A 144,179-nucleotide genomic window follows, 5' to 3' on the forward strand; every position below is an offset into this window, starting at 1 on the left:
TACCATCCATTGTGTGTTAAATAGCCAAACTTGCCTAACATATGCACACTTTTTAAGTATTTGTTTTAGGACTGTTACTTTAATAAGACACAGAAGGATTTTTAGTATGCTAGCAATTAAGAGTATTTTATTCCCTTTTTGGAGCTTGCCCTGAATGATCTATCCTTTTGTTTTGTTTTGTTTATATCCCCAGGCTTAAGAAATTATGCTTCATATTTTTAACACATTTCCTTCGCCATGAAGCAAGCCTCTGAAGGGATATACTTTGTGCATTATAGTTAATCATATTTTTATAATAGGCACAATTTTATGTTAGGTAGATTAAAATACATTGCAATTTTAAAAGACAATTATGGAGAAAATCTTGCCACCTAGGTTTTTGTATCTCATTTATTTTGTTCAGTTTTTATAGCACTATAAGCAGGGATCCTAGAAATGGGTGATTTGTTTTCCTGTGTACTTAGTTGGAAGTATTAACATAGTATTAAGAACATGACCTAAAGATGTATATGATAAACTATGAGCATGCAAACTTCTTGCCTAAATATTTAAACATATAGAAAACAATTGCAAGAAATTAACTTGCTTTTGCTAATTATCTTAGTGTCCATAAAGTTGATTTTGCAATCTATTATCTTCTATGCTGAAAATGAGCAGGGCTCCTGGACAGAAAAGCCTTTCTGTATCCCCTCTTTTTTCTTTTTCAGAAATAGGCCTCATTCAACCCCCATGACCTTCCCTGAGTTCCAAGGGGCAGGTTCAAACAGTTGCCAATCAAGGAAGGGAGGGGTTACAGCGACAAGGATGCAAACAGTCAAAAAAAAAAAAAAAAAAAAAAAAGTGCAGTCTTGGGGCAGGGTCCTGGATCACCCTCAAGGGCGACACATAATGATGTAGCTACCTCATACACCTGAAAGAAAAGATAATATTTCTCATGATTTTTTTGAGACATAAATAGCGTAAAATTGAATAGCTTGGAGCCATTCCTTGTGTCCCTTCCCCACTTGATTGCACTCGAAACACATTCACCTGTGAGTTAGAGTCTCTGCCTTGACCACAATTGCTTTGAGTTAAAGATTATGCTAAACACCTGATGTTTTTTAAGGACCTTTCCTAGTTTGTTCTAATTGCTGATTAATATGCCCTTTTTGCAAGTATTGTTAATTCTAGGAAAAGTCAAGATGTGATAACCCAGAAGACAACCACCAGGATGACACAGATCTGACACCAGCTCTAATGATTCAGATTCCACAAAAGCAGTAAGAATGCATGTTTGCCCCAACCCTGGTTGTTATCTAAAGCCTAGTTTTTCTCCTTTTAGACTCAAACTCCACACAATTCTTCCCCAGCGGAGGGCAGAGTCTTTAAGCCATATATTTTTTTTTTCCCTCCTTCACCCAAAACTCAGTGGTTCTATCTGGCACTGGAGGACAGAGGCAATAATACTAAGAGTTAACTCCTTGAAAATCGAATTAGGTTATGGCATTATCATTTACTAACTTTGTATTGTCTTACATATAATGCTGGCATTAAAGTTATTACAATCCTATTAGCATATGATCACTAGGCTTATTAATGGTCAAATTGTGAAACTCAGTCATTGATTTGTTTGGAGGGGTTTATTTTACTTGCATAAATACTTTTAACACACACATATATGCATATACACACACTAGTTAGTAAGACAAATGTGACTAAAAACATGATTAAACTGACTACTACCCATATCTGAGATTCTCTGCTATTTTAAAATAATTTGAATCAATTTTACAGATACTCATCACCTCTGCTTTAAAACATCTCATGGAATGCTCTGAACATATAAGGAAGGATGCCTCAAACTGGTTATCTATTCAATACAACTAGCTTAAGTTTTTGAAATTTCATAAATCATCCTTTATTCCTAGACATGTTTAGCCATGCACCACTTTGTTATACCAGAAGCAGAAGAGGGGTAGTAATAAATGAGTCAAGAGACAACTGGCTTTACACAAAAGAATTAATTCTGAATAAAGATAGAAGTTGCTAACCAAGAATGAAATTCCTATCCTGACCCAAGCCCATTGCTTTTGTAACACAAAGACTATAAAAGAGAATGAACAGTTGACAAGTGCTGTTGTTATTTGAAATCTGAGTGCCTGAGGTCTTGTTTTACTTTTTCCTTACATGTTCACATATCAACCATTACAGGAGGTGGGCAGAGCAGTTATAACAGTCATACTTTTAGGAAGGGGATATGGAAGTATAGAATCAGGAACAAGTGGGAAAGGAATCTTATGAGAGATTTTCTAACCCAAATCCCTCATTTTTACAATGGATAAAATGCAGCCAGATAGTTGGACTTGCATTAATGTGACCACAACACTCCTAAGGATTCAATATACTCTTAATACATTTCATTTTTATTCTCATTTCAATTTTTGAATTTACTTGTGTTGAAAAGTCTTCCTAACCTTCCCTTCCCAGGCACATTTTATTCAAAAACCAACATTAAAATAATTTGCACACAGGGGGTTCCCATCATGGCACAGCAGAAAGGAATCAGACTAGTATCCATGAGGATGTGGGTTCTATCCCAGGCCTTGCTCAGTGGGTCAGCAATCCGGCATTGCCATGAGCTGTGGTGTAGGTGACAGATATGGTTCAGATCCCATGTTTCTGTGGTGATGGCATAGGCCGGCAGCTGGAGCTCCAATTTGACCCCTAGCCTGGGAACTTCTATATGCCAGGGAACAAACCTACATTCTCATGGATACTAGTCAGACTCATTTCCACTGCACCACAACTGGAACTCCTTTTTCATCGTTTAACTTTTATAGCTACAGCTACGGCATATGGAAGCTTCTGGGCCAGGGACTGAATCTGAGCCATAGATGCAGCAATACTGTATCCTTTAACCCACTCTCCAGGATAGCTATCAAACCATACCTCCACAGCAATCCAAGCCACTATAGGTTCTTAACCCACTGCACCACAGTGAGAACTCAGTCTTTATGTATAGTGTTAAGTAGTCCAGAATTTGTTTTTTCGCTTCCGTGTATGCATCACTTTCTATATGATATAAAGTGGCAAGACTTCAAAATAATGTCATGAACATTGTAGGTAAATATTTTTAAAAAATAGAAGTATTTTTATAGGTTTACATTAATAGTTCTTAACTGCTTGAAAAACAAAAGAAAATCGTTATGTAAGCAACTTCTACCAATTCCAAGTACATAAGTATAAAAAGATATTCAATTTTAAAGTATACTCAATTGTAATGCTGAATCTTACATATTATTGCAACATATAGTTTTATTATGTAAGAAAACATTAATGCATAAGTTCATAATTTTGCTGTTAATAGACAAGATTAATTCCTAAATTTGAAATGATGTTAAGTATTTCCATATAAAGATTAAATTGTCTCAGAAAAGATGCTTTTCCCAAATTATACAGATGCTAATTGAAAAGCAAAACTAAATGTAACTTTTGTCCTTTTGCATGCATTGTTCCTTTTAGTACATTTTGCCTCATTACACTTCATCTACTTTACAATGAAATGAGCAATTTTATATAGAATTTAGGATCAAAAGTTTTTTTTCAGATTAACACAAGGAATTTTGAGTAAAACGTAAGACAGAGCCAAATAGCATTTATATGTATCAATGACCAATATTCTTTAGCAATAATGGGAATATTCCCATTGTGTTTAGGAGTCTCAAATGATTCCTTTCCTCACTCTGTTCACACTTGGTATAGTTCTTCTTAATTATACCACCAATACCAACGGAATCAGTTCCCACTTTTCATTCCCATTGCTTTCATTTCACACACATTACTATGCCATACCAGACTATTAGGCTCTGCAGTGGGAATTCACACCACGGAAGGCATCAAGAGGTATAAATAAATATGTTACAGATTCATTCTGCTAGGTTAATGTGCATTGTGTTTATTAAGTATATGTTAAGTTGGATGAGCTTCAAATTAGCTTTAATGTATTCAGATGTGTCCTGATAAGATAAATACCACTTGTGATTGAACAGGAGCGAAGCAAAAGTATGGCAACGTTGAATCCTTCATTTGCCTTTAGTTCAAAGACCTAAGACTTGGAGGGTATCAAAGATTTTTATAACCAGAACATATTTTCCATGAACTCTAGCTGCTATGTCATAAAATTAGTCAACTGTGGCACCATGTGATCATAGCCTAAACAGTAATTTATGTACATGACCAAACTATAACATGTCTCATCAACAAAGGTCATCAGTCTGTAACAAGCTTCCAATTTTTCTCCTTTGGGCCAATTTTCTCCCTTTAGTCATTAGGTATACAGTGATGAACAAGACATGGTTGCTACTTTAAAGGATAGAGAAATGAATGGAGAGTATACACATAAACAATCATAATACAACATGAAGTGTATTGAGCCAGAACTGTGCACCAGGACACCTACTTGTGGATAACTGATCTGATCTTGTATAAGGTCATGGGAAAAAAATCCATCAAAAACCGTGGAAAGGTCACTTGTTCAACATCACCATCATCTTCATCCTCATCATAACAACCCTTTTTACTTTACTAACGACACTATGCAAGAGTGGTGAAATATGCCAAGAAAAAAAGGTATGCCACAAGTTATGCATTATTTAAAGGATGGTACCTTCAAGGAGAATAGAAGAGTTCAGTGTGCATGGATATATAAAATCGGGGGGGGGGGAGATGAAAATCACGTATGAGCTCTTGAGAGAATTCATTGCTAGTGACTGTGAAATATTGTAGATTAACATTATGGAATATCATAAACAGTTTTTTTTAAAAGTCAGTGATAAAGAATGCACAGATGTACAGAGATATTAGAACTGGCATCAGGGTCTCTAGAAATAGAGAAATCCTTACACTTAACCTCATGTGTGACAGTTTGTGGAACAATTTTTAGGATTGTGACACTGAAGACACGTGAGAGAAAGTATCCACATAGTCAGGTTTCCAAATTGTTTTGAGTATATGATAGTGACTTTAAAGAATTAATGAAAAAAATGGAGGTTAGGAAAATAATTATAAGGTCAACTTTGGGAATTACAGGTTAAAATATTAAAGAGAGTACATGAAAGAGCATGCAAGCTGATTGGGAATGCATTTAGGAGAAGAATAGCAGCATATGAATAAAGAAGTGTATGATATGTTGCATTGGCACATCTGTAGGAGTTAAGTAGGGAGCCCTTCTCAGGGAAAGTATAAAGTCAAAAGCAATACATACTTAGGAAGTGAAGCAGATGGGGTGGGGTGGGGGAGAGAGAGTGATTGAGAAAGAGAAATAACTAATTTGGAATAATGTTAGATTTACAGAAAAGCCACAAGGATATTACAGAGGATTTTCGCAAACCCTTTACTTAGCTTCTTCTAGTATGAAAATCTTATGTAAAAGTACGAATTTCTTATCACTTTAGTCACAAATTACCATAAAATTAGTGGCTCAAACCAACACAAGTTTATCAACTTACAGTTTGGGAGGTCAGAAGTTCAAAGTGGGTCACCAGGTGTCCACCTTTCTGGTGGAATCCATTTTCTGGCCTTGTCCAGCTTCGGGAGGACACCAGCATTCCCTGGTTTGGGGCTTCTTTCCATCTTCAAAGACAGCAACAGCCAATCGAATCTTGGGGTCCAGGGTAGGTGGCCCCAAAATATGCCTCAATGGCATACTACTTATTTTGAATTAAAGTCATCTAAGAAAAAGCCAACGCAAGTGGCACACTCTGCTTCTCCTTTTGGTCTCCCTGAAACCCTCCTAAGAATGCACACCAACAATCATGATGCAAGGTGCACTCCCTGAATCTGAAGGAGGAATCATACCTTTATCGCCAGCAAATTAGGAATTTGAGCAGAGAAGCTTATATAACCAAATCTTGTAATGGTTTTAACTTACTACCTCAAGCCCAAATTCTTTTTAGATCTTTCAGTAGTTTAGCACCAAAACCCTAAAATGCAAGAGGAGTAGAGGGGGAAAAACTCCTCCTTCCTGCTACGAACCTTCTTTCATTCTGTAGAACAGTGATACTGACTCTCCTGCCGTCCTTCTCTGTATTTAACGAAACTCTGATTACATTGGGTCTGCCTGGGTTAATCCAGGCCCCTCCCCCTAATTAAAGTCATTTTATTGGCAAACATGAAGGCCACCTGCTACCTTAATTGCCCCTTTTGCCATTTAAAGTCACATATTCACAGGTTCCAGAGATTAGAACATAGACATCTTTGGGGCAAGGGGGCCATTATTCTGCTTATCATCATAACTATGGCATTTTTGCCAAAACAAAGATATTAACACAGGCATATTACTATAAACTAGAATCCAGAATCTATTTGCATTTCACCAGTGTTTCTACTATTGTTCTATAGCACTATTTTTACGTATAGTCTGTAAGCCAGACTAGTAACCTGCTCAAAATTGTCAGGTTTGAAAGTCTGCATAAAATGAATCTTAGATCATAGGCATGGCCATTTTCAGGTCTCATCTCATGCAAAGTGTCCTCAAATGCAATACCCTCGCCACACTGGGGCTGGTGATGTCCTAGGAACATACACAAAATAGCTATCCAATATTCTATTTTATAGTATAAAATTTTTGAATAGTAAGTTAACTTGGAATATTCTTTTTTTACCAGTCAATCTTTTTTTTTTTTTTCCTCATAGGACCCACTTCTCATTATTTTCGCTCTCCCACTCTAATAGATTATTTTTTGTCTGGATTACTCAATAGCTACCTGACAATTATTCCTTTGCCTATCATTTCACATCACAGTGTGTATTCTACATAACAGTTCATACATCTTCTTAAAATACCATGTTACTAGCATGCCCTGAATCCCCAAAGGCTTTCTTTCACACTAAGAATAAAATTCCACCTCCCTATCCTGAACTAAAAGGCTGAACATGGTCTATCTCACCTTCTAGAACTCACCTTCTATCGCCATTCTTCTGGTTTACTTTGTTCTCAACTTTACCAAGCACATTCTGCCCTCACTGTTGCTACCTAATATTTATTCTTCTTTGAATATTATTCCTCTAAATATGTGCAGGCTTGATCTATTATTCCTTTCAGATCTGTGTTCAAATGTTACCTTTTTAATAAGGCTTTCAAAAAGAAATCAAAATAAGTACTCCTATAAACATACCAGTCTTTTCTTTCTTCTTCATTTCTTTAATATAATATCATTTAGCACTATCTGTATATTAGCTTTTAATATTAAAGTAATTACAGTTAAAACAAATCACATTCAATGACTATAACCGTTAATATTGCCAATTACTATTTTTATTGTTTCTACTTGCTCGGCATTGATCTAAATATTTTAGATTAAATAATTTGCTCCCAACAACTCTCTGAGCTAGATAGCATAATTATCTTTGCTCTACAGATAAGGAAATTGAGGAGGCACAAGTGAGTAGGTAGCTTGCCTGAGGATACAAAGCCATTTAGAAGCAGAACAAAGCATTAACTCTACGGGGCTGCCTCTGAATCACAGGATGCAATGCTTACCACTGTGTCACACTATCTCTTAGGTAGGCATAAAAAAAACAAAACAAAACAAAAAACAAAAAACAAAAAACAACACTTTAATAACATTTAAAAAATATGTTCAAAATAAGTTTTGTCTTTAACCATTTCTATTAAAAAAAAAAGGGTAATTGAACTTTAGGATATTTTTAAGTACCATCCTCATTCCTTTCAACAACTGAAACTTCTGCTTTATCTGATTACTTTTACCCAATTCAGGCCCTTTTTATTTATTCTATTGATTCATGCATATGTAAAATAATCTGAGAGCTTCTCATGTGTGATCTCATTCCTAATTTTCTAATTCTTATGTCTCATACAGGCAATTTGTCTGTGCTTCATGTTTTTGTCTTTCTCTTATGCCTGCCACAGGCTTAACCAAATACACTGCTTTCATTTTACAACTCTCCTTGTGTCCCTTAACTGAATTCTTCTATTGGAAAGAAATGCTCTATAGGTCCCATTGCATTGAATAGTTGGATAGTGAATAGTTGGAAAACCAGGAGGCTACATGAAGACCTTCTCTTATATGTGGATCAATGCCCTTCTGAAATATCTGCTGCCTTTTGAGGATTCAAAAGTGAATAAGACATACACAAATAGCAAGAATCCACTTTTAATATAACAAAATATTTTATATTGCCTACTAATATGAAGACAGGATAGGCAAGTGTACTTTTTCTATTATCCCCTGGCACAATTCCTGTGGTCTCTTTATGCTTTGGTGCACACTTGGCAGAACTGGCTCATACAAAGTGGTACTTCCTAAATCTAACCATCAGGTTATAAAGTACTGCCAGTTTATAACTAGGCCTATCTCCTTCAGCAGTTACATTTAAACTCAGATTTTTTTATTGCTTAATGAATTTTATTACATTTATAGTTGTACAACAATCATCACAACCCAATTTTATAGCATTTCCATCCCAAACCCCCAGCCCATCCTCCCACCACCAACCTGTCTCCTTTAGAAATCATAAGTTTTTCAAAGTCTGTGAGTCAGTATCTGTTCTGCAAGGAAGGTCACTGTGTCCTTTTTTTTAGATTCCACATGTAGGTGATAGCATTTGATGTTGGTATCTCACTGTCTGACTAACTTCACTTAGCATGATAATTTCTAAGTCCATCCATGTTGCTGCAAATGCCATTATTTCTTTCCTTTCAATGGCTGAGTAACATTCCACTGTGTATATGTACCACATCTTCTTTATCCACTCCTCTGTCGATAGACATTTAGGTTGTTTCCATGTCTTGCTACTTAAACTCAGATTTTTATATTTCTTGCTGCTAATATACCCTGCAAGAAGGTACATAACAGGAAATAGCTATAATCTTACAAACGTAAACTCTTGTGACTAATCAAAACTGTTTCCATTTCTTTCAATTGTCTTCTATGAAGGGATTTCACCTCCAATTAATTTGTTTCAAAAGTTCCAAAAGAACACATATTTTTAAAAGTTCCAGAAGAGCATATATTTTATCTAGAATAGACATGAGAAAGTTCATTGGTTTGCTGAATGGATGTGTTGGCAGAAATGATAGTTAATGTAATGACCTGTATTATAACTGTATAAAAACTAAATTGTGGACCACTTTGGGAGGATGTATAAAAATCCATGTGTGATTTGGGAAAAAAAAAATTTAATACAAGTTACAATTTAAAAGGATCTATTTTGATTTTTCTCAAAGGAAATAATTATTTTCACTCAGACTTACCGCGTATGGTGCTTATTGGCTTGAATGTATTCTCTTCATGACAAGATAATTCTTTTACTCATTAAACTGAAGTGTTCTTAACACTTAATACCCAAGCTCATAATTCCTGCAAGCATTATGTTTCTGTAATATTAGACTTCTTGACAGCATCAGACAGGCCTTGCTAATGTAGCATCAAAATACATTACATAGCATGTGGTTCATTTTATGGAGGTCTTTTATGTTTGAAAGACACCTTACCTCCTGATGTGATAAAATGTATCACAATATTACTATAAAATATCTCTAATAGGAAATATATTTTTTAGTACTTAGAGGAAGTCTGTGATTTTTTTTTTCCTCAAACTGACTTTATATGACCAGCTGTATTCAAGTAGTTTTGGGAGGATTCAGTACGGCAGTTCACCGAGGTCTCTATAAATAAATGCTGGGAGAAAATCACCACAAAACCTCTTCAGAGTCTGAGCTGGCCAGATAAGAGATAACTCAACAAAAATATGGCTCCGACAAAGTATCTTTGCCATACCCATTATATATCTTTCCCCTTTCCCCTTATACAATCCACATCTGTCCTCTGTATGCCCCTGTCTAGCACATTTCCTTTGTGTTGATAAAGTAGACTTGGAAACACATTAATATTTCAATTTGATTTGGAATATCTTCTCAAGCAGAATTTATGAGGATATCTGGGTTATAAGGAGAAACGATTAGCACATTTTGCCTTTCGTTTCCAGCCTAAACTGAATACAAAAATGCAAATACAACTGGAGAGGGAAGTGGCATTGCATTGGCAAAAGAAGCAGAGGCATCCATGCAACAAAATTTTAAGGAATTTTTCTTAGATATAGTATAGCTACCACTAGATTAAAGGAAAAGTCAATGGATCAACCAAGCTGTTCATGATTAGAAACAGCTTCCTTGGGAATCGAGTAGAAGATACCCACTCCAACACACCTTTACTAGTCCAGTTATTTTTCCAAAGAGCAAGGATCAGCAGCAAAGGCAGCAAATATAGAATTTACCATCATCTCTGAAATTGTCTGTGGTAGCACCTGTTCCTGGCCTACATTTGATCTAGCTATATATACCAAGCAAAAAGCTAGAAACAAAGGTAACTAACTCCATCACAGAAAAAATGGGAAAACTGTCCTACTTCATTCTCAGTTTTTATACTAAACATAATTAATATTAGATAAATTATTGAGATAATAAAACCAAGTTTTTGACTGAACTTAATCACTCTCTTGACACTTCATTTAAGCTGGATTAATCTTACCTGTTCACATAAACTCCTCAATTTGGAAGAAATTTTTGTCAGTTGAGACTCCCTTCCCTGTTTTCTTCCTCTGCCTGAATATAAGAGTGAGAGGGTCACATTTAGGCTTTGATATATGATGAAGCTGGGTCTTGACAAGCGCTTACCAGACATCTTATTTTATTTATTTTTTTATGTTTTATTGCCACACCTGCAGCATATGGAAGTTACCAGGCTCAGGGTCAAATCAGAGCTACAGCTGAGGTGTAAGCCACAGCCACAGCAACACCGGATCTGAGCCTCATCTGTGACCTACACCATAGTTTGCCGCAACACCAGATCCTTAACCCACTGAGCGAGGCATCTTCACAGACAATATGCTGGGTTCTTAACCTGTTAAGACCATAATGGGAACTGCTCACCTGGGATTTCTATAAGCAGATTCAACAAGGGATAATTCTGATTCAATAATGGATGATTTGATAAGTGATAAGACCTGAGATAGTATATTTTTAAGAAACAGCTGCTGATGATGCTGTTAGGGAGGACCAGACTTTGAGTAGCAAAAGCCTAGATTAATCTCTCAGTTATATATGGTGCCAGAAGATGTGTCATTGAACTTTACTTGCAGATGTAGTCATCTATCCCCACCAAATAATCTTGTTCCCACTAGTTCTCCACCTGTAGAATCTAAAGAGAGTGGCTATATATCCTGGTTTCCTTGGAATAGTATATCCCTATTGAACAAGTTTATACTAATAGTACTTCTGATTTATCCTAAAGTGTCTTAGTTTGATTGGGAAATTATATTAACATCTTAGATCTAGGCCACTTTCCTCTACAGAGTCCCCTTATTACAACTCTGTGACTGCTGTAGAACAACTGTTCCTCTCATTGAAGCAATTCTGTTCCCTCTTCTGTTTCTCTGAGAAATTCTGCTATTTGACTAAACCATAGCAATACTGACTAAATTCCATTCCATCTTTCCAGAGGAAGAAGGAATACAGTTTGATGTGCCCTTGGTTTCTCAAATAGTTATTGGCACCTCTGACATTATTAAGAGTTAAACTTGCTGTTGGGGTGATGAGCAGGAAGCAGAGCTACTGCGCACAAGGGCTAACCACTTCTAAATCTTGCTTTATTTTCTAATATATCTTTTAGAACTCGTACATTATATAGTCTATTAGTGACATGGCCTGGATGATGGGGGAGAGAGAAAAAAATCTGATCAATTACATTTTCAAAGTTATATCCTACCTAAAATTTGCTTTAAAACTTCAAAGGATGAAATTTTATCTATTTGTTCCTTGAAAACTCTATGGGGGTAACATCATACAGTGTAACCAAATGGGGAAGCAGAAATCTAAACACGACCTATGTTAATTGGGACTTGAACTCTACAGGATTTAAGACCCATTTCTTATGGCCACTGACTATAGCTCTGTATCTCACTCAGTTTCATTAAGTTTTCTGAAATTCTGGGATATATGTATATATATATAACTAATGTGACTAGGTTCTATGAATAAAGAACCCTCACATTAAGGATTTAGATCAAGTTAAATCTTGGCATACAGCAAAAATATACTTTATTCTGTGGGAATTAACACAAACAGGAAAAGCACCAGATATATACAATAATGCTATATTTTTGAAAAAGGAACTGTCAGGTATTAGACAACATTTTTTTACTAAATGATTGTATCACTAGTAATACATTTAGATTAAAATTTAAGACTTAAATACTTTGTACAAAATTATTGTCATAGATCATACAGTGTTTGAACTTAGGAAAGAGAATATAGAGCTAAAAAATAGCAATGTCAAATTAAATATTAGAATTGAGCCAATAATTTTGAAGTTTCGTAATCAGAATCAGTAAAGGGAAAGACAGAAATATTCTCCATAATTTATAGACTTGTATAAAGAAATGAGGTGATAAAAGAACAAGTGATGAAAAGTAGATATCAGCATATGTGTAAAAATATTTCAAATTTAGAAAGCAAGAGATATGAGAAATAAACAACAAAGATATAACAGAAAGGAAGTCAAATATTCTTGAGCTGAAAATCTTTTAATAAGCACAATTGTACAGGCTCATCAGATATTCCAAAACATAAATTAACAAAACTCCTAAACACATTTTGATGCAAATTTCAGATCTCAAAGATAGGGGGGAAATCTGTAATACTAATACCTATATAGGCTGCAAAACAATTTATCCCTAGAAATAAACTTTAAAATATTAAGTAGAGAAAATAATGGAATGGCATTTAAGGAGCTTGGAAAGAAAAGATCCATAGATTGATATTTCCATACTCACATCATTTGCAAGCTTGGCAAGAGACATTACCAGAAATGTAAGGATTAAAAGATAAACTCCTTCTGGAAAAGGAGATATTATAATTTGCAGTTGATATACTTTTTTACATGCAAACTCTAAATAAATAAATTGAAGATGTTGGAACTCAAATCTTAATTAGGCTGCCTCTGAAGATATATTAATATTAAAAGAGTCCTTACATTATTAATTTGGAAGTAAAAATAAAATATGCAATAGAAACAAGTAAAAATAGCTTAAATATATTTGGTAAGAAATAAGCAGGATTCATAATAAGGAAATTACATATTTTCCAGAAAAAAATTTGAAAAAATGATATGATGCAGATGAAAAATTTTCAGCTTATTTTATAAACCACTTGAAAACATATACTTCTAAATATTCCCTTTGGAAGTTGTGGAAATAATGATGCAGCAAATTCAGTTCTAAGTTGTAAGTTTTATAGCAATAAACACATTCATTAATACAAATAAAGAGCTAATAAACAACCTAGCTTATACTTCAAGGAAATAGAAAAAGAAGAAAACCAACTAAGCCCAAAGTTAGTATTAGAATAAGAGAGAAAAGAGTAGAAATAAAATAAATATTGAAAAGAAAAAAAAAAGATAGTGATACTAAGAGCTAATTTTTCTTGAAAAGGTAAACAAAATAGTCAAACCTTTAGCTAGAGTTACTGTGGAAAAAAAAAAAAAAGAGAGGGCATAAATAAATAAAACCATAAATGAAAAAGAGACTTGAAGACTGATACCACAAAATGAAGGATAGTAAGTTGCTGCTATGAACAAATATATATCAAAAAATTGAAAAACTTAAAAAAAGATACATCATATATAGAAATAAATTCCTAGAAACATACAAGTTGCCAAGACTGAACATGAAGAAGCAGAAATTCTAAAAAATTATTAGAAAGAAGTTTGAACCAGCAATCAAAAACTTCCTAATAAATAAAAACCCAGAACCAGAGGGCTTAACTATTGAATTGTGCCAAATATAAAGAAGAATTAGTGCCAATCCTTCTCAAAATCTTTCATAAAATAGAAGAGGAGGGAACACTCCTAAACTCATTTTACAAGGCCAGCATTACTCAAATGCATCAACTAGAAAAGGACACTAGGAGAAAAATTAAAATAGATAAAATAAAATAAAAGGCCAATCACCTTTATGAATATTAATGCAAAAGTTATCAGCAAAATATTATCAAACATATTCAAGAGTATACTAAAAATATCATACACCATGATCAACTGAGAGTTATTCCAGAAAGGCAAGGATAGTTCGACTGCTGCAAATCAATTAATGTGATACACCACAACAACAAAAATATAAACATCATACAATCATCTCAATAGATGCATAAATATAATTTGACAGATATTAACATTTACTCTTGATGAAAAATTCTCACCAAAGGATACAAAGGAAATATATTTCAAAATAATAAAGATCACATATGACAGGCTCACTGCTAATGTCCTATAAAATGCTGAAAAGCTGAAAGCTTTTCTGCTATAAACCTGAAAAAGACAAGGATATTCATTCTTTCCATTTTTACTCAATATAGTAACAGAAGTCCTAGCCAGAGCAATTAGGAAAGGAAAAGAAATAAAATATATTTGTATTAGAGAGGAAGAAGTAAACTCTCACAATTTGCAGGTAACATGATATTATAAATGGACTGCAACAGAAAACTGTTAGAGCTAATAAGTTCAGTAAATTTTCAGATACAAAACCAATATACAAAAATCAGTTGTATTTCTGTATGCTAATAAACTATCAGAAATTAAGAAAACAATCCCATACACAATTGTGTTAAAAATAATAAAGTTCTTAGAAATAAATTTAACCAAGGAGGTGAAGGGTCTGTATACTATGGTCATGAATTAGAATAATTGATTTTAATAAAATGATTTACAGTAATCTATAAATTCAGTATAATACTTATCAAAATCCCAATGATGATTTTTACAGAAATAGGAAAATAAAAAAGACTTAAAATCTGTATGGAACTACGAGAGACCCAATTAACCAAAGCAATCCTGAAAAAGAAGAACAAAGCTGGAAACATTACACTTCCTAATGTCAAACTATATTACAAAGCTATAGTAACCAACATAGTATGGCATTGATATAAACACAGTCAAATAGATATACAGAATGAAGACCCTAGAAATAAACGTATTTATTTATTGCTTAGTAGTTCATGATGAAGAAAACAAGCATATGCAATGGGGAAAGCATAATCTCTTCAATAAATAATATGGGAAAACCGGATAGCCACATATAAAAGGATGGAACTGGATTCCTACCTTACAACATACACAAAAATCATTCAAAGTGGGTAAAAGACTTAAATGTAGCACCAGAAATAAAAAATCTTGAGGAAAAATATTAAATAAGCCCCCTAATTTTGGTCTCATCTTAGATTTTTAGATTTGTCACCAAAAGCAAAGGTAATAAAAGCAAAAATAAACAAATGAGACTATACCATGCTAAAAAAGATTATTCAAAGCAAAGGGAAACATCAATAAATTTCTAGACAACAATATTCAGAAGGGAAGAGAATGCTCACAAGTCATATATTTGAAAATGGGTTTATATCCAAAATATTAAGCTAATGGGTATCCTTAGCTTAATAGCCAAAAAAAAAAAAAAAGAAAAAAAAAGACATTTAAAAGGGGGAAAGGAAGTGACTAGACATTCTTCTAAAGAGACATAGCCAACGGTACATGAAAAGATGCTTAATATCACTATGATCGAGGAAATACAGATCAAAAGTACAAGGAGATAGTACTTCAAACCTGTTAGAATGGTTATCTTCAAAAAAAAAAAATCACAGGAGATAACAAGTCTTGGGAAGGATGTGAAAAAAAAGAGAATCTTTGTGCACTGTTGGTGAAAATGTAAATGGGGAAAGCTCCATGGAAAACAGTATGGAGTTTCCTCAAAAATTAAAATAGTACTACATATGATCAGTAATCCCACTTCTGTGTATATATTTGAAGGAAATTAAAACTGCATATCAAAGAGATCTACAGTACCTTGTTCACTGCAGCACAATTCATAATAGCTAAGACATGGAAACAATGCAAGTGTCTTCTAACTGATGAAAGAATAAAAATTAGAGGATATATATCACATATACACATACATAAACAATGGAATATTATTCAGTCATGAGAAAGAAAGAAATCCTGCCATTTGCAATGGCATGGATGATCTTTGAGGGTATTATGCTAAGAAAAAGAAGACAAACATTGAAAGACAAATACTGTGTAAATATACCCAGAATCTTTAAAAAAAAAAATCAAAATCATAGAAACAGAGATTAGAAAAGCAGTTGCCAAGGGATGGGACATGGGAGAAAAGGGAAGAGGTTGATAAAAGGTACAAATTTTCAACTATAAAATGAATGACATCTGAGGATATAATACCTAACATGGTGATTCTATTTCATAACACTGTGTTGTATAATTGAAAGTTGCTAAAAGTAGAGAACGTCTTACTAAAACAAAACTAGAAACAACAAATAAACAAAAAAAAGTATGTGAGGTGATGAATGTGTTAACTGACTAGATGAGGAAATCTTTTCACAATGTATAATACATATACAAAATCATAATATACAATTCAAATATCTTACCACTTTGTCAATTAACTCTCAGTAAAGCTAAAAGAAAATATATATAGAAAATGTTCAAAGAAAATTAGAATAAAGACAAAATAAAAGGTGTTCCTATTGTGGCTCAGTGGATTAAGAACCCAACAGTGTCCCTGAAGATATGTGTTTGATCCTTGGTATCACAGAGGGTTAAGGATAGGGCATTGCCCAAGCTGCCGCATAGGTCACAGACATAGCTCAGATACAATGTTGCTATGGCTATGCCATAGGCCTGTAGCAGCAGCTCCAATTCCACCCCTGGCCTGGGAATTTCCATATACAGCAGGTGCGGCTGTAAAAATAAAAAATAACATAAAATAAAACCTATTTTTATCCCTGCTGTCTGACTTATAAGAATTTTTACAAACAAAAGTTATGACAAGTATTTTAAAAATATACATCCATTGTTTAAAGTTCACAGAGATGTCTTTCATATGTGCAAATTGCATTTAATAATTTAAGTTTTCTTTCTGCCATTCACCACGGTAAATAGTAAATAACTGTTCAGAATCAGGAACAAGGTAAATACAATCTCTACTCTCCTGTCCCTATGTTGTGGTGAAAGAAGTAGCAAAAAAATTGTGTGAATTAAAAGACAAAACTAAGGAAAATAAACATAAAACTAGACATAACAACAGTAAATTGCATTAAGTGATAAGGAAATAAGTGCTACCAAGGCATCCAGAATGTAACAGGAAGGTATGTCATCACAGAAGTTATTTCGATTTTCTCTAAACTGTAAGGAGTAAATAGATCAAATTTCAGAAGGATATTCCAGGAAAAAGGAATGAACAGTCAGGGCAAGACCTTGGTGTTAGATGTGAAATGGTATGTTATAGGAACAGACAGAAAGTGTTGTGGCTGGAGCCTGGTAAGAAAGGGGAGGCCGCTAGAGATGAAATAGGAGAAAGAAGCTGGAGCTGGGTCACTAGGTCATGTTAAGGAATTTGGATTGTATTCAAAATCTAATGGAAAGCTATTACAAGATTTCACGTAGTTGACTGACATGACGTAAATTCCACTTTTCAAAAATCACTCTCCAACAAAGAATGTACAAGAAAGTCATGGGAGAATGCAGTTAAGAGCATATGGCAATGGTCCAAGAATGGACTGTGGCTTGGAAAAGAGTGTTACCAGGAGAGATCGAGAGAGGTAGAATGTGTTTATTACACAGAAAGGATAGAATTTGCATTAAGTCGGATGTGAGGGCCAGAGGGTGGAGTAAAGCCTAGCTGTTATTCCTGTCTTGGTATTTGCATGGATTTTATTGCCCAGGAAAAAACTGGTGCAAGATAAGTTTGAAATAAAAATGAGAACTTCATTTTGGAGATATTAAACTTGATATAACTCAGAGACATCACAGTAGAAGAATCAAGTAAACTTGGATTATGAATTTGGAATTCATAGGATAGGTCCAGTAGGAGGAGTGAATGTGGGAGTTATGAGCACATATGTATACCAAGCACAGTGTGATGGAGAGTCTATGGAGAAAAGAACACTAACGCATCTTAATATTTAAGGATCAACTAATCTGCAGGAAAGTAAACAAAGAAATAACCTTCTTTATTGTTTAAGAAAAAGTAGGATCATGTAACTTCACTGAAGCAGTGAAGATTGAGTCTTCATCATCAATTATTTGAAATGTTCTGAGAATTCAAATTAAACTAAGAGTGGAAAATGTCTGTTGTATTTGGCAATAAAAAGATCATCGTTGACATTGATAAGAAGCAATGATAAAATAATTACAAATTAGTAGAAGCTATTTTTCTTACAGAAGTCTTATGGCTATAAAAAGAGCAGCTCATACCAAATAACGTGGTAATTCCTACAAGGATATTATCATCAAGAAAAAATAACCTAGAAATGTTTAAAGAGCTTTGTATACAAGCATGTTTTTCAGTTATTTCTAGTATAATAGTGTGGCAAACTACCTAATATAAGAGAAGATTAATAAGAGAGGATTGATTTTAAAGTGTACACTTGTAAAATAGAGTGTTATAAAGTTATTAAATATCATTTGTTAGAACAACTGATTTTTATTGAGGATAGCTTTTGATAAGTAATTTTTAAAATGAAGTCACAAAATGAATTGTAAATAAGTTTCTAAGCATCAATCTAGCTAGACATCTTTTTATTTTTTACTTAATTGCTTTACGTTCAGAATATTTAAATTTAAGAAGTGGGGGTTTAATTCATTTGAAAATTATTAAACTTTCTTTGGGGCTTAGAATGTACTAGTTTTATTGAGAATATTCTAAGTGTGCTCAAAAAATGTTTTCATCTCTTGGTTGTAAAGTTCCTGAATATACTTATAGTTCACTTTTATTAATTCAGCTACCGAATTTTTTTTATATTTTGGGATTTCCTATTGTTGCTCAGTGGATACCTAATTAGTATCCCTGAGAATGCAGGTTTCATTCCTGGCCTTGCTCAGTGGGTTAAGGATCCAGCCTTGCCATGAGGTGTGGTGTAGGTCGCAGATGTGGCTTGTTTGGATCTGGCGTTGCTGTGGCTGTGGAAGAGGCCAGTAGCTGCAGCTCAGATTCTACCCCAGCCTGGGAACTTCCATGTGCCCCAGGTATGGTCCTATAAAAAAAGCAAAACAAAAAAAATTTTTCAATATCTTTCTGTGTGTCTGCCCAATATTTTTTTAGGATTTGTTAAAATTCTCAACTACTACTTATCTATTTCTACTTCTATTTATCTTAATGGCTCTGGTAGTTGTTGCCTCACATATTCCTAAGAGCATGTGTTAAATGTGTGTATTCAAGATAGTTAACCCTTTTCTTTTATTGTGTATAACACGCTTTGTGTCTTTTGACATCACTACATTATTCTATATTGATTGATATTAAAACTGCTGTACTAGTTTGTTTTATACTTCCCTGAATAATCTTTTTCAGGTCCTTAGTTTTCCCCATTTTTGTGTAGATACTTGCTTTACTGTTTCTTGCGGACTTGATGGATCTAAGATGTTTGTACGTGTGTATGACTTCTTTCTTGATGTGACGGTATGTTTCGTCAATTTATTGCAGTGATTGTGATATACCATATTTTCACCCTCATATTTGCTCTCTATATACAATATATTATTTTTGTCTTGATTTTTCCATTCCTGTCTCTAATTGGATGGGATCACTGTTCGGTTGCTATGAAAATCATGCATTTTGTTTTAATTTTTCTTATGGTCCCCCTAACTTACTGAAGTCATTCTTATGTTTATGTATGTCTAATGATAATTTATGAAATTAAATGTAGTTGAACGAAACAATTGCTTCAAAACACACTCATCTTCTCCTTGTTTCCCCATCTTCTATCTACCATCATTACTGCTGCACTGCTATTGTCTGGAATTTCAGTTCTGGAAATTTAGAAATGCAGATTGTTGTAGAAAACAGTATTTTACTAAGCAATTTAACTATTATTTTTTCTTATATAGGTTTTTCTCTCTTTGAATGAGTATGTAACCCAGACGTAGGCAATATTGCCTGAGTTTGCAAAGGATAGACCTCATTAACCCTTTTACAAATATTAACTGATTAATTAATAATTATTTATCATCTACTAAAATTAAGGATGAGAAGTATCCTAGTTTGGATGATAAATTATATGAGTACCCTCTATAAGAATTTCAAAGAGGATAATGAATTCAACATTCTGAGACCTTGTATTTCCCCCATTCAATTAAATGAGACTTCTACTGGATATAAAGTGTAGGTTTGAAATTTAGTTCATATGGCAATTTGAAGATTTTACTTCAAAGCGTTCCTCTGCTTGTCATTGATGATATGGAAGTCATTTGTCAGTCTAAACTTATTTTTTTTTTTTGTAGGTGCACTTCTTTTTTTTCAGAAGTATTTTGAAATTTCTTTGTTTTATAGATTTAAAATTTCAATGAAATGTGCTTCAGTTATGAGTTCACTGAAATATAACAAAAACTGCTCAAATTTAATGTATCCTGTTTGGTGGAGTCAAACACATACTCTTATCAGTGAAACCACCAACACAATCAAGGGAATAAATATATCCATCACCTTCAAAATCTCCTGCCCATTTGTTTGTTTTTTTGTGTGTCTGTGTGCTTGTGTGAATGAATAAGGCAACTTGATATTCATCCTCCTAATACAAAATGTAAGTGCACTGTATGTATTACAAAGTATAGACACTATATGTTGCAGTAGATCTCTAGAAAATATTTACCATAATTAACTGAAATTTTATAACTGTTGAACAACAAATCCCCATTTCTCCTGCTCCCTGGGCCCTGGTAACCATCATTCTAATCTCTCTTTAAATCTGACTATTTAGGATACCTCATATAAGTAGGATCGTGTAGTATCTGTTCTTATATGACTGGTTAAATTCACTCAGTAAAATGTCCTCCACTTCTTCCATATTGTCCCAAATATCAAGAATTTTTTTTCTTTTACTTAGGCCAACTAATATTCCATTTATGAATATACCGTATTTCCTTTGTCCATTTATCCATCAGTGAATATTTAGATCGTTTTAAATTTTGGCTATTGTAAATAATGTTGCAATGAACATGGAAGTGCAGATCATTTCTTTGAGATGTGAATTTCAATTCTCTTGAATATATACCACAAAGTGGGATTGCTAGGTCTCATAGTAGGTCTATTTTTAATTTTTGAAGATGTTTTATACTGTTTTTCACAGTGAATACATCATTTTACTTTCTCACCAACAGTATGCAAGGATTACAACTTATTCACATCCTCACCCACCTCACTTTTATTTATTTATGTTTTTGATAATAATTTAGTTGGGTTTTTGTTTGTTGTTTTCTCCAGGTATAAAATCTTTCTTTTTAATGTAAACATTTAAAACTATAAATTTCCATAGTGCTACAAGTCATTTTTTTAGAAATTGTAAATGCAGATGCTATTTATGGCCTGAAAAAAATATATACATATATTTGAACTTTAGATATATATTATATATATGTAACTATACATATATAATTTAACATACAAAAATGCAATATTAATATGAAGCAACAAATCAGCTCATTTATATAATTCCTACCTTCTCAGTTGTGAAAACATGAAAAAAACATTCCAAGAAATACGGAACTATCATGGAAATTTTTCTGATGTAACAAATTCATTGAGACTTACTAAAGAGCCAAAAATGAATAAGATCTTAAGGAGCATAAATCTCACTATAATTATTATGTAACACATTTAAAGAGTGAAAACTGTTTCATTGGAAGTGGCTGGACTAAATGAAAGTTGATATACCATGAGCTAGTCAAAGTAAAAAATGTGTTCAAAAATAATGATTAATGCTGAAGGGCATATATATTAGGTTAAAATTTCTGATAATTGATAAAGTTCATGCAAAATTGAGATGATTTTACATTTTAATTGGGAGGACTGGATTCTTTAAACTGTTTTGATCCATGATTTATTCTTAGTGATCTGATTTTTCATTTTTGATTTATTGTAGGTCATCCCTGTTGGGTTGTTATGGTAATAAGAGGGAGTCTAGTAATAGTGTTATTGATTACATAATTTACAAGTGATTAAGAGCAATTTGCATTGTATAGTCCCATTTCTTCTGAAAATTATGTATTTAACAGAAGCAAATTATATTGTTTGTTAAAACTACTCATTTAATTTTTTAAGTTACAATATTTTTGTCACAAGGAAGAGCAGGACCTTCATATTTTGAATTAGTATTTAAAAATAGGAAAAAAATACAAATCCTCAAGGAGGTGAAAAAAAGCAATGTTCATATCAATGGTAATCAAAGAGTCAGGGTTTAATGGATCTTCCAAGCTATCAGCAAGAAATGCATGTGCGCTCTGTATAGAAGTTTTAAAAAATTAATACTTAACAATTAATTACATAGTAAATACATAACTAAGTGTTGATCTTTTATCTGTAATAAACAATCTGCTTTCTATAGCTACCATGCACTGGCAATGCTAAATAACTTCAAAATTATAAAACATTGCTCCTAGGGGAAAAACAAATATTTTGTTGTTCTAAGTGCTAAAAAAAGATATGGATATGTTGATTTTAATTATATATATATATGGAAATCATATGTAACATTACATTTTTATTACTTCTGATTTAATGGACATTGATTTCTACATGGATTTTAATTTGGAGAATCTCCAGTTATAAAGTTGTCCCCTGACAAGTTGGGATTCAGCTACACAGACTTGTTTTGATAGCAAGTTCATAAGAGGGTAGGATGATTTGAGTTTTTCTGAGATTCAACTTATATGTTCAGCACTTGTTGTACCGCATATTCCTGTGTTAAACTAGCACATTTGAAATAAACTTTGAAAGCACAGCATTTGTAAAATCAAAAAAGAAGAACTTAAGTTACTTTAATTCTGTCACTTGACGTGACCACTCAGAAATTTTTGTGTTTATCATTCAAAAGAGTGAAACAGAGTAAAATCTGCAGGAAGAAATATATGTGTCTAGTAAGTAGAAATTTTAGTTTGTATACAATATTTAATTAAATTTGAGTAATACCTAAAATTAACAATTATCTCTTTAAATCATTCATTTTTAACTAAATAATTAATGGGATAATGACTACTTAGAAAATAATACCGTTGTATAGAAAAAAATGATAACAGATTGTCAAATATAAATGGTACATTACTGGTTCAAGCAAGATATTTACTCTAAGTTGTCCTGCTGACCAAGTTGATTCAACCAAGCAGCTTTACAGAATTTATTTTGGCTTATTACTTTTGACCAACTTGATTTTTTTAAATAGACTCTAATTTTTTAAAGAGTTAAATTTATAGAAAACAACATAGTAGAGTTCTTCCTCTGTTATTAGCATCTTACATTAACATGGTGTTTTCATAATTATTAATGAAACTATTAATACGTTATTATTATTAAAGTCCATATTTGCTATGGATTGAATGTTTGTGTTCTTCCCCAAATTCATATATTGAAATCTAATTCCCAATACGATGGTATTTTGAGTTGGGACCTTTGGAAGGTAATTAAGTCATAAAGGTGCTCTTATGATTGCAATTAATGCCCTTTCCAAAGAGATTCCAGAGAGCTAAGTTGTCTTTTTTATCATGTAAGACCATGGGAGACCAGATGAAAAGAAGGCTGTCTATGAACCACAAAGTGGGTTCTCACCAGACACTATGTCTGCTGGCACTTTGATCTTGGACACTCCAGCCTTCACTGTGAGAAATAAATTTCTGTTGTTGATAGGTCACCTGATTTATGACATTTTTTATGGTATCTTTCACAGATAAAGACAATAGTTTATGCCTGTTTTCTGGGTTTTCTCCTAATATGCTTATACAGGATCTCATCCTGGAGACCACATATACTCATTGCCATGTCTCTTTAGGTTCCTCTTGGATGTGACAGTTTCTTAGACTTTTCCTACTTTTATGATCTTGATAGTTTTGAGTAGTTCTGGCCAGGTTTTTTTTAGGGTGCCCAAATGGTATCTGTCTAACATTTAACTCATGATTAGATTGTGGCTATGGATTTTGGGGAGGAAGACACAAGTTAAATGGCCATTTTCTTCATATCATATCAAGGAAATATACTATTACCTTAACTTACAACCTATGAGATTGATTTTGACCTACTTGTTGAAATGGTGTTTGCCAGGTTTACCCACTGTAAAAGGCTCTGTATTTTATTCTTTTCCATACTATGCTCTATCAAAGGAATTTACTATGTACAGTCCACAATTGATGACTGCAAATTTAAGTGCCCCTTCTTTGAAAGTCAAATATCTATATAATTAAGAAAATATTTTTCTACATGCTCTATTTGCCTTCCTTTTTCCATTTATTTATTTTTATATCATTGATTTATACTGGTTTGGAATCATGCTTGTTTATTTTATAATTTTATTTATAATCCAAAACAACTTTACTTACTTTTTTGAATGAGGTTCCCCCCCCCCAAGTTCTGACTATTGGGGGCTCCATCAGTTTGCTCCAATTTCCCTTTGACTTACCACCATTTTTGTATTTTTTTTTTAACATTCCTTTATTTTCTGGGATACAAGATATCCAAAGCCCATCTTATATACTGCCTGATCTTATCCTACAATCAGCCATTTCTCCAAGAATTCTTAATTCCTTTTATCAGAGAATGGTTTTTAGAAAGCAACATCTGGGCACTAGGTATGCTCCTTGAGATTGGGACATCTTTGCTTCTAAGACTTTTTATCTGACAGCAGGAAGTATATTAGTGAGATAGATACAGATGTTATTCACTGACTTAACTTTTTAATTCTAGTAAACATGTATGGTGGTATCAGAATTGTTAATCCCCAATGGAAACAAGTTTATCAACCAGAATACAGGGCTCATGTAAAGTTTTTTGGGCCTTTAACCTTACAAACTCCACTCATTTCCAATGTTTCTTAGATCAGCATCTTGTCCTTGATTCTTTCAGTGTTGTTTAATATAATTATAACAGAGTTAAATTATATTGCATCATTTTGCAAGAGGGTCTTTCAGCCTCACAAATTTGCATGTAGTTTTTGTCCTAAATTTTTTTTCTGTGTATCATTGTTCAATTATTTTTGGGTGGGGGGTACTGGTTACCATGAGCCAAACATAAGTGATAGTAGGAAGATCATTGTTCATTAGGAACAAGGAAGTGAACTTTCCAATAAGAGCAATACACATGAAATATAGAGACACAAATGCATAAAATGTATTCATGGAGGAATTGCTAGGCTAGACTTTGCAGAGCATTTTCATTTTACACAGAAAGATTATTGGAAATAATACTGATTAAAGAGATTGCAGTCCAATTCCCTTGGAAAAACAACCAAATATCTTTTGAATTTTATTCTTAGGATTTGGGACCTATTAAGGTTTTGGGAAGTAAACTTTCTTGTCTACAAACCTTTAGCATATACTTAATCTAAATTTCCCAAATATAAGAAGCTACTGACTCACTGTTCTCATATAATTAAATACTGACAGGAATCTGGAATTGCATTTCTTTCCCAAAATGATGACAATGACTCATTCTCCTGTGAATTTCAGACATTCTTAAATCAGTATAGCTAAATATCACATTTTTTGTGATGTTTTCATTTAAAACTCTGTCAATTAGCACCACTCAAAAATGTACTAAATAGTCTGCAAGTGGCTTGGAAGAGTTAATGTCTCCCTAAACGCATAATTTACTACCCAGGATTGACAGAGACACATAAGCAAACAGAGACCAATAGCATTTGTTAGCATGGAAATAAAGTGAAAAAGAATCTAAGCATTTTCTTTCATCTCTTCAGAGCATTATTTCTGTCTACTGTTCACCTGCTCTAATTATCCTGGCAGCTCACTTAAATTACATTTTTTCTGCTACTAACAAGATGAGCCAGGTTTTCCCCAGTGCCAAAGACACAGTAGCATCAACAACAAAGTCTTGATGATACCCTAGTGACTTCAGAGTGTTAATCCATCTCACTGGATGCTTATCTAGGTTCCAAGGAATGGCATGCTCCAGGGGAGAATTTGGCTCAATGAGAGAAGGATTCAGTACACAAGAGATGGTACTGTTCAATTTGCTTTTTTTATATTTACATTAGGTAAATGTTGGCAACAAGACTTTGAATTTGAAGCAAACATAGCACCATGCCTGCTGCTCATGTTGGGCTGTTTTCAGGTCAATTAGTGCCTCCTAAATTCTTAAAGCAGGTGCTAATCTGGTACTTAAACTGCTGAGACATTTGGCATATATTCTCAGTGAAGAGAAGTTGGAAGTTCTTTGCGTAAGAATTTAAGAGAATGGGTGAATAAAACACATTACTTTCCCTTATTAACATTAGGGTTTTTTTTAATAAGCAATGTATTAAAAATTAAATCTTAATTTAGAACCAGCATAAGCAGTTTCCTCTTAAAGAATAGAAAACACATGAATAGCACATCTTGATTTGCTTCTCCATGTTAAACTTTTTATTTCTAATTTAATCTCTAAATTGTTAACACCAGTGTATTAGTAAAAATCAGCATCTTCTTCAATATGGATTCTACCTTTCTTAATGAGAACATGTTATTTAAGAAGCATTAAAAAAAAGTTTCCCATAAACAGATTTGTTTTTCAGAGATAATTTTGACAGAAAAAAAGGAAAACACTGCATGAATGACCAAACACACTTTGTCTGCATGCAATCATCCACCAAATATCCATAAAAAAATATGTATTTAAAGTGCTGGGTCTACTAAGGATTTGTTTAAAGAGAAGACTACAATATAGGCCTTGTACTAAAGGCATTCAGAGGCTAGGAGAGGAGATATAAACAAATGCCCTGTGAGAAACCCAGACAGAAATAGAAATATGCAGGAATGTCATAAGAGGGAGGGGTCAATTATTTAAGTTTATAGGACATTAGACAAGCATTTGGAAAGAGATCATACCTGAGGCGGATTATGAAATATGAAATTTGAGGGTTTTGTTTTTTTGTTTTGCTTTTTAGGGCCACACCCACAGCATATGGAAGTTAACAGGCTGGGATTGAATTTGAGGTGCAGCTGCTGGTCTACACCACAGCCACAGCAATGCAGGATATGAGCAAAGTCTGTGACCTACACCACAGCTCCAGGCAACGCTAGCTATCCAGACCACTGAGCGAGGCCAGGGATCGAACCCACATCCTCATGGATACTCGTTTCCACTGCGCCACAATGGGAACTCCCTGAAATTTGAGTTCTTAAGACTACAGAAGTGAAGGAGAAAGGCTGAGCAAAAGATGAAAAAATTCAAAAACAGGAAGAGAGCATCATTTTCTTGGAGATAATAAAAGCTGTACAGTGCTGTTGGTATAAAATCAGTAAGGCAGGTCAACAATATGGGAACTGAGACTAGAAATGTAAGGGTCAGGGAGTTCCCATTGTGGCGCAGTGGAAACAAATCTGACAAGCATCCATGAGGATGCAGGTTCGAACCCTCGCCTTATTCAGTGGGTTAAGGATGCGGTGTTGCCATGAGCTGTGGTGTAGGTTGCAGACTCAGCTCGGATCCTGTGTTGCTGTGGCTGTGGCATAGGCCAGCAGCTGCAGTTCTGATTCAACCCCTATCCTGGGAACGTCCATGTACCGCAAGTATGGCCCTAAAAAAGACAAAAAAAAAAAAGAAAAGAAAGGGGGAAAGAAAGAAATGGGGAATAGAAAAATAGAAATTTAAGGACTAAATGGTGGTGTGACTCATGTAACAAGTTAACCAGCTTAAAATTTTCCTGTGAGTCAGTAGTTCTCATAACTCAGCATGCAAACCTAACCTTAGAGACTTTGTTAATCATGCAAATCCCAGAACCCCTACCCCAAAGATTTTCATTTAATAGGTCTGGTTAAAACTCAGGATTTTGAATTTCTACCAGGGCCTAGCAGGTTCTTTTAAGCCATACGATTATTTCAGAAAGGGCAGTAGATTTTGTGGGAGCTTATGAATGGTGTTAAGTAGGAAAGAGACATAATTAGACTTGTGTTTTAGAAACTATTTGAGCAGACATGGATGACACCAAGTAGGATGGAAGCAGAAGTGGAGGAGACCAATCAAACCTGTTAATCTGTTTACTTAAAGTGTACTGAACATCAAGTGTGTGCTGGCTATAACATATAAATTCCAAGTCTCTGGATGAGATAGGTAGTTTTTCAAAGTCCGCACAGCTCATTTGCTCTCAGATCGCTCACTGTGACCTATGACCTCACGAGGAAATGCTTACACAGCTATTTTATTGATGCTCGTAAAGAGCCAAAAAGTAGAGAGCTATGAAAACAGTAGGACTCTGTGCCTCTCTCTTTGAGAGGGAGAGTGACAGTGGCTTGGAAGTCCTGTAAAGATTTCTGAGTGATCTGCAGTTCCACATAGGTTACACATGAAGAATGGGGATGACTAGAAGTTTGGAGATAATCAGAAAGAGCAGTTTGGGATTCTTGTAGAGATCATGTATATGTAACCATTTGGTTTTTACAGCTAAGGAATAATACTCTTAACCTGAGAGGTTATAGGTATCATATAATTGGGCCCAGACCATATATTGCTAGTTGCATTCATTGTTTTTTCCTCCAGTTGAGAAAATACATCGGTTCATTTTTTTATTATTTTGATGACTTCAGAAATAGTTCTTTATAAATAAACAGATCATAAATTTTGTAAAGGCATCTCTCCATTTCATATTTCTCATCCACCTGAGTCTGGCTGGGAACCAAGGAGTGGGCTCCACTAATGAGCTGTGGTGTAGGTTGCAGATGTGATCCTAATGCACATCCATCACATATAAATTAGAGCATTTACCTCATTCACAGTAAATATTCAAGAAATATTAACTGTTATTATGCCCAAATCAACTCTACCGCACCCGGCAACCCCAGTAGTAGAAAGCGGCAGTAGATTTTGTGGGAGCTTATGAATGGTGTTAAGTAGGAAAGAGACATAATTAGACTTGTGTTTTAGAAACTATTTGAGCAAAGACATTGATGACACTGCAATGTCACACCCAGCAACCCCTCTCCTAATGCAGCCTGTGACCCTTCCCTATACTCACTGACCAGTTGTGAAGTACTGCTTGCCTTTTCTTGTATTACAAATTTAGTAGGTGAAATGTGAAGTTTCTCTAGGGAATCACTGGTAAAATAACTAAGAGGTGTGATGATGAAATGAAGGTAAATTTAGGGTATCAGGAATAACCAATATAGAAGGTGTTTGGAGTAAATAAAGATAGGCAGAGAAGAGGAAAGACTTCAAGCACCAGAATGTAGAACACTGTGTCAATGAGAAGTTTTGAAATTTTCCCATGTTTTTATGTGCTTCAACCTCTCACAGTCAAACTGCTGATGTTGCTTTTTTTTTTTTTGACTCAGAAGCTTCTTTCCAAGTAGTAGCTCTCAGGTTTTTTGTTTTTTTTTTTTTTGGTTACTGAAAAGCTTATCGTATTTGTAAAGAAAATTAAATATTTTACTGCCTTACTGTTATTTTTTATGTTTCCATATTTGTTGCATAATTGAAATAGATCTTGATATTCATATCCATATCTAGATCTACATATAAAATTTGCAAAACTGCCAAGTTTTAAATTATCATATTATGGATTTCCTGGCTTTCCAAGAATGTATGCAATCTCTTTCCCTGGTGCTTTCTTCATCATTCCATGAGACTTTATACATTTTATTTAAATACTAGTTACTCTGGCAGGGAAACTAGATAATTTTTTGAGTTGGGCAGAATGATAGTAGCTTAATAGCAGTTAATATTTCTTGAATATTTACTGTGAATGAGGTAAATGCTCTAATTTCTAGGTGATAGATGTGCATTAGCTTACTTTCTCCAAAAAAATAAATAAATAACATACAGAAGTAGGTACTATTATCAACTCTTAATTATAAATGGAAACCTAAAGGAAAAAGTTTCCCTGGCATTGACTTTCTTCACTCTATTAGTTTACCACTCCCCCAAAATGCTTGATTTACAAAGTTTCATTGACATCTCTCATCTTGTTACTTTATCATTCACTCTGTAGTTGTCTATACTTATTTGTCTTTAATTTAATTGCCACCATTGCAGAAGAATTTCAGTAGAGAAAAGAGATAAATTCATGCATCCACTATGTTTAACCAGAAATCCACAAGGCATTTTCCACATGAGAAAAATCATATATAGTTTTTGTGCATTATTTGCTTGCTGTCTAACAGTCATTACTAACATTAACAACACAAAGAAGCAGCCCAGTGTGGTGGTCTTGGTCCCTTAAAGAGCAGAGGTCAAGTGGGATTACATTCAAGCCATTTACAAGGAGAAAGGTGTGTGAAGGGAGACAAACCAGAGGAAAGCTAGACAGATGAAAATACATAATGCAGGCCTGACCCTTCTGAAGGAGAGAGGGAAGGATGGGTAAGTGGAAGGATCCTAGACTGCCACATAATTCTAACAGAAATTTGGCAAAGCTGAAGATTTCTTGAAGCACAGTTGCCCTTCTAAAGGATTATTCCTCTCCTAGGAATCAGCATGATTAAAGCACTGGCTGGAAGCAGCCCAGGAGAAGCACTGTCTTGTGCAAACATGGTGAATTTCAGGGTGCAATGGCTACAATCACAGTCCCTGCAGTTAAAGGTCTGAGTGGTACCTTGTCATGGACACTACAACCGACAGTAATCAAGAATCTATGTTAAATGTAATATTCCTTTCTGTATATATAAATCGTGCACATAACTCATGACTCAATAAGATGCTAGAAGATGGAATATCATATTGCTATTCTTTTTTCCTTTAGTCATAACTTTCCAAGGAGACAATGCATATGAATTTGAGTAAAGGATTAGGAAATTGAGGTAACAAAAGTCTTGCTTTTAGTTGGCATCTTGCCTTAAACCAAATGGCTCTTATATAAAGGAATTTTCAGTTCTACAAAAGAGTGAAAATATGAAGAGATATTGATTATATGGAGATGTTTTGGGGGAAAGATGATGAAGACAAATGTGTTCAGGCATCAAAACAATGCTGGAAAATTTGGAGGGTTTGAATCTAATAATAATAATAATTGGATCATTGTGAGATAAATAGAAAAAAATAAACTAGGATGGAAGCGTGACTATTCAAACAGATCTGAATTTTTAAAAATTGTTATATGATCACCTTGGAAGAAAGACTGTTATAAGATCACCTTGGAAGAAACTAAGCTAGACAACACTGGAAAAAAATAGTATATTATACAAGGTAAGACTTTTGTAGTGAGGTAGATGGATTTGTACTCAAACTAGCCTCTAATTAGAATTCACCCTAAGATTTTAAGGAAGCAACTGTTAAAATAATTAGCAGTGTATATAACCATTTAAGAGTTGCAAAAGGAGAAATTAAAACAGAATATGCATACACATATTTGCTGGATGCAAATCTCTTTAAGAGAGATTTTTATATTTCCTCTTAGACTATTGATTATGATTAATCTTTGTATGCTAGCTTCTCTCTAGATCCATAATATATGAAAGATCAAGTATTTTAAATGAAGCCCATTGGTCTAATGTGACTACTGACCATTACGATGCCTTATCTGAGTTCCCAGTGACTTGGGATCAATGGAGACGACAGAGAATATTTTCACTCTGTTCTTTCCTATCACCCCTAGCCACTTTGGGCTTAAAAAAACTAATTTCATAGCAAGTTTGCTTGTTTTTCCTTTTCATTTTTACTTTCATATATTGTTCCTGTATATTTTTTCTTTCAACTTTGAAAATTCTAAATATTACTTTGTTATTCTTCATAGATAACTTTCTTATCAATTTTGATATGTCCATTACTATCTGAGCTCTCTTCTGATTAAGAATGATTACTTAACATTCTTTACCCCCTGGCAACTTCCATGTTTCATCTTGCATTATCAATTCATTTTTTTATTAAACTCCATATGAAGCTTATATAATCAACGATAGGACAAAGCCTCTGCCTTCATCTCATTAGGAGTCTAATGTGAAAAGTGGAGCTATTTACATGTATTAAAATAAAACAAGCATTACAAGTTTTTATGTCCAAGGACAGGAATAAATAGTGAGGTGTGATAAATTAAGTAGCATGGCCAAATTTAGATAAGCTTTCATAAATATATTTATTGAAATGAGTTAAAATAATTTTTAGCATATTGGATACCACTGGCATATAAATTCTATTTTTAACTCCTGCTCTAAGTATGTCATAAATCTAATGAATACATTTTAATGCTAGCTCTTTTATATTATTTTGATTTAACCCAGTATCTGCTTAATTTGGATGTTTGGCATGAATAAAAATAAAATCAACACCGAAGGTTTAACTGTATTTGCCTAAGGGATTGCAACCTTTCGTTGTATTGAAAAACAATTCACCTTGGGTATCGTCTCTCATATCAAGGAGTAAGTCTTGAATTCATGGAAAATGGCTGGCCCTGCACTGACTGACACATTCCAACTGGTGTCCACTGTCAGCTATGGCTCTTGTGTGTATGTCCCAGCTAGAACGCACTGTAGTGACTAAAATGACATTTGGTAGCAATACTTGCCAAGTCCTAACAGTTTTGGAGAAACTAAGTTTAAGTGTCTATCTTATTTATTTGATCCTAACAGCAAATGGTATTACCTCTTCAGGTCTAACCAAAGATCAGTAAAGCCTTCTGCCAGATAATGACTGAAATGTCCAAAAGCCTGCCACAAATCAGCTGTGTCTACTATAAATACTAATCAATATGAGTAGTAAAGGGGAAATACTGTAAAGAGCCATAATCTGAAGAGTTTTCCAAAGAGATCTGTTTGCAGGATAGGAATAGTTACTTTTTTTATGCAATGATTGGTAGCAAAATGTGAAAAGTGCTAGCCTGGGAATAAGGAATGTTGTTCAGATGATTAGTCTGATACTTAGTAGCTGTGTAATAACAGGCAATTGACCTGAAGCTGTTTATTAATTTGTAAAGCGTGGCTTAGGGTATCAACATCACAGAATTGCTTAAAGATTAAATATTATAACACATATGGGGATGTCCACCATGAGAGTACTTACATGGTAAGTTTGGTTGCTTTTTGGTTTTTTTCCTGGCTCTCTTATTAAACAGTGATATGGCTTTGGGTGAAAGATTTGAACTTTATGGGTCTCAGTTTTCCCATTTAAAGTAAAACAATGAATTGACCATCTTTTGACTTTCCTGCTTTAGAATTCTTAGTGATGGTAAGGAATAACTTCTGACAGTGTTGACTCTTGGTTAAGGGAACTGTTTCATGAAGAACTTAGTGCCCCATCCCTATCACTGTGTCAACAGAAGATGACTTCTATAATAAGGTTCTATTTAGATAAAAACTGGTAAACTGGTACACAGAAGTTGTATTGTATTGGGACAGCATCATCATGTCTTTTTTTTTTTTTAAAGTAGGCAATATTTAATTCATGATTTCAAAATAAAAAACTAAGTTTTTCTGGTTTCTCTTAACCTGCCTTTTCTTTTTTCTTTTTCTGTCCACACTTGCAGCATAAGCAAGGCTAGGTGTCCAGTCTGAGCTTCAGCTGCCAGCCTGACCACAGCCATGCAACAATAGATCTGAGCCCCATCTGCAACCTATGCCACAGATTGTGGCAATATTGGATCTTTAACCCACTGAGCAAGGCCAGGGATCGAACCTGCATACTTATAGATACTAGTTGGGTCCTTAACAGGCTGAATCACACAGGAACTTCTAAACTGCTTTTTCTATTAGATTGAGGGGTGACATTCAGCTCAAGTAGGGTCATTTGCTCCTTTAGAGCAGACCTACTCTAATTTTTTAGAAATCCCATCAGTTCCCATTGTGTCTTCAAATCTCACTCTTTTATATGACCTGGCTAAGTCCAATAGGCTTTTGAATTTGTTGTTTCCAGTCTAGAGGTTTAGGGAAAAGACCTAAATATTCTTCTGATTCCAAATTTCCATTTTTCAGAGTTCCTGCCATGGTGCAGTGGAAACGAATCCAACTAGGAACCATGAGTTGCAGGTTCAATCCCTGGCCTCGCTCAATGGGTCAAGGATCCAGTGTTGCCATGAGCTGTGGTATAGGTCACAGATGCAGCTCGGATCTGGTGTTGCTGTGCTGTGGTATAGCACAGCTGCTATAGCTTGGGTTCGACCCCTAGCCTGGGAACCTCCATATGCTGTGGATGCAGCCCTCAAAAGCAAAAAAAAATCCCCCAAAACCCCCCAAAAAAACCAAATTTCCATTTTTCCTAAGTACTTTTAAAATACATTTTGTGACAATAGCATCAAATCAGTATTATAAAACATTAGCATTCTTTAAAAAAATCTGTGCTTATCTGTAACTTTAACATATTAAGATGATTTTATAAGTTTTGTTCAGAAGGTGGAATGTCAGCTAAGAGAACCTGACACTTACGAGCTAAATAATCCAATTGAAATTGGGAACATTTTCTTAAAGTATAGAACTTGAACTTGCAAACATAGATTTTTGAAGTGAAAGAATATATACACTACAGCTTTTAACTACCACATATCTACAAATATACTTTTCTGTTTCCTATCTGAAATATTAAAAACAATGCTGTATCTTTGAACTTTCCGCACTAAGGAAACTTTCTATAACCAGGACTTTCAATCTCTAGGGATTTTTTTTTTAATCTCCAGAACAGATCAGTCCCATAACAGTCCTTCATCTAGAAAAATCTTAAAGATTTTTACTTTTTTTTTGGTAAATTATATCTGATATAGTTACTCTATTGAGATGGATCCACATACTGTATCTCTATGGGTTAATTCTTCTGGATGAAAGAAACTTTACCTTCTGAGAAAATTTCTAGTGGAAAGACATTTAATAATCAAAAAAGATATTTAAAAGAACAAGAATAATATGTAGTATATAGTAGGAAGCCCTGTAAATCAGTGAACACATGTGAAAGAAAATTATCCAGCTACTTTCAAATTATACCAATTTTCCCAAATTTATCAAGAATATCTCATATTCACTATTTCATTTCATTAAACTTCATTTCCATTTCCATATTTATTTAGAGAATTATTCAAGAACTATAGTTGCTGAGAAAGTAGTCAGGTATTTAGCAATCACTAGGAAGCTTTAACTGATTCATCTCCATATTGTAAAACTGTAGGATTTTCCTATTCAACTAATTGCACTGCACATTCAATGATTTAACCACCAATTCCACTGATACAGCTGAACACTTTGAAGTTACAATTGCTGAGTTTCAAACCTCACTACAGGTTGTACAGTTTAATTTCCTGATTAGGTTGCCAGCTTTAATAATTGAGCTTTCAATGCAGTACAATTTATTAATCATGCCTTAGTCATTATTGACAAAAGTTGAATGTTTAACTGGATTTTTTTCATTTCCAAATCCCATTGCTTCACACTTTAAGCTCAATTAATATAAATTTTAGAGGAATATTTAAGTGCTAAGTTCATGATATGACATATTAACAACTTTGTGAAACAGAATTTTTTGTAATTATAAATGTAATATGTACTATAAATAAAATTACTTTGTAAAAGAACATTATTTTATCACTATAAAAGACTGAATTTATTTTTTATTTTTATTTTATTCTCCTAAAATTTTTTATTTGTTAGCTTTTATGTATTTTTTAAAATTTATAATGATCTTTATTTTTTCCATTATAGCTGGTTTATAGTGTCTGTCAATTTTCTACTGTACAACAAGGTGACCCAGTTACATATACATATATACATTCTTTTTTTCTCACATTATCATGCCCCATCATATGTGACTAGACATAGTTTCCAGTGCTATACAGCAGGATCGCATTGCTTATCCATTCCAAAGGCAATAGTTTGCATCTATGAATCCCAAATTCCCAATCCATCCCACTCCCTCTCCTTCCCCCTCCCCCTCGGCAACCACAAGTCTGTTCTCCATACATGTAATATGTACTGTAAATAAAATTACTTTATAAAAGAACAGTATTTTGTCACTATAAAATAGATTGAATTTATTTAACTATATCTTCACAATATATAAGCTTTTCCATTTTGTCACACTGAAAATACATTTCTATAATTCTAAACATATCATATAATGTATATTTCTTATAGCAATTAAAAAGAACGTACATATATAAATAACATATACACATATATATATCTACAAAATATTAATTTGTGATATACACTCAGTTATGAAATTAGGCAGTAGTAGAGCAAAGTGTTTTTCCAAAGGAAAAATAAATAAGTCCAAGTCATCCAATGTTATACTCAGTTTTCTTACTCATAAATTATTTTTATGACAAATTTGTTCCAGGTATAAAGATACAGTCACACATGATGAAAAAGTTCTAGAGATCTGCTGTATGACATTGTGTTTATCTAATAGTACTCTACTGGAACACCTACAAATCTATTAAGAGAATACAGATCTCTTATTTTGTGTTTTTTTTTTATAATGAAATACATAACATTAAAGGTAAACAAGAAGAATAAACCCCACCTAACTCTAGCTGTTTTACAGTCACACTCCCACTCATTCAGGTAACATTTTTGAGCATTTACTATGTACCAGTGATGTTCACACTGGCAAGAATTACAAAGAGAATAACACTCACTTGACAGTTTTATAAATGCAATTATCATAAGTGTACATATTGCTTCAGGAAGAGGAGTCTCAAGAAGAATGAGAATTGACTGGAAGTCTTTCCAGGGGTAAAGGGTCATAAACACATAGAATGATTACAGTTGACAAAAGACTGTCCAAATAAAGGAAACAGTATATGAAAAGGCAACAACTCGAAGGATCACGGCAAATGTGGTAACATCATGCTGCAGGCAAATCACTGCTTACTTATTTTCTGAATTATACACTGATTCCTGGAGAACATAAGTCACATCCCTAATTTTTAGTTCCTCACATAAACATATATAATTCATCATTAAAAACATGTTTTTATATTATGACATAAATCAATTGACTAGTAAATATATTTAGGATACCTTAAAATAATAGAGTGCTTTATGATTTTCTAAAAGCCTAAATTTGTTTTAGCTCATACCTTTTACAAAAAGTAACTGATATGTGAAAGGTATTATCTCATTTTCAGAAAGAGACATGGAGATAAGTGATATGTTCAACTACACAAACCTACTAATTGATAGAGATTTGAATCTTTAAAAAATACTTTTTTTTTTTTTTTTTGTCTAGGGCATACATGATGGAATAGACACTAGAGGATTTGGAACTGGATGGTTCCAGGTTATTTTCCAAGCTCTACTACTTACATGGTGTGTAGTTTTCAGCAACTGTTTAAACGTCTTTGAGTTTGTCTCCTTATGTGTGAAATGATGTCAGCTGCTGAGAGAATTAAGGAGAATGATTTTTTTGATAACTTGGCACATATTAGAGATCAAACTAATAGAATTTCCATCCTTCTAAGTCATAGGTTCATAGAAATTACATTAATAAAAATCTCAAAGTGTACCATACAAGAGTTAAAGTATTAGAACTTATATCTCCATATATCAATATTAATCACAAAAGAAGATGTAGTTCCAATGAGATTTGCCTTTTTTTTTTTTTTTGGCTTTTTTAAAAATCTTGAAGCAAGAGGGTACTCATCACAAAATAGAAACACCAGAAAACCAAAACAACGCTTTTATTTAAAAGTGACCAAAAACAACAGAGCAATCTTTCATATGTTAATAACAGATTAAGAGACAGTAACAGGGAAAATCTTCATGGCTGGGTTAATTTTAAGTCAAGGGCTTTAAATCTCTTTAATAGAAGTAACTACTTAGACTTTTTTTTTTTGTATTTAACAACATATACACTTGCACAATATTCAGGGCAATCAGAGTATATGCAAATTGAACTACTAACATATTCACTTCAATCAGTGAAGTATGAGAAAACCTAACGGTTGAAGTATTCAGCTTAGGTAGTAAACAATATGCAGCTGCTTCTATAAAAATAAAATACGACTGTGACATAAAGGGAATTTACAAAATGTTTTAATATAAAAACTGCTGTCCAAATTTTCATCAACATATTATTTGATAAATATATTAATCAATAGCAAATTAGAGCAATTAATGGTTTGTTGAGTTTTTCTACTTTCAGTTTTAGTGACATAGCTTTTATCAAATGAAGCAATGTATATTTGTAAAATCAAAGACCAAAAAGAGAAAAAAAGAAGAGAAAATAAGAATAAAATACTCTAAAATGTTGAATGTCAGGATATATTTATGTTTTTGTATATAATCTCTTTGGGCAACAAATCTCATAGCATATGCCAGCGAATAACTGTCATAAAACTATTGTTGGCTTTTCATAGCTCCCCTTCTCTAGGTAAAACCTTGAAAATTTGGTTGTTAATATCTGATATGAAAATAAATCATTTTAATATTTTCAGATTTATATGATTTAAAATTAGATCATTTTTAACCCAAGCTTATAAAAATTATAAATCTAGAGATTGAATTAGTAATATATAGTTAAAAACCTTAACTGGCAATATGCTGTCTTAGGTGGAGAAGCCCTTTAACCTGGTGTATTTAAATAAGAAATCTATATACTACGCCTCTGGATTAAATATTTTATTTGAGTAAAGGACTTCATCGTTCTTTTATTATTATTATTAAAGTATAGCTGACTTAGTGTTATGCAAGTTCTGCTAGACAGCAGAGTGACTCAGTTATACATATATATACATTTTTTTTATATTCTCTTCCATTATGATCTATCCTAGTAGACTGGATACAGTTCCTTTGCTATATAGTAGGACTTTATTGTTTATCCATTTTAAATGTAATAGTTTGCATGTACTAACCCTAAACTCCCAGTCCATCATAGTTCTTTTTTTAATTTGTAAATATAAATGTCTCAGTTTGACTTTAAAAACTATTATATATTAATTCATGAAATATCTGCAGCACAATTAGAATTTTTCTCCTATTTTTCTTACCTTAACCATCTAAGCAGTTTTTGGACATTGTCCATCTCTTGGAAAATGTGACTGTGATAGATGAATACTGTGGATTGTCCATCATACCCCAATGCAGGTCTCCTAGTGGGAAGAAAGTAGAAATGTAAAAGTTTTATTTCATATTTTCTTTGCAATCAGGATGTGTCTCTTTAGGAGGATGAGCTATTTAGGTTTTGTCAACTAAATGCACTCTTATGAAACTTGTATTCAGTGTTAGCTATGTGCTGGGAGGCGCAGAGAGTGGGAAATTTTGCTCTTATGGATTAAGGCAGAGGTTATCTTGTATAGAAGCCAGAAGCTAAATAGCTACTTCCTGATTTTTGAAGAGGCACAAGATTATGGTGACAGATTTAATATTCTGCCTGATCTTGGCAAAGACAGCAACTCCTTTGATAGCCAGGTTCTATGGATTATTTCGGAATTTGTTCTTAAAGCAACAAAATACTGTCTCTTGATTCAACCCTCCAGGTTTCCCTAGAAGTGTGTTAACCATGAATTCCATTTCATTTAAACTAGCTCAGAGTAAATTTGGCTACCTTAAACAGAAATCACTGGTAAAGACAGTAATTAGTAGATAGAAGCAGCATGGTACTTGAATCTAGTTAAGCAAAGTGTGGTCCTATTCTAGCAGTATTGATATCAACTGGGAGTTGGAAATGCTGGATCTCAAGCCCCACACCAGATCTTCTGATTCAGAACCTGCATTTTAACAGGCCCATCAGATAATCTGTACGTACATTAAAGTTGCAATCTAAAAAAGTGAATAAACAAACAAAAAGCTAAGAAAAGGAATATTTTGGCTCAGTGGAAATAAGCAGGAAGTGGGTGGCACAGGCTGGAAAATGTGGGATGTGCAATATGAGCTGGATGGTGAAATGGTCAAATTGTTTCCTTCTGTAAGCTGGAAGGCAGACCAGGTGCTTAGGCTGATAGGGCCAAATTGAAAAAAAAAAAATGAATGCTATTGGCATGTTTAGGCTGCTTCCTACAGCTTTTAGAAACTTTCCAAAGAAAGGGAAATTTTAAAAACCTAGAGGTATGTTTGTCTTAAGCAAAGATGGAAAAGTACATGGCTACCAAAAAACCTATGTTGCCTGCAAGTTATGTGATTTGCATCATTCTGATGAGACCAGGAGAGAAAGGGGCAGGTCAAAGCACTAGATAATGAAAACAGAGCACAACTGCTGGGATGCAATAAAGACCAACTGGAACCAGCTGAAACTACGGTGGCTTTGAGAGTAGTCTGGGCATTGACCTTTAGCTCATTATACCTTAATTGTAACACTAAAAATTACTCCCCCTTATACCATGACAGTTCCTAGGAGAACTATAAAAGGCCAGAAAGTGAGCAATGGTCCAATTCTTGGGAAATCCCTACCCTTCCTTCAAATAGCAAGAATATCTTGCCTAGTTGTTTAACTCATAAAAACCTATGACTCTGTCCTGGGGTGGCTTACACTTTTTGAGAGGGTAGCATTCTGCCTGTGGAATGTGTTTCTTTCTAAATAAACTTGCTTTCCCTTTACTCTGGCTCCCCCTTGCATTCCTTTCCACGTGAAGCCAAGAACCCACACTTGGTGGTCCTTCCTAAGAACTTCTGTGGGTACCAAGAACTGACATCTCCCTCTCCTATAATACTAAGGCTTAAGGTCAACTGCAGCTATACTCCTGAAACCAAGCAGGGCTACGTAGGGGCCCTCTCAGTGACAGACTCCTCCATGGCCCCAATTATTGATTATTGTCGATTTGAAAAAGAGGCTATGGAAATAGACTGTGACCTCCTAGGCTTTCCATGTGGAACAAAAAACGGGCCCCACCAGTGAAAGTTTTGAGAAGAATGCAGACATAAAAACAGCACAGCCAGGCAAGAGACCAGCCATACTTAAAGTATAAACCCATCACAAGAACCCTTAGGTCTATTTCAAAGATAAAGATAAATCTAACGCTCATGCTTAAGTAGTGTTGCAGACACAAAGACCCCTACAACCAGGTGGAGGAAATTGACTACATGCTGACCACCAACAACAGGTGGCCCTCAGACGGATTGGAACAAGAAAGTTGGTCCTATTGACTCCTGAAAACCCTGTTCCCTCACGGCCAGCCAATCAGAAGGTTGTCAAGATTTTATGGGAAATAACCCCCCTACATACACACTGCCTTTAAAAACCCTTCACCAGAAGTCATCACAGAGTTTGACTCTCTTGAGCATGAGCTGCCTGTTCTTCTTGTGATTAAACGCCATCCTTACCTTTACCACCACCTGGTTCAGTGAGTGGACATAGGCTCAGTTCGGTAGCACTCCAAAGCACTGAAGTAGGGAGAAAATTGGCTGCAGAAGGGCACTAAAGCAGAGGTTATGACTATAAGTGCAATTTGATTTTGCCTTTGGTTTGTGCTCGCTCTTCATTAAATGTTTGTAGGAAGACAGTAGGATCGAGCGCTGAGACTAAATCTGATTAAGTGTGCTGTCTCCTCGCCCAGGCCTTCAGAGAGTTGTCGTTTGAAGACAGAGTGGGTGAGCAGCACACAGAGGACCATGGTCGAGGAATCACTTCCAGAAAGGCAAAGCCAGAAATAAGACAAAAGAGTCTTTCTCAGAGAGCTCAATCAGAGACGGTCAGACAAGCTAAGTACCTCTCTCTGCAGCAACTCTCCTGCTAGCAGGATCTCATCACGGCCAGAACCACTGACCACTGTGATTTTCCAATTCTTTGTTTCCAAATAAAAATTTTTATCATTTTTCTTTTCTAATTTCATGTATTGGGTATAAGGATGGATAACTTCACATTTAGTTTATTAGTTGCTGATCTCTTGATATATAATATCCCACATGCATACCTGAAGGAGAGGATTACCTGACACCCAGGTATGTGGAATTTGTTTCCAGGGAGGTGTGAGAAGTGGCTCCCGTTGTTCAACTGGAATTGTAAGTGGGTTCTGTTTATCAGCAAATAGATATGCGGATATGTGAACAGCCAAGGTGTATATTTTTTTAGAGACTGCTTGTTGTCAAACCTGTTATCAAGTGTGCCTTTGTTCTTGATAACAGAACCTCAGTTTGTTGACAAGAAAGAGGGAGGAAGTGGTTATTGCCCTACATTTTCAAGGTGATATCCTTAATGTCCAACACTGGGTCATTTTTCTTCATCAGCCAGAAGTTACTCACATGGCCAATCTACCACTAAGGAGGTTGCTGCTTCTTGCCCTGTTTTTCTGCTATTTTTGCTTCTTCCTTAGGAACTTGCTTTCCTGAATGAAATTGGGTTCTAGTAGCTTCTCCACTAGTTTTCCACTTTATTAAAAGTCCTCTCAGTGTCTTTCAACACATTTACACAAAAAGTGTCCTAAATCGATTCTATCCTTCCATCAGTTGTATTCCTGCTTTTCTCAAATGACTCTGTAAGAAACTCTCCCTCAAAATTAACACCAACAGTTTCCTAAATCTACCTGATTTCTCTGTAGACTTGCATGCATGCTTGGTCACTTGATACATGATGGCCCTTGAAATCATTTCTTTCATTATCTTTGATGGCATTATACTCTTTTATTATATTTATTAGATGTGCCTAGAAATATGCTAGATATCAACTCACAGCCAAGGACATGATAATGTTATTGTTAGGCTAAATAAGAGCTCAAACATGTAATGTATAATCATAATATAGCAATTGCACTTGTGGTTACTATGTAGTAACTATAAGGGATGTGTTTAAAAGATGTAGCCAGTCTAGAGACAAGTGTGACTGAGTTTGCCTGAGAGAGCAGGGATGTCTTCAGGAGAAGAAACTTCGAGATAATGAAAAAAATTTCAAACAAAAATATAATTTATTAAACGTGTTGTGCAAGGGACATGCCTTTGAAAATAGTGTCCTACTCAGCGCTGGAACAGGTCATATATATTATAGAACATGGAACTTGAGAATTTTCATGGGCTATAAGAGAAGCAGGAATGACTCTAATTGGCTTTTGGAACAAAGGCAGATGCTTTGGAATTCTCAGCAGTCATTTTATTCTGGGCTTGTGGTTTATGATGTGACTTAAGACCATGAAATGCTTCAAGAGCTTATGTTTTTACAGAATGAAGTTTCTCAAAATTGTTTTGATGTTTTACTCCTTGATATTTGCTTAACTAAATTAATTTAAAATTTTTCTAAGTGAAAGTGGATGTAACTTCATTCCAGTCTTCAAGGGCTAGAAAGTTTCAAATGTGATTTCAAACCTCTTAGTCAACATGGCTGTATCATAACAATTACTATTCCATTCCATATTCTCTCACAGACACACACACCCAGAGGTGCATAGAAAATGGAGAAAAATATTGGGCAAAAGTCTCCTGATATCACTTGGATGATTCTTGGAATAACATTTTCTCCATAGTTCTCTACCTCCTTCTAACTCAAACCTCAGGGCTTCAGAGAGTGGGGTTCCAAAATAAACATCTAATTTTTCAGGTTCTTTTTCCCAAAATTCTCTTTTGGGTCTAGGCAGTGCTCTTTATTTTTTTTCCCTATCATTAAAGCATAAAAACTAACACTATATGCAAAAGGTACAGTCAAAATGCCCCTACTCATTTTGTAGCTGTAAGTGCAATGTATCCTTAATCCTCCATTAACTTGCCCTTGATATTGCAACATCAAGTTTTTAAAACTCCATGACATTTTTTTCCATCCATAGAGCTTAGCTCTTGCAAGTAAAAAAAAAAAAAAAGCCTTTGAATTCTAGGTGCATACGTCTGTAATAGAATTAAGCCCTATATTTTAAAATTCAAAATAAAAGTGTATTAGTTTTACTCTGGTACTTTCTCATTTAAATAATGAATATGTTTGAGTCAGTAGATGGTGAGCTGTAGTATTACTTATATGAATTATCCCACATAAAAATTATAGTTTCTGTTGTGGCTCAGCAGGTTAAAAATCTTACTAGTATCCATGAAGATGCAGGTTCGATCCCTGACTCTCTCAGTGGGTTAAGGATCTGGCGTTGCCATGACCTGTGGTGTAGGTCGCAGATGCAGCACAGATCTGGAGGTGCTGTGGCAGTGGCATAGGCTGGTAGACGTACTCTAATTCAACCCTTAGCCTGGGAATTTCCATGTGCTGCGGGTGCAGCCCTAAAAAGCCAAAAAAAAAAAAAGTAATATTTTAAAAGGTGGATTCCCACACGATATTTACATGAGTGTATTTTACCTGTTTACTCAAGGGTTCCAGAAGTAGAATATGCCTTTTGATCTTATTTTCATATCAATACTTTCCCTTATGGAGGATCATGGAGTAAAGCTACAAAAAAACAGGCAAAATAAAATGGGAGAGAATGGGAGACTGATATTTAACAGAGACAATATATATCATAAACACCTATTTTGGTCACAGAAAAAGGGATCCCGAAGCAGTACAGTAAATTCTGTGGGTAGAGGGCAGAGATCCCGCAGTTATCAGAAACACAGCCTAAAGATAAAATGTCTATGTAGAGTATAATGATTAGGGGCTACCACAAAAACAGAATATAGAGGTTGCAATTCTTTGTGAAGGGTTATGGAAGGTCTTAACCATTTACGCCATGATAATTCATCTTACCATTATCCCTTCTAAGTCAGTATTTATTAAACTAGTTATCTGAGAAATCTTTGGCACAGGGTTTCAGTTTTCCATAAATATTTTCACTCACATTATAATATATTTTGCTTTAAAATTTGCAATAAATACTATCAAGAACATATGCTATACAACTTCACTATACCTTATATTGTTTTCTTTGGTAGAGCTCCAAATACAATGTCTTCTATTAAAGGAAATGGATAGATGGTGCCACTTATTCAAGTCCTATAATTTGTACTATTAAATGTGCTGTATTCAAATTGATTATCTCTGATGTCACTTTTTAATTTTTCACTTGACATGAGCATCCTGTGGAAACTACAATTCAAAATATTAAACTCTCAGTTTATTCTTCCATCTCAAGTCTTCATTCTTACATATCTGGTTTTCGTAAGTGGCATTATCTATATATTTGAGAGCTAATACTGCATCTGGCTTATAGATGATTGATAATTTTCATACAGGCTTAAAATCATTGTATGTTTATGGTCTTATTTCATATTTGATGTAAATTCAAAACTTTTCAATCCCTGTCACTGAGTCAATAGAAGATGACTTCTATAAAAGGGTTCTACTCAGAGAAAAGTTGGTAAACTAGTAGATTGCAGTTGTATTGTATTGGGACTGCAGTTATGTCTTTTTTAAAAAAGTAGGCAATACCTAATTCATGATTTAAAAATAAAAAATAAGGTTTTCTGCTTTCTCTTAAACTGCTTTATTATTATTATCATCACTATTACTATTATTATTATTTACAGCTGCACCTGAGGGATATGGAAGTTCCTGTACAGGGAAAGTAGAACTGACCTCGGTATGTTTTATTTAAACAAGTTTTAGAATGGCTATTCATCACTTTTTCTGGTGATTTATTTCTAAATTATCCAAATCTTCACAAATTTGCTGCTTTTTTTTTGGTTAATTCAATAATTGATTCAATTTGAGATCCAAATTAGTTATTGGAGCAGTTGTGTTACACTTGCTCTTCACATACATTTGTTAAAAAAGTACTTGGAAATTAAGAAAATGTATCTTGGGAGTTCCCATCGTGGAGCAGTGGAAACGAATCCAACCAGGAACCATGAGGTTGTGGGTTTGATCCCTGGCCTCCTTCAGTGCGCTAAAGATCCGGTGTTGCCGTGAGCTGTGGTGTAGGTCGCAGACACAGCTCGAATCCCGCGTTGCTGTGGCTGTGGCATAGGCCAGTGGCTACAGCTTCGATTAGACCCCTAGCCTGGGAAGCTCCATGTTCTGTGGGCACAGCCCTCAAAAGACAAAATTAAAAAAAAAAAAAAAGACCAAAAAAAAAAAATGTTTCTTGGAATTCCCATCGTAGCTCAGCGGTTAACTAATCCAACTAGCATCCATGAGGACTCAGGTTCAATCCCTGGCCTCACTCAGTGGGTTAAGGATCCGGCATTGCCATAAGCTGTGGTATAGGTCGCAGACACGGCTCAGATCCCAAGTTACTGTGGCTCTGGTGTAGGCCAGCAGCTATGGCTTCGAGTGGACCCCTAGGCTGGGACCCTCCATAGGTGCGCAGGTGTCGCCCTAAAAAGACCAAAAAAAAAAAAAAAAAAAAAAAGCATCTAATATTCCAGGTAATACTGTAAAGACAATGTAAAAATATTGTCTGTATAAAGTTCATATTTATAGACAAAATGTTAAATGCTCGTTGGAAATAAAAATATTCATTTATTTTTTCAAAGAGCTGCATTTTCATAGACTAGATAGATTTAAGAAAGGTACAATGTGGAGTTTTCTTGTGGCTCAGCAGGCATTGCCACTACAGTGGCTTGGGTTGCTGCTGTGGCACTGGTTCAATCCCCAGCCCAGAAACTTCTGCATGCCACAGATGCAGCCAAAAGGCAAGAGTGTAAGAGAGGGAACACTTCTATCAGGAGGTTTAGGTTTAGATGAACTTTCAATGGCATTTTAGCACTATTCCAGCATACACAATTGTTGCAAATTTTCTTCTCTCTCTTATCATCTATCCCCAAGGAGACTGCATCCTCTTTAGTCATTTTTATATTTGCAAATGACTCACAAAGCTGTTTCCCATGCTCTTGTAAGCTGCAGGCATGCGGCCAACTGTAACTAGTTTCCAAAGCAATTGCATGGCTAGGACTTTTTATCTTCTGAGTCTCCTAACTCACTCAGGTGATGTGTTCTACAACCTGCTTTCACTCGAAACTTGGAGGCTCATCTCAGAGAATTCCTCCTCACCATAACACAACCATCTCTTGTTGACTAACTACTTTCAGCTCTATCTTCATACAATTTAAAAATGCTTTTTATCCTTCCTGTTATCACTTTCACTGGGAGATTCCAGGTCCTTATTCCTGAGTAAGAGATAAGCTTTTTCCTAGCCCCTCTTACTAGTCTTCCTGCATTCACCTCTCTAGAAATGTATCTTATATACTGAAGACATATATTTTTGGAAAGATAAATATTTATTATATCACCTCCTTAAAAACACACTGATGATCCATAGATGCCTGTAAGGATAGGGTCTTCAGAATGTCCTATAGGGATTCCCATGATCTAGCTCTGGCCTGTGTCTATAGCTGCATATCTTGCCAAATGTCTGTCCAATTTTGCTATTCCCAACTACATAAATTCCCAAGTCACTTCAGATTATGCCAAACCCTGTGATTTTTCTTCCCTCCAATATTTTCCTGGTATCCTAACTCCTACCCTTCAGTAGACCCTCCCATTTTCTTACCTGTACCTCTCATATATCCCACACATCATTTTCCCTACCAATTTGTTATACTGTTATTTGCTAATATACTTAACTTACTCTATGAGATTGGATACCCTTTTGTTAATATGCTGATAAATATACTCAGGTTCCAGCATCTACTAGCGATAATAATTATATTGTTCAATGCCACTTATTGAGTACCTACAGTACATCAGAAAATGTTAAAGGGCTCTGACTATATTAATGCACCACTCTGTGACATACACTTTATGAGACAAGAAGAGGCTAAATAAATTGCTTAAGTTCCTTCACTGAATGAATATCTGTGCCAGAATTTATACTGAGGCATACTGGCTTCAGAACCTTTAAGTGTCTCTCTTGCTAAGATCTAATTAAATGATTATTGACTAGATGAGTGAAGTATATAAACAGCCTTAATTTTGTGCAAGAGTTGATGGTTTTTATTTTTATTTAAGGTACACTCAGGAAGCAGTGAAATGCAGAAGTTCTAGGTTGTGATAATTGAGTTAATTCCCATGAATTATTTAGAACATGCACATAATATGCAGGCAGTAAATGTGTTCTGCTATCACATCTACTGTTTTTTGAGACTTACCTATAAGCTGGGTACTTTAATAAAGACTTTACATAGATTATCTATTTTCATCCTTTTAACAACTTTGAATTATTGATACTATTTTTCCCCTATTTATCAGAAAGGAGACTGAAATTAGAACTTAAGTAATCATTGAATGCCACACACATAGTAACTGTTAGAAGTAAGATTTGAACACATTTATCCATTTCTAAAACCCATGTTTCCTATAGCTTAGATTATCCAGTAAAACATTTTGATTAAATGATTATATATATATATATATATAATTTAAAATTTCATGGTATGGGCTTTGCTGTATCATTCAACTTTGAGACAAATCCTATCACTTTACTTATTAACTGTTGTTTTATTTACTTCAAGGCAAATAATTTTAAAATATGTTAATTCTCATGAAATAATTAATATGGTCTTTCCCTTTAAAATAATTAATTTTTTCATATTCATTGTGAAACTAATTATTAAGGTACATTGAAAGGTTCCAAGCAGAAAAAAATAACTTGAACACCAGTCAGTTTGAGAGAGTGAGGCCTGTTTGCATAATTTGATTTTTCTGTTAACTAGATTATCTTTGAAATATTATTTTAAAACTCTTAAGAGCTTATTAAACTGAACACATAGAACTCCAGTTTCTATTTCCAGACTTAGATACCCCTCAACTGCTGTCATCATGCTGTTAATTGAATGTTTGTGTGAAGATGATAGCATTTTCAACAGCAAGAGCAAAAATATTGTTCTCCACTCTTTGATTTGGTCTCTTCTTTTTTTGGATATATCTAAAGCTGGTTATAACTTTGTTTCTCAGTCTGTATTTACTTAATTTTGGCTTTTGACTTTCTATATGACAACTTCACTTTGGTGTGTCACTGCTTGTCACTCTGCTTTAATATGTTTTTCTTCAATAACTTCAAACACTCTAGGAGGTTTTCTAGCATAATGAATAGGAGGATGTTTTTAAAATATAAAGAAAAATGAACAGAACAAATTAACTCTGAAGAATGGAATCCTCTTGATGTATATTCATCATTTCAAATGCTGATACCATGCCAAAAAATAACTACAGTGTAACACAAAAAGTCAAATCTGTAAGACAGTGAAATGATTCTGCAAAGATAGAAGAGTAGGAAGTATCAAGAATACTTCTCTCCACTGAGATGACAAGATGTAACTATATTGGACCTCTGGAGGCTGTTGATAGAATGCAGCGTCCAGAGAAAGAATTGGATGTAAGTTGATGTCAGTCCATTTTATGATTAAACCCCTCAAAAAATCCTGAGCAAGACTCAGGTGCGCTCAACTGTTGGCATTACTTCGTACATTTTGCCACACAGATCTAGGAAATTGAGCTTATCTGTGTGACTCCACTGGGAGAGAACACTGGAACTTGCCCCTAATTCTACTGGACTTCACCCCGTGTACCTTTTCCCATTGCTGATTTTATTTTGTATTCTTGCACTGTAATAAAACATAATCATGGTTACAACAGTTTGGGTTTTTTTGTTTTTTTGTTGTTGTTGTTGTTATTTTTTGTCTTTTTGCCATTTCTTGGGCCGCTCCCGTGGCATATGGAGGTTCCCAGGCTAGGGGTCCAATCGGAGCTGTAGCCCCCAGCCTATGCCAGAGCCACAACAATGCGGGATTTGAGCCACGTCTGTGACCTACACCACAGCTCACAGCAACACCGGATGGTTAACCCACTGAGCAAGGGCAGGGATTGAACCTGCAACCTCATGGTTCCTAGTTGGATTTGTTAACCACTGTGCCACGACGGGAACTCCCAGTTTTTGTTTTTGTTTTGAGTCTTATGGTTTCTGGTGATCTATTAAACTTACAGGTGGTTTTTGGGATTCCTAGGCCAAAAGGAATTGCATATTCATTAATTTCATTAATTCATTTTTCTATGTCACTATTAAAGTAACTTAGGCTCCCCACTCAATTTTACCTTTTTTTTTTTTTTTTTTTTTTTTTTTTTTTTTAGGGCCACACCCACAGCACATGGAGTTTCCCAGGCTAGGGGTCTAATCAGAGCTATGGCTGCTGGCCTATGCCACAGTTCATGGCAACGCCAGATCCTTAACCCACTGAGCGAGGCCAGGGATCAAACCTGAAACCTCATGGTTCCTAGTCAGATGCATTTTCCGCTGTTCCACGATGGGAACTCCCCCCACTCAGTTTTAAATGCATAATTTATTCTCACATAATTCTCTTTTCTTTTTTTCTTTTTCCTTTTTTTTTTTTTTTTTTTTTTTTTTTTTTGTCCGTATGGTAAGCAAATCTAGAAAAGTCTGACTGGTCTAATATTTCTCCCTTCTCCTCAACATAGCAGGCTAAGTGAGCTGATCTGGATCTGCCTTGTCACAATGATAAATTTCCTTTCTTTGACAAACTTACCCCTTAGGATTATACTTTGTATTGTGTATGCAGGTGAATGGCTTCCCTTAAAGCATAAACCATACATACCAATCAGGCTTTTACCAGAGCTATGCACTGGAAGATGTAGGTCCTTGTAGAGGGACTAAAAAAGGGGTATTTTGATTCCTTTTTCCTATTTGCCCTCATGTGTAGCTCATGGTAACCCCAAGCAAAGGAAGAATAATTTGTGGGGGAATATTTTGTCCTGAGTTTCCTGGAAGCTATATCATCAAATAATACCAAACACTAAATAATTTTCTAGATGACAAGTCTTCCAAAAATACCTTAAGACTTGCGGAGTGGAAGAATAGTGCTAATTAGTGTTAATTAGTTGCAATAGATACGTCATGTAGGAAAAGCACTTGGTAGTTCACTTTTAATTTGTTGGCATGAGAATCAGTGAGTTGGGTGATCCTCGTCTTTCTATTTTGTGTTATTAGACGATTAACCTCTTTGTACTGTAATTTTTCCACCTGCTTTGTGATAATGACTTCAGAGGAATGTTGTGACATAGTGGTATGTTTTAGGAAATTATTTCTTCTTATTAGACTTGGCTTAATTGTTGATTTTTATTCCAATAATAAATTTCCTTAAGGAAATAGGTAACAACATCCAGAAGTAACAAGTTTAGTCCGGTGTTGGGGGTGGTATTTTGTGGTGGGCTATTTCAGTGTTGTTTTTTGGCTCTTTACATTGAATAATAGGCCCAAATGGTCACATGTGTAGCAACACATGTAGCAGTTTATAAGTGGTGGTGCAGGTATGACTGTTTCCTCTGTGTGATGCCTTACTCTTGTCTAGAAAGCACTTGTCTCAAAGCAATGATCAGCACGATGTTAATCCTTCTTTTCTTAATAATGAGAGATTATATCTAGAAAAGCAAAGCTAATGTCAGTGTCCCTTAACAACTAAAAATTACTTCCTACAAACTCTAACTCACAACAGTGCTAATATAAATTTCTCCTAAATTCGCAAAGCCTAATCAATCAACTATATCTGTCCACAGCTGGAGAATTCATAGTCAGTTAATTATTAGTTCATTTTGATTAATTTACTGAGTTATTCACCAGGTAATTTTCCTAATTTACTTATTTTTAAAATATAGGGTGGACACTTCAATTTTAGAGAATGGATTCCATAGTACTTTTAGGCTTGATTAACATCTTGCTTTCAAAGTCTCAAATGTCGCCTTAGTTAAATCTCACAGATTAGGCAACAGCATGTTCTAATAAAAAACTATTCCTTTACACATTATATATATAGGTACACAGGTGAGCAAATTGGAATTTTATAATTACTTAATATTATTAAATCAGATAAATATATTCCTTTTTAAAAATTTTTTCATTAAGTAATTATTAATTCCCCAAAATACTTAATTTTATACTATTTGGTGAGTTTGGTGATATGCATACCCCTGCAAAACCATCATGACAGTCAATATCCAAACAAACATATCTATCATCCTAAATGTTTCCTCCTATTCTGTGGGTTTTTGTTTTGGTTTTGATTTATTTTGTTTTTGCAGTAAGAACACTTAGCAATGGAATTCTTTTATCTGTTATTCTTGCTTTAGCTATTCATATTAAAAAGATTAATCTTTTGAATTTGAAAATATAATGCAACTGAGAAATCAAAACCATTATATTTTGGTGACTTTTATGGTGATACTCAACTTGTGGCTTCCATCATTAATATATCAATAGTTGTAGTCATAGTGAGCATTTATTTTGACTTAATAGAAGATCGTACTTACTTAACAACATATGAGGTAGAAACTCTGTTTATTCAGAGTTTACAGGTGGGAAAACAAGAGGCCAAGAGCATAGGACTAGCAAGTGACAGAAATGGGATGCTTACCCTAAATTACTCAATTCCAGATGTAGCATGATGAACTGTTTCCCCATACTTTCTTCTATTTATTGCCAGTCCTATGCTTCCTTCTTTTTCATTACCAAATTATAGTTGGCTGCCATAAGAATGGTATTAAAAATTAAAATGTTCAATGTACTTTTAGTTTAAAACCATATTCTATTCACATAAGATATTAATGCTACTATTCAACTTAACTTGCTCTGCATTCATTATTTTTATGCCTAATGAAGAATAAGGAGTTCCCACTGTGGCACAGCCGATTAAGGATCCAATTTTGTCTCTGCAGTGGTGTGGGTTTGATTCTTGGCCTGGCACAGTGGGTTAAGGATCTGGCATCGCCACAGTTGCAGCATAGATCACAGCTGTGGCCCAGACTTAATCTTTGACCCAGGAACTTTGAGACGCCATGGGTGCAGCCAAAAACAACAACAAAAGAATGGGTAACCAATACTGAGCAAAAGCTTAACCTTGTCTATCTTGTCCTATTTCTTAAGCATTTTTTTTCAGCAGGTGATGAAATAAAAACAGCAATAAATGCTAAGAATTGAGGGTTCATTATGTCCTAGGCACTGTTATTGTACTTATTTATTTAATGCTATTAATCACTCTATTGATAGGCACTATTATTTGCCACATTTCACAGATGAGAACAATGAAGAACAGAGGTTAAACAAGTTATCAAAGGTCATTCGGTTAACAAAGAGGAAAATACTGAATTCAGTGCACATGTTAACAGAGTCCACCTTTTGTAGCTTTCTTAGTTACAAAATAAATAAGCCATAAGGATGTAATATTCAACGTAAGGAATATGATTAATAATATTATAATAATTTTGTATGAGGACAGCTGGTTACTAGAAAATGTGATCATTTGTAAGTATGCAAATGTCAAGTCACAATCTCATACACTTGAAACTAACATAATATAGTACATCAACTATATTCCAATTTAAAAAAAAAGCTCAAGATACATGGAGAGAAGTCAGGGAAATGAAGAAAAAAAAATATACCAAAATTAATTTTAACCAGTTTGTTTGAAAGAAAAAGTACACTGGAACAGGATATAATCATTTTAGATTTTAAGGAAATACTCCTGGAATCTTTGGGAAAATGTTTATATTTTTATTTGGTTAATGCTTTATTTTAAAGTGATTAATCCTTTGGCATAATTCATTAAGTTTTTTAAAGTTTGTTTTCAGGAAATACTTGAAGATAATTTTCTAAAAATCTGGTAAACAAGTTTCTTTTAAAATGCCTAATATGCATGAACAGTTATTAAAGTCTTTAAACACAAGGCATCTGGGATCTTTTGATATGTCTTGAATTATTTCTCAAAATTTTAATTATAACTTTCAGCTAAGCACTGTATTTATGAGCATTAATTTTCTTAGTATTCTGACAATTCTGCAATTTTGTAATGGATATATTAAACTTTAATACTTAAATTTGGAATAATGGAACTAATTATCTAACATTGACAATTGATTTATCAATTGTGTTTCCTCTATGTATTTTATTTGATACCATTGAGGAACAGGAGAAGCTAAGCAATAAAACTATTTCCAAGGAGTTGACATATTCCAATTTAGTACTTATTGTCTGTCAGAGAATAGATTATGATTTAAAATTTTGATAGTTCATTTGCATGATAAAAAAGTGAAAATAAGTTCTCATTAGTTCTTTCATACTGCAATGATTTTTCCCTCTACCTAGCTTTTTGGCAAATAAATCAGTAATTCTGAATGTTCTGGAACTTTTTTTTAATGACTGCTGATCATAAAGATAGAAAAAGCTAAATACTCATGTTTACAACTAAAGCTGACTTGACTTATAGAAATGTACTCAAATGTTCCATAAATATTATTTATGATTATAGGGAAAATACAATATCTTGTTTTAACTCAAGTAATAATACAAAAAAAGAAAGAAGAATTTTATATATGTATTTTTTTTTCTGTTTAGGGCCATACCCACAGCATATGGAGGTTCCCAGGCTAGGAGTAAAATCAGAGCTATAGCTGCCAGCCTATGCCACAGCCACAGCAATGCGGGATCTGAGCTGCAACTGCAAGCTATACCACAGCTCATGGCCAGATCTTTAACCCACTGAGCGAGGTCAGGGATCAAACCTGCATCCTCATGGATACCAGTCTGGTTCATTACCACTGAGCCACAATGGGAATTCCAGAAACATGAATTTTGTATTAGTTATGCTATTCCAAATTGCAGGGATAAGAAGTTGGTAATTCCACAGAGTTGGGGTTTTGCTGAATGTTTGCTAAGGAGCCATAGATACACGCATACAAATATAAATTAAGAGTGGTATAGGTCTATTTAAAATCCACCCAGGCTCAAATGCACACATTCATTTATGCACACATTCATTCAAAAAGCATTTTAGTCTCTAACATGGGCTTATTACTGTGGTAAGTGCTAGAGGGTATAGCAAACAAAATTAGCATATTCTAATGCTCTCTTTGAGAAAAGGGTACAGAGAAAACTGCAAAGGTAAATGGAAAACTGCAACTCTAATAAGTGCTATGTATGGGCATACAATTAGTATTAGTCTCAGTAGTGAGTGGTGATCTTAAGAAAAGGACATTTGAAACTGATACAATTAACAAAGTAAAGAGGAAGAAGAGCACTCCAGGCAGAGAGAACACAGTAGTATCCAGTGGTTCAAGTATCATGACAGAAACTTGAAAGAAGTATACACAAAGGAAGCTGGCAAGAAAGACAAGAAAAAGGTTATAATAAATAGGCCTTAAAAGGAAGGTTAAGGAGTTAGGACTGTAGTCTAAGAAAAATGGTAAAACACTGAATGGGGAATTTGTCAGAACTTGGTGTTATCTTCAATGGGATGGAACATATAGGGAAAGTCAAATTTAATACCTGGTTTTCAGATGAAGGAATTAGATACATATGTATGACTTGGTCACTATGTTGTACAGCAGAAATTGGCACAACACTGTAAATGAACTATATTTTAATTAAAAAAATTGTGTCAGTTACTAGCAAAAGGAATATGAGAAAATCTGGTAGGTTGAATGGATAGAAAATTATGAGCCATACTATGTTTATTGAGTTGAAGTATGCTAAATGGAATGTATTTGGAAACTGATATATATGGGAATCTCTGGATAAATTTAATACTTTAATAAAGTAATCATAAATTATGAAACTTCTCCAAATCATATGTGTTTACTTTGAGGCAATGTGCTGTAAATCAGATAAATCAGCTCTTTAGTTGTATATATGAAACCCTTTAATATAATTGTTTCTATGGCCTTCAACTACTAAAAATAATAGATGCTTTAAGGATATACATATTAATGTATGTTAGGTGTTTTTAGAAGGCAAATAAAAGTATTTTTTAACTAATGATAATTTTTTTAGATGTACTCAGCAGAAGTAATCGATACTAATTTAAAAAATAACTGGTATAAATATTTTATGCCCTAAAATAAGAAAAATAATTTCCTTTCTAATTGCTTATACATTTTTTATCAAATTTGCAAAACTGGTCATATATTAAGTCACTAGGAAAAAAATCAATGAAGATTCTTATATTTTGTTGAAGTTATGCTTCCTTTTTCAAGCAAAGTTAATTTGTGATTACAAGTGGCTCTGAATTTTCCTAATAAATGAGGCCTACATAAAATATACTTTATTTTCTACAGCATTATGTGATGCATGAGCGCAATGTTAAAAAAAAAAAGTGTGGAAGTATTATGTTATCATTTTATTAAAGCTTCAGAGAAATTATCTTTGAAAATTTAGTATAGATTATTTTCTGACACTGAGGGTCAGAAAGTTTGGTTCAGCATGGTGCTGTCTATTTTTCTGAGTATCTCAAACAGTATTTTACCCCAGAGTATTATCCTTCTATGCTCTTTCCTTTTCTTGTCTCTCTTTCCCTCTAAGTCACTCCCCAAAGCCCAGGGTAGGTATGACTTCCCCAGCCTCTCCCATTATTTTGTGTTTCTCATGCATCCCTATTTCTCATCTGCAACAGATTTATCATGTACTAGTTTTAAGAGTATTGCTAATTGAACAGGATTAAAGGCAAAGGAAGCAGTGAAGTTCAGAAAGGGCAATTCTTAAATAGATTTTCATTATACATTTATTTCAATACTGTAAAAGTTCTGAAATAGAAATTACATATTCAGACACTGATACCAACAAGTCAATTATTCAGTTTTTGCTGAAAATGCTTACTGAAAAGATTTTTTCTAGACTGAGAGAGCTTTATGCTACTTCAAGTTTTGGAAAAAAAACAACTTTCTTTTTATATGTATAATTCTCAAGTGGGGAAAGAAATTAGCATTATTATTCATAATAGTCCAAAGTGGAAACAACTCATATGTCCATCAGCTAATGAGTCACATCAAAATATGTGACATATCCATACAACGGAATATTATTTTAAAATACAAAAGACTGGAGTACTGAAACATGCTATGATATGGAAAAACTTTGAAAACACTGCTCTGAGTGCAAAAAGCCGGTTACAACTGTATGCAAAGTGCCAGCAATTGGTTACATACATATTGTCTAGTTATAAGAAAAGTCCATAACAGGTGTATCTCTAGAGAAAGAAAATAGATTAATATTTTCAATGGGCTAGGGAAGGAGAAAGGGTAGTGAATGTTAATGGGCACATTGTTACTTTTTAGAATAATGAAAAGGTTCTATGACATATTCAATTTCATTTCTAGTGATCAGTCTGTTCAGTTGATCTATTTCACTCCCTACAAATAAAAGTCCAGGACCAGATGGCTTCACACGTGAATTCTACCAAACATCCAAATATACAAAGAGAAACTTATACCCATCCTCCTTAAACTTCTTCAAAAGGTTGAAGAAGGAACACTCCTAAAGACATTCTATGATGCCGCCATCACCCTAATTCCAAAACCAGACAAAGATACCACTGAAAAAGAAAATTTCAGCCAATATCTTTGATGAATACAGACGCAAAAATTCTCAACAAAATTTTAGCCATCCAATTCCAACATCATATAAAAAAGATCATATACCATGACCAGGTGGGATTCATCCCAGGTTCACAAGGATGGTTCAACATACACAAATCAATCAACGTCATATACCATATTAACAAAAGAAAAGTCAAAAACCACATGGTCATCTCAATAGATGCAGAGAAAGCACTTGACAAAGTCCAACATCCATTCATGATAAAAACTCTTACCAAAATGGGTATAGAGGGAAAATACCCTAACATAATCAAAGCCATTTATGACAAACACACAGCAAATACAATACTCAATGGAGAAAAGCTGAAAGCCTTCCCACTAAAATACGGAAAAAAACAAGGATGCCCACTCTCACCACTGTTATTCAAAATACTACTGGAAGTCCTAGCCACAGCCGTCAGACAAACAAATGAAATAAAATCATCCAAATAGGAAGAGAAGAGGTAAAACTGTCACTGTATGCAGGTGACATGATACTATATATAGAAAACCCTAAGGACTCAATCCAAAAACTACTTTAACTGATCAACAAATCCACCAAAGTAGCAGGATATAAGATTAACATTTATAAATCAGTTACATTTCTGTATACTATCAATTAAATATTAGAAAAGGAATACAAAAATACAATACCTTTTAAAATTGCATCCCAACAAGATCAAATACCTGTAAATACACCTAATCGAGAAGGTAAAGGACTTATATGCTGAGAACTAAAAAACATTAATCAAGGAAATTGAAGAAGATGAAAGAAATGGAAGGATATTCCATGCTCCTGGGTTGAAAAAATTAATATTGTAAAAATGGCCATACTACCCAAAGCAATCTACAGCTTCAACGTAATCCCTATCAAATTACCAAAGACATTTTTCTCAGAACTAGAACAAACAATCCAAACATTTATATGGAACCACAAAAGACCCAGAATTGCCAAAGCAATTCTGAGGAACCAAAACCAAGCAGGAGGCATAACCCTCCCAGACTTCAGGCAATACTACAAAGCCACAGTCATCAAGAGATTGTGGTACTGGTACCAAAACAGACAGACCAATGGAACAGAATAGATAACGCAGAAATTAACCCAGACACCTATGGTCAATTAATCTTTGACAAGGGGGCAAGAACATAAAATGGGAAAAAGACAGTCTCTTCAGCAAGCATTGCTGGGAAATCTGGACAGCTGCATGCAAAGCAATGAAACTAGAACACACCCTCACACCATGTAAATAAACTCAAAATGACTTAAAGACCTAAATATAAAACAAAACAGCATCAAACTTCTGGAAGAGAACACAGGCAAAACTTTCTCTGACATCAACCTTATGAATATTTTCTCAGGTCAGTCTCCCAAAGCAACAGAAATAAAAGCAAAAATAAACCAATGGGATCTCATCAAACTGACAAGCTTTTGCACAGCACAGGAAACCAAAAAGAAAACAAAAAGACAACTTTCAGAATGGGAGAAAATACTTTCAAATGATGCAACTGACAAGGGCTTAATCTCTAGAATATACAAGCAACTTAAACAACTCAACAACCAAAAAGCCAACAACCCAATTGAAAAATGGGCAAAAGACCTATAGAGACATTTCTCTAAGGAAGATATACAGATGGCCAACAGTCACATGAAAAAATGCTCAACATTCCTGATTATTAGAGAAATGCAAATCAAAACTACCACGAGATACAACCTCACACCCGTTAGAATGGCCATCATTCCTAAGTTCACAAATAAATGCTGGAGGGGATGTGGAGAAAAGGGAACCCTCCTGCACTGTTGCTGGGAATGTAAGCTGGTACAACCACTATGGAGAACAGTATGGATGTACCTTAGAAATCTATACATAGAACTACCATATGACCCAGCAATCCCACTCTTAGGCATATATCTGGACAAAACATTCCTTGAAAAAGACACATGCACCTGCATGTTCTTTGCAGCTCTATTCACAATAGCCAAGACATGGAAACAACCCAATGTCCACCGACAGATGATTGGATTAGGAATATGTGGTACATATACACAAAGGAATTCTACTCAGCCATAAAAAAGAATGAAATAATGTCATTTGCAGCAACATGGATGGAACTAGAGGCTCTCATACTGAGTGAAGTAAGTCAGAAAGAGAAAGACAAATACCATATGATATCACTTAACACCTGAAATATCATATTCTGAACAAATGAACCTTTCCACAGAAAAGAAAATCATGGACTTGGAGTATAGACTAGTGGTTGCCAAGGGGGAGGGAGTGGGGTGGTTGGGGAGCCTGGGGTTAATAGATACAAACTATTGACTTTGGAATGGATTAGCAATGAGATCCTGCTGTGTAGTACTTATGATTGAGCATGATAATGTGTGAAAATAGAATGTGTACATGTATGTGTAACTGGGTCAACATGCTGTACAGTAGAAAAAAAATTGTATTGGGGAAATAACTATTAAAAATAATAATCATAACAAAAATTTTAAAAAAAGGTTCTGAAGCCACTGAATTGTACTCTTAAGTGAGTGAATTTTAGAAATTGTAAATTACATCACAATAAACTTTTCAGAAAATTTATTACTTATAACTTTGGAAAATTTGGTACCAAAATTAATTCCTCACTTGGTGGCAAAATTAATGCCCTCATTTTTAACAATCATATATTAAGAAAGATAATTGACTGTTTATTTTATACAGTATTAATTTTCACTAGGTGATGTATGATGTATTTTTAACATTATTACTCAATTATGGTAGAAATTAAATATATGCCTAAAATAATTTCAAATAATGTAGTTGTACTCTCTATTTTGTGTCATAACTATTTATACTTGAAATGTGTTATGTATTTTCACGGACTTTTAGATTCTGAAATCTGAATTTTTTTTTTGTCTTTTTGCCTTTTTTAGGGCCGCTTCCATGGCATATGAGATTCCCGGGCTAGGGGTCTAATTGGAGCCATAGCCACCGGCTTACGCCAGAGCCACAGCAATGCAGGATCCGAGCTGCATCTGCAAGCTACACCACAGCTCATGGCAACGCCGGATCCTTAATCCACTGAGCAAGGCCAGAGATTGAACCCGCAACCTCATGGTTCCTAGTCGGATTTGTTAACCACTGCACCACGACAGGAACTCCCAAAATCTGAATATTTTTATGAAATTTTGAATATGCTATTTTACTCCAATGTTGCAATCACTATTTATATAAAATCTTGAATTTTAAAACAATTATCTTGCAAGCATATTTGAAGCATTACATTTATGATAAAACATATAATATTCTGGCACAAGATATCTTCTTTTGAAAGATATAAACTATGATATGTGTCATCTTTTTTTCCCCGAGTAACTTTATCCTGTGCTCCTATCTGTGGTTTTTCAGGTATAAGATAATAAGACTATTCTCCATATCATTAGTGAATTGATTTTCTTTTTTTAAAATGATTTTTATTTTTTCCATTATAGTTGGTTTACAGTGTTCTATTAATTTTCTATTGTACAGCAAAGTGACCCAGTTACACACACATACATACCTACTTTTTCTCACATTATCCTCCATCATGCTCCATCACAGCTGACTAGATATAGTTCCTATGTGAAGTGATTTTCTATCATTTAACTACTCTTTCCAAATAACTGGTTTTTTGATATATGATACAAGATTACTGAACAAATTGCATGTTCTCTCAATAATGCAGCATTATCTGGCTTTGATAGCTAGATGGTATATAGGACATGATTGTGTAAATTGTATATTACCTTGTTTTTGTCTGTTCTCTGCTAAGGAACAATATTCAGTTCAAAGGGCAATATTTTAAAAATAAGACCTTCATTCTAAGTGACATCATGATAAAAATCAATAACTTCCCCTTTCCCATTATTACATAAATGTCTCCAGAGAAATAAGAAAAAACAAAATACAAAAGGTTTCTGTCAAACTTGTGGAATGTTCCAACTTAATTTCATTTACTAAAGGGAAAAAATAATAAAATTATAATTCATTCTTTGAAATAAGTTGGTGCCAATTTCCAAGAAGCAGTGAAGTATTGGCTTTTTTTTTCACTATGCTTAGTTTTAAATGTTTAGCATTTTCTTCCATCAGGGATATTTACTCACTAGCAAACTGTTAAAGTACCTCATTCCAATCCAGATAGGGTCTTGCCAGCCTTGCTTCCCCTCCTTATGATCCGAGTGGGAAAAAAAAATATAGGGTTGAAAGAAAAAATACTGAAATAAAAAAAAGAAAGAAATGTCACTGTTAAACCTAAAAGAAGAAAATAATTTTCTAACTTTCTAGAGAAAACCAAGGAAAACTTTACTTAACTTTTAGCTTCATGTCCACAAGAAAATGTGAATATATATGTCTTTTAGGCAATCAAACCAGGAAAGTATAAAGAAAAACAATGTAATGTCAGGGATATAAACCAAAAGTTAGATGCAGTGTAAACACATCCAAATCAGACCAATAAGTCCCAGTATGCATCCATCTAAGTTTCAGGTAGAGTAAAATGTAAATGGAAGAAAGTCACTATAAACTTTAGAATATTTTAATGTAAATTGGAATAAGGAAAATGTTTCTAAGTGTAATCCTATAAAAGAAAGTTTAATATTCTCAAATATATAGAAATGTAAACTCTTACACATCAACTGAAGTGAGAGACTAAATTGAAAAATAAACTATGAGGATACTTGGAACATTTATGGTAATAATGATTGAATATCCTTAATTTATCAAATGATCTTATAAATTAAAGTGTCTGTATATATAGATTATTTTCATAAATTTGAAGGCCACTTGGATTTTAAGAGACTGCACAATTGAGGAAGTTCTTGTTGTGGCTCAACGATAAGGAACCCAACTAGTATCCATGAGGATGCAGGTTCAATCCCTGGCCTCGCTCAATGGGTTAAGGATCCAGTGTTGCCATGAGCTCTGGTGTAGGCTTAGGTCTCACAGTGCTGTGGCTGTGGCGTAGACTGGCAGATGCAACTCTGATTCAACCCCTAGCCTGGGAACTTCCATATGCTTCACGTGCAGCCTGTAAAATTGACACTTCAAAGACCACTCCTCATAACCCAAGTCCAGTTTTTACCTCTGGATGTTTCTGTCTTTCACTTTATATTTTCTACTTTATTTGACCACCAAAAATTGATGGTACTCCTTTTGTGTGTACTTATAGTCAATATATATATATATCTGCTCTATTATTAGAATAATCCCTGGCATTTACAACTAAGTGCACTCCCTCCTCTTCAAGATTTTTCTTCCATTGGCATATGGAATACTACAACAAGGGGGAATAGTCAGAATTAATGTCAATGTTAGCCTATCTTCACAATTTTTGTATACATATTTAAGTTTCATTATTCGGGGTCAATATATATTAGCATTTTTGTTTTATTTTTACTTAGTTGTTCACCTTTGTTTCCTTTCTCTTATTTTTTTAATACTATAACATTTTTTCAACATTAAAGCTTGATATTTAAAGACAGTCCTTCGATGATGCCATCTAACACCACTGTTTTGAAGTGTGACGCGGTGATGGGTATTTTTTTTTCAATTTAGTCGCATTAATTATATGCAGTGAAGGCTAAAGTGGAATAAGGTTTCACATGATATAATACTCAGAGTTAGAATGATAATTTCTGTTTTTCTTGTTACTTGAAGATAAAAATGATTGAACACTGGGAGTTCCCGTCGTCGAACAGCGGAAATGAATCTGACTAGGAACAATGAGGTTTGCGGGTTCAATTCCTGGCCTTGCTCAGTGGTTTAAGGATCCCGCGTTGCTGTGAGCTGTGGTGTAGTTCGCAGATGCATCAGCTCAGATCTGACGTTGCTGTGGCTCTGGTGTGGGCTGGCAGCTGTAGCTCCGATTGGACCCCTAGCCTGGGAACCTCCATGTGCACGGATGTGGCCCTAAAAAGACAAAAGACAAAAAAAAAAAAAATGACACAAATGATTTGTGTTTTATGCTACTAAATGATTTTGGCTTATAAAACTATTAAATTGCCTTAAAAATAGCCCTATCTCAAGTTAATTGTTTCAAAACAGGTACATCTTGATTACTCTGTGAAATTCTCAATGTCAAATATATTTTGTTTAGACACCTGAAAAAAAACTTTGTTCCCCTTACACTATCCTGGACCTCCTGATCTGTATGTGCAAAGCGATGATTTGGCTCTCAACCTCTAATTCCATCCTTTCTCTACTTAAAGATGGAGAAACACTGAAAATTCATACTTCCCATCCTTTGTTACCAGGGTTCTGGGAGTGAAGTAGGCTGTATGTTTCAGGTGCTCTCATGAGCTTAAAAAGGCTCTAACTTATATCAATCTGCAAATTTTGCTAGAATAGAGCACTAGCAGTAGCAAGACTCCCTGTTCCCTGGTTTTGTGAGACTGGTACTCTATGATTGCTTATTGATAATGGCCAAAGCTCTGCATCTGGACTTCAGCTGCAGTGGTGTGACATTGATAAAAAAAAACAAACAAAAACCTGTGATAATCTCTTAACTTATAGTTTTCTAGCCTTTCAATGATTTTTATATAATTTTTTCTTTTTTTTGCTTTTTTTTTGGCCTGCACCCACAGCATAGGGATGTTCCCAGGAGAAGGGTCAAATCGGAGCTGCAGCTGCCAGCCTAGGCCTCAACCACAGCAACGTGGGATCTAAGCCATGTCTGTGACTTACACCACAGCTCATAGCAATGCCAGATCCTTAACCCACTGAGAGAGGCCAGGGATCAAACCCACAATCTCATGTATACTAGTCAGGTTCAATACTGCTGAGCCACAATAGGAACTCCCCTTCAATGATTTTTAATCACATGATTTGTATATTATATTTTTATTTTTGCTTAAATACTAATAGTGGTTTCTGTTCACACATTCTAGGTTAATTAAATCATAAAGATCTGTTTTCAAGCATGTGAGATACTTTGAGAGGTTTGTGTGCATAAAGGAGTATTTAGGGTCACTTGTACATTATTTACCACTTCAATGAAATTGTAAGTTTCAAAGGCCTACTATTCCTTTAATTCTTGTTCTCTTATTTGTAAATACATATATTTTATATTAAATGAAAATATCATTATTGTTTGATCATCTCAAATACAACAGAAAAACCTTAAATAATTTGCCATTTAGATGTATTTATATGTTTAATGTTTTTAATTTTATTTTCAATTATTTCAAGTTCTTGGCAAAGGTACTCTAACAAACAAAAGCAAATCTTCTAAATATTTAAAAAATCTCTTAGAAATAATACATTACAGGAAATACATTGATAAGAAAAATAACATTTGCCAATATTCCACTGTTCTGAAATATCAAAAACATTCTAAATAGTACCCATACATAGGTTGTTTCAAATGTCGCACTTTAGTGTCCATGTTATAAACTGGGTACCTTAATGACTCCTACATTTAATTCTAAGAATGACCAGATTTGGAAAAAAAAAATAGCTACTAAGAAGCAGAGTTATCTCTAGAAGTTGTTTGGTCAATTATATATGATGATCTTTTGATGGTTATTGAGATTTTACACAGGATGGATGAGATAGAAGCCAAGTGCTATTATCTCTAATTTAGATTCTAGGTGTGATAGAGATAGGCTCCCAATCCCTTTTTCTTCTTCTTCTCCTTTTTTTTTTTTTTTTTTTTTAACATTTGGGACATCAATTCATTCTAAGTCTGTATCCTTCAGATGAATTGGCTTCACAGCCCATGTCTCATGCATTTACATTAAACACTTGAGTGAATCTGTTTTTACGTGACTAGAGCCTACGTATTTTTAGCCCTCTAAAGATATGTAATGGTTTTAAGAGGATTGCATTAACTTTATACTTTCTCAGATCATTTCTCTGCCTTAATACCTTTTGAGAGAAGTATTTGTGCAAATACTAAACAATGGGATAACGACCCCCCAAGCCTGTCTTTGAACTTCCCTACGGTCCCATCTCTTTCTCTCTCCCTAGAGAGAAAATCCTAGAGATTGGATTCCCTGCAAAGGAAAAGCAGAGATGATACACAACATTAATGGCCAGTTGGAATCTGACATTTGTCAATGATGATTCCAAATATTGACGACTAATTTGGGGAGAAAAAGAGGAAGTGATATTTGATTTAATACAATATATATTTTCCAGATTACATAGACTTAATGAACATTTTAACGTATTTCCTCAAATTTGGATAAACTCCTTCTTCATCAATTGATTATACATCTCTTTATCTATTCATCAGCGCTATTCTTTCTTACTTTACAGTACCTAGCCTTCGTATTTTTTTCTCTAGGCAATATGAAAATTTTATTAGAGTAAGGTGTAGACATTTTTGATCATCATTCAATGCTCATGAGATGGGCTGTATCTTTTAGAAAGTTAAACATTTCTAAGTATAAGATAATAAGGGAGATGTGGCTCAGTAGCTTAAGAACCTGATGTAGTGTCCGTGAGGATGTGAGTTTGATCTCTGGCCTCGCTCAGTGGATTAAGGATCCTGCATTGCCATCAACTGTGGCATAGGTCACAGATGTGACTCAGATCCCATGTTCTGTGGCTGTGGCATAGGCTGGCAGCTGCAGCTCCTATTCAACCCCTAGCCATGGAACTTCCATATGCTGCAGATGCAGAACTAAAAAGAAAAAAAAATAAGTTCAAATTGGTGATAGAAGTCATTTTTGGCTTGTCTGTCTTTGTCCTCTGATACTGCTACCTAAAAATTTACAAATGTAGATAGATGGCAGTAGAATACTTAAACGAGGAATTGCTTTAAAATATGGGAATAGGAGAAAAGGTTTTTGCCTTATCACATTTTGTCAATACTCCTCATTTTTAGTTTAGTTACAGACAGTGTACAGCCTGTACCCTTAATTCCTACAAGCCTCATGACATCAGTCACAACTTCTAAGAATGTGTGAATCATTCTGGTTCCTAACTTTGATTACCTTAATTCACCATGGGAGGGCAACTACTCAATGAAAGTAAGGAAGATGGTTGCTCAAGTAACTGTTAGTGGAAGCATATGTGCTAATGTATATATAAATGTTCTGCTTTCTTCAAGTCATACCATTAATCTATAATTTCCAAGCAAGCCACTGATAGCCAGAAAAATACTGCAACATCCTTGAAGACCTGAAGAATTTTCTGACACAAATACTGAAATAAAACAAAGCAACCCCTGAAGAGCAGCTGCCCAACACCGCCAACCCCCTGCAAGAACCCCACAGCCTAAAAACACCAGAGCAAGCTCTGCATGACCAAGTGAAATCTGCTACCATCGTGGTGTGGACCTCCCAGTCCTGTCTGCCCTCAGGAAGTCCTCCTTTGCTTCAAAGAAACACTGTTAGCCCCATCAACACTCCAGAAAAGCCACACTGCCTCAAAAAAGATTGACCAACAACGCCAGCTCTCAGGAAATATTCCACGGCAGTGACAAGGCAAACACTGCCCAATCACGGAGAGTAGAACTCCCTCAGGAGAAAGAAAACAACAAGCAAGATGAAGAAGCTGAGAAACCACCCCCAGTTAAATCAACAGGAGAACTCACCTAAAACAGTCAACAATGAAACAGATCTCTGCAGTCAGACAGACCTGGAGTTCAAAAGAGAAATAGTGAAAATACTGAAGGAATTAAGAGAAGATATGAACAGTAATGCAGATACCCTCAGAAAGGAACTAGAAAATATAAGGAGGAGCCAAGAAAAACTAGTTCATTTGCAGAGATGCAAACTGAACTAGCGGCAGTAAAAACCAGAATGAATAATGTAGAAGAACGAATCAGTGATATGGAAGATAGAATAATGGAAATCACTCAATCTGGTCAACAGACAGAAAACCGAATCAAAAAACTGGAAAGCAATATAAGAGACCTATGGGATAACATAAAGCGGGCCAATCTACGCATAATAGGAATTCCAGAAGGAGTGGAAAAAGATAAGGGAATGGAAAATATATTTGAAGAAATTATTGCTGGAAACTTCCCAAATCTAAAGGATACTGGATTCAAGATACAAGAAGCACAGAGGGCCCCAAACAAACTGAACCCAAACAGACCCACACCAAGACACATCATAATAAAAATGGCAAAAGTTAGCGATAAAGAGAGGATCCTAAAGGCAGCAAGAGAAAAACAGAATGTTACCTACAAGGGAACCCCCATAAGAATATCAGCTGATTGCTCTACAGAAACACTACAGGCCAGGAGGGAATGGCAAGAGATATTTAAAGTGCTCAAAGGAAAAAATATGCAACCTAGAATACTCTATCCAGCAAGAATATCATTTAAAATAGAAGGGGAAATAAAAATTTTTCCCAACAAACAAAAACTTAAAGAATACAGCAACACAAAACCCAGGTTAAAGGAAATATTGAAAGGGCTTCTCTAAACCAAAAAGAAAGGAAGGAAAGGGAAGAAAAAAGAAAAGAAAAAAAAAAAAAGAAGAAGAAGAGGAAGAACTAGGACTGAAGAAACTGCAATCAGAGAGCAGTCACTCAAATAAGCCAGCATACAGATTTAATCATGAACATGCTTCAAACAAAATAAAATTAAAAAGAAAAAAATAAAAAAGAGTCATCAAAACCATAAAATGTGGGCAAGGGATGTCAGGAGGTAAATAACCCTTTTTGTTTATATGTATGTCTCTCTTCTTAATTTTAGTATAGTAATGAAGTGTTTGAACTTACAGGACCATCAGGCTAAAACACACAATTACGGGAAGGGGTTAGCATACTTAAAAAAGAGGGCAACCACAAGCCAAAACCAAATATTGCATTTGCAAAAAATGAAAAAAAAAAAATACACTCAAGCAGATAACAACAGGAGACCATCCAACCAAAAAAAAAAGAAAGGAAGAATGGAGAACCATAGAATCAACTGGAACACGAGGTTCAAATGGCAATAAATAATCATCTATCAATTATCACCTTAAATGTCAATGGACTGAATGCCCCAATCAAAAGACACAGAGTGGCTGAGTGGATAAAAAGGCAAAAACCTTCAATATGCTGCCTACAAGAAACTCACCTTAGGACAAAAGATACATACAGATTGAAAGTGAAAGGGTGGGGAAAAATATTTCAAGCCAATAGACATGACAGAAAAGCAGGAGTTGCAACGCTCATATCAGACAAAATAGACTTTAAAACAAAAGACATAAAGAAAGACAAAGAAGGACACTATTTAATGATTAAGGGATCCATCCAAGGAGAGGATGTTACTATCATCAACATATATGCCCCAAATATAGGAGCACCCAGATACATACAACAAATATTAACAGACATAAAGGGAGATATTGATGAGAATACAATCATAGTAGGAGACCTAAATACCCCCCTCACATCAATGGACAGATCCTCTAGACAGAAAACCAATAAAGCAACAGAGATCCTAAAGGAAACAATAGAAAAGTTAGACTTAATTGACATCTTCAGGATACTACATCCAAAAAAATCAGAATACACATTCTTCTCAAATGCTCATGGAACCTTCTCAAGAATCGACCACATGTTGGGACATAAAGCGAATCTCAATAAATTTAGGAGCGTAGAAATTATCTCAAGTATCTTCTCTGACCACAATGCCATGAAATTAGAAATTAACCATGGGAAAAGGAAAGAGAAAAAACCTACTACATGGAGACTAAACAACATGCTACTAAAAAACCAATGGGTCAATGAGGAAATTAAGAAGGAAATTAAAAACTACCTTGAAACAAATGATAATGAAGACACAACCTCTCAAAATCTATGGGATGCTGCGAAAACAGTGCTCAGAGGGAAATTTACAGCAATCCAGGCCTTTCTCAAAAAAGAAGAAAGATCCCAAATTGACAACTTAACCCTCCACCTAAACGAATTAGAAAAAGAAGAACAAAAAAGTCCTAAAGTCAGCAGAAGGAAGGAAATTATAAAGATCAAAGAAGAAATCAATAAAATAGAGACTCAAAAAACAATAGAGAAAATTAATAAAACCAAGAGCTGGTTCTTTGAAAAGGTGAACAAAATTGACAAACCCCTGGCCAGACTCACTAAAAAGAGGAGAGAAAGAACCCAAATAACCAAAATTATAAATGAAAAAGGAGAAATCACAATGGATACTGCAGAAATACAAAAAACCATAAGAGAATACTATGAACAACTGTATGGCAACAAGTTTGACAATCTGAAAGAAATGGACAATTTGCTAGAATCTTACAGCCTGCCAAAACTGAATCAAGCAGAAACAGACCAACTGAACAGACCGATCACTAGAAATGAAATTGAAGAGGTCAGAAAATCACTCCCTACAAATAAAAGTCCAGGACCAGATGGCTTCACAGGTGAATTCTATCAAACATATAAAGAGGAATTGGTGCCCATCCTCCTTAAACTCTTTCAAAAGGTTGAAGAAGAAGGAATACTCCCAAAGACATTCTATGAGGCCACCATCACCCTCATTCCAAAACCAGACAGAGATACCACCAAAAAAGAAAACTATCGGCCAATATCATTGATGAATATAGATGCAAAAATTCTCAACAAAATCTTAGCCAACCGAATCCAACAACATATCAAAAAAATTATACACCATGACCAGGTTGGGTTCATCCCAGGTTCACAAGGATGGTTCAACATACGCAAATCAATCAGCATCATACACCACATTAACAAAAAAAAAGGTCAAAAATCATAGGATCATCTCAATAGACGCAGAAAAAGCATTTGACAAAGTCCAACATCCATTCATGATCAAGACCCTTGCCAAAGTGGGTATAGAGAGAACATTCCTGAATATAATCAAAGCCATTTATGATAAACCCACAGCAAATATAATCCTCAATGGGGAAAAATGAAAGCCTTCTCACTCAAATCTGGAACAAGACAGGGATGCCCACTCCCACCACTGCTCTTCAACATAGTTTTGGAAGTCTTAGCCACAGCAATTAGACAAACAAAAGAAATAAAAGGCATCCATATAGGAGGAGAAGAGATCAAACTGTCACTGTATGCAGATGATATGATACTATACCTAGAAAACCCTAAGGACTCAACCCCAAAACTCCTTGAACTGATTAATAAATTCAGCAAAGTAGCAGGATATAAGATTAACATTCAGAAGTCAGTTGCATTTCTGTATACCAGCAATGAAACATTAGAAAAGGAATACAAAAATATGATACCTTTTAAAATTGTACCTCACAAAATCAAATACCTCGGAATACACCTGACCAAAGAGGTAAAGGACCTATATGCCGAGAACTATAAAACTTTAATTAAAGAAATCAAAGAAGATGTAAAGAAATGGAAAGATATTCCATGTTCCTGGATTGGGAAAATCAATATTGTGAAAATGGCCATCCTACCCAAAGCAATCTACAGATACAATGCAATCCCTATCAAATTACCCATGGCATTTTTCACAGAACTAGAACAAACAATCCAAACATTTATATGGAACCACAAAAGACCCAGAATCGCCAAAGCAATCCTGAGAAACAAAAACCAAGCAGGAGGCATCACTCTCCCAGACTTCAAGAAATACTACAAAGCCACAGTCATCAAAACAGTGTGGTACTGGTATCAAAACAGACAGACAGACCAATGGAACAGAATAGAGAATCCGGAAATCAACCCTGACACCTATGGTCAATTAATCTTTGACAAGGGAGGCAAGAACATAAAATGGGAAAAGGAAAGTCTATTCAGCAAGCATTGCTGGGAAACCTGGACAGCTGCATGCAAAGCAATGAAACTAGAACACACCCTCACACCATGCACAAAAATAAACTCAAAATGGCTGAAAGACTTAAATATACGACAGGACACCATCAAACTCCTAGAAGAGAACAGAGGCAAGACATTCTCTGACATCAACATCATGAATATTTTCTCAGGTCAGTCTCCCAAAGCAATAGAAACTAGAGCAAAAATAAACCCATGGGACCTCATCAAACTGAAAAGCTTTTGCACAGCAAAGGAAACCCAAAAGAAAACAAAAAGACAACTTACAGAATGGGAGAAAATAGTTTCAAATGATGTAACCAACAGGGGCTTAATCTCTAGAATATATAAGCAACTTATACAACTCAACAGCAAAAAAGCCAATCAACCAATGCAAAAATGGGCAAAAGACCTGAATAGACATTTCTCCAAAGAAGATATACAGATGGCCAACAAACACATGAGAAAATGCTCAACATCGCTGGTTATAAGAGAAATGCAAATCAAAACTACCATGAGATACCACCTCACACCAGTCAGAATGGCCATCATTAAGAAATCCACAAATAACAAGTGCTGGAGGGGCTGTGGAGAAAAGGGAACCCTCCTGCACTGCTGGTGGGAATGGAAACTGGTACAGCCACTATGGAGAACAGTTTGGAGATACCTTAGAAATCTACACATAGAACTTCCATATGACCCTGCAATCCCACTCTTGGGCATCTATCCGGACAAAGCTCTACTTAAAAGAGACACATGCACCCGCATGTTCATTGCAGCACTATTCACAATAGCCAGGACATGGAAACAACCCAAATGTCCATCGACAGATGAGTGGATTCGGAAGATGTGGTATATATACACAATGGAATACTACTCAGCCATAAAAAAGGATGACATAATGCCATTTGCAGCAACATGGATGGAACTAGAGAATCTCATACTGAGTGAAATGAGCCAGAAAGACAAAGACAAATACCATATGATATCACTTATAACTGGAATCTAATATCCAGCACAAATGAACATCTCCTCAGAAAAGAAAATCATGGACTTGGAGAAGAGACTTGTGGTTGCCTGATGGGAGGGGGAGGGTGTGGGAGGGATCGGGAGCTTGGGCTTATCAGACACAACCTAGAATAGATTTACAAGGAGATCCTGCTGAATAGCATTGAGAACTATGTCTAGATACTCATGTCGCAACAGAAGAAAGGGTGGGGGAAAAAACTGTAACTGCAATGTATACATCTAAGAATAACCTGACCCCCTTGCTGTACAGTGGGAAAAAAAAATAAAATAAAAAATAAAAACAAAGCAAGAATAAATTTCCATGTATGTCCTCTTACACAAACATTGCACTGAAATTCTGAATGTAGAAACAAACTGGTCAGAGAAACAGAATCAATCGGAGATCCATATCTATAGTTATCTCTCTCTCTCTTTCTCTCTCTCTCTCTCTCTCGCTCTCTCTCTCTCCAGGAATCTGAGAAGTCCCATAGCTTGCAGTCCATAGGCTGAAGACTCAGGATGGACAATGGTATAGTTTCACTTCAAGTTCAGAGGCTTGAGTACAAGAAAAGCCGTTAGTGTAATTTCTAGTATAATTCTGAGACTAAAGGCTGGAGAAGACTGATGTTCTAGCTTGAAGACAGGAAGATAGTAAATTCTCCCTTACTGATGCTTTTCATTTGTTCTCTCCAGGCCTCTGAGAGATTAGATGAGGCCCTCACGTTGGGAAGGGCAAACTGTTTTACTCAGTTTTCTGATTCATTAACCTCATGAATTTCACTCTTACAGATACAACCAGAATCATATTTGACCAAATGTCAAGGCATGCTATAGTCCAGTCGAGATAGAGTTAACCATCACAAGCCGTAATAATACCTCCAGCAGTTAAACATTGTATCATTAATATATCACTGTCCATTTCATAGATTATATTGATATCAATGTCATTCTCTGTCGCAATTCTCTTCCTTTGTAGGTGGGTTACCATCACCTTCTAACAATCAGATTCTTACAGTTAGAAACTTAAGCAAAAAGGGGAAATCTGGCCAGCTTCTTCCAGTCATTGTCTAGCTACTTTCTCCCTTTATTATTCCAACTTTAAAGCTTATGTGACCTCCAAAGGGAGAATCCCATTCATTGCATTCAAATAGATTGCCACCTGGATTTGTGCTCTATTTGGATGGCCCCTTGTGTCTAATAGAGGTGAATTAAGCCTAGGGCTGCCACGAAAGTATTGTCTTTGTTGTTCCAAAGAGAAATGTCTGGTCAAGGCTCTCAAACAGGCAAAGTTTATTTTGGAGGCACTGACCATTCTATCTTCCAGAACAGGGCCAGCAAGAGAGTATATATGTTTTAAAGCCAAAAGATTTGGCTTTGGATAACAGCTATTTCAATTTTTAGCTTGTTCAAGTAACTTAACCTCTCTGAACTGGATTTTCTTCCTTCTAAAAACCCTTGCAGGGTTATTGTGAAATTAAATGTGTGACATGCCAAGTTGTTCCAGCATCATCCTCAAATAGAATCAAGTTGCATGGTGGTGAAACACATATACTTAAAGAGAACAGTGTTGAATTGACTAAGGTAAGAAGATTTGCAATCTGTTCCCTCTATTCTTTCCTTTTTTTTTCATTCCCAGGATTTATCTCTTTAATAATTCTCTTTTAATTTTCCCATATAAGATTTTTTGATACTGTTTTATGGGAGTCAGAAATGACCACACCTCTGTGATTATACAGACATAATAAGTTATGCGTCAAAGAGAGGAAAAAAATTATTTTGAATGAAACATTGAAAGTACAAATTTTAAAGTACTTCTATCTATCTTCTGATTTATAGTAAAATATTTATTTTTATGTTAGGAGGGAGCTGAACCCGTAAGGTATTAAGGAATCATGTAACTCATAATATACAGCATTGTCATTAAAACAGGATGTTAGAAATGTGGAATTTCCGACCCCACCCCAGATTTTTGAGTCAGAATCTGTATTTAATAAGATCCCCTAGGTGATTAATATTCACATTAGAGTGTAAGAAGCACTGCTGTAGATGATTTTTACAAAGGGTAAAGATGCTTACATGGGAGTTTCTTTCCCTGAGATATGGCATTGCATTGAACATTATAAATTCAACAGAATATGTGGTGATTCTTTATTAGACTGGTTTGTCTACTTAAACACAAGATCTTCTGAAGTAGTCAGAGCTATAATGTAAAACAGAAGGGAATCCTGGGCCAGTGTCTCCTCCCAGATTAGGTGACTTCTTTGATCCTGTTAACTCTTTTCTGTTTCTTATCCCTTATAGTTTTGTTATAGATAGTCTCAAAATTTCCCCATTGTTCTTGCTTTCTGCTACTTTTTCTGATGGTGGATCTCTTACTGATAGTGTGTAACAAGTAAATTTAAGTTGTGGGATATTCTCATTTCATTGTTATAATTATTAGTTGGATGACATGATCTTCCCTTAAAACAAAAGCACAATCAGTAAGCAGGTCTGGGAAATGTTCGAGAGTTAGGCACAAACTTGCATCACATAGATGCTGCCAGTTGTAGCTACAATACAAAATAAATTTATGCTCTGCTCCAAATGGAAATGGTCATTAAATTAATATCAGTTTGATGGTCATGTACAAAAATTTTTTCATACATATATATTTTCAACCTCATTCTCTTGATTCTCCTTCTAGAATTAATTTTCATTGAAAACAATTATATGAGTGGTGAACATAAGTTAAACAGAGTTCTACAGGTGAATTCTGATTACTACTTAATTTAGAATTGCCATGATTTTAGGATGTGGTATTTACAGTTTTTCTCTGGCTACACTTTTAAAATAATTGAGGAATGGCAGAAATAAATTGAAATAATAGCTAGGAATATGTACTAGTACATGGTTTAAGAAATAAATAAGGATGGCTAAAATACTTTTAATAAAATATTATATAACTTATAATATTCTTAGTAGTTTAATTGTTTTGTGATTCTCTATATGATTACAGCCATCTAAAAATTTTCATTTTTAATATATAAAATATACTCATGTGTTTAAATTTATCTAGCAAAACTCAAAACTTGGACATTAAAGGATAAGTTATGCTATAAAACTGCATATTTTTAATGTGAATGTTTCTCTTTCACTGATATATTCTTTGGAAAATAAAGTATAAGGATTTTTTATATTCTTACCAGCAAAATGCTCATAATGAAGCATATTCTTTTTTATTTCATATATACATCACACTTGAAATCTAATAAGAGAAGGTGAAAGGTCACTCAGAGATGCATGAAACATTAATTAGATAAGAGAATTAATCCACAAATGACACTTTCCAATTTAGAAATTTATAAAAGCTTCTGAGCATGGCTTCATTATTGTAGATATTATTTTAGCCCCTTATATTTAAGAGACCCTGGGTTATCAGGACTACTTATATTAGTGAATAGCCTAGTGATAAAATAAAAATAAATGCAGTATTTAAAGCTGCTTTTTTTTTTTCCTTTAAAGAAAATAACTTTCAGATGGTGTAAAAGCCTCAAGCTCAAGGGCACCTTTTGAGCATCCTAGCTTTGTGGGGCTCCCACGCCTATGTTTGTGGAGGATGGGATTAAGCTGGCAGAATGGAAGGACTGGAGCTCAACTACTCTCCTAAAAACAACAAAATTTACAACCAAATGCTGAGCAATCTTCAACCAAATGAACCAGAAACTTTCAAAAAGATATCCTATTTCAGAAGACAAAGAGGAGGCCGCATCAAGAGTTAGGAGGGGTGATTACCCAATATAAGCAACCCCATCTCCCAGGTGGGAAGCCTCACAGACTAGAAAGTAACTGTATCACAGAGACTCACCTACAGGAGTGAAAGTTCTGAGCCCCACATCAAACCACCATGCTTGGGGATCTGGGACTGGGAGAAAGAGCCCCTGGAGCATCTGGCATTGAAGGCTGGTGGGGCTTGTGTGCAGGAGCTCCACAAGACTGAGAAAGTGGAGGCCCCATTCTTAAAAGGCACACACAGACTTTCACGTGCACTGGATCCCAGGTCAAAGCAAAGTCTCCATAGGAACCTGGGTCAGACCTGACTGCAGTTCTTGGAGGACCTCCTGGCAAAACAGGGGTGAATGTGGCTTGTTGTAGGGGGAGGACATTGGAAGCAAAGCTCTTGGGAATATTCATCAGTGTGCCTTTCTCTAGAGGTGGCCATTTTGAGAAAATATGGCCCCACCCATCAGCACTGAGAAGACCCAGGTCAAACAACTATCCAGATGGGCTCACAGCCCAACCCATCAGTAAACACACTGCCTAAAGAACCCCCCCACCAGGCACACACTTGCCTCTAATCTCATCCAGAGACAAAGCCCCACCCACCAGAGGGATAGGAATCAGCTTCACCTACCAGTGGACAGGTATCAGTCCCTCCCATCAGGAAGCCTACAGGAAGCCCCCATACAAACATCAGCCACAAAGGGGGCAGACACCAGAAGTAAGAGAGGCTACAACTCTATTATCTGTAAAAAGGTCACCACACCAAAAACCTATACAAATGAAAAGATAGAGAACTATAAATCAGATAAGGGAGAAAGAAAAAACCCTAGAAAAACAGCTAAGTGATCAGGAGATTCTCAGCCTTCAGAAAAAAGACTTCAGACTGTTGATGCTGAAGATGATGCAAGACATTGGAAATAAACTGGAGGCAAAGATGGATAATTTACAGGAAACACTGAGCAAAGAGATACAAAATATAAAACTTAAGCAAGAAGAGATGCAAAATACAATAACTGAGATAAAAATTCATTAGAAAACAGCCAACAGCAGAATACAGGAGGCAGAAGAATGAATAAGCGAGGTGGAGGACAGATTAGTGGAAATCACTGATACAAAACAGAAAAGAGAAAAAAGATTGAAAACAAATGAAGAGAGTCTCAGAGAACTCTGGGACAATGTGAAACGCACCAACATCCATATTATAGAGGTGCCAGAAGGAGAACAGAGAGAGAGAACGGGACAGAAAAAATATTCCAAGAGATAATAGCTGAAAACTTCCCTACCATGGGAAAGGAACCACTCACTCAAATCCAGGAAGTGCAACAAGTACCATATAAAATAAACCCAAGGAGGAATACCCCACGACACATATTAATGAAACTGACCAAAATTAAAGACAAAGAGAAAATATTGAAAACAACAAGGGAAAAGAAACAAATAACATACAAGGGAACCCCGATAAGGTTATTGGCAGATTTTTCAGCAGAAACTCTGCAGGCCAGAAGGGAGTGGCATGATATACTTAACCTGATGAAAGGGAAAAAACCTCCAACCAAGATTACTCTACCCAGCAAGGCTCTCATTTGGATTTGAAGGAGAAATCAAAAGCTTCACAGGTAAGCAAAAGCTAAATGAATTCAGCAACACTAAACCAGCTTTACAACAAATCTAAAGAAACTTCTCTAGGCAGAAAAGAAAAGGCCAAAACCAGAAACAAAAATTCCACAAATGACAAGGCTCATCAGTGAAGGCATATACCGTAAAGATACAAAATCATACACGCACAATTATACCACCAAATCAGAAATTGTGAGAAGAAGAGGGAACAAATGCAGGATGCTGGAGATGTACTTGCAGTTAAGAGACCAACAACTTAATACAATCTTGTATATATATAGACTCTTATATCAAAACTTCAGAATAACTGCAAACCAAAAATCTACAATTTATACACAAACAAATAAGAAAAATCAATTCAAATACAACACTAAAGATAGTCATCAAACCACAAGAGGAGAGAACAAGAGAAGGGAAGAAAAAAGAGCAACAAAAACAAATCCAAAGCAATTAATAAAATGGCAATAAGAACATACATATCAATAATTGCCTTAAATGTTAATGGACTAAATGCCCCAACCAAAAGACATAGACTGGCTGAATGGACACAAAAACAACACCCATATATATATTGTCTTCAAGAGACCCACTTCACTTCTAGGGACACATATATATTGAAAGTGAGAGGATGGAAGAAAACATTCCATGCAAACAGGAATCAAAAGAAAGCTGGAGTAGCAATACTCATATCAGACAAAATAGACTTTCAAATGAAAAACATTTTAAGGAGCAAGGAAGGTCACTACCTAATGATCAAAGGATCAATCCAAGAAGAAGATATAACAATTTTAAACATCTATACACCCAACATAGGTTCACCACAATATATAAGGCAACTGCTAACAACTTTAAAAGGACAAATCGATAATAACACAATAATAGTGGGGGAATTTAACACTCCACTTACATCAATGGACAGATCATCCAGACGGAAAATAAATAAGGAAACACAAGCCCTGAATGAAGCATTACTCCAGGAGGACTTAAAATATATTTATAGGATATTCCATCCCAAAGCAAGCAAACACATAATTCTCAAGTGCACATGGAACATTCTCTAAGATTGATCATATCTTGGGCTACAAATCAAACCTTCATAACTTTAAGAAAATTGAAATCACATCAAGCATCTTTTCCGACCACAACGCTAGAAATCAACAACAAGAAAAAAAAAAAAACTGCAAAACGACTAGAAATCAACAACAAGAAAAAAAACTGCAAAAAACACAAACACGTGGAGACTAAACAACATGCTAATAAACAACCAATGGATCACTGAAGAAATCAAAGAGGAAATTAAAAAATACGTAGAAGCAAATGACAACAAAGATATGACACTCCAAAATATATGGAATGTGGCAAAAGCTGTTCTAAGAGAAAGTTTAGAGCAATACAAGCCCACCTCAGGAAACAAGGAAAAGCTCAAATAAACAAGATAACTTTACATCTAAAGCAGCTAGAGAAAGAAGAATAGACAAGACCTAAAGTTAGTAGAAGGAAAGAAATCATAAAGATCAGGCAGAAATCAATGAAATAGAAATGAAGAAAACCATAGAAAAGATCAATGAAACGAAAAGCTGGTTCTTTGAAAAGATCAACAAAATTGATAAACTCTTAGCCAGACTTATCAAGCAAAAAAAGAGAGAGGACTCAAATAAATAAAATTAGAAATGAAAAAGGAGAAGTAACAATGCACATCACAGAAATACAAAGGATCACAAGAGACTACTATATGCAACTATATGCCAATAAAATGGAAACCTAGAAGAAATGGACAAATTCTTAGAAAAGTACAATCTCCCAAGACTAAACCAAGATGAAATAGAAAAGATGAACAGACCAATCACAAGTACTGATATTGTAACTGTGATTAAAAAACTTCCAGCAAACAAAAGTCCTGGACAGATGGCTTCACAGGTGAATTCTATCAAGCATTAAGAGAAGATATAACACCTATCCTTCTGAAACTATTCCAAAAAATTGCAGAGGAAGGGATACTCCCAAACTCATTCTATGAGGCTACCATCACCCTGATACCAAAACCAGACAAAAGAACCACAAGAAAAGAAAATTACAGGCCAATTCCACTGATAAACATGGATGCAAAAATCCTCAACAAAATACTAGCAAGCTGCATCCAACAATACATTAAAAGGATTTACACCATAATCAAGTGGGATTTATCCCAGGGATACAAGGATTCTTCAATATCTGCAAATCAATCAGTGTGATACACCACATTAACAAATTGAAGAATCAAAACCATATGATCTTTTCAATGGACATAGAAAAAGCCTTTGACAAAATCCAACTCCCATTTCTGATAAAAACCCTTCAGAAAGTGGGCATAGAGGGAACTTACCTCAACATAATAAAGGCCATATATGACAAACTCAGAGCTAACATCATTCTCAATGATGAAAAGCTGAAAGAATTCCTTCTGAGATCAGAAGCAAGATAAGCTTGCCCACTCTTGCCACTACTATTCAACATAGTTTTGGAAGTCCCAGCCACAGCAATCAGAGAAATAGAATAAATAAAAGCAATCCAAATTGGAAAGGAAGAAGTAAAACTATCACTTTTTGCAGATAACATAATATTATACCTAGAGAATATTAAAAACTCTACCAGAAAACTGTTAGAGCTCATCAATGAATTTGGCAAAATTGCAGGTTACAAAATTAATACACAGAAATTGACAGCATTTCCATATACTAACAATGAAAATCAGAAAGAGAAATTAGGGAAGCAATCCCATTTACCATCACATCCAAAAGAATAAAATACCTAGGAGTAAACCCACCTAAAGAGACAAAAGAACTGTACTCTGAAAACACTGATGAAAGAAATCAAAGATGGCACAAATAGATGGAAAGACATACCATGCTCTTGGGTTGGAAGAGTCGATATTATCAAAATGACTATACCACCCAAGGCAATCTACAGATTCAATGCAATCCCTATGAAATTACCAAGGACATGTTTCACAATACTCGAACAAATATTTTTAATTTGAATGGAAGCACAGAACACCTAGAATAGCCAAAAACATCCTGAAAAAGAAAAATGGAGCTGGAGGAATCAGGCTCCCGGACTTCAGAATATACTACAAAGCAACAGTCATCAAAACTGTATGGTACTGGCACAAAGACAGAAATATAGATCTGTGGAACAGGATAGGAAGCCCAGAATTAAACCCACACACCTACAGCCAACTAATCTATGAAAAAGGAGGCAAGAATATACAATGGAGAAAAGACAGCTTGTTCAATAAGTGGTGCTGGAAATACTGGACAGCCACATGGAAAAGAATGAAACTAGAACACTCCCTAACACCATACACAAACATAAACTTCAAATGGATTAAAGACCTACATATAAGACCAGATACTATAAAACTCTTAGAGGAAAACATAGCCCAAATGGTCTCCGACATAAATGACAGCAACATCTTTTCAGATCCACCTCTTAAGAGTAATGACAGTAAAAACAAAAATAAACAAATGGGACTTAATTAAAAGTTTATGCACAGCAAAGGAAACCCTAAATAAAACAAAAAGAAAACCCACAGAATGGGAGAAAATATTTGCAAATGAATCAACTGACAAGGGATTAATTCCCAAATTTATAAATACCTCCTATAGCTCCATACCAAAAAAACAAACCCCATCAAAAAATGGGCAGAAGATCTAAACAGACAATTCCCCAAAGAAGATATACAGATGGCCAAAAAACACATGAAAAGAAGTTCAACACCACTCATTATTAGAGAAATGCAAATCAAAACCACTATGAGGTACTACCTTATACCAGCCAGAATGGCCATCATCAAAAAGTCTAGGAAGAATAAGTGCTAGAGAGGGTGTGGAGAAAAAGTAACCCTATTACACTGTTGGTGGGATTGTAAATTGGTGCAACTACTGTGGAAAACAGTAGGGAGATTCCTCAGAAAACTAAAAATAGAACAACAATTTGATCCAGCAATCCCACTCCTAGACATCTATCCAGAAAAGACCATGACTTGAAAAGACACCTGTACTCCAATGTTCATTGCAGCACTATTTGCAGTAGCCAAGACATGGAAAGAACCTAAATGTCCATCGACAGAAGAGTGGATCAAGAAGATGTGGCACATATACACAATGGAATTTTACTCAGCCATTAAAAGGAATGAAATGCCGGCATTTTTAGCAACCTAGAAATTATCATGCTAGGTGAAGTCGGTCAGACAATGATACACCAGCATAAATGCTATCACTGACATGTGGAGTCTGAAAAAGGCACACAATGAACTTTGCAGAACAGATGCTGACTCACAGACTTTGAAAAATTTATGGTATCCAAAGGAGACATTTTTGGGGGTGTGGGGATGTGCTGGGGGTGTGGGATGGAAATCCTATAACATTGGATTGTAATAATTTCATTGAGTAATAAAAAATAATAAAGTAAAATAAAATAAAAAAATAACTTTAATCATGTAATAAAAATCTACAGAACAGAGTTATAAGAAGTTCCAAATTGCAATTAATGTGAATCTGATAATAGCTCTTATCATGTTATTGTATATCTTGTCCTTTTTAATTTTCAGTTGCATATTTGAATATAGAGAAATATGTCGAAACATTTGTGATTTTTAAAACAATTTACACAAATGCTACCATACTGTTTGCATTGTTTTGTATTTTATCATTATATAATTAATTCTTACATGTGTGTGTGCACAAACACACACACACACACAAACCTAAACAGTTTAAATGTAAATTTCAGAATGAGTGTAAGTCTAAAACTGGCTAACAGGTTAAGTCTGAATCTTTCCTAAATGTTTATTTATATCACACATATTTATGAAATAAAGATAATATTTTGGTCCAGAGCAATAAGGAATCACAATACTGTTAATTTAACTGAAAGTCAATTAAATAGACATTTGTTTTTAACATGTCACATTATTTTTCATTTTATGATTTCATATAACCTTTTATAAATGGGCTAATTGAATGACCATTATATATCCAAACAAAGTGGTATTCTTCTTGATTCTTATTTTCTTTCACTATATACACTATCCATATTAATTATGTTGCTGCTAGTCTACATACACACATATCTTCTTTCTCCTTAGGACTTAGGCCGTAATTTATAGGATTTAATTCTATTTTATTTTACTACTATGGTACCCAGCAGGGATTCTTTGGAATATTTTTACAGATTAATGAATGTATTCTTCATCAAGCTACCATCTGCTAGCTTATCAATTTCATCTTACCTATGCACAATGAACTACTATAGGGCTTATAAAATCTTCTCAACAGTAGAGTTAATTTGGCATAGAATAATTGTGATTTTTTCCCCTTTTTCTCATCATTGTCTATGGAAATAATACTATTTTCCCTCCTAGGGGTTTGAAAGAAACACACTCAAGCATGAGTGTTGACAAAATGACAAAACTTCCCCCTTCTTTTATGTGATCTAGAACTGTGAGATTTCTTTGCAGTTTTTTTGGTATAGATCTTTAATATTGGTTAATTCTGTTTAGAATCTTAAGTTCCATAAGAAATTTGGGTTGCTCCTTTACTAACCTGAAAACCTACACAATAAAAAATGTTTAACATGCTAAACATTTCTGTTAACAAATGTTTTATTTGATGTCAAACATTTAGTTTTAAATGTGTGAATATCAACAAATGAATTTAACATAATTTGTCATTTTTGATATAAATGGGACTAATGAAATAATCCAGCAAACTACCAAAATAAACAGAATTGTTAAAAATAAAATTTAGTGTAGTTGTACATTGGAGGATTTCTGTTATTGCTAATTTTATATTGCCTTTGTTTTTGATTCATGTTTTACTTTTCATATTTTTAAATTTTAATTATACTTGATTTATAATATTCTGTCAATTTCTATGATACAGCAAAGTGACCCAGTTATACATACATATACATGTTTTTCTCACATTATCTTCCATCATGTTTCATCACAAGTGATTGGATAGAGTTACCTGTGGTATACAGCAGGACTTCATTGTTTTTCCACTCTAAATGCAAGTTTGCATTTACTAACTCCAAACTCCAGTCCATCCCAGTCCCGTCCCCTCCCCTTGGCAACCATAACTCGGTTCTCTATGTCCATGAGCTTGTTTCTTTTCTGTAGATAGGTTCATTTGTGCTATGTTTTAGATTCCACATATAAATGATATCATATGGTATTTGTCTTTCTGACTTACTTCTTAGTATGAGAATCTCTAGTTCCATTCATGTTGCTGCAGATGGCATTATTTTGCTCTTTTTCTATGGCTAAGAAGTATTCCACTGTGTGCCAAATCTTCTTAATCCATTCCTCTGTTGATGGACATTTATGTTTTCTCCATGAACTGGCTATTGTGAATAGTGCTGCAATAAATATAGGGGTTCATGTATCTTTTTCAATGAATCTTTTGTCCAGATATATGCCCAGGAGTGGGACTGCTGGGTCATATGGTAGTTCTATATTCGATTTTCCGATGAACCTCTTTTCTGTTTTCCATAGTGGTTGTACAAATTTACATTCCCACCAACAGTGCAGGAGGGTTCCTTTTTGTCCACACCATCTCCAGCATTTGTTATTTGTAGACTTATTAATGATAGCCATTCTGACTGCTGTGAGATGCTACCTCACTGTAGTTTTGACTTGCATTTCTCTGATGATTAGTGATGTTGAGCACTTTTTCATGCGCTTGTTGACCATCCTTTTGTCTTCTTTGGAGAAATGCCTATTTAGGTTTTTGCCCATTTTTAAATTATTTGCTGTTGACTTGTATAAACTGTTTGTATATTTTGGAGATTAAGCCCTTATCAGTTGTGTTGTATGCAGCTATTTCCTCCCATTCAATAGATTTTCTTTTATTTTTTTTAAGGATTCCTTTGCTGTGCAAAAGCCTGTCAGTTTGTTTAGGTCCAACTGGTTTATTTTTGTTTTTATTTCTACTGTCTTGGGAGACTAATATTTGTACAGTTGATGTCAGAGAATGTTTTGCCTATGTTCTCTTCTAGGAGTTTTATGATGTCTTGTCTTATGTTTAAGTCTTTAAGCCATTTTGGATTTATTTTTGTGCATGGTGTGAGTGTGTGCTCTAGTTTCATTGATTTACATGCAGTTGTCTAGTTTTCCCATCACCACCCACTAAAGAGACTGTCTTTTTTCCATTTTATATTCTTGCCTTATTTGTCAAAAATTAATTGACCTGTATAAGGTGTTTGGGTTTATTTCTAGGTTCTTTATTCTGTTCCATTGGTCTGTATGTCCATTTATGTACCAGTACCTGTCTTGATTCCTATACATTTGTAATATTGTCTGACATCTTGGGAGAGTTACACCTCCTGCTTTTTTTTCCCCTTTAACATTGTTTTGGCAATTCTGGGTCTTTTATGATTTTATACAATTTTTGGATTGTTTGTTCCAGTTCTGTGAAAAATGTCATGGGTAATTTGAATGGGATTACATTAAATCTGTAGATTGCTTTGGGTAGTATGGCCATTTTAACAATATTAATTATTCCAATCCAGGAGCATAAGATAGCTTTCCATTTCTTTGAATCCTCTTCAATTTCCTTGATTAATGTTTTATAGTTCTCTGCATATAGGTCTTTCACCTCCTTGGTCAGGTTTATTCTTAGGTATTTAATTTTCAGGGGGTGCAATTTTAAAAGGTATTGTATTTTTATATTCCTTTTCTAATTTTTCATTGTTAGTATATAGAATGTAACCTATTTCTGGATGTTAATCTTGTATCCTGCTGAATTCATTGATCAGTTTGAGCAGTTTTTGTGTGGATCCCTTAGGGTCTTCTATATATGGTATCATGTTATCTGCATAGAGTGAAAATTTTACCTCTTCTCTTCCAATTTGGAGACCTTTTATTTCTTTGTTTGTCTGATTATGTAGCTCAGACTTTCAATACTATGTCAAATAAAAGTGGTAAGACTGGGCATCCTTGTCTTGTTCCAGATTTTAGAAGGAAGGCTTTCAAATTTTCTCCATTGAGTATTATATTTTCTGTGGATTTGTCATAAATGGCTTTTATTATGTTAAGGTGTGTTCCCTCTATACCCTTTTTGTAAAGTTTTTATCATGAATGGATGTTGGATTTTGTCATATGTTTTTGTTTCATATTTTGTCATAAGAAATATACAGGTTTCCTTTTTTTCCCTTTTAGTGTAATTACATTTTCCAAGAATATTTTTTGAAAAAAATGCTAATTCTCTACATCAAGACAGAAGTATAAGCATTTTCCAATTAAATTTTTAAAAATAAGAAAGCAGGACATGCAAAAAAACCCCATGTAAGTGAAGCTATTTTTATAAACTAAATTATATTTACACACTAAAATTTCAGCCTACTCATGAAATTCATAATTATGGTGATTTAAGAGATTTCTTAAAGTAAATTTAACTTTAAATTTTAAAACAGATCCACATATTCATTCCTCCTTATTCTTCAGAAATTAAATAAAAATATATTAAAATTTCAAATTGTATTATGCATCTGTTTTCTACTATGTATTTGGCAGTGTTCTGGAAGAATACTTGTAGATAATAACACTGTTCATATAGAAATAAAGTCTTAATAAAAATATTTATAAATTTTACTGTGATGTTGATAATTAAAAATAATACTTAAAACCTGAAATAATACTTATTTTAAGAAAAACCCTATAATTCAATAACAAGAAATAACTAGCTATAGTCTAAAATGTAAAATGATACTACATGTCAATGAGATTCCAAAGGGAATAAAGTTTATGAATAATTTGGTGATTCACTTGAATATGAAACTGTTGTTTTTTTTAAAGTTAGTCTGTTGGCTTAATGGTTATCAAACATGATCTCTTCATTTTTTCATGTAGAAATTAGAATAACATCCAAAATGACTGCAACAGACTATAATTTTCATAAAGATAACCTTTTCAAATATCCCCTATTTCAAACTATTATCTATTTCAAGTAATATACCATTATATACATCCACAGTTAACCTTTTATTTGTACATGAGATATCTTTTTTTTTATTTTTAAAAAATTTTCAAATGCATCACAAACTCATGCTGGAATATACTGATTGTGCATCCATTCTAAGAAAATGATGTAGTGTTTTATGTCAATGTTGTTGTCATTTATGTTCACTGCAAATAGGGACCAGGGAGAAGATCACCTAGGATATACAGTGAGGCAACCAAGAAGACCCACTTTCAAACTGCCAACAAATTATAGAGAAACAGAGGGTACAAATGACCTGCTCATTTGGAGGTCATATTTAATATTAAATTGAAAGACTTTGACTTAGAAATGGACAACAAACTGAATGTGGACGTTAAGGTCAAGGAGTTTACTTCTCTTTTCCCACTTCCCATTTCTTGCTGAGAAGCTGTGTGGTATCATGGTAATTATAATAGGCATTATGGAATCATGAGTTTCATATTAAAACCAACTTGCTTTAAATCAAAACTCTCTAACTGTGTGAAAATACTGCTATAATTTTCATTTTTCTTATTACAAAAATAGCAGAATTTTTGTGTGCTGCAAATCAGATGGTGTATGTGAAACCACTAATACAGAGTGTGCTGACTTCACCATGTTTTCCTAAATTAATCCTCCCCACCACCAATCATAACTACTAGACCACCAGGGAACTCCCCTAAATCAATTTCTTATAGAGCATAGTAAATATGTATTGGAATTTGTGTCACGAAATAGTTCACCAGAATTTTGATATTTTTCTTCACACTCATTTCACTCTGTAATATACTTGATTGAGTTAACATTTATATTAAGTTCTAATTTCTCCCCTTAGACTAAGATAGTCATTTCTGGAATATGTGTATATCCTTGGTGATAAATAAAATATGTCTCATTAACTCACCCAATGTATAAGATATGTGTTTTGTTTTTTTTTTTCTGTTTTTTCCAATGAAGAACCTGACACTACAGATGAAAAAATGTGCCCATGTTTACACAGGCAATAAGTTGTGGAGACAAAATTTGAAGCTAAGTGGAATACATTTTTTTTTCTGACTTCAAATATAAGCACATAACATGTGAAACTGAGAAAATATCCTTACAGTTATTGTGTAATTTCAAAACATCATGATGATTTTCCGTATCAACTCACTAAAAAATTTTACTTCCTTTTGCCCCATCAAACTAGTCCTTCAAATTTGCTTCCTCTTGCTAATTACAATTGCCTATTCTTGTAATGTTTATGGCTCAGTGATGGCCATGTAAGTCTTGGGACCAAAGTAAACTATGTCTGTTAATAATGTCCTCCAAGGCCAGAATAGATTGAATTTCCTCTATTTTGATTTATTCTCTTTACTTTTACTGGAGACTTTGATGTCTTGATCATATGCCTTGTCAGTCTGCCCCTGCTATTACTATCCAGCTAATTATTTTTTTATTTTTAGTTATCAATATATTATACATTTTGCCCTATGTGTACAACACAAAAGTCAAACTGACTTGATTAACATAAAATGAAAATGAAAATCTACTTCTCACCACATCCCATTCTATTTCCCAGAAATAACTGCTGCTATTCTTGCTGTTTATAGTGATTACAACCACTCTCTCTGTGGGTAATGCATCTCTTTCCTTCTTGCTGACAATTTAAAAATTAAGCATAAATCGTATGAAGTACTCTACAGACAACTTTCATCTATTTCAAATGGCCAACTTCAATGACACTCCAAACTTCTAACATCAGAGTAACTTAAACGACACTAAGCTGTGAAAGAACAGAATTCCCTCTCTCTCTTCATTTTGAAACATGCTGGTGATAGAAGGGATTGGCCTGATATACAGAGTTTTGAAAAATAGTGTTTGAGAAAGAGGAAAGAGACCAATGCCAATAGCACAGCAACTGGTGATAAAATATATGCAAGAAAAGGAACCAGGTAGACAAAATACTAGAGGAAAAATTAAAATAAATGATAAGACAAATGATCAGAATTCAAGCTCTCTTTTGAAATTGTAGACCAATGATTTTTTTCTTTATTTGAATATGTGTCCATAAATTAAAAAAAAATTAAATGGAGTACTGTCTAGTCCCCCTTTTTGAGTCTGCTAATGTAAAATTGCCATGAAAGAAAAAAGCAGAGTGGGAAGGAGGAGACAAGGTGAGGCAGGAGAAAACAGACAGCTGAGTAGTGTAGCTAGGTGACAAATCAGAGATCAGCCCTACTTTGATATGGTACTTTTTCCTTACTTTTTTCCTCTCAATAGTGTAGACTTTAGAAGGTAATCAAGGCAAATAGATGAACAAAACAAACTGATCTTACCAGCAGCTTCCATGTTCAATTAGGTACTAAAATACCCTGTCTGCTGATGAATCCTGTCTCCTGTTATCCTTCTTATGACAGGCTCACTCCTTTGTTTTGTTATTTGCCCTTCTGGTGCTCCCAGAGATAAGACCTGGAGAACAAAAGGAGAGACAGAATATAGGTGGTCTACTAGCTTGATGAGAGAGCCAAATTTCTAATTATTTCCTGTGTTTTGATTATCCACCTTGTGTTGTTCTCTAATATTTTTTTCTTGTTAAATTGTTTTCCTACTACTTGCTGAAATATTAGAATTACTCTTTGGCTGGTTTAACATGATTATAATTATTTGCTATTTTTTTCTTGACTTTTTTTTTTTTTTTTTAAGGCAGCACTTATAGCATATGGAAGTTCCCTGGCTAGGGGTCAAATTGAAGCTACATCTCTTGGTCTACACTATAGCCATGGCAATGCGGGATCTGAGCTGTGACCTACATAAGAGCTCATGGATCCTTAACCCACTGAGCAGGCCAGGTATAGAACCCACATTCTCATGGATCCTACCCATGTTCATTATGGCAGAGCCACAGTGGGAACGCCTTACTTTTTTTTTTTTTGATGTTTCTTGCTTTGCTGAGTTCTGTACCTTGATTTCTCTCTTAACCACAACTTCTCAATTCTTCTGTGGTCCAAATTATTGAATCTCTTAGATTTCTGCCAAGCATTTCTCTTGTTTATTGGCTCTGATGACATATCTTGCTGTCAAAACTGTGCTAAGACTCACAATCTGAGAGCTGATAAACTGCACAACAAAAAATGAAGCATAATAATCTGTGAGGTTAAAATATTTTAATCACAGCTCCAAATTGGTAAAAAAATATTTTAAATGTTTACACTTTTAAAATTCTTATTTTATGGTGATATTTTGAATTAATATACAGCTTTTGTAATTTTCCAGTAACCAGGGAGTTTATGAAATGCCTGGTCATGTGATAAACTATAAAGAAGAGCCATTCAATAATTGAAGCAAGTTATTACAAACCATGGCATACGTGAATCACTCTCTTACAATGAGAACTAGAATGTAGCCTGCAGTTAAAGGCATATTCAAACTTATTTTTAAAATCATAAATTGCAATTACATTAATATATGGCTCTTTAAACCATTTAGCAGTGCCCTGATCAGGATAAATAGGTCATTTTCTGGGAACTAATATGATTGTTCACTGAACACATGCTGAACTATATTGGATTGAATGAAATAATACCAACATTTCACCCCTTAATATATTTGTAATTAAAGTTACATATTCAAAGCATAAAACATAATTTAACAAATATTTTATTTTTAACCCATTGATGTGCCCAACACTCCTCTAGGTATGAGCTGTGAAAGAATGGAGATAAAATATTGCCTTGCCCTCCAGAAAGGGGCCTTAGAATCTTGCAGGAGATAAACACACATAAGTGACTACAATATAACGGGTCATGATAAATAGTGCAATAGACTCCAGGATAAGAAATGATTTTTTTTTTCACTAAAACACAGAGCAAGCAAGGAAGGAAAATTTATTTCAGTCTGACATGAGACCCAAATTACACCCAAGAACAAAAGAAACTGCAGAGTTGGATTCCAGAAATGCAACTCAGGGAATATCTAAGAAACATGTAATAGTTAACATTTTGCTGAATGTAAGTAACAGAAAGTTAGTTGGACTAGTCTCAGTTTAAGGAGGAATTTGTTGCAACATATTGGGGCATCTTGCAGAACTCAAGAACAGGAATCCTGCTTGATCCCAGAAAGAGATTTCTTGTTCCCTCCCTGGTCTCTGCTTGCATTTGTGAGAATGTTTGTTAATATCCTTCTCTTTTCAAAACATCGTTTTTTCTCTTCTGTTTCACCTGATCCAACCTGTATCTTGACAATTTATTTTTATATGCAAGGGTGTCAGCTACCATGAAAAATACTAGACTTCTTTACTTTTTTTGTCTTTTTAGGGCCGCACCCGCAGCATATGGAGGTTCCCAGTTTAGGGGTTGAATCAGAGCTGTAGCTGCCAGCCTACACCAGAGCCACAGGAATGCCAGATCTAAGCCGTGTCTGTGACCTATACCACAGCTCACGGCAATGCTGGATCCTTAACCCACTGAGCGAGGTCAAGGATTGAACCTACATCCTCATGGTTCCTAGTCAGATTCGTTTCTGCTGCACCACAATGGGAATTCCCTTTTTTTGGACTTATTTTCGGAAGAAGCTGTTCTGCACAATTTGCTATCTCGGTCCTGTGAACAAGAGCGAGGTTGTAGGTGTTTCTCTGATATAGAAACAGCTGCAATCAACTAGGTCAAATGAAGAGGGGCACTTTCTAGAACTGGAATGTTAGAAGCAGTGCTGTAGGTATCCATTAGAAGATGCCTAAGTCTGGTAAATACTTGGGGAAATGGTTTAGTTATGAGCTTTCTAATCAGGTAGTTACCCAGGAGTCAGTTATTATTATATATTATATAGATTCATAGTCTAAGAATATTAATATTTAAGAATTCTCACTAACTTATAGAACTAAGCCTAATTTCCAGTGATAAGATCTAGTAAAAATAAATGAATTCAACAGGACCCAAACCACCGTATAATTTTCAGAGCTGCATTCAACTATTAGAGGAGGAAATAAGGAACTTGGCAAAGGATGACTCCTGAGTTTTTGGCTTGAACAACTGAGGAGATGGTGGTACTAATTTCAGATCAAGGAATACTGGCAGATTAATAAACCTCAGTGGAGGAAATCATTTGTTCCATTGAGGTCATGTTCAATTTTAGATGACACAGAGAGATAAAATAGGCAGATCAAAGAGTTTTAAAGTCTAGAGGGCAAGTGGCCTGTTTGGACTTTAAAGGAAGCTGGAATAATCTCTCCACTTAACAGGAGGGAAGACAAGGATCTTAATTATGGACAGAGGCTGGGTTCGAAATTTAGAGATAAAAATTTGAGTGAGATCCTCCCAAATACTTGTATGTTCTCAAGCAACATGTGATGAAGCCTTTAGCTGAGAGGGAAGAGGTATAGCAGCTGGATATTGGCAGCAAGAGCTAAAGGTATAAAGCAATCTCAAGAGTGGGAAATGAATATAGCAGAGAAATAGAAGATTTCTAGGCAGTATCAAGTTCCTATTTGAGGTCTGTGGTCATGAAATTTAAGTTAAACCAGTAAGGAACAACACCAAACTTTGCCTTGGGTTTGAATTTGTTCTGTCAGAGACTATTTTATTATTATTTTTTAATGCAGCCATAGGAATGAGTGAGGCAAAATAGCCTCTGCTCAGATGAGAACCTGATGAGCTAATTTACGGATTAACTGAGCAAGTTCCCATACTAAATATTTTAAATTTAATTGAAAAAAACATATAATTTTTGATGATAGATGATGTTTACTATTTGATGGTCACCACAACCTCAATGGTTAATGGTTATATTCTGAGTATTAAACATGAATTTTATACTTAAAATTCTTCTTTGGAAATCTGAATTATAGATTTTAATTTCTTTGATTTAAATATGGAAATATAAGTTACAATTCTATTTGATGAGGAGCCTTGAGAGGAATATAATTTTGTTGGTATAATTATCCTGGTGCTATTATGAAACTGTTCTTCTCAGCAATGTAAGGAAGAACAGGTTAGAAAATGTTTACATTTCAGTAATAATATAAATAAAGTGATCATCTCTTTTTGAAGCTTCATGATGCATGCTCTATTTCCTGGACTGTGCTAATGTCAATTTAGTTAAGATGGAAACTAGGTTTCCCAGATTTTCTCTCCCTTCTATGATTTCTAGTTAGAAATGATCATAGAAAATCTTTGCACGAGGGGTTCCTTTGTGGCCCAGCAGATTAAGGATCCTGTGTTGTCACTGCTTTGGTGGCTCTGGTTACTGCTGTGGCATGGGTTTGATCCCTGGCCCGGGAAGTTCTGTGTGCAATGGGCTCAGCCAAAAAATAAAAATAAAAGATAGGGGAGTTCCCGTCGTGGCACAGTGGTTAACGAATCTGACTAGGAACCATGAGGTTGCGGGTTCGATCCCTGCCCTTGCTCAGTGGGTTAACGATCCGGCGTTGCCGTGAGCTGTGGTGTAGGTTGCAGACGCGGCTCGGATCCTGCGTTGCTGTGGCTCTGGCGTAGGCTGGCGGCTACAGCTCCGATTCGACCCCTAGCCTGGGAACCTCCATATGCCGGGGGAGTGGCCCAAGAAATGGCAAAAAGACAAAAAAAAAAAAAAAAAAAGATAAAAAGAAGGCTATATATATATATATATATATATATATGCATATATATATATATATATGCACACACACACACATACTTTTCTTGAGATTTGGAAAGCAAAGCTGCAGCTGTATCCATTATCCATTTTTCTATAAAGGTCATTGTGTTCAGATATAGTGACAGACACATAGGTGGGCCCCAGCCATTCTCCGTTCTGCTCTCAGGTTGTCTTCCCAGCTGCTGGTCCTGGTGACAAACAGTGGCCTTAAGTCGCCCCAGATGCTTGGCTATGAAACTACAGAAGTGTTAGTTGCACAGAGTCCCTCTTCTTGAACTTCTTCCTTAGGAAGATAGATATGTTTTATATTTTAATTATAATTTCATATGTCAAAGTTATCATCTGTCAGTCTTTCAAGCAAAATCTTTAGTGGCTCTGATTCAAACTTTCTGATTGTCCCTTCTACATGTGTATAAGCACTTCCACTTTTGAACAGTTTTAATTCTTTAACAAATTATTTAATGCTGAAGTGCTCATTATGATTCTGTTTTTTTCTAAATGAGACTATATTATTTATAATTAAAGCATTTCTCTTTAATATTCATAGTTTAATTTAAGTGTTTTTCATAGGGAAAATGTTAAATATTGACATGGGCCTCAAAGTGTTCATGCAAAGAAGGTACCTTTAAGAGTTGAGATCAAGGTCTCACACAGGAGAACAAGGTGCTTGATTTGCATGCAGTAACTCTTAGGTTGAGGCTGATATTTGATTTTCAGGAAAAGATATATTAAAATAAATTTTATCCAAGACTTCTTCAAATCAGGCATGTTCAGAGTTTATGGTCACCAATATGTTAAATATATTTATTTACCTGTATTTCAGATTAGAACTTCATTTTAAGTGTTCTAAGAGGGGGCGGACACTAGTTTATGGGTTTAATGTCCTTTAAAATGATGAGGCAGATCAAGTTGGTGACCCTTGGATGGCTGCTTTATATTTTCTTCTTAAGTTCACTTTAAATTTTTTCAAGTTTCAAAAATGAACTGACTCAGAAATGGCCCAGTTAACCATTTGAATTATTGTGCCTTGTCTTAGGGATTCTGATCATGTCTTCACTTCTAGCACTACCACTTGACTAATTTTCTGTATTTTCCATGTATTGGTTTTAAGCAATGGTTGTAAGATATCTGTGAATCCCACTGAGGTCAAAACACAGTGAGACAGTTGTGGCTGAGTTGTGGCTCAGTGGTTAAGGAACCCAACTAGTACCCATGAGGATGAGGGTTCAATCCCTGGCCTTGCTCAGTGGGCTAAGGATCCCATATTGCCTTGAGCTTGTGGTTTAGGTCATAGATGTGGTTTGGATCCCACATTGTTGTGGCTGTGGTGTACGCCAGCAGCTACAGCTCCGATTTGACCCAGAGCCTGCGAAACTCCCTATGCCATGGGTGGGACCCTAAAAAGACAAAAACAAAACAAACAAACAAAAAATCCAACACCAAAGTGAGACATCTGATGTTATCAATGAACAGATAAAGATAAATTGAAGTTAAACAACCAGTGCTTTTCACTTTTTTTTTTTTTTTTTGGAATTGGTTAACAATGTCCATTTTTATAAAGAATTTTTCATCCAGTAGGCCAAAAATAAATAATGGAAAATAGTAAAAATAAACATATAAAGGAAGGAAGATATGCTGAATGAAATGGGGTTCTAAGAGGCAAATATAGTATTATACGAAAATAAAATAGAATCAAATATCTACCTATGCAGGGTAGTTCTAAGGAAAAAGTTTTCTTTAATTGTTACTGGGCTGAGAAAGGATCTTGGTCCTAAAAAAGTAGAGAATTTTCAGAAAGTTAATGGGAATGTCCTATTTAGGTGAAGCCAAGGTATACAAAATAGAAATTCCCTAAAATCTGTAGACATGAATTTAATACTTTGCATAACTGAGAAATCATAACTTGATGACTCAGCGAGTAATTTAAGATGGTTCATTAAATTTGTGCATATTTGAAAGGGTGTGTATAAAAAAATTAAATCATTTAAGTAAAATCAGATTTTTAAAGTAACAGAATTATTTTGAAGTAAAAAACAATAATGGTTTTCACTTTAAGGTAAATGCCTGTGGAATAAGAGGAAGTTACTAAAAGAAACTGCGAAGCAGATAAATCAATTAAAAAGAAACAGTATGGCCACAATAAATGGAATCCAGACCCAAGTTTGATGTTAGACATATAGGAAGATCCATGCTCAGTGTTTTTGCTTGTTTGTTTTACATTGGTAGGTGAAAATGAATGAGATGCTTGAGCAATGGATACTTTTGTAGACCCTTAACTTTTTACAGTAAGAGAGCCCATCCGTTGCACAATCTTTAAAAAAAAAAAGCATATTAGAAAACAAGTACATAACCTTGAAAGCAAAAAAGAACAAGGGCACTTGAACACAGTGTTTTCTCCTTGCATTTAAAGAATAAAACTGGAGTTCCTATGTGGCCCAGTGGTTAATGAACCTTACTATTAACCATGAGGATGAGGGTTTGATCTCCAGCCTCTCTCAGTGGGTTATGGATCCAGTGTTGCCTCAAGCTGTGGTGTAGATTGCAAATGTGGCTTAGATCTGGTGTTGCTGGGGCTGTGGCATAGGTTGGCAGTTGCAGCTCTGATTCAAACCCTAGCCTGGCATCTTCCATATGCCATATGTGTAGCCCTAAAAAGAAAAAACAAGAACAAAACTAAGGGAATTTCTTTATGACTCGGTGGGTTAAGGATCAAGCATTGTCACTGCTGTGGCTCTGGTTACAGCTGTGGCATGGATTTGAACCCTGGCCAAGGAACTTCCACATGCTGTGGGCATAGACAAGAGGAAGAAGAAAGAAGAAAGAAGAAGAAGGGGACTAAACCAAGGAAGAAAAAGTAAAAAAAATGTTAAAACAATTGTGACTATTCAATAAAATAAGGGGCTCAAAGTTCCCATTGTGCCTCAGCAGGTTAAGGACCTCTGTGTGGATGTGGGTTTGATTCAGTGGCCTGGCTCAGCTGGTTAGGATCCAAAGTTGTGCCAGCTGCAGTGTATGTTTCATTATGTGGGTTGGATCTGGTGTTCCCCTAGCTATAACATAGGCTCAGCTGCAGCTCCAATTCAAGTCCTAGCCTGGGAACTTCCATGTGCCACAGGTGCAGCCATAAAAACAAATAACAATAATTAAAACAAAAATAAGGGCTTAACAGGGAAAACAAACTTGATCTGCTCATCTCATCATTGCAGTGTGGTACCTTTGCGGATGTGGTACTGAAAAGTGTTCAAAACTGGGGAAATTAGGGAGTTCCTTTGGACTGCTATCCATTAGGATGTGGCTTTGAACCCTGGCCTTGCTCAGTGGATGAGGGATCCGGCATCGCTGTGAATGAGCTGTGGTGTAAGTCCCAGACGTGGCTTGGATCCTGAGTTGCTGTGGCTGTTGTGTAAGCCAGCAGCTGTAACTCCAGTTCAACTCCTAGCCTGGGAATTTCTATATGCCTTGGGTACTGTCCTAAAAAGCAACAAAAGAAAACAAAACACTGGGGAAATTAAAATATTTAATGTTAATAAATTAGCAATTCGGGGGGAGTAATTCATATCCCATTAGTCAGCAGTAATTACAAGCTAGATTGGGAAGCATGAGAAGAAGCCCTTGAAGGTAATAGATCTAATGCTTTAATCTATTTAGGAATGAAAAAGAAACAAAACATCAAGAGATAAACACCCATTGGGAATTCATGAAATTACTGATCATGGTTTTTTTTTTTTCAAAAGATGATGTTAAGAGCTTGGAATTAAGATTATCAAACATCTTAATTCATTCCTATTCTTTCTGTTATTTTTTCATTTTCCCTTTTCCTCCTGCCCCTTTCCCATCTGCATCATAGGCACCCAATCTTGTTATTGCAAATAATTTTCAAAATATTTTGGGGGGATAGGTAGATTAATGTTGCCTTTGGGAAATATGTGGAAATAAGCACAAACTTCTTTTGGGTCCAGGAATAAAAATAGCAAAAAAAAAAAAAAAAAAAAAACTTCAGGAAGTCTATCCCAGAGTACTAGTCCTTAGAGCTTAACAATTTAGTCAGTTTTCCATATATGTATGCACAATTTAATTTTAAGCATATAGATTGTTTTAGATTAAGGTAGAATATTGGGCTATCTTTAAACTGTGGTATGGGTACAGACATTTTGCAATATTTCAACAACACGTAACAAAACCATCATTCTCTATTGTTATTCTTCAGTCTCAATAGTTTTTTAGAGAGCCTTCCCCAACACAGCTATAGAATGTGGCTCCTGTGAGTGCATTACCACATTGATAATGCTGTTTCTTGAAGTCAATTTACCAGGATGTGTCAAAAGATATCCATTTAAAGATTTCATTGTGCTGGAATCTTTATCTGTTTATGATTTTTTTCACTTAACATTGGGTTTCTGAACTCTCGATGCATGTGTGTGTGTGTGTGTGTGTGTGTGTATTGGTTTCTGCTTTTTGTTTTTTGGCTGCATGTGGGAGTTCCTGGGCCAGGGATCAAACCCATGCCACAGCAGTGATCTGAGCCACAGCAGTGACACTGCCAGATCCTTTACCTAATGAGCCAGTCCAAGGAACACCTACATTTATTTCTTTTGCCTTCTGATGGTAATATACTATATGTATATGCTTTACTTATAACAAGCACTTTTATATAGATAGAGGTTGCCAGTTATTTCATTATGAATTTTTTTCTCTCATCAAGCTATGGAAGCATTTGAAGGGGAACAGTGGGGCTTACGACCCATGCAATCCAGGTTCACATTTAGGCAATCCAGATGGCATTGCCAGCTTCAGCTTGTCCCAGAATGAGACTCAGAAATTTTTGAGGAAATCATTCCAAAGTTTGGGTCCATTGAGTCATGTAGCCTGGCCAGGAACCCACTTCTTCTCTTTCTAGGGTCTAAGGGAAGAAGTTCTGCTTTGGAGGACCTCCTCTGACATTCATTTACTTGTGCAAATTCCCTTAAACCTACAATTTTTATAACAGTTTTCACAGTTGCAATGTCATATTTGTTGCTGTCCATTATTAAATTGAATCTATATTGTTTAGCTATGTTTAGGTCTCATCCTGCTTGGTTTGTAATAGTTGTGCAATAAATGCCAAGTGAATAAATAAATTGCAAAACAAAGCAAAGCAGTGTATAAAGTGTAATATAAGCATTACAGAAAGTCAAATAATGAAATCAATGAAAATTGTTATTTCAGGGAAGCCTGGAAAAGTAGGGTATGAGATAGTAAGAAGGCGGCATTTCCAGAAAATGGAAAAGATGAGGAAAGCCACCAGTGAACATTGTAGAGGCAAGTTTGATGAGGAATCTGAAAGAAAACAATGTATTTTTCTAAGAACAACTACAATTTATAACAACTGAGATAAGTTTTAAAATTACATATATGAAAATCTAGTTTTAAGCATTTCTAAAGAGTAGCTTGAAATATTCTTCAATGCATGTGATTTTTTATATAAGGTAACTTAACTGGAACTAAGGTTGCTCATGTTTCATTCAGAATCTTTGTTCTCATATCAAACACACAGATGAATCTTCTCATTAAAAATGACACTGGCAACAACAAACTCACAAACAAAATGTTCTGGCTTTACCCTCCTCACTGTGATTTATGATCATGTACTTAAAGTGTCTACCCAAAGCATTACAATGATTAAGGGTTCCGAGATCACAAAATAACGTCGCTAAGAAGTTAAAAGAATGATAGAAGCCTTCCAGAAGGGAAATAATGGGATTTTAAGACTGTACTGACCTTCTCTAAATTTCTGCTCAATTCTTCCTTATCATTTCTGATATGTCTAAATTAAATACCTGTCTGTAAACCTAATTCATTCTAGCATGAGGAAAAAAAAAAAAAACGGTTGAGTTGACCGTATGCAAGTTTGTTTATAAGCTTTTAAACTTTAAATCTTTATGCCTCTCTTGTGCATAGTAATTAAGCAGACATGATGAAGTGACTTCGATAAGTATTTATCTGACATGTCTTTGGTGTATTTCCCATATTTCATGCAGCTTTCAACAAATACATATTAGGTACTTGCTATGAGTAATTCCTCGTGCTGTGTGCTGAGTTTTTATTGAAGAATATGAAAATAGACTAAAACGTATATTTGCAGTGTTCTACCTCTGCCATGTAGTGGGTAAAAGACTTTGTACCGGTTGTTTAACCCTTTCTGTGCCTTGTTTCCTTATTTGTAGTACTGGGATGTTAACAAAACTATCTGACTTGTTACTAGGAAAAATGAATAAATGACTATTTATCTGGAATAGCATGTGAATGCTAGCTTTTATCCATATTATTAGAAAATTACAATAAAATGTGATTAACAGATATAATATTAATAGATATCAATCTCTATAGATTGTGAAGGAAGGCCTAACTCTCTTTTAGAATGAGGTTTCCTCATTCTAAATTCTAAGTTTTGAGCTGTCTCTTGAGGACAGAGTAAGAATTAACCTGATTGGTAGAGCAGAAGAAGCACAGTCTAGGAGGAGAACAATGTATGCTACAAAATAAATGTATAAGAGCATGATACATTTTGAAAATTGCAAGTTATTGTGCATAGCTGGAACTACAGTTTCAAGAGGAAAGCATCTGTAAATGGTGTTAGAAAAACAGATCAGAAAATAATTATTTCAGGTTAAGTTTTTTACCACAGTTTTTGTTATTTTACCTATAAATATACAATAGCATATCACTTGTAAGAAAATTTATGTATGGCTTGTGGAAAGTGGGTAGCAAGGATATTAAGGCATTAAGATAATAATATATGATGTATTATAATGCTGATAATAATGATGTGATCTTATACTAACTTGGAAAAATGCAAGGAAATAAATGTATATGAAGGAGATTTCAGAATAGAATTCACGGAGGGATAGTTAGGATGAAATACTGACTTATCAAGGGATGGCAGAAGAACAGATTTTTTTTAACCACCTCCAGAACAACCAAAGAAGCACGAAGGAGCTAGGAAAGAGTTCATGCCAACCATGGAAGCAGAAAATGTAAAAAGCAGAGTCAAAAAAAAAGATTTTCCATTGTGGCTCAGCAGAAATGAATCAGACTGGCATCCATGAGGACTCAGGTTTGATCCCTGGCCTTGCTCAGTGGGGTAAGGATCCACCTTTTGGTGAGTTGTGGTGTAGGTTGCAGATGTGGCTCCTATCCTTAGTTGCTGTGGCTGTGACATAGGCCAGTGGCTACAGCTCTGTTTCAACCCCTAGCCTGGGAACCTCCATTTGCCATGGGTGTGGCCCTAAAAAGATCAAAAAAAAAAAAAGAGAGAGAGAGAAGATGGAGGAGGAAATCATTAGCTATGCGGTATTCTATTGAGTGTCAAAGAAAAAGAATAGAGTGAATTGAAACTGGTCTATAGAATCTTGAAGATGTGACAATATCAATAATCTTAGAATATCCCAGGGTGATGAACATAATTAAAAGCAGCTACTCAGAGAAAGTAACAATGTTTTAATTGAAACTGATGTAAATATTTAAATAAAAGGGAAAATTTCATATAAATATGTATACACACACATATGTACGTGTGTGTGTGTGTGTGTGTGTGTGTGTGTGTGTGTGTATACACATACCTAGGAAGAATATGGAATTATTAACAGAGTGGGAGGCCATTAAGAGAAATAAGATGCTTCAGAATACTGAAGAAGGGATGACACGTCTACTGAGGAAAGCAAAACTGGAGCAAAGATGAGAGGGAATGTACATATATATGTGTGTTAGTGTGGGACAAGGAAAGTGATTAGATCTCTATTTCTCTAGTTTTTCTTTAAATATGAGGAAAAATTAATTAGCAGAAAGTAACAAAGGCAGATCAGTGGCATAAAGAAGAGTTCAGAACTTTAAATGAAATGTTTGGATATAGCTTAATCTGAGTTAACGCAATACAGTAGTCATCAGAGCAAATAAACATGTATCCAGTCGGCATTTAAAGTTTCAGAGATTTCTCAAAACCATAAAACGGAACTGGTTTCAAAGAGTTGATTTGTTGCTTGCTCTATTTATTTTCCAGGCAATGTTTTATTGGGCAGGGTAGTGTATACAGGAGAAAAGGTAATGTGCCTTATACTGATCAGCTGTTAGAATTTTTAGTTCCCATATGTCAGAAGTAGGTAAGAAACTGAGAATCTTTTCAAGAATGTGCTGAGGTCTTTGGCCTCAGAAAGGGAGTGATGGAAAGAGGAAACTGATAGCCTAGCATAAAAATTATTTGGTTACAAGATTAGAGATCTCAGTGAGGACAAGGATCAACTTGTAATCATAAATAAAATGGAGTAAGTGTTCAGAAGATGGAATATTTGAATTTGCATTTTCAGAAGTATATCAGTCTGAGGAGATGACCAGATCCATCAAAATATCCATGGGAATAGGCTGTTGCCATGAAATGAAGGTGAAAGCCACTGACACAAAATTGTAAGTTAACTATATTTGCAGTCTTCTCATTTTAACAAAGTTTTACTTCAATTAATATCAGCACAGAGGATCTTTCCTTGTAAAATCCTCCCAGAACCAAACAAAGGTAAATAAAAGAATAGACTAACTTCAAAACTGGAATAAATTTAGTATAATGAGCATTAAAATCTGACTCAATATATATGAACTATACTTAGAAAATCACTAACTTCTCTTAGCCTCAGTTTTTTTCTAACTGTAACACTGTAGTAACAAATATTTTATCAAATTAAGTTTTATAAGAGTAAAGTTATATAACACGTCAAAATACTACATATCCTATAGGAATGTCCACAAATATTAGGTGTGATTTTATTTCATCATCAATATTATTTAATTTGAATATCCCACATAAAATAAATGCATATGTTCAAAGCACAGACTGAGACTAATCAGCTATGATTGATCTCTATTCTACCCAGGAATTATAAATTTGCTGAAAGTTGTTAATAGATTATTGTGCGACAAAACTTGAATTGCTTTTTTTTTGAAATTGATCTGCATGCTAATGAATGCTTACTTTTTCCTTGTAAAAAGTAAAACAAGTATATATATATAAAATTTTACTCCTTCTAGTGAACAATGACTGACTCTTGGTCTTGTTTTTGACAAGGAAAGTAAAAGAAGTTAATTACCACAATTTAGAACCATTTGGAATTGTGTTTAGCTGAAGGCAATGGAAATGTGCCCCCCAGTGACTCCTCTCGTAAGGAAACATGCAAAGGCAGGCAGCCAAGAGTCGTATGTAGCAGAGGCTCCAAGGAACCAGATATGTTCCAGGCTCCTCATTCCTACTTTGCCCTCTTAAGCAGATGGCTTTTATTTTCACAGTCACCTTATGGTTGCAAGATAGTGCTCTAACTATGGCTTCATATTTGCGATTCATGCCAGAATAAATATAGGAATAAATAAAAATAAAAATAAATGTGATACCCATATAAGAAAGCAAATTTTCTCAGGAATGCCAGCCAAAAATTAATGGGCAATAACTCAGCTTCAAGACAGGACTAAACAGCAAAGGAGGCTGGGAAACATGGTTTTCCAACTGGGCACTTTGGGAACTTTGGTAATAAAGATGTAGAAGAAACTAGACCTTGAATAGGCAAACAACAGAGTTAGCTAGATGAAAGTGCCTGCATTTTGAATTTATGATGATACCAAAAAATGTTAGATGAATTATTCTACGTAATTATCAATGTAAAATTCATTTAAAAACTTTTTGACTATCAAATGATTTTTTTATAATAATGAAAGGTTAAAACTTACTGAGAAATTCTTACAGGACAGGCATAACTCCGTGTTGTTTTTTTTTTTTTTTTTTGGTTAAGTGATTCTTTTATTTTTATTAGAGTATATTTGATCTACAGTGTCATATCAATTTCTGCTGTACAGCATAGTGACCCAGGCATGCATATATATATATATATATATATATATATATATATATTCTTTTTCTCATACTATCTTCCATCATGTTCTATCCCAAGAGATTAGATATAGTTCCCTGTGCTGTACAGTATGATCTCATTGCTTATTCATTCTAAATGTAATAGTTTGCATCTACCAGCCACAAACTCCCTGTCCATCCACTTTCTCCTGCCTCCTGCTTGGCAACCACAAGTCTGTTCTCCTTGTCTGTGACCCTGTTTCTGTTTTTTAGATAGGATCATTTGTGCTATATTTTAGATTCCACATAGAAGTGATATCATATGGTATTTGTCTTTCTCTGACTTACTTCATTTAGTATGAGAATCTCTAGGTCCATTCATGTTGCTGCAAATAGCATAGCTATAGTCATCAAAGCAGTATGGTACTGGCACAAAAACAGAAATATAGATCAATGGAACAGTATAGAACACTCAAAAATAAACCCAACCACCTATGGTCAACAAATGGTCTATGACAAAGGAGGCAACAACATATAGTGGAAGAAAGATAGTCTTCAATAAGTAGTGCTGGGAAAACTGGACAGCAACAGGTAAAAAAACAAAATTATAACATTCTTTAACACTACACAGAAAAATAAACTCAAAATTTGCTGTACAACAGAAATAAAAGAAACATTGTTAGTCAACTATACTTACATTTTTAAAAAAATGAAAAAATGACCTAAATGTAAGTCCAGATACTATAAACTCCTCTAAGAAAACATAGGCAGAACACTCTCTGACATAAATCACAGCAACATTAATGACAATAAAGATGCAAATAAACCAACATGACCTAATTAAACTCAAAAGCTTTTACATAGCAAAGGAAGCCATTAAAAAGAAAAAAAAGACAACACACAGAATAGGAGAAAAATCTTTGGAAAGAATGCAACTGACAAGGGCCTAATCTCCAAAATATACAAACAACTCAATCAGCTCAACAACATAAAACAAACAATGCAATTAAAAAATGGTCAGAGGACCTAAACAGACCTTTTTCCAAGGAAGACATACTGATGGCCTGTAGGCACATGAAAAAATGCTCAACATCACTAATTATTAGAGAAGTGCAGGAGTTCCTGCCGTGGTGCAGTGGAAATGAATCCTACTAGGAACCATGAGGTTGCAGGTTCGATCCCTGGCCTGGCTCAGTGGGTTAAGGATCCGGCGTTGCTGTGAGCCGTTGTGTAGGTCGCAGATGCGGCTCAGATCTGGCGTTGCTGTGGCTCTGGCATACGCAGGCAGCAACAGTTCTGATTAGACCCCTAGCCTGGGAATTTCTATATGCCATGGGTGCAGCCCTAAAAGGACAAAACACCAAAAAAAAAAGAAGTGCAAATCAAATCTACAATAAGGTATCACCTCACACCAGTCATAATGGCCATCATTAACAAGTCAACGAAAAACAAATATTGAAGAGTGTGTGAAAAAAAGGAAACCCTCCTACACTGTTAGTGGGAATGCAAATTGGTACAACCAATAAGGAAATCAGTATGGGAGGTTCTTCAGAAAATTTAATATAGAACTACCATATGATCCAGGAATCCCAGTTCTGGGCATATATCCAGGCAAAACTTTCATTAAAAAAGATGCATGTTCCCCTATGTTCATTGCAGCACTATTCATAATAGCCAAGACATGGAAGCAACCTAAATGTCCACAGGCAGATGAATGGATTAAGAAGATGTGGTCCATATACACAATGGAACACTACTCAGCCATACAAAGAACAAAATAATGCCATTTTAAGTGATTCTTAATCAATATTGAATAGCAATTAGGTATACATGTATTAATGTACCATTTAGCATTTTAATCATTTGAACAAAGTTGTTTTCCTACACTGAAGATCAGATTTGTGTGCTTATCATATTTGAAACTTCTAACTGAAGACTCAGAATTTCTGCAAATACTGTTACCTTATATTACTTGCCTTTAAATATGCTTTTAACCTTTAGAGTGTTAAGTATTTTCAGTCTTCAAATGTACAAAATGGAAGTCCCCACTATCAGGAAAATATTGTAGTAATATGCACGGTAATGGGCATCAAAGTGATTGTTATTAATTAACCTAAGAAAATATTTTCAGTCAACCATTGTCAGGTTCTTTTTTGTAAATCTTAGTGGTTTCTGACTACTAGGGACAGAGCTCAGATGTATATAACTCCTTCCCAATCTTGCCACCATGGGACATGTTACTATGAAAGTAAGGCTCAGACTAGATTCTGATAAACATACAAATACTCACACTAAGCCTGTACAAAAATAATTACTTAACTTCCTCCATAATATTGATGTTTGTTCTCTTTTAGGCACTCCTACAATTATCTGGGAAATTTTAGGTCATTCTAAAGCAGATAAAATGATAAATAATTAACTGGAATAGTCAGTCTTCTACTTGTATCAGCAGTCAGAATTTTTTGTTAAGAAAGAAAAGGAGAGAGACTGTGTGTGTTGTGATGAACTTACTATAATGTTCCTAGACAAATATATATTGTGAACATCACCTATTCACCCTAAATAAAATATTGTTAATGTTTATCATGTTAATTATGAGTCTTCTGTTTCATGTTTACTTTGTAATATATAATGAGTTCTGAAGTATGAATTCCTATGTAAGGGCCTTCAATTACTAATTAATCATCTCTAAACTGTATAGTCCTAACTAATGTCCTAACCATCCCTACAGTGTATATTAATATTAATTCACACACACACACACACACACACACAGATATACACACACACAATTCTATACTGAGGTGTCAAATTTCAGATATAGCTAGCAATTACATCTGGTCCTAACAGCCAATGTGACCATTGTACCAGACAGAGGCTAGAGATTAGGGTGGATGACCTTTAGCCAAGGCACAGGGGGCTCTAGAGCATCAGCCAAAGGCCATGTCAGGCCAAGTGAGCTCAAGAATGCCTGATGATGAAAGTGATAACACATCAGCAGTGACCAAGAGCTCAAACTAGCCACTTTGCCTGAGGTCTTTCAGCATCCCCATATTTCACTGTGATTATGAGAACCCTGTCACTTCTCAGGTCTTTTACTTTAGAACATTTTGTTTGCTGTTTGCTGTCAAAAGGGTTGTGAACTGGCGATTAGATATCTCCCTAATCCTCTTTTGAGCTTTGTGCTATTTATCAGATATTCTTCCTAATTTGTGGTTTTACCTTATGAACATTTTCATATGATTTATGGGATTCTGATGCCATTGTTTGCTGCAACACATATCTGAGAGTATGTTTGTTAAAAAATTTTACTGACTTTCACATTTGGATTGTGGAGTCAATATAATTACTTTATAGTTCTACCTGAATGTTACAATGTACCCATTTGGAACTCACTCTAATGGTAAATTTGAACTTGGCAGTACTGGTATTTAAATATACCACAAACCATGAAAAAAACAAGCAATGTAAAATTTTTATGTGAATATTTCAGTTGTCTTACCATATGTGTCCCCAATAAAAATATAATTGGTTGCCTAGACAATTACTTATAGTATGTCATAAACTGACACTATAAAAACTATTTTCAGTCAGTTAAAAGCTTGCTGTGTGTTGCATTGTAATTTTCACTGACAATGAGAAATCAACATATTTTATAATAATTACTCCATTAAAATTTCAAATCAAAATATTTAGCATGTTTAAATCTGATTGTTACAGCCATCATCTAAAAAAGAGCTGGCATTAGGGTTAAGATATCAAAAACAAAATCCCCAAAATACCTAACACATTTAATGTTCAGAATATGTTGCAAATTCTCAGAATGATAATGTTCCTTTGTATTTTACATTATATGCTACATTGTTTAGCTGTTAAAATAGTTGTTTGGATGAAAATTACAGAAATAAACACCTTTTTAAAAGATGTTACTCAAATATCACCTCTACCTTACTAGCAGGTGGTCAGCTCTCTTTTAGGTATTGGTTCTTAATTATTGCAGCCTAATTACTAACCTGGTTAGTTGACTGAAACTTTCTCAATTGCTACTCAGTTGATTGAAGGTGACATTTGAGATATTTAGAAGTTTTATTTATTTTATTTTTGTCTTTTTAGGGCTGCACCCACGGCATATGGAAGTTGCCAGGCTAGGGGTCAAAATGGAGCTGTAGCTGCTGGCCTACACCATAGCTACAGCAATGTCAGATCTGAACCACGTCCGTGACCTACACTGCAGCTCAGGGCAATGCTAGATCCTTAAACCACTGAGTGAGGCCAGGAATGAAACCCGCAACCTCATGGATACTACTCAGGTTCATTACCACTGAGCCTCAATGGGAACTCCAGAAGTTTTATTTTGTAATTATTTGTTTATATTGGTACATTTGATTTTCTATTCCCTCAGGATACACACATCACCAGAATAGTCTAGGAGAGGCATATTCAAGTTATCATAGATTGTAACCAGTGTTCTAGTTAGAAGCAGTGGTCACCTCTGCTCTCAGACTCTATTGGCATATCTCTCTAGTTGAATAGCTTAATGCTTTTTTGCTTCAGCTGGATTTTCCTGAGACCAGAATCTATCCTTGCGATTTGACTTCAAAAGAGTGCCCTCTACATTTGTCTTCCTGAAATTATTTTTTGTCTCAATATCACCGATGTTCCAGTCAATTTCTAAGAGGCGCCTTAGTTCTCAATGTATTAATCCTCTTGATCAAAATAAGGACTGAGTTAAGCATAAAAGAGGGACTCTACTCACATTTCAATTTTAATTTTATTTTTTTTTAAGTTGCTAGAGACAAAAGCAACTCTTCCTTCAATCTGTGTCCTGAAGTCTAATGTGTATTTGAAGAACCTGGTGAGCTTGCTAGAAAGGCAGATCCTCAGGCTCTACCCCAAAATTACTTAATACAAAAGTGCATTTCAACAAGATTCCCAAGTAATTCATATGTACTTGAGAGTTTGAAAAACTAATGGCTTATAGAGTTATTTTTATTAATCTATGAAATCAAGTAGAGGATACTTAAGCATGTTCTCTAATTTTTCCACAGATGTCTAATACTACATATGTATAGTGTTCATTTTTCTGATGACAATTTTTTCTGGATACTAGATTTCTACTAATTCTTTTAAGGTCTAATAAGACAATGATTAGGCCTTATAAAATATAAGGAAGAACATTTACTGTTATAATAAAATTAAAATAGCAATAAATTTAATTGTCACATTAAACATATATAATTTCATGGTGCTGCATAATAGTTAGATATAATTATAAGTCCCTTGCAGACATGAGTATAAATGACTTTAAGATAGCCATACATACTTGTTAGCAGAAAGAATAAAGATGCTATTAGGATTCCCTTCCATCCAAAGGTCTCTCAAAAATAGTATGACTTCTTTACCTATCTAGCAGGAAATACCATAGCTTGTTACTCCAGAAATGTTTTAAATTCATCCATTTTTATAACTTAACATTTACTTACTTAATGCCAGGGATTGTGTTTGATGCCAAAAAAAATAAATAAGACACAGTCTTCCCCTCAAGAATTTCACAGTTTTTGTGGTGCCAAAGAATCAGAAATGGTTTCTCTAGGGGTTTATAACATGTTACTTTGGCATATCGATTATTTTGAATTAAAGGTATTTGAGAAACAGCCAGTATAAGAAGGCCACTCTTACCCTCATTTTTCTTCCTGAAAATAGGAGATAAATCTCCCAAGTGAAAGGTATCCTCCCTGTACCTTATTATCAGAGACAGGGAATTTAGGCCTGAGGAGGCTTTAGAAAAAAATCTTGTTACTTCTTCACTTACTCCCCAAGCCCAGAGCCCTTTGTCTTATAAATTCTTCACAAATTTATTTTTTCCCTGTGTAAAGGGGGTATAAAATCTTCCTGCTTTGGTCACTTTTTTTGAGTCTCATATTTTTAAGGGATGCCTATATGTATGAAATTAAATTTGTTTTCTCCCCTGTTAATCTGTCTTACATCAATTTAATTATTAGACCAGTCAATGAAACAGCAGAGAATAATGGAAAATCCCCCCTCCCCTACATTTCAATACAGAAAAATGTACACTGGGTATACAAGTATAAGCAGAACACTGCAGAAACAAATAATAAAATATCCCATTTTCTGGTACAATCAAGATAGTATCCATAGACAGGAACACCTAGATTAGATGTTCCTGAAGGAATATAATATGCTAGTTAAAAGAACACATGGAGCATGAAATACATATCCAGATGGAGAGATAACATGTACAAAATTATACTGCCATGCAAAGGCAATACTCATGGCATTGAGAATATTTGAGTACCTAAGCAAGTTGCAGTAGCAAGCGAATCTTGTGAAAAGATGTTTGGGAGGGAAGTAGATTATAATTTTGTCAAAAGTAGATGTGCATTTCTCTAATAATTGAGATGTTGAGCATCTTTGCATGTATTTTTTGGCCATTTGTATGTCTTCTTTGGAGAAATGTTTATTTAGATTTTCTGCCCATTTTTGATTAGGTTGTTTGTTTTTTGATGTTGAGCTACATGGGCTGTTTGTATATTTTGGAGAGAGTATTCCCTTGTGGGTCACTTTGTCTGCAAGTATTTTCTCCCATTCTCACACCAGTCAGAATAGCCATCATCAAAAAGTCTACAAACAATAAAGGTGAGGAGAGGGTATGGAGCGGGTGTGGCAAAAAGGGAATCCTCCTACACTGTTGGTGAAATGTAAATTGCTACAACCACTGTGGAGAACAATATGACATTCCTGAAAAAGCTAACAAGAGAACTTCCATATGATCCAACAATCCCACTCCTGGGCATATATCTGGAGAAAAACAAAATTTGAAAAGATACATGCACCCCAGTATTCATTGCAGCACTATTTACAATAGCCAAGACATGGAAGCAACCTAAATGTCTACCGACAGAGGAATGAATAAAGAAAATGCAGTACATACATACAATGGGATGTTACACAGCCATTAAAAAGAGTGGAATCAAGCCATTTTCTGCAACATGGCCAGCCTGGAGATTATCATGCTGGGTGGGGTAAGTCAGACAGAGAAAGACAAATATCATATGATATCACCTACATGTGGAATCTAAAAAAATGATACAGGTGAACTTATTTATGAAACAGAAACAGACTCACAGACTTAGAAAACAAATTTATAGTTAACAAAGAAGAAAGACAGGGGAAGGTATAAATTAGGAGTTTGGGATTAACACATGCACACTACCATATATCAAATAGATAATTAACGAGGACCTACTCTATAGCACAGGTAACTCCACTCTGTATTTTGTAATAACCTATATGGTCAAAGAATCTGAAAAAAAATGGGTATATTTATAAATTAATCACTTTGCTGTACACCTAAAAGTAACAGATCATTGTAAATCAGCCACACTTCAAAATAAAATAAAAATTAAATTAAATTAATTTTTTTTATCTTATCGTGCTATGAAAATTGTCATATTCAAAGAACAGGATTTATTATTTTTCTTTTCCACTCCAAGAAGAAATCCTATTTTCCTGGATTTTGGTCTAGGAAAATTCCTGTTTCTGTTCTCTTTGACATCACACAACCTGTGTAGTTTAGAAAAGAATAAATAATTTCCTCAGCAGGAGTTTTAGTAAAATGTCTATTGGGTTCTAGCTTGTAACACCAAGGAATAAGTTTGTGGAATTCCTTTTCTCTTTGGAGGTAGGTTGACTTAAAATACATATTTTCTCTATGTAGTGGCATCAGGTATCTTGAGAAGGAGTTCACTCACTCACTACCTTGTCATTCTCTTATTCTACTCCTCCTCTCTGCTCTTGGATAAATAGAAGTACAACTTCTTCCATTTCATTTCCTCTTCTTTGGCCAAATTTATTGATATACATTGTTAGAATAAGCTGAGTTACATGACTAGTGGAAGGACACATTTCCCATGTTTCACCAAAATTTATCAAGAACTGCATTGGGACCATGGAATATCAGAAGAAATTAACTGGAAAAAAAAATGGAGGCTGATATTTTAGCTGGGACACTTATCAGCTGTGTGATATTGGGCAAAAATCCTAGAGTTTCTGAGCCAAATTATCTTCATTTCAATATGGTTAGTAGTTATATCTACCATACAAGATTGCTGCCAATAACTCAATCAGATTATATAGTTGGAAATTAAGTTATGCATAAATGCCATAGATAATGGAAAAGTAGCTGTTACTTTATTCCATGCTTAGTACTAACAGTTTTGGAAAAGACATGATTTAAACAAATTTACTAAGATAGAATAAGAATTGTATTAAATCTTTTGCCACAGTGACTAAGAATTTGACACTGAAGTTAGAAAACTTCCATGGTGTGATTGCAAAGCAGGATCCTAGTTGTGAGAATTTGCATAAGTTTCTTCATTCACCAAAGCTACAATGTCATAACTTATTTTTTTTTTAAAAAGTGGATAGCTAGAGGACTTAGTTCATAAAGTTTTTCTTTGTATTAAATAATGTATGTAAAGCATGTGACTGATATCTGTTAGTATCTGATACATAGCAATGTTAGCAAATAATAAGAAAGTGGATGGGATAGTAATTTTTATTTTTATTTTATTTTATTTCATTTGTCTTTTTTGCCTTTTCTAGGGCCGCTCCCACGGCATATGGAGTTTCCCAGGCTAGTGGTCTAATTGGAGCTGTAGCCGCCGGCCTATGCCAGAGGCACAGCAACGTATGATCCGAGCCCCGTCTGTGACCTACACCACAGCTCACTGCAATGCCGGATCCTTAACCCACTGAGCAAGGCCAGGGATCAAACCTGAAACCTCCTGGTTCCTAGTCAGATTCGTTAACCACTGAGCCACGACGGGAACTCCAGGATAGTAATTTTTAATGTTTGTTCATTAAAAGAGGATTACTTGTGAAATGAAAGAACAAGTTCAATATATAACAGTACCTAGTCAAGGATGGAGAAATGTTGATGAGAGGCCATTCAGATACAAAATTGTTGAGAGCTGAGTGTGTTCGTTTTCTCCTTTTCATTGTTAATACCTAATCACTAAGTAAGGCACATAGTAGGCTATTTTTTAAGTTAATTTATTTTATATGGATAGAAACAAACTGAGTTGACCTCAGGATCAATCCCTTGACAAAGTAGACTTTTCCATTGTGGTAAAGTCTCACTTGCATCTCATCTAAAAGAGTTACCTCCTCCATTAAGCTATGTTCAAGGTGAAAAGGACGGAAGTGCAAAATGGAAAAAAAAAAGCAATGCAAGGAAGAAAACAATGGGAGGCTTTTCTTGTAATTCATGCAATTCATGCTTCTATGGCTACACATATATGCATAAGGATGTGATGGAGGAACCTGAATTATATATCAAAAATCCCTTATAGATAATTAATGTACTAGGTACTATCATAGAGTCAATTCATAATTGTCTTTCCTTTCGTGTCTGAGGGAAAGTGTTTGACACAGAGTAAAAGCAAGGGTGATTTGTAGCACTAACCTTGAGCATGTATAAATAACTTGCAAGGATGATTTATTGCAAACTAAATTCTAAATGAACTACTTGCTTTAATTGCAAAAGGGTCAATCTCACTGACTACACAGACTAGGTTCAACCCAAGATTTATGAATAATGAACAAGCCCCAGGAGGGTCATTTACAAAGTCTTTGAAGATTACACTTTTGAAATCAAAAAGATTATATCAAGTTTTACGTGAGGATATGTAAACTTGTTTTCAAAAAAAATGTACTTTTAAAAATAGAAGTATAACATTTTAAAGGAAACATATACTAAAAGGAAAGATATATTAAAATCATTATTATCAGATCATTACCTCGTCGTTTTAGTCTATGTATTTATGTTTTAAAAACTGCATAGGAAAAATTACATGGAACTTAATTTTTATGGCTTATGATTATTACACATAGTATATATAAAGTAAAATTACAAAATAAAATATAAAATTATTTTTGGAAGATTAAATGTGAATTGATTTCAATTCAGTAACTGCAGGAAATTACTACATACCTAATACTGTGGTAAGCATTGTTGTGGGAAAACAAAGAAATACATGGTATCTTCAAAGAATACAGCAGTTGAGTTCTCCAGATACATGCTATATATTCTTCTAAAAACATTTTATATATGTAAATATACTTTTATGTCTGTTTATAATTCAGTTCTATTTCAAACAAAAAGCAAAAGAATTATTAATAATTTCAATAATTAATAATTTACATGAATATGCTAACAATTTATATTATTTAATCATTATGAGAAAGTAAGAAATGTTATTAAGGTAGATTTATCTTTGAATGCGAAATTCTATTGGGGATAGAGATTTATGTAAAATTATGCATAATTAGTTATCTTAGTTCTTAATTAAAAAAAAACTGGATATGTATTTTTTTAGTAAGTTCCTAGAAAGGTAATTTAACATTCTAGGTGAGAGAAATCTCCATAGAAAGTAATAAATTTAGGAAGAAAAATCATCCTAATGTAAATATAAAATCCTAGGAATGTAAAACTTATCTCATTCCTTTCAAAAGGTAAACACATAAGTGAAGGTATCTGGTATTACATTTGTAGTCAAAGTATAACCAGTTGAAACAAGTTGTAACATAAAGCTAATCTGACCCTGAACTGTTCAAAGTAGTCTTTCTGTAAGTGAGAAGATTTAAGTATTTTGTTTGAATTACAATTTGTTGGTATACAGAAAACAGAACAGAGAGAAAGGGAAGTGATATTAGAAAATAATTAAGCCCCAGTACCAGACTCTGAATCTGAAAACTAGTAGTTATAATTTCTTTTTTCAAAGAAGTTTCAAAGAAAGTTACCTAAAGGATATCCTATCATAGAAGTGATCATGGAATATAATAAACTCTACTGTGTTCCTTTCTAAAAAGCATGTCTCTGAACATTTTAAATTCAAGAAATTTACACCAATGGTTTCCAAAGTGAGCTGCTTATAGCAAAGAGGTGCTATCTAGTGGTAGGTAACAAGAAACTATTCAATTTATATTTATAGATAACTTTTCTAAAAACAAGAGGATTCTCTTTTGCAATACTTAACTTATAAATCTACTCTCCCTTGCTAAGTGTCAACTCCAATATGTGAAGTTCTTTAAGGATTAGGGGAAGTTTTGCAATATAGAGGGCTTGAATACAGTGCCACTAGAACCTGTTCATTCTCAGTGTACCACAATATGAAAAGAGCATTGATGAATCAAAGGTTTGGAAGTGTTGGTATATTTATATGATTCTGTTACAGAAAACATTGACTATACAGAACTTTTCACATTACCTGTGTAGGAAATTTAGAAACATTTTTTTCTTATTCATTTCAAATTTTTGAAGTAAAAGTTTCAATTAGTTTAAAACATATCATATTTGTTAATGATACCTTCCAATTAGTTTTAAGAAACACAATTATCAAAGCAGATGACAATTTTCTTTCCAATGTTAATAAATCCCTGCACATAGTCTATTTTTCTAATTTCAATCTATTAATTTTTTCCCCCATTAGTGACAACCATTTTCAGCTATGATGGTCAAAACAGAAAGAGTGGAATATTTAGACAAGTCATATAGTATTCCCTTCTAATTTCCTTCCTCTCTTAGTGGAGATCAAACCAAAATATTTTCCAAATTAATCTGTAGCTTAGTGCTGACTCGTGACCCCATTCTTGTCACTGAAATATAGGCAGTGGCTGTGCTGGAAAATAATTTTAGGATGTGTCTCTTCAGTCTTTTGACTTTTGTGCCCCTTCCCCCTGATTTACCACTTGCCTGTATAACAGATATAATGTGAAAGATGCAGCAGCCATTGTATGAACATGAAGGTGAAAGTCATACACTGGAAACAACAGAACTGGAAATCAGAGGGACAGTAGTCCTTGAAAACATACTGCGATAGATTCAATAGCTTGGGATTTCCTCTTTTTGTAATTCTTAAAATAAGAGAAAATAAAACTCATATTTTTAAACTCATTTTAAAACTCTTATTGCTTAAAAACTTACATTTCTAAAAGATTTTTCAGTGTTTATTTACATTAAGAATCGACTTTGAATTGTTTAGTTATCAACAATAAATATTTATAAATTATTATATGAATACTGTTTAGTTCTAATTAATTAATAATAATGAATACAGAATTTATATTGTAACTACTTTTACCTATTTTTTTCATTCCTTTTTCTATTTCGCATATTTTAAAGGCACTGGATATATTATATTATAATAGGAAATGTACTTTAAATTATGCATGCATATATGTATATATTCAGGAAGAATTATCACAATGTAAAAATTTGGAGAGGACTAATTTAGACCATTCTTTAACCATTTTTTTCAACAGAGTATCTATTGGGCACTCATTGTATTCTAGGCCCTGTGGTGTTTGCTAGTAAGTTCATTTAGTCAAGTGGTTAAAATATGGCTTATGTTATTGGTTGAAAGATGATAATGGCAGTTATATGATCAGTACTGTAAAATTGTTTTAAGTCTTTCCTTTTCTAAGCATGTAAAATATCACACATTAAGGTAATGTGAGACATATGTACCTTCCTAGAATATAAAGACACAAAATCATACTCACCTTTAAAAGTCTTCTGACAACATAGAATAGAATTTGGTTATAGCTCATTGTCTTACGTGATAATTTTTTTTTTTTTTTTTTTTTTTGGTTTTTTAAGGCCGTACCCATGATATGCAGGTTCCTAGGATGGCTGGTCGAATCAGACCTGTAGCCACTGGCCTACACCACAGCCACAGCAATGCCAGATCTGAGTCGAGTCTGCACCCTACACCACAGCTCATGGCAACACTAGATCCTTAACCCACTGAGTGAGGCCAGGGATGGAACGTGCAACCTCATGGAGGCTAGTCGGATTCATTCCCACTGAGCTATGACAGAAACTCCTATAATTACTTCTTTAATGATATATCTTCTCTACTCTGATTTGAATTCTTCAGAACAATGAATATCATCCAGATATACCTAGGTCTGTTAACATGCCTGGTAGGCAGTAGGTATTAAAGAAATATCTGATGCATTGATGAATGTATTAATTCATTTATTTATGTAAGAGATAAGTACTGAAAACTCTTTGTGGTAGAAGATATCTAAATGCAATTGGAGTTGCAAAGATGAGAAGTGATAGTCCTAGCCTCTGAGGACACAGAGTTTAGTTAGGAGGGCAAAAATCGGTGCACATGTATTGACAAGCAAATTATAAAAATGAAGAAATTATCATACTTTTGGAGAGAGTCAGCAAAAATTGTATTTGGACTGAACTTATTGGAAGAGTGGGAATTTGCCAAATGGGTCGGATAAAACAATCCTTCTCAGGAAGGGAGAACAGCATGTGAAAATACAGAGGGCCTGACCCCTTGAAAGTACTTTAAAAAGATTTGTTGCACTGAATTGAATAAGTGATTCTCACCAGAACAGATTTGTTGTGCTCAGGGGAAGTTCCTGGACCAGGAAGTAAGATGTGGGTTTTGACAAAGTGTAAACCTAAAATAACACTATGTCAAGATTTTAGGTTTGAAGATAGGCGTTTCAAAGTAGTGCACAGGAATTTTGAGATTTTGACTAATTTAATACACTCTTGGTGCTAGAGTATAAATATATCACAAATTGAATTAAACGTAAAGGCATGGAGCTTCATGATATGAATGTTAGATATTTTGGTATGGCCCTACAGGTCTTTGAGTTTCTTTCTTTTTTTTTTTTTTTTTTTTTTTGGTCTATTTTTTCTTGTTCATTTACATGGTGTTATTTCTATAATTCCATTTTTAAGTTCCCTATTTTCTCTGTCTCTTCCATTCCGCTGTGATCCCATTCACAGAGGCTTTTTTGTTGTTGTTTGTTTTGTTTTAATTTGGACAATTGTATTATTTTCCATTTGTTTCATCCCCACGTCTTCTAGTTCTTTGTTGGGTCTTTCTATTTTTGCATTTGTTTCAAGTGCATTCATAATTGCTTATTGAAGCATTTTTGTCATGGCTGCCTTAAAATGTGTACAACAGAATTCTAACATTTTTGCTAGCTCAGTAAATCTCAGTAATGAATCTGTTGATTATATACATACATTTTCTCATTTAGCTTGAAAACTTCCTTGTTCCTGGCATGACAAGGTGCCACCGATTGGAACCTAATATTTTTGTGTTACATGTTTTGGTACGACAAGGGGTTGTTGATGGAGATCTGAATACTTTCGTGTTATATGTATCTCAGAATCATATTTAAATCTTTTGTTTTAACTCACTCTTTCTGATCCACTCTGTCAAGGAAAAGGGTGGTATACCATCTCATTACCGACAGGGAGAGGTAGAATTCCAGGTTCTCCACTTATCTTCCATTTGACCTGAGACAGGGGCTGTTCCTATTTAACGCTGAGCAATGGTGGGCATTCTAGCTTCCCATGTGGTTTCCAGTGACATTGCCTGAAAGAAGGTGGCCTTTTTAACACAGAATGTGGTAATAGGCCTTATTCCTCACATCTGACATCACCTCACTGTGGAGGGAGGGCAGGCCTTTTGCTGCCTGACAGGTGGTGGTCCAGTCTCTTCATGCATGCACCATAGAGTGTCAGGGATAAAAACATCAGATCACCACTTGACTTCTCAGCCACCATCCAGTTGTGATGTTGGGAGGACTTATTCTAGTTTAGGAAGTCTGGGTTCCCCATTCAAATTCTTCTGGTATTGCTGGATGAGGAGATAAAATTTTGGTTTTGTTTTTGTTCTTCATTTTGCTGTTTCTTCTGGCAATAAGAGAGCAGTTATTTTCTAGAAGTTTTCTGTTTTGCTAAATTGCTCTTTTCCTGGTCTTTTGTCTAGAGATAACAGGCTTTGTTGGGGCTCTTATTGTGCCTACCTATTAGCATTTCTGGGTCATTCATTTATTCAACTATATGTCTGGAATGTATGAAGTAAAAAGAAATCAGAGAAATGCAACATGCAAAACTTGTTGACTTGAGGAAAAAATCATTTTTCTCTCAGGAGAAAGAGGGATGGATTGGGAGCTTGAGGCTAAGAGATGCAAACTATTGGCTTCGGAATGGATTAGCAATGAGATCCTGCTGTGTAGCACTGGGAACTATGTCTAGTCACTTATGACGGAGCATGATAATGTCAGAAAAAAGAATGTATACGTGTATGTGTAACTGGGTCACCATGCTGTACAGTAGAAAAAAAATAAATAAAAGGTAATAAAAAAACAAATTTCTGGCTTAATTAGCTACTTCTGGAAAACTTTTGAGAGTTTGCCTTAAATAAGCCAAGTTCTACAATGGATGAATTATAATTAGTACTACTGCAAACTTTTTTCAATTATTTACAGTTCATTTATAAGTAGCCTTAGGAAGAGTGAAGATCAATTTACTTCCTAGGAGTTTCCATCATGGCTTAATGGAAACAAATCTGACTACCATCCATGAGAAGGCAGGTTCGATCCCTGGCCTCGCTCAGTGGGTTAAGGATCCGGCATTGCCATGAGCTGTGGTTAGGGTTAGAGTTCTGTAGTGTGGGTTGCAGACACGGCTCGGATCTGGTGTTGCTGTGGCTATAGCATAGGCCAGTGGCTATAGTTCCGATTTGACCCCTAGCATCAGAACCTCCATATGCCGCAAGTGCAGGCCTGAAAAAAAAATTTACTTCCTAAATAAAATAGCTATAAAATAGAGTTAAGTATATAGTGTTTATTGCTGAGATTTTAAAATATAATTCACTATCATTAAATATTATGTCTTTGAGGAAATACAGTTGTAGAAGGTCACCATTAAAAATTAATACAACTGCAACATTCTTTCTCAAAAAAAGAAATAAAAGGAAGATTACTAATTGTAATTTTCCTATTCTTGTGCTTTTTTATAGCTATAGATCAGGTCAAATCTTGAATACATTGGCATACTGCAGTGACACTTCAACAGCCTACCTTTTTTCTGGACCTTGAATAAGAATGTTAATTGGAAACTTCCTTTCAGAGAAAGGCATGACTCAAAACTGTGATTTTCCTTCTTCAATTGGGAGTATATTCAGAGATTTAGAGCTCATCGTTTTAGTGAAAATAAGAGGAATGTAACATACACAACTGGTGTACTGAAGAAAAAATACATTTTTCCCCTAAGGAAAGGAAGATGTTTTCATTCTTTTAATTCCTAAATAATTAGTGTATGCTATGTGACTTAATTGGTAGTCATATAAAAATAGTTTGTCATGACAGAAATCAGAGCAGCAAGCACATTAACTTGAAAGGTCTTTGCATTCATCACCTACTTTTTTGTCAGGGCTTCAGAAGCCTTGAAATAGAGGAAGCGAATTGCCTTCCAGGGTTGTCTTTACAGTTGTCAAGCCTGGAAATAATATGTTAGGTGTTAGAGTACTCTCAGACATCGTGATTAATTGAAGGTTGGCTTACTGACAAAAGACTTCACAGAGTCATGTGCTGGGAATTCATGAAATAGCTTAGCTTCACCTGTCTTTTATTCAACTTGCTATTACATTTCAAATGTTCTGCAAGAGACAGATTAGAATGAAAAAGGGAAACTTAAACTTTGGTGTAAACTGTATTTTGTAATTTTATAAACATATATATTATTGTATAGTTACACACACACCCCCCTCTAATAATATTTAGTTTCCCAAAGAATTCCAAAGAAAATCAAGTTTTCTTGCAACTCCAAAAAATGTAATGAAGTCCAAGCTATAATTAATTATTGAGCCAATACATCTTAACAATTATTAGTGTTTTGAATACCTTTGGAGAGTCTAGATGTATCTCAAATTCTTGTCCCAACATCATGGGATTGAATTTAAGACTCTCAATATCTTTATTTAAAATTATTATATTTTCTCCATTATGGATTTCTTGCATTAATGTAGATTTTTAAAATGCATCAATATATAATTTATGTTATAACTGTTTTGACTACCATCTTAATTTTGCACCTGAGATGAATGCATACATATATAATACCCAGTCATCTCATACATGCCCAGTATTTGAAGTTGATGATGGATGGGGTGTTTGACTTTGAGACACATCTTTCCTTTCTTCTTCAAAAAGTCCACCAAAGAAAAACACACAACCTGTACCATTTGACCCAGCAATCCCAGTTCTGGGCATCTATCCAGAGAAAACCACGACTTGCAAAGACACATGTACTCCAATGTTTAATGCAGCACTATTTGCAATAGCCAAGACATGGAAACAACCTAAATGTCCATCGACAGAGGAGTGGATCAAGAAGATGTGGTACATATACACAAGGAATGAAATACTGGCATTATTAGCAACATGGATGGATCTAGAAATTATCATGCTAAGTGAAGTCAGCCATACAATGAGACACCAACATCAAATGCTTTCACTGACATGTGGAATCTGAAAAAAGGACAGAATGAACTTCTTTGCAGAACAGATACTGACTCACAGACATTGAAAAACTTATGTTCTCCGGAGGAGACAGTTTGGGGGGTGGGGGGATGTGGTTGGGTTATGAGATGGAAATCCTGTGAAATTGGATTGTTATGATGATTATACAACTACAGACATGATAAATTCATTTGAGTAATAAAAAAAAAAAAAGAAAAACACACAACCTAAAATTTGGGAGTTATGTTTCATTTGAGTATCTTACTAAGTATTATAGCCTTGGAGATAGCCTCTCAGATAACTCTCAGGAACGTTTCCAAGGAGGTAAAATTGTAGTTTGTAGTTGAACATCAAAAGATTACTGCTAATCACAAAAAGTAGACATCTCAAGTTAATGATTTTATTACGTTTCTATATATGTGAAGATGTAAGAGTCTGTACTTAAGTTATTCTTTGATATGCCTTTTCACTATTTAGAGCTAGTATTCTGTTTTTCTCCATCCTGAATTCCCTTCAGGGCTCACCATCAGGGTTGGCTGCAATGGCTGATGACAGACAACATTCTTTGTTTATTCAAATGCTAGGCAACTTTCTTTGTCCATAGAGGCATGCCTCCTTCAGTGCCTTAGGACGGGAAGGGAAGAGAGACTGGAGACAACATCTCTCTCCATCGCTAATATTTCATATGCTCTTTTTAAATTTTTTTATTACTCAATGAATTTATTATGTTTATAGCTGTACAATGATATCACAATCCAGTTTTATAGTATTTCCATCGCACACCCCCAGTGCATCCCTCCACCATACACTCCTCTTGATCTTGACTATCAGAGCTCTCTGGTCAGTATACTCTCTTCTGCATCACACACCTGGTGTTTAATCTCATTTAGAATATATGTGTGTGCATATATGTGTGAGTTTCTTAGAATTACATGGCACCTCAGGCACATATTTTTGTTATGTGACTCAACTTCTCAAATTCTCTTTCTCCTGTCATGACCTTGCCCATTAAATAGTCACCATTGATAGGTTTTCACTGATATTCTTCATCAACTCCCTTCCTTGGACACTTGAGAAACAAACTTTCTCTGAATTTAAATCTATACACATATTTTAAGTTTTTACTATGTGGATAGTTTTACTAAATATCGTTTAAAAGAAAATCTTCTAATTTAAAACTGAGAACTGGTACCAATAAAAAGAAGAATGTGACAAAAGAGATTTAGATTGGTGGTGAAAAGGAATTTCAAAGAAACTCTTTTATATTTAATATTTAACATTTAATGTGTAAAATAACTATTTTTCCTATTGGACATAGTATTCCTCTCTTTCCATTAATAATTTGCCTACTTGCGCCATTGATTAAAATGACCTCATCAATCTATGTTTCTTATTTCATTTTTACAAATTAAATTATACTTTTCATTTTTTGGTTCCCAAAACACTGTATAGAAGTCCGTAACAGTTTTCAAATAGAATTGGCATTTTGGCAATTGTTTTTAAAAAGAAAGAACAAATTTTAATATACCATACGTTAATCACACTCTCAGATTGGCACTTTTAAGACAATATTCCCAATACATGTCACAACAATCTATCGAATAGTTATTATGACTGTTTTACAATACATTTGAAATACTAAGAGGTGAAATAACTTTCTCAAGGTAATATAGTTCTTGGTGTCAAATTTGAAATCTTGATTCTGATTCTTTGCCCAGAGTACTTTTAATTGTAACAACCTATGAAGAATATCATGAGAGGAACCCTATAAAGACTGATTAATTTCAAATTGGCTGTCTATTTCTTTCTCTGTGAAGATGCTTGTAATTACAGGTGTAATTTTTAAAATGTAAAGGTTTCAGAAAATAGCAAAATTCAGATGTGGAAATGGATCTGAAGCAGGATATGCATTTCTAGTTCTGACACTACACTGTATTCTCAAGGTGATTAAATGGAAATGTGACTGCAGAGGGACTATTTGAGGCATGCCACGTACAGCATATTATCTAGCTTTCTTTTTTTCTGCTTATCTCCTATGGGCCCTCAAGAAACAAAGTTTGGGATTGAAGGATTAGCCTCAGCAGATCCACTTATTTGATTAGTGTCCTGCCTGCTCTGCTTTTACTCAGGTTCATTGATCAAGATGATTGCATTCTCTGTCCTGTGCTGGGCAAGTCAGGCAGAGGAAAGGGATCATTTGCTGAGATGTGAGTCCTCAGGGCAGGTCTATGTCTTTGAACACACAGTCAACTGGCTAGTTCACTATGGTGTTCAGAAATAAAAATAATAAAATGAGTCAAATGGTCCCTCTGTTAGAAGGAAATTCCACTCAAGTCTGATTCTTAGCTAGGAAAGTTGGACTTTGACATAGCTAGTGAACTGTATCAGATGGTGGAATAGTCTCCCCAAAGAGGCGATAGATGCTCCATAGCTTTGGGAATTTTAAAGTGAAATGCACACAGCCTGACAAAGGAGAAAATAAGAAGAACCAGTGCTGTCTGAGAATAGCCAAATGTGAGTTTTTCACTTGGCTTTTATCGTTTTCAATTTAACTCTGTTGGGTTTAAACTCAAAAGGGAAAAAAACAATTCTGTATTTTTTCAGGACTTGGAGGAAACATATCACCTTTGATTACAGTACAGTAGAATCATATAGAAAATTGTATGTATCTCATACTGAAATATATTTGTCAAATGCTCATCAGGCTTAAATGTGTTGTTAAAATAAGTGCATTTGATAGAATGCATTTGATACAAAATGCACTTGATAGAAAATGTTGAAATATGAGATGTTTACTTTCCCAATGGAAACCAAAGACATATTCTGAGTTTGTGGAGATATGTCAGTGCCTAAGGTACTGAGTAGGAAGGAAATTTTTTTGCAGAGATTTTCATGGGAGTTCACATTATAAATAAAGGAATAAGTCACTAATTCATTTGGTTGCCACAGGGAAAATTTGCATTTAATGGATCAGCTAGTGAAATCAGTAAAATTTAAATTAATAAATACTGTATGCTAAGAAGAAGAATGATGAGTTTTATTATAATTTATTAACTTGTTTACATTTTTGTAGTCAAATGTATCATTTTAAAAATATTCCTGAATCTGTAGCATACATTCCCTTGCAGATCTGATTTAAAATACTCTTAATATATTTGCCTCAATCTTCTACTTTATATGGTAAACATTTATGTATAATGAGAGCCACAAATGTATAATTCATTGTTATATTATAAAGCTTATGTTTCACTTTATAAATGCTTCCCTAGCACATTAATGGTATAAACAACAGTTCATATGGGATCTAACTTGAAAGAAAACAGTGTTTTTGAGGTCTTTATTGAATATGTACAAACGCATTTTAACTACAAATATTCCTTCGTCCATTAATTCCAGTAGGATTGGATTACATCTTATTTACCAAACAGCTCAGGATGAAATTAAGCTGCATTCATTTGTTTTAAATTGCATCATGCATTCTGTTCTTTAAAACTAAATTCCTCCCCCTTGAATTTACTCACGGTGGTCATATTTTAACTATGTGTGAATATATTTATTCTCTAAGAACAGGATTCTATTCAAAAATATGTATTTGACTATTGTATGTTTTACTGTTATAGCCTACCAATGACATGGAAAGTCTTTAGAGCTAGTGACATGCCTCAGAATCTGCCTGTTTTCAGTGGACATATTAAGGTAATAGACTTTTGTGTATGGGGCTTTTCTAATGTCTGTAGGTGTATTTATCCAATCTGCCACTATGCTTTCTCAGTTTCCTACTACTTCCCAAACCTCAGTTCTTGTGAAAGAAGGACTTGGAGCCCAGCTATGGGGAAGGTGGCCACTCGGTCCCAACCTGCTGAAAAGCTGTGCGATAACCTTCCAAGTCCCTGTGTGCATGTAACTTACCTGGTGGCCCAGTCTGGGAAAGCTGTAAAGCTGTCAGCATGAACATATGATTGTTTCTTTCAAATGTTAAAATACAGACTTTTGCAGAGACTTATTGGGGAAAAAAAAAAAGAGACCCCGCTTTCCAATCTCTTTCTAAAAATATGACTAAATTTTTTACTGTTTTAAGATTTTTCTCTTTTCTTTATTGCTTGAGGATTTAATTCACCTAGATTTTATTTAAAGTGAAATGAGATATAGAATTAAGGGGTTTTTTTGTTGTTGTTTTAAAGAGCATTTTTGGGTTCCCAGCAAAACTGAGAAGTCAGTACAGAGATTTCCCATATACTCCCTGTTCCAACACATACGTGGTCCCTTCTCTCCCTCCATTATCAACATTTCCATGGGAGCAGTACATCTGCTACTAATTGATGAACATGAATTGACACATCATAGTCGCCCACCCAATAGTTTACATTAGGGTTTACTCGTGTTGCACAGTCTGTTGGCTTGGAAAACATATAAAGACATGCTTCCATTATTGTAGTATCATACAGAGTATTTTCATTTCCCTAAAAAATCCTCTGGGTTCCACTTATTCAAACTTGGATTTTCCTAACCCCTAGTAACCACTGAACTTTTTAGTACCTCCATAGTTTTTCCTCCTGCAGAATATCGTATATTTGGAATCATATACTATATTGCTTTTTCAGATTGGTTTATTTCATTTAGTATTACACATTTAGGTTTCCTCCATATTATTTCATGACTTGATAGATCATTTGTTTTTAGCACTGCATAATATTACACTGTCTTTATGGACTACAGTTTATTTATCCATTCACTACTAAAGAACATCTTAGTTCCTTCCAAGTTTTGACAATAAATCTAATATTAATATCCATGAACTGGTTTTTATATGGACATAAGTTTTCAGTTCCTTTATGCAAATGCTAAGAGACACACTGCTGATCATATGGTCAAAGTATGTTTAATTTTGTAATAAACCATAAAACTCTTTCCCAAAGTGATTGTACCATTTTCATTTTCATTGCTGGTGGGACTATTTTTAATATCTTCTTTGATGAAGTGTCTTTAAGGTCTATTTATCTGTTTTTATTGTCAATAGCGATCTTGGTTCTTGTATAAGAGACCATTGCCTAATGCAAAATATTTCTATGTTTTCTTTTAAGAGTTTTATAGTTTTAATCCTGACGTTTAGGTCTGCGATCCACTTTAAATTTTTTGTTTATTTATTTACAGTCCAAGGTCAGGGATCAACTTCATTCTTTTGTGTGGATATCCAGTTCTCTTCATACCATTTTGTTTAAATAGCTATCTTCTCCTTTTAATTGTCTTGGCACCCTTGTCAAAAACCAATTGACCATGAGAAGTCTAGTTCTGAACTATCAATTCTATCCAATTGATCTATATGCCAATTCATATGCTAGTACCACATTGTGTACATTACTATTATTTTGTACTGAGTTCTGAAATCAGGGGATGTGAGTCATCCAATTTTATTCTTGTTGTGCAATATTTTTTTTGCTCTTTCCTTTTGTTTTCTGTATGAACTTCAGTTTAGTGATTTTTGCAAAAAAGCCAAGTGGGATTATGATAGAAAATGCATTGAGTCCATGGATCAATTTGAATAGTGCATCATTGTAGCAATATTAATTCTTTCAGTCCGTTACCTTATCTTAACATTTATTTAGCACTTCTCTAATTTTGTTCAAACATATTTTGCAGTTTTCCTTGTATAAGCTAAAGGGAAAAAAAATTTGCTCCTGCCCCCCCCCACCAAGTGTCTCTTTAGTACACAGATTATTTCAAGCTAAAATCAAGGGCCAAATATCCAGGAAGAAACTTTGACCTTCCCCTAACTATCTAAAATAATTTAGATACAGGCCTCGTCCCAAATTATAGTTATTACCAGAGATATCTGAGAAGAATATGAGCTAGGTGTGGTAGGGGTAACAGGACCTAGAGATCAGAGTCCACTCTGAGTCCCATTGTCTCTGCTTGGCCCAGCAAACATCTATTTACCAAATATTGCTTGTTCATCTCCTTGTGAATTGCCTTTCTTCTTTTTGAAGTCCCAAACCACTACCACAACATCTTCTTTTGTCTTTAGCTAAAGATGATATTTAAGTCATTTCAGTTCTCTTGGTTGCTTCCATTTTTTTACGTTATTCAACTTTTGTTTGCTTTTCTCCTATTAATCTATTTCATGACAATTTAATTCTTAACATCACCCGGAAGAACTTAGAAAGTTAAAGGAACTCTTCTTCCCCCTCAACAGTATTTTGCACTTATTTTGTCAAATTTATGAAGTATTTTATTATTTTAATGTTTTTGATGCTTGTAAACGAGATTGTTGCTTTAATTTCATTATCAGATTCTTCACCGTTACACAGAGATGTTCTGCATTTTTAAATGTCAATCTTTTTCTTGCAATGTTACTGAAATCATTTTATGAGTTCTAAGTTATTTTGTGAATACCTTAAGATCTTCTATATACTAGACATGTCACCTACAAATTGAAATAGTTTCATTTATTTCTAATCTGGATGCCTTTCATATCTTCTTTTTGTCTAATTATTCAGAACAGAACTTTCCAGCAAAATGTTGAAAAGAAGTATAGTAAGGATGGGTATCTGTTTTCCTGACTTGAGGAACAGCTTTCAGACTTTCATCATTAAATACGATGGTAGATATAGTGGGTTTTTTGTTTTAAAAAGTTATCAGATTTTGCCAAATATATCTTGTGTTTATTGAGATGACTGTATTAATTTTGCCCTCTATTCTGTTAATATGATGGATTTTATTCATTCACAAATTAGAATTCTTGAGTGGCTTTTCTTTCTGACTCTCTGTGCCGGTTGGATTGTGCTACAGATCAAGATCTACTCTAAAGTTGGCTGATTCTAATTGTTCGCTCTGTAGTTTTCAGAGGCGACTCCCACTGTCTACACTTATGGGATGTAATATTAGGAAGGCCACAAATTTGGCCTCAGGTTCAAATCATGTCCTCCAGTTTTTGGCTACTGGTAATATACAGGGTATTTTTAGCTCTTGCTGACTGTTCTATTTCTTTTTTGCTTAAAATTTGAGGAGAGAAAAATGTGACCAGTTGTGGTTTTTATTTTTTTTTTCTTTGTCTTCCTTTTGCGGCCATACCCATGGCACATGGAGGTTCCCAAGCTAAAGACTGAATCAGAGCTGTGGCCACTGGCCTACGCCACAGCCACAGCAACACCAGATCTGAGTCGAGTCTGCAACCTATACCACAGCTCACTTCAACACTAGATCCTTAACCCACTGAGTGAGGCCAAGGAGTGAACCTGTGTCCTCATGGATACTAGTCAGATTCATTTCCACTGAGCCACAAAGGGAACTCTGAAATTGGTTATTTTTAAAATGTTGTAAATCAGATATTTCCAATGGCTACTAAGAATCTAAGGTATAATTAGATTTTTTATTTTTAATAAAAATTTTATTTTTTCCAGCCTCAGCAATAATTGCTGAAATAGTTACCATTTGGATCAGAATTAAATATTGCTACAAATTATATATAAAATATTCCTATTTAAAATTGGCATTCAAGGTAGTTCCCTCATGGCTTAGCAGGTCAAGGAACTGGCATTGTCACTGTTGTGGCTCTGGTTGCTGCTGTGGTGCCAAGTTCTATCCTTGGCTTGGGAATTTCCACATGCCACATGCACAGCCAAAAATAAAATAAAATAAATAAAATTGGCATTCAAGTAAGATTCAATGGATTTAAATTTGATTCAATTGTAGGATTGCTTATCATGATCTAACCAAAAAGGAATCTTGAAGTTATTCTAGGTTTTTCTACTTTTTGAGAAAAACATTTTGTTTTATGAAATCAAAGTTACAATACTTCAACACAGAATCAGGTGTTAGTATGACACTAAATTAAATGTAATTTTACTCATCAATTTTATAGTTTTCATTAAATACAATTTGTAAACTTGCACTTGTTTTACAGTTTCACAATGCATTTATACATAAGGTCTTTTAAAGTGATCACCCACGTTTATAAATATTAGGTAGTAATTCAGTTTGGAGTAAAGCCATATGTAAGCCGTGCTTTTTCTGTTTATATTAGTTTCTTACATTAGTCAAATTTGAGAATCTTTGCTGTGAATAATCTGTACTGCTTGCATATCCCTGGGCTAGTCTGACTCCTTAGTGTTTTTTCCTATCTCTGTCATGCCTTTCTGACTCAGACTGCTTAGTAAACTCCTAGTCTTCCTTTTGAGCACAGTGCAATAGACAGTCATTGTCCAGCTTCCCATCAATCCTTACCATTTTCCAGCTCTGCAGCCCCTGTGCATGTAGATATGAACACACACACACACACACACACACACACACACACACACACACACACACACACACACATTGTCTTTCTACTCTGTGTTCTTACTATATGCTTTAACTTCTATATCATTTTACAACTCTCTTATTTATTGTGTTTATCTCCTTTCTTATGCTAAAGTTTCCTTGAAAATATGGACCACACCTCACTCTGCTCTCAGCCTTCCCTTTCCAGCTTACTACTTAGCTCAGAGTACTTTTCCTTGATTCTGAGTTGAATTGAGTAAACACAACCTGTATTATCCTATTTTAGAATGAAATGATGTAGAATAGCCTTCTGAATTTAAACTTTTCATATGTTAAAAAATGTATAGAAACTTCTCTTTTATTATAACCATTATATTTATATATAATAGTTATATATATAACTATTAATATTATTTATTTATTTATTTATTTTTAGGGCCTCACCTGTGGCATATGGAAGTTCCCAGGCTAAGGGTGAATTGGAGCTACAGGTGCTGGCCTATGCCATAGCCACAGGAACACTGGATCCGAGCTGAACCACATACACCACAGCTCATGGCACTGCCGGATCCTTAACCCACTGAGCAAGGCCAGGGATCAAACCCACAGCCTCATGGATCCCAGTTGGGTTTGTTACCACTGAGCCATGAAGGGAACTCCAGAAACTTCTCTTTTAAAAACATGAAAGGCAGATTCCTTTCTAGGACATTAACACATTTTACTTCATATGCTCAGGTTTCTAATAAGGAATTAATGCCTTTAATAAATTAGAAAATGCAATGAGAAATAAATATATATATATTTAAACACTTTATACTATGCTTTTAATTTTTGGAATGATTTGCTATTATATCCACTGTAATAACTGTATAGCCAATTCTTATTTTATGGATAAATTAGTGATGCCGGTTTTCTCCTTGAAATTTAACTTCTTTCCCAAGTGACAGTACAATATTTTAAAGTAAATTACCATTCCCACTAATAAAATTTACTCTATTCACACAGCAATGCAATCAATAAATACATATTGATCTCCTACTATGTATAAGGCAATAAGCTACCATATATAAACATTAAAGATGAATTTTTTTTGTTGTGCCTCGGAAAGAAAAGAACAAATACATACCTGAAATACAAGGTAATGATGTGCAGGAAATCTTAAGGGAGCATAAGTCCTGGCATAGCCTGAGCAAGGACGATTTTGTTGTTTTAGTTTGCCTTTTGTTTGTTTTACCCTAAATTAGGCTGAAGGATATGAAAGAGTTAAGTAAATCAAGAGCCTAAGGAAGCACACTGAAGACAGAAGAACACGTACAAAGGAATTTAGGGGAGAGAGAGAATAACGGTGTTAGAGGAACTGCAAGTGAATTCAAGTCCATGGGTGAGCTGATAGGAACTCTTGTTGAGAAAACAAATACTGGCAAAGGAAAGTTAATACAATAAGCTGAATAATGACTCCCCAAAAGATATGTATGCCCTAGTCCTTGGAACCTGTGAATGTTACCTACTTGGGCAAAAATGTCTTTGTGCATGTGATTGAGTTAATAATCTTTAGATGGGAAGACTTGACTAGATTGTCTGAGTGTTCTCTAAATGCAATCACATACATCCTCATAAGAGGGAGGCAGAGTGAAATGAGACACTCAAAGAGAAAAGAAGAAGGCAGTGGGGCCACTGAGGCAGAGACTAAACAAAGTAATACAGCCACAAGTCAAAGAATGGCAGTAGCTTCCAGGAGCTGGGAGAGGCAAGGGATGGATTCTGTAGAGCTTCCAGAGGGAGCACCACCCTGCTATCACCTTGATTTCAACCAAAAGTTATTGATTTTGGATTTCTGGCCTCCAGAACTGTGAGATAATAAATTTCTGTTCTTTTAAGCTTTAAAGTGATAATTTGTTATAGCACCCCCCAGAAAATAAACAGTTGATAAGGGCCAATTCAGGTGGGTGGGAGCTTGCCTGATAAGCTAAGCAATTTTTACTCTGATTAATAAAGACCTTTTTTTTTTTTTTTTTTTTTTTTTTACATAAGAAATATATAATCAGAAGTTCCCATTGTGGTTCAGTGGAAACAAATCTGACTAGTATCCATGAGGACACGGATTTGATCCCTGGCCTTGCTCAGTGGGTTAAGGATCTGGCATTGCTGTGAGCTGTGGTGTAGGTCACAGATGCAGCTCAGATCCCATGTTGCTTTGGCTAGGGTAGGCTGGCAGCTGCAGCTCTGATTCAACCCCTAGCCTGGGACCTTCCATATGCGATGGGTGTGGCCCTAAAAAGAGAAAGAAAAAAAATCATAAAAAGTGAATAGATAATGAAAATACACCTTCAATTAGAGTGCAAGTGTATAATCTTAACATGCATTTGTTAAAATTAAAAAAATATTATTCTATCTACTTGTATATATTAATTATTTTTTATGTCTGTGTGCTATGAAAAGGCTGTGAATTTGGAACTTACTAGGTCATTTTTCCTTTTGATAATTTCATCAAATCTATCCATATAGCATAGTAAAAAATGCAAACATATAGAGGCTTTACAAATCCTGCTGGGGGAGGGGAAATCCACTCCATGGAAAGTCATAGAAACTTTGGATAGGACAGATTTAAAACTATCAACCCTTATTAAAACTTGCATATCAACGATGTAACCTTTTCAGAATTTATTTTCTAATTTGTAGCCAGGGTAAACAAAGAGTAGCTAGAGAACTACCATGCTCTATCATTTGCTGCTAGTGAGTTAAAGTGAAAACCAATTTAGTTTTACTCCCTCTATGTCTAAACAGCAGCATGATTTGGGAAAAGTTACTTTAAGGTTTTCCGTTTCAAATGCCCATTTACACATTTCTGCAGCTACATAAATTATTCTGTCAGGCCCCTTCCAGTTGTTCTATTCCTCTATTTTTCTGACAACAATGTTCTACTTCTCTATGCTAGAGAAGTAAGACCAGATAATAATTTTAGAACAATTTAACTATTCAGGAAATGTTGACAAGGCGCATTGCAAAGTTAGAGCAGCCAAGAAAGAAGAGAATTATGAAACTGTTGGCATTGCTGTTCTTTTCTATGAGTTTTGAGAGGACTATTAGATTTTGACAAGCAAACTTCATTCCCGAGAGCACGTAGGCCACTGAATCACATGATAAACTGTTTGATTCCTGCTAATTAGACAGATATCTAATTCCACCTTAGGGTGTGTTAGTTATTGAAAGTCTTTTTCCCTAGGCACAGTTTCTACCACAGTGCCAATGGTCAGTGTGCCTTGAAAATAATCCCTCATGAAAATAGAAATAAATATATGAACATATCTGGCTGAAAAGTACACAATTCTCAATACTATAAATGTCTATAATTAAAATAATTCAGGAAATCAGTAACCTAGCTGGTATATCTGGGAATTCAAAAGAGAATAACATTCATTAAATATTGATTACATGTCCACATTCTTACATTTTCCTGTATGCTGTGATTACCCGACTATAAAGGATGTTCAACATAGTGCTTAGCACATGACAGCTGATAACATGACACTTTACGCTTTGATCAGATTTGATGATGACTGAATTATCCCTGCTTTTCTTTATATCATTCCATCTCTAACAAAACTAAAATTACAATAATCTTTAGGAAATGAGTCTGGAATATTTATTTTGAAAAGAGAAAATATTTCTATACCAAGAATAAAGATTTTAATACATTTGTAACTCAGTACCCTTCATTAAATCTTATATTCCACGTGTAAATGTCGATGTTCCTTAAACTGTGGCAATGTCGATGTTCCTTAAACTGTGGCAATCAACTATAGCACAATTTTGCAATTATTTATAGAATTAATTATTTTACCATAATGCATATGACACTGTCCACAAGTCAGGAATATTTCATTTACACATGCATACAAAGGTTCTGGAGAATTATATACCATATCTGCTTAAAATAAAGCTTATTAATAAAATTTATATAATGGCTAATGTTCAAATAAACTCTGCTAAAATCATCTAAATTAAATTAATATATTATGCTATGATTTCTAAGTATTAATGATGGAAGTGCCTGTTTTAATAAAATAGGTTTTCATACTTTATACAAATTTAATTTTTAAACCAATTAATATCCTAAATGCACTAATCAAATATAATATCTAAATACTAATATAGTTTGTTCATGTGGTAAGTAGATAATCACCTCCCATTAATCATTTTGAGTGTCATTTTCACAAATCCAAATTTTCACTTTGGGAATGAGGACATATAAATATATAACTCCATTGCTATTATTAGGTTATAGAATCATCACAAAATGAATAAAATCATTAGATAAAATGGATTGATTGAGTCAAAATTCTGTGCTGCCATTTTAAAGATAGTATCCTTTACTATTAAAATCATTACCTCACACATTTGAGAGATTGCAAATCCAGGTAAAGAGAATTAATGTGATTTGCCCACCACATAGAGGAAATATTCTGATTCAACCATCACCAGCTATGCTGAAGACTCCAGTGACTGAGATTCATTTCAATTCTGATAAGTGAGTTAAGAATGCTATTTCTCTCCCCATTTATTTACAGAACAAGAGAACAATGTAGGAGGCAGATAAAAGAGATGTATTGTAACAGACACATATGTATGTGATCAAGATGTCTGATACAAGTATATCCTGAAGCACTTACAGGGTCAATCAAAATAATTTACTCAAGGGTATTGGCAATTCAGATTCTATGGATAAGAATGGACTGCTTACACAGTAGATACAAATCACCCCTTTGAACCAAGTGAAGATATAAACCAGCAATAAAAGAAAAGTTTTCAAAGCTTATTCCAAACAGAACTTCAACACCCAACAAAGCTATAACAAGCAAGAACATTACATGGATCAGCCTGCTGTGCAACAAACAGAGGAGGTAGCTTTGTTCAACTCAGGCTTTGAGCTGACCTGGGGCTTAATAGGCAGTCTCAGCGCCAAGCTCTCTGCAAACTGCAGCACTGGCCACCAAATCAAAAAACAGTCTTCTCTAGCATCTGTGTCTTTTGCTAGAGCTGAACACACAGGCTATTAAAAATGACAGTGTCATAGTTATATAGGTAAGAAGGACACATCATCTAGACATATGTGCATGTAAATATTTATGCAATGTCCCAATGATTATATACATATATAATATTTATCTTAATTATAAATTTATATAATGTATTACATTGTTATTTAAACTCCTTAAGTCAACATAAATTTTATGCTAAAAAATAGAATGTTATAGAGCTGTAATATTTCTGGAGACAATAATATCTCATTTTTAGAATTTGGAAGAAATATTTGAAAGTAATTGAGATTGACATGTCATCGCATGTATACATATAGAACAAATTTGAAACCAGTTCACTTAACACTTTCTCACAAGCATTATTATTAGCTCATACATATAAACTGACATATACATACACATATATACATATATATACACACATGATAATTCAACAGAATGAAGATGCAGAGAAAAGGAGTCAGTTTGAAGTCTTATTAAACCTTGTGACAAATTCTCTTGTTTTCAGACTAAAGTCAATCATAAAGAGAAATTCACATATCAGATTTGGTTTGGTGGTAACATAAAATTGTATTGTCTTTGATATTGGATCACAAGAATGGATATCCATTCTTATATTTTACAACGCCATATTTCCCACTTATTAGAAAAAAATCCCTGCCTCACAAATATTTACATTGAATTATTATTTTTGACTATAGTCTCTACTGAAAACATCAATTGAACTGTCAGAGGTAAATTTACATTATTCTAATTTATCATATTTATAATTTTGATTACTAAAATAGCACTATAGGGAGTTCCCATGATGGCTCAGTAGAAAAGAACCTAACTAGTATCCATGAGGAGGTGGGTTTGATCCCTGGCCTTGCTCAGTGGGCTAAGGATCCAGATCAGGCATCACTGTGACCTGTGATGTAGGTTACAGACATGATTCAGATCCTGTGTTGCTGTGGTTGAGGCGTAGGCAGGCAACTATAGCACTGATTTGACCCCTAGCCTGGGATATGGCCCTAAAAAAATAAAAATAAAATAGAATTATACTACATTTATCTTGTAAGGACACTGCAACTAAGTAATGCAAGAAAAAAGGAAAGAAAGAAAGAAAGCAGATTATGAGGCAGATGTACTGTTAAAAATCTCTAAATGTAAAATAATGCTGATGATTTATTAATTTTTTTTTTCATTTCTCTTTTTTTCTTGGTAAGTCTGGCTAAGAGTTTATCAGTTTGGTTGATCTTTTCACAGAACCAGCTTTTCATTTCATTGATCTTTTCTACGGTTTTCTTCATTTCTATTTCATTGATTTCTGCTCTGATCTTTATGATTTCTTTCCTTCTGCTAACTTTAAGTCCTGTCTGTTCTAAATGTCCTTTGACAGAGGAGTGGATAAAGAAGATGTGGTACATATACACAATGGAATATTACTCAGCCATTAAAAGGAACTAAATAAAACGGCATTTTTAGCAACATGGATGGATCTAGAAATTATCATTCTAAGTGAAGTCAGTCAGACAATGAGACACTAACATCAAATGCTATCACTTACATGTGGAATCTGAAAAAAGGACACAATGAACTTCTTTGCAGAACAGATACTGACTCACAGACTTTGAAAAACTTATGGTTTCCAAAGGAGACAGTATGGGGGGTGGGGGGATGTGCTGGGTTTGTGGGATGGGAATACTATAAAACTGGATTGTGATGATCATTGTGCACCTATAAATGTAATAAAGTCACTGAGTAATAAAAATAAAAAAACAGCATTTGACAGAAATAAATAAATAAATAATAAAAAGCTTTACTAAAGAGCTGCATGTGTTGATTCATCTAACAATAAGAATACTGAGGTCAATTTTTCAAGTAAAATTGTCACTTGGCCTTTCATAAATGCCTAAAGAATAGGAAATACAGGCTCATTTATGAGAAAAGACTTTTTTACTTACCCAGATGCAGTAGAGAAACTACTCTTTAATGGCTTTTTTTATGCATTTTACTAAGTGTTGACATACATATTTTATTACTCAAAAGCAGTATTATCTAAAGGTATAGAATTTTCTAGTATATAGATTGAGCATGTGTGACTTTAGTTTTATGAAGAGAGGAGCATGAGCTTAATTTTCTCTTTCATTTGAAAGAGAATACCTTTCAAATAAAATTGTATGTAAATAGTTTCTTCATTGTATGAGTAAAACTTTCTCATGTTATGTTTAATAACAGAATTCATGCAAAAATGGGAAATATTTATGATATAGACAAAAAATACTACTTAGGAGAAAGCCAGCTATTTGATTTGACTACATGTGCCAGAAAAAGCTAATTCTAAAATGGATTAAAAACCATATATGAAAAAACATAATGTTATACAATTTATGAAAGTAAATTGGAATATCTTCGAGAAGTCATAGTAGCATGTTATTTCTTAATATGACTCAAACAGCATAAAGCACAAAGGGAAATTATTTTTTTTTGACCACATTAAAATGAATTCTGTATGAGTTTTTAAACAGTTTAAAGACAAGTCAGACATTGTGGGGGAAAAAAGGCATTTACAATACATACAACTGATAAAAATGTAAGGAACACCTAAAAACTTCAAGCCATAAGAAAACTGCAGAAGTTCCCAAATCATCAGGAAATGTGAATTAAAAATAATTTGATGACATTGTTCACCCAGTATTTTGGCAAAGATTTCAGTCTTTGAAAATAATTTTAATCTTACTGGAGTTTTTTTTTAAATCTATTTTACAAGGCAATGATAGAAGTTTGCTCTTACACAGCTGTGCCCCCATTTGTACAGAGGACATTTATTGATTGTCACAATTTTAATTTTAATTAGTAATTACACTTCTGCCATATTATCTGTTAGTCTCTCTCACTCACACACATAAGCACACACCATACATGCATGCACTCATGCAGACATTCACTCATACCAAGAAATATCTTTTTATATTTTCTAATCCATTGGTAACATTATTGCTGCTCTCTCAACTCTACCACTTGTCCATTTTGCATTAATTTTTTTGGATTTTTTTTATTTCTCACAAAGCCAGCTTTATAATCTTTAAAATTTTTCAATATTTGTATGCTTACAAAAGAACACTATAACTAAATTGTTAAGATTTTTGAATGATCCTACAGGAATTGTCAATTTTGAAGAACTATCATCTTAAAAATTTAGTCTCATATTCATAAATATGGTTTGCTTGTTTTTTTATTCAGTCTTTTAAAATTTTGCTAAGCAAAAGTTTGTAGAGTTCAGGGTACCATTATTATATATCTCCTGCAGAATTTATCCTCTTTTACATTCTGATGTTGTGAAAAACAAAAATAAATCATGCTTGACAAAAAATAACTTTTGGCTAAACTGCTAAATATTTTCCAGGTTAATAATAAGGTTAATAATTAATATATGCTCCACTGCATTCCCTGCTTGGGGCTCAACACAGCCTTCATACAATATATATTTTTACTGCACATCTTACACTATCTCTATTCCTGCCCTCTGACACTATCAGAGAGCCTTTTTGCTGGTGAATCTTGCCCCTCTCCCAGGAGGGCAAGTTTTTTTTTCAGAGCTGAGTGAAAAATAAGCACACACCTTCCTTATAAATGCTCTTTGATGTGAGAGCAATACCTTACAGCCCATACCTTATAAAGGATAGGAGATGGTGCTCCAAGCCACAGTCCTAGCAAAGGGCTGGGTGATACTATAACAGACATTATCATAAATAAAGTTCTTCTTTTAAATTTTATTTTCCATTTGTTTGCCAAGTGTACATAAAAATTGGAATTAACTTTTGTATAGAACCCCCTAATTTTGCTAAATTTACACAGGGTTTTAGTTGTTTTATAATCAACTTAGGATTTTTTTTTTTTGTAATCAATTAAGTCTTGTGGGAATAAAAGTTTTATTTCCTCCTTCCCAAATGGTTTATATATATATTCTCTTTTACATTCTCATGTTGTGAAAAACAAAAATAAATCATGCTTAACAAATATATATATATATTTCCCCCTTTCTTAAATCTCTGGTTAAAATATCCAACATAGTGTTGAAATGGGGAAAACAGACATCTTGTGTTCTTAATTCTAGAGTAAAACGTTCAATATTCTACTGTTAATTAAGGATATTATTAGTTGTAGACTTTTATTTCTACTTTCTTTTTCTCTCCCTGTCTTTTATAGTTGACTTTATTTGTTAGAGGAAATTGTCCTCTATTTCAAATTTGGTGAGAGTTTTTATCATAATACTGAGTTTTGAACTTTTTTTTTGGGGGGAAAAAATTATTCTGCATGAAATTACTGAAAAATCCATATAAAGAACTTACCTTTGTAGTTTTCTTTTAATCTTTGTTGTTGTTCATTCAGAATAGAAAGAGAAAAATAATCCCTTGGTGTACATTCTAGAAAAGGGAGGAATAGAACTGTATTGAAAACAACCAAATAAACATTTCATGATATACCCCTACTATACAGACATGCAAAGATTTGCAACCAATAACCTGGATCAGGCGTCAGCAGGCTATGGCCCATGGGTCAAAAAATCTCATAGCCCATTTTGTAAATATGGTGTTGGAACATACCCATACTCATTTTTTTTTTAATGTACTGCTTATTGGTTGCTTTCATACTACAAATATGAAGTATAGTTGGAACAAGGACATATGACTCATATAACTTAAAATATTTATTATCTGGCCTTTAGCAATAAAATGGGCTGATTCTTATCTGAAAGGCTTACTAGAAAAGAGATTGAGGTGTCTTTGAAGGGAGAAGGGGAAACAATCTTATTTTCCATCCTGACTCTTGATCTCTAGGAATGGTTTTTCTTACTCACTATTGTTCCCACATAGTGTCCCAGGAACTGTTAGTGACTGAGGCTGTGACATGTTCTATGACTTTCCCTCTCCCAGGCTATCATCCATAGATAGAATCCTGGATGGGGAAGCTCTAAAGCACACTTGTGATTTGGGAGAGTAGTGGATATTTGAGAGACATCTGTTGCAATATGAATTAAATTCAGATAAAAGCCAAACCGGTGCTAAATCTTTTTTTTTTTCTTTTTTCTTTAAGCAGAAAGTTGAGAGTCTTTTGAAAAGAAAATGGTGAATGAACAAATCTATAAGACTCCTCAAAATATTCCCTCATTTTGCTCCTTTCCCACATTACTGCTACTAAAATGCATCTCACCTGTCCCCCAGTTTTGTCTTTCTCCGCTGCTGTTTTCTCTCTTATTCAGCCTCCTCTTTTCTCCCACTACCTCATTCTGCCTTCTGTTCATCGCTGCTGAGGTGCTTTCCTAACACTAACACTAGTATCTCTTGCACATTATTACTGCAAGAAGACTTCTGAGAATTACTGTCTATTTCCTTTCTAATTTTTCTCTTTTCTTTTGAGATGGGTCCTACTGGAAATTCCAACAGGACCCATTCATTCTCTTTTACAAATAAATACTACAATCCTTTTCTTTAATTCTTTTTTCATTGCCAGCGGTATTATCTCATGCGTGCTACATAATTTTTTTTTTGCTTTATAAATTATCATACAAAGTCTCCTTATTGTTTAAGAAAATGCTGTTCATCAAGAAAGTTTCCAGGGAAGAGTAGCAGATGGATGATTTACGAAAATGTAAGGATGATATGATTTATAGAGGGATCTGCAGTGCTTACATTCTTCATGATAATTGTAATGGTTGAATGGGAATATTGCATTATTTACTCAAGATATTTCATTCATTCTATAGTTTATAACAACGATTGCTTATGAAAAAATTTTTTCTTTCCTTTTTTTTTAGGGTGCACCTGCAGCATATGGAAGTTCCCAGGCTAGGGGTCAAATTGGAGCTGCAGCTGCTGGCCTGTGCCACAGCAATAGCAAAGCTGGATCAGAGCCACATCTGGGGAGAACTCCACTTATGGGAATTTTTAAAAATTTATTTTAAAAAATTTAGAGAATTTTTACATCAAAACTGAAGAGAAAGTGCAGATACTTCCCTAACTCTGCACTGTGAAAATTGTGCCCCTATGCCCCACACATACATAGCCTCCTTATTATAAGTATCCAGCACCAGAATATTATATTTGTTATAATCAGTGAACATATGTTAACATATTGTAATTATCCAAAGTCCATAGTTTAAATTAGGGTTTACTCTTGGTGTTGTGCATTCTATTGGTTTGGAAACGTGTATTCACCATTATGGGGTAGTACACAGTATTTTCACTTCCATAAAATTTCTCCATGCACCCTCTACTTATCCCCTACCCCTCATCCCATCTTTGGCAACCACTGATCTTTCTACTGTCTCCATAGTTTTGCCTTTTACAGAATGTGACATAGTTGGAATTATAAAGTAAGCAGTCTTTTCAGATCAGCTTCTTTCACTTAGTAATATGCATTTAAGATTCCTGTATTCCTTCTCATGGCTTGATAGCTCATTTCTTTTCAAACCTGAATAATATTCTATTGTCTGAATGTATCAAAGTTTATTCAGTTTATTTATCCATTTAATAACTTAAGAATATCTGGTGGAAATTTTTATTATTCATAGTAGTTTTAAAAACAGTAACCACTTACAGTGTTTCTAGCATATATATATCTGTCTCTAAAATTAAAGGACATTTCTGAAATGTACAGATCTATTATTTTTAGAAAAATTGAACCTACTTAAAAATACTATGAAGCATAATGATATTATAGTTTGATTTACAATATTATTATTTTTTAAAAGTAAAATGTCAAAAGTAATGTTTTAAAATGATTTTCTCTTGAGAATAGTAAAATCCTAGGTGTGCAGCCAAGCAGTTATATAATGTAATGACATATAGTTGTATTTTATCATTGGAATATAATTTTTTTCACATCTGTTGGCTTTCTACAGAATCTTATATAGCTATTTTCAAATATGGATTACATTAGAATCTCTGACAGGCTTACTTCAAAAAAATTACTAAAAAGTAATGTAACTGTGTTCCCTTACATTTTAGATTTGCTGAGGGTAGAGCATTTAATTTTTAGAAAATAGTGCTTGTTTTTGCAAATGAGTATTACTCTATTTTTATTTATCTCTAATAGGAGTGAAAATTATAGACAAATATTTCATATAAAGCTTGTTCACATGATATTATTATTGCTAATATCAAAATTTTCAACAAAGACACTATTCTGAGAAGTATATAGAATAAAAAGTTTAGATTTCATCACTAAAGCTTTATTACAGCTACATAAAAAATACTGTGCCAAGTGGATACCTAACATTTTATTGTAGCTGTTTTGCACCTTATTGATCTGGAAACTGATATTTCAGCATTCTGGAGTAGGGTTATTTTACAATTTATAACAGAATCTAATATTTATCACATTATATATCTACATCAGTTCTATCTCTACAAAAACAGTGTTTATTACTGAATAGTAAAGCTTTTCAAGTGTAGAGAATATCAGGAGACTTGCTGGATAAATTAACTGCCTTGCAAATGGCATAAGAAATGTCACATTTTATAAATCAGAGTTAACAAGATCTAAAAAATGGCATGCCACAATTTTCACAGTGCATTATAGGAACATTCTATCTGAGTATATTGAAGATATTTATGATTAAATTTCAAAGCATAGGCAGAGAATCTTTTTCCAGCAAGTTTTAGAAGTGATTTCACCAAGATTACTCTTAAAATTGTGAATATATAAGAGGTTTCTATATAATGTGCATGATTGAATATTGGGAAAATATCAGAATGCATTTTGTCTGAAGTGGATCAATTTCTTAATTTTATAACTTTTTAATATTTTATTTCCCAATGAGATATTTATTGTATATTATTATTTACTCCAAAAGGCAGTGACAATTGTTTGAAATTATATAATGAAATTGTATAATGAAAATTTATGCATCTTCAATATTCCATATTTGTGAGGCACACAAAACTGATTAATTTTTATATAAATTTGATTTTTCAAGGAGATTTTTACATTGTTTTTGTTGATCTTATTTTTGAAAGGCCATGTCTGAATGAAAAATGTATCATGCAATCTAACCACAGGATCTTTTTTTCCTTCAATTTTATTAATTTATTCAACTAAAAGACATAAATAACAGGACAAAACCTATATTGTATTAAAACAATTATTTCCCTGCATGGTAAAAGTTATTTTTTATTAGAACTTAAGAGTAATTCATATAAAAGTATGGATCAAACCCCATAAACTATATATATTTTTAAATTATTTTTTAAAATTTTTATTTTTTTTATTACACAATGAATTTATTACATTTGTAGTTGTACAATGATCATCACAATCCAATTTTATAGGATTTCCATCCCACACCCCCAGCATATCCCTTCACCCCCAAACTGTCTCCTTTGGAGAACATAAGTTTTTCAAAGTCTGTGAGTCAGTATCTGTTCTGCAAAGAAGTTCAGTCTGTCCTTTTCTTCAGGTTCCACATGTCAGTGAAAGCATTTGATGTTGGTGTATCATTGTATGGCTGACTTCACTTAGCATGATAATTTCTAGGTCCATCCATGTTGCTAAAAATGCCAGTATTTCATTCCTTTTAATGGCTGAGTAATATTCCATTGTGTATATGTATCAAAAATGTTATTTTTTTTCTTTTTTTGTCTTTTGCTATTTCTTGGGCCGCTCCCGCGGCATATGGAGGTTCCCAGGCTAGGGGTCCAATTGGAGCTGCAGCCACTGGCCTACACCAGAGCCACAGCAACGCGGGATTCGAGCCACGTCTGCAACCTACACCACAGCTCACAGCAACGCTGGATCGTTAACCCACTGAGCAAGGGCAGGGACCGAACCCGCAACCCCGTAGTTCCTAGTCGGATTCGTTAACCACTGCGCCACTATGGGAACTCCCCCAAAAATATTATTTTTTGAAGATAAAGAAGATAACAGATGAAAGCAGCTGAATAATAATATAAATTTATCTCAGAGAAGCTTAAGGAAAATATAATTTATATAGTTAATACTTGCCTTAGCTAATTTGCCTTATTCTTTCCTTGCACTGCTATAGTTATTTTGTATAGTGTTCTAGATTATCTAGATCTTCATATTCCATTCTTTCTGATGATAGAACAATATAATCAAATCTATGTATACTTGGCAGCTAATAAGTTGTTACAATGATACAAGTGCATTAAAGAAAAAATTATATTACAGCATTCCATACACATGCTAAATGTTACCATGATGTTTAAAAATCATGACCTGTTTTAATTATAACATCTTAAAATCTTAGAAATGGAGATTCATTGGCTCATTAAGGCTAAACAAAGCCCATCTCTAATAGGCTAATAATTTTAAATGTCTTTATTCAAAATTTAAATCATTAAAGATTACTTCACTGTTTTTAGATGCTACCAGATAATGGTTATAAATGCTCACTAAGAAATTATATACACTTATTAAATAATATATATTGTGAATTGCCAATTCACAAATCCCTACATGTATAATTTAGGGGGGCATTATGGCTGCTGCCTCTAACAATAAAAAAAGTATTCATACCTCTGTGATTTGTTTTAGGAATTCTCCTACTCTTTATTTTGCAATTTTTATTAAAGTATAGTTGATTTACAATGTTTTATTAAGTTTTGTTGTACAACAAAGTGACCCAATCACACACATTTCCCTGTGCTGTACAGTAGGATCCTGTTGCCCAGCCATTCCAAATATAACAGTTTGCATCCAAAAAACCCTCAAAATTCCCACTCATCAAACTCCCTCCCATTTGCCCCTTGGGACTCCAAGTCTGCTCCTCTTGGCCATGATCTGTTTCTGTTTGTTGTTGTTGTTGTTGTTATTTTGTAGATAGGATCATCTGTTCCATATTTTAGATTCCACAAATAAGTGATATCATATGGTATTTGTCTTTTTCGTTCTGGCTTACTTCACATAGTATGAGAGTCTCTAGATCCATCCATGTTGCTGCAATGGCATTAGTTTGTCTTTTTATGGCTGAGTAATACTGTTTTTATGACTATAGCTTTATAGTGTTGTCTAAAGTCAGGAAGATTGATTCCTCCATTTTGATTTTTCTTTTTCAATGTTAACTTGGCTATTTTGGGTCTCGTGTTACCACACAAATTTTAAAATATTCAGTTCTAGTTCTTTGAAGAATGTCTTTGGTAATTTGAAAGGAATTGCATTGAATCTGTAGGTTGCCTTGGGTAGTATATTCATTTTGACAATATTGATTCTTCCAATCCAAGAGCATCTTATATCTTTACATCTGTTTGTGTTGCCTTTGATTTCTTTCATCAGCATTTTATAGTTTCAGAGTACAGGTCTCCTGTCTCTTTAGATAGGTTTATTCCTATGTATTTTATTCTTTTTGATGCAATTGTAAATGTGATAGTTTTTCTGATTTCTCTTTCTGGTCTTTTATTATTAGTATGTAGAAATGTAATTTATTTCTGTGTTTTAATTTTGTAGCCTGCAACTTTGCCAAATTCACTGATAAACAGTTTTCTGGTGCTGTCTTTAGTGTTTTCTTAGTATCATGTCATCTGCAATGAGTGATAGTTTTACTTCTTTTTCAATTTGGATTATTTTATTCCTTTTTCTTCCTGATTGCTGTGGCTAGGACTTCCAAAACTATGTTGAAAAATAGTGATGAAAGTGGACATCCTTGTCTTGCTCCTGATCTTATTGGAAATGTTTTCAATTTTTCACCATTGAGAATGATGTTAGCTATGGGTTTTTCATACATGTTTTTTATAACGTTGAGATAGGTTCCCTCTTTCCCTACTCTCTGGAGAGTTTTTATCAGAAATAGGTTTTGAATTTTGTCAAAAGACTT

The 144,179-nt window shown here is 34.4% G+C and overlaps 1 long non-coding RNA gene across 2 annotated transcripts; it reads right to left on the reverse strand.

Moving 5' to 3' along the window:
• Positions 1-8,383: 8,383 nt before the first annotated feature.
• On the reverse strand, positions 8,384-89,320 carry LOC102163241 (uncharacterized). 2 transcript variants are annotated; one of them, XR_014820066.1, is made up of 7 exons: positions 89,165-89,320; positions 88,540-88,672; positions 61,269-61,360; positions 38,927-39,028; positions 37,245-37,314; positions 10,530-10,603; positions 8,496-8,834 (listed from the first exon to the last, which is right to left on the reverse strand). It is a non-coding gene; the product is annotated as an uncharacterized LOC102163241 (long non-coding RNA). The 2 variants fall into 2 exon arrangements; XR_014820065.1 differs by lacking the exons at positions 61,269-61,360; positions 88,540-88,672; positions 89,165-89,320 and adding an exon at positions 41,196-41,289 and having other exon boundaries at positions 8,384-8,834; positions 37,245-37,317.
• Between the last annotated feature and the right edge of the window lie 54,859 nt (positions 89,321-144,179).

This window comes from Sus scrofa, chromosome 11 (genome assembly GCF_054392235.1).
Source record: "Sus scrofa isolate SSC_HxYL_T2T_F1_AM1 chromosome 11, Sscrofa_HxYL_maternal_Yorkshire_Landrace_v2.0, whole genome shotgun sequence".
Lineage (NCBI taxonomy): Eukaryota > Metazoa > Chordata > Mammalia > Artiodactyla > Suidae > Sus > Sus scrofa.